Source organism: Tubulanus polymorphus, chromosome 5 (genome assembly GCF_964204645.1).
Source record: "Tubulanus polymorphus chromosome 5, tnTubPoly1.2, whole genome shotgun sequence".
NCBI lineage: Eukaryota > Metazoa > Nemertea > Palaeonemertea > Tubulaniformes > Tubulanidae > Tubulanus > Tubulanus polymorphus.
In genome coordinates this window covers 16,120,707-16,247,097 of record NC_134029.1, presented here as the reverse complement: position 1 = coordinate 16,247,097, position 126,391 = coordinate 16,120,707, and the positions used below count along the sequence as shown (strand labels likewise).

Sequence of the window (126,391 nt, the reverse complement as noted above, 5' to 3'; positions counted from 1 at the left end):
ATGTTTACAGCCTAGAGGCGGTTTTGTTGACCGATTCTTTTTAAACTTGGTACACCAGTGGGGTATCACTTGGGCCAGAACCCTATTCAAAATTGGGTTGATTCGATTTAAATTATGGCCACCAGGGGCTGACATGAAAAACAACGTTAACAGCCTAGAGGCCGCAATTGTTGACTGATTCAAATTATGGCCATCAGGGGAAAACCGCCTAGAGGCTGCAACTGTTGATCAATTTTTTACACTTTGTACACATGTTCTCTAATATCATTCTTTTAGAAATAATTGTGGGCCCGATATTTCTAATGCATTTACCACAAACCCTGAAACTTCACGTGGCGGTGAATTTCAGGCTGGGGGCATTCGAGGCTTTGCCTCGTTCTAGTTCAGTATAAAAATATTGGTAACTATCTGTCATTATTGGTATTTGCTTGTTTGATTAGTTATCAAGGGACCAATTTAGCTTACTGTTGACCACCACGAGTTATTATGGCCCTGAACTGGATACAGAGCTCCTTATAAACAGTGAAAGTTATTCATGAGCCAGATATGATAGGCAACACGGAAGTGAAACCCAAGAGTACTAGGTTCGACTTCGACAACAGACACACACGATCTTTAACAGCTCAGTTGGGTTTGAAACCTTCACTAATATTGAGTCAACGAACAGAGACATTGCTATATATGTTAAATCAGGAGCCTGTGATGCTCGAGCGAGATTCCATCCTGAGACAAAAACAATGAACATCCGTTCTCGGCTACCGACAATACTCGAATGTTTTTATTCTGATTTGTACACGTCATTACATCATAACTTAACTCTGTAGCAATGACATTGCATCCCTTTTTTTAGCCCACTTGTTACTTTAAGCCCCGAACACACTATGGGCGAACTCTTTTATCAGATCGGAGAATCCATTTGCCTCCAATCGTACTCTTTTATTGTACTCTTTTATAAAAGAGTACGCCCTATGGGCGTACTCTATTATGACCTCCGAAGTCTCCGTCCGAAATCTCTGGTTGGCTCTACACAAAATCCGAACCACGCCACCTCGACAGAAAGGAGGTTTCGGAGACTCCAAAAAGTCACGTGACCAATAAAAGAGTACGATTGGAGGCAAACGGATTCTCCGATCTGATAAAAGAGTTCGCCCTATGCGATTTTCGCTGCGAATTAAGGCAGGCCTGGCTAATACATGTAATTGATACTGCTGTACTTTGAGCAGCATGGTTTGTAACCTCACTCAAAGGAGCCTGGTGTAGTGGTTTTTGAAAAATTATTTCTTACGGTTTATGATTATAGGTCCCTAAATTTCTCACAACCAGCTACTATGGCGTACATTTCTCTTTCTATTTGAGCATAGTTCTGTTGCGATATTGTTAACGACTTTGATCCGTATGCTACTGGAATATATTACTCCTTACCGGATAAGGAATTTATCGGGTGGCGGAAAGAGTCTTCGAACCGACTGAATGGGTCAAAAGTTTAGTTGTGGTGTCAACGAGAGATGGGAATGTACGACTGTGTGGACCCATAAGATCTCAATAGAGCACTAAAAAGAGAAAGATCACTTTCCCATGAAAACGATCGACGATATTCTCCCTAAGCTAAATGGTGCGAAAGATATTTTACGGTGTTAGATGCGAAAACGGATTCTGGTCTGTTTGTCTGCAGACGAAGAAAGTCTAGCAATTTATGTACACTCCGTTTAGGCGATATGGATACAAAATTTCTTTCCTCTTTCCCACTTTTTAAATCCCTTATTTTCTATTTTCTCTCACAATAGATGATTCTCCTCACAAAATCTGTATCAGCGGTCAAGCAGAGATGCTAGTTTTCCGGAAATATCCGGAATTTCGGAAATTTGGTGAGAATTCCTCGAGGCGACCAGTAATGGCACGGACCGTAAAAGCGTTCGTTTGCTTGTACTCGTCGTCGCTTCTGTGTTATTTTATCTTGGTCTCCGTTTCCGAGGACGTTCTGCTACAATGTATATATGTGTGCTTGTTGTGGTATCTGTGCGCGTGCGTAATTAAGATTAATAATTAAGATGATATTTAATAAATATCATCTTAATTATTACCACGCGCGTGCTATGTCCTGAGGCACGCAGCTTTGTAACTTTCTTTTTGCCTGCAGCTGTCAAGCGGGACGGTCTGCAAAATGAGCACGCGCGGAAAGATTTTCAGTCGGGAGTCGGCCGATATAAAGGCAATTGACAGCGGTATAAAAATAAATTTAACTGGCACTGGCTAGAGTGGAAGGACAGTAACGGGGACTACTTATCGAACTACATTCGTAAGTTAGACTTAGCTGGCGTGGCGTACTGCGTCGTTTGTAAAGACCAGGTCAAATACGGTAGTGGCGGGAAAAAAGATATTCTTCGTCACCCGGATAGCGCGCGGCATAAGAAGGCAGCGAGGGATGTGAAGCACAACGAATGCCTGCCGTCGTATTTTCAGATGAAAGATGCCGATCGTGATACCGCATCTCCGGCGATGCAAAAACGCAAAACTGAAGGCAGGACTGAATGCTCTCGACCGAAACGCACAAACTCATACTAACTTAACATAATAGAGCCGACTGAGGGTAAAAAGACGAATCCATGAAAAGCTACGCATACATGCGTATTCAATGGGCCGAAAATAGCTTACTTAAACCTCCAGCCTATATACCTGGCCATCATACCACAGACCAATAGGGCAAACTAAAATAAACTTCAACCAAAACTAAAATAAACCAAATCAACTTCTGAACTGATCCTCTACTCTCATCTTCTATGATCAACACAACTCATCAATTACAAATTAATCTCGACTGTATGTTCTATTTCATTCTCATATCTTTTTTTCTTATTCCCTTTTTTCTCAAGACAAGGATTGGCAGCAAATCGCCTAGTGTGCGGCTACTAGCGACGAATCGCTTCGAATCTAATTAGAAACAGCCAATCAGTGCCAATTAGAAATCATGTGCATTCACAAAATGGCGACCCCCACAACCGAAAATGAAATGCGGCCATTTTTTAATCACGTGGCACCACTTCACGACCTGCGATTCATCCTCGATTGCCGGGGTTAGATTGCCGCTCGTCGGGGCTCACGTCGACACAAACCCTGGCCGCAACCCTTCATAATCATGGTTACAAAGCCCAAGATTTCTTGTGCGGACAGGTGAACACTCAACGCCCACCAGTCTATATATCTAGCCAAACAGATGCATTGATTTTTCCCGGCACGTTTGTTAAAACTACATAATTACCACGCATCTAATTAGTGGACTGATATATAGACTGGACGCTGTCCAGCCAAGAAATGGGCAATGTAATAGACCATACGAAGGGTTTGCGGCCAGGGTTTGTTTTAGCGTGAGCTCCAGTGGATGTGAATCAACAAGCCCTGGAAAGCGAGGATGCCTGCGATTCGGTGATAAAAATCGTCTAATGTGCGGTCGCTGAAGGACAGCGATTTAATAGAAATTGCCGATTTAAAATCTTTCTATTGGCGACTAAAAATCGCCTAGTGTGCGCCCGGCTTAAGGTTTTTGGTGATCATATTCGGTGTGTAAACAGAGTGGGATTTCAACAAGCTACCGATGACTTATGAAATTATGAAAAAGAGACTACGAGCTGAGGAGACAATCCAAGGGGGTACATTTTTCAGTTTCGTTGTCTACGACCATAGGGTACACGTTGAAAGCATGGGTTCTCATCCGAACACTGAAGTTAAGCAACTTGAACTTGAACTCTTTATTTTATTGCTCCGAATAATTACAAAACATATATACATGTATAGGAGATGCAATCAAATATCAACATCAATACAGGACGGTACACATCCTCGCTTGCCAGGGGTCAGGTATCACTCCCGAACTCGCTTCCACCAGCCCCCCTGGCTTCACGAAGCGTGATTTCATTACTGGCGCTGTTGCGCATGACGTCAAGGCATCATGGGAGACTTGTGAATAGAGACAGCCGCCATTTTTCAAAGCAAAAACAAGATCACCCCAGGTAAATATTCACTTTTTGGTTCATTCTTGTGGTATTTAGCCGATAGTATGTAAATTGGATATCAGTACCGTAACGAAGAAAATACTTAGAAAATGTGGTCCAGTGGAATTGTACTCATGTAGCTCTAAGAACTTACTGGGGGCAGTAGTATTTAGTCCGCTCTAATGGCTTCACACTCCTTGTTTTAAAGGCCAATTCAATGAATTTTGTTGTCAACCGTCAGTACCGTAACATCAGTACCATAACGCATACTACTGTTACGGTACTGACTATTCGTTATGGTACTGACAGAAATCAATGAGACTTGTGATTACCTGTGTTGATTGTGGGATAATTGTATTTTTCAAAATGAGGGTGATGCACTAAATCTTAAGTAGTCACGTAATAGTCATTTCAAAGTACCGTTGTAATAATCTGATTAATTCTAGGCCTCCCCAGATTTACAGAATTAACATAGTTTTCAATGCCAAAATAATTTTTAACTGATTTCAATCAAACCAGATTCCACATGATTCTAATCTATAGTCGTTAGCGTAGAAGATCCAAACGTCAACAACATGTTATTGATAATCGGCGATTATTGTTATATCCCAAAGTGTGTCAGCATATAACACATCAATTACAAATAAGTACACTAATATTGATTATCGGTAACCTACAATTATATAATCAATTTTTCATATTCTTTTTCTCAGATGCCTCCTAAAAAGAAAAACCCTTTGAGCGGTAAAGAAAGAGCAAAACGTTGCCGCGATAGAAAAAAGGCCGACCCAGCAACATATGAAAACTACCTAAAATCAGAACGCGAGCGTAATAAACAAAGAAAGGAAGCTGGGAAACGTAAATTGATGGATGATATGAACTCGAGAGAGAAGAGAACACAACGAAAACGATGGCGTAAAGATCAAAGGACTCACCGAAATAGAGTAAAGGAGGTGCAAAATCTGATAACACCTCCTTCAAGTCCTTTCGATGAACTAGATTCCAGGTCCAGTGGCTCGAATAAGACCCGTGGACGTAAAAAAGTTAGAAGAGATCGCAGCAAAGCATATAGAAAGATTGATAAACTAACTGTCCAATTGGCGTGTGCACAAAGGGCTGTAAAACGAGTTCAGAAGCGATATAAGAGGGCACAGACAAACTTTAAAACTTCACGTGATACATTTGAAAGTCCAAAAACAAAGGCCAAGCGGATGTTAGTTTTGCATAAGAATGTGGTACAAAAACACTTGACTTTTGCATATTGTTTGGAGGACTCGATCCGTACTAAATACCGCGCTATCAAAACTCAGCGGGAAGGGCAACTTTTGCGGAAAGCATTCTGTACTTCATACCTCAAGAAATACGGTCTCGTTTCCCATGCTGAGAAGCGCTTACAAGTTTCTCATCATCTTTTACAACCGGGTGAATTTGAAAGAAAAAGACGTCATTTAGAATATCATATCCATTCTTTTGCAAAAACAAACCATTTTGGGTGGTACACCCAAAGGCTTCAGATCTCAATACATGTAACTGTCGAATTCATGATAATATAAATCTCATGGCAGATAGACTGTATCGTCTTAAAGTCATTTCAACTCCGAATCCCGAGGAACTGATACATTCAATTTGCTGTTCTGTCAATGATGCAGACTGTATGTATCGAGAGTGTAAAGAGTGTAAAGATTTACGACCCAAATTCAACACAGTAATAGGGGTAATGGGCTTTCATACCAAAGGTCGAAAGGTCGAGCCCGAGAAATTTTCCAAAATGTTAAAATAACAACAATTTCTACTTGAATTAGTCGCGTACACTCCTAATTCAAGTAGAAATTATTATTATTTTAACATTTGGAATATTTATCAACCTCAACCTTTCGACCTTTGATATGAAAGCCCATTACCCCTATTACTCTTAAATGTTATTCATATATATATGAATAACATTTAAATCATTGAACTTCTAAAATCAATTTTAATAAAAAATATAGTATTAAAATGGAAGCAAATAAGTACTACTGCCCAACATGTAATATCGATATAGATAAATCCCAAAAAGCAAGACACAATAAAACTAGAACACATTTAGAGAATAAATTGAAATTAGAATATGAAGATGATATATTAGAAAATAAATTAGAAGAATTAAAGGATGAAAAAGAAACACACAAATGTGATACATGTAATCAATCATTCAGTGATAAAAGATATTATAAAGAACATTTAAAATCTATAAGTCATATTAGAAATAAGAATAATGATATTTTAGGTGAAGATTATTTTGATAATGATAACGATAAGAAACAGAAGACAATTAAAAGAATAAAAAATAAATTAAACAATAAAAGGCCATACATGGAAGATGTAAGAAATTATATTAATTCATTAGATAATAAAAAAGATATAGAGATAACCGAAGCATTTAAAAGTGATATTGGTCCAGCAGCTATCGAGTTTAAATTTCATAAAGGTAAAACATTAGAAGAAAATAAAAAACATTTAGAAAATATGAAAGAAATAATAAAAATAATTACAGACGTTGAATATCCTAAAATTAGTATATCAGTTAAAGTAAAGTTTATAAAATCTGAAGATAAACCAATATATAATATAAATTCTCATTCACAACATATTATATCTAAACAACATATAGATGATAAATTAAATAAATGTTATAATGAAATAAAAAGTAAAATAGAAGAGAAATATTTTGAAGGATCAGGTTTAATATTTGATGAAATAATATTTATGACTTTACATGTTTATAACACAAAATATAATAAGTTAACTAAATCAAAACCAATTGATGAAAATAATGTATCATATTATAAAGAACCAGATATTGAAGCATCGAGTTATATTAAACTACCATTTAAAACTAATGCTGTAATAAATATACAAAATGAAGATGATAAATGTTTTCTATGGGCTATAATAAGTTGTTTACATCCAACAGAAGATATTACACATAGTTTTAGATTAACTCATTATAAACCATTTGAAAGTAATTATAAGATAGATAAGTATCCTGTTAGAATTAAAAACATCCCAAAAATAGAAAGAGATAATAATATAAAGATAAATGTATTTGATTTAATCAAATTACCAAATACAAAAGGAAATAATATTAAACATTATACATTAGAACCTTTATACCTATCAAAAGATTATGATTCAAATGATGTTATAGATATACTATATTATGAGAATCATTACATGTGGATTAAACAAATAGATTTATTTTTCAAATCAGAAAATGATCACCATAAAATATATCTATGTAGAAAATGTTTACATAGATTCAGTAATGAAAGTACATTATTAAATCATAAACAACTATGTGATAATCATGATTATTGTAAATTAGTTTTACCAAATGAAAAAGATAAAATATTAGAATTCAAAAAATATGATTACAAAAATAAAGTACCATTTGTAATATATCGAGATTTTGAATATAGAAGATAGAAAAGATATATATTATAAAAGAAAGAAATTAAATTCTAATGAAAGTGATTATTCAGAAGACCCACCAAAAACAAATACAATTAAAAAGATTCATCAATCAGCTGCAGCTTTCGGGTTATATATTAAATCTAATTATCCAGAACTAATCGAAAGTGAATATTATAATTATAGAAATGAAAATGTTATCAATCATTTTTGTGACTTATTAATTGAATATGAAATAAGATTTAGTAAATTATTGAATACAAATAAAGAAATAATTATGACAGAAGAAGATAAAGAAGAATTTGAGTTTGCAGATAAATGTTATTATTGTGAAAAGATATTTAATTATAAAGATAAAAAAGTAAGAGACCATGATCATTTGAATGGAAAGTTTAGAGGCGCTGCACATGAGAATTGTAACTTACAAGCTAAGAAAATTAACTTTGTACCAGTTATATTTCATAATCTATCGGGGTATGACGCGCATTTATTCATCAAACAGTTATGTCATAAAATAGAAGAAATCAATAATGAAATAGAAATATTAAATTCAAATAGATCAAAAGATAAAATACCAACTTATAAATTTAGAATGTTAGCTAAAACATCTGAGAATTATATATCTTTCCAATTTGGTTGTCTAAGATTTATAGATTCATATAGATTTTTAAGTAGTTCATTAGATAACTTATCAAAATCATTAGTTGATGATGAATTAAAGATATTAAAAGAATATTACCCAAATTATGATGATTTTAAATTAATGAGATATAAAGGAGCGATTCCATATTCTTTCTATAAAAATCATAATGATTTTAAAATAACTGAATTATGAAAAGAACAATTTTATGATGAATTAAAAAATGAATATGTTAAAGATGAAGTATATAATAGAACATTGAATATTTGGAATCATTTTGAAATTAAAAATCATGGACAATTAGTAGATTTATATTTAAAATCAGATGTATTATTATTAACCGATATATTCGAAAGGTTTAGAGATGTAAACCTAAAATATTTTAACATTGATCCTTGTCATTGTTATTCATCACCAGGATTAACATGGGATTGTGGATTAAAATTTACAGATATAAAAATGGATTTGTTAACAAATATAGATCAATTACTATTATTTGAAAAATCTATAAGAGGAGGTGTTTCAGGTGTATTGGGTGATAGATATTTCAATGTAAATGATAATCCTGGATATAAATTATTATACATAGATGCAAATAATCTTTATGGTTGGGCAATGATGGAACCACAACCTTATGGGATGTTTGAAATAACTGAAGTTTTACAAATTGATAAATTTGATTGGAAGAAAAGAATTCTAGATATTGCAGATGATTCAGATACTGGTTACTTCTTTGTTGTAGATTTAGAATACCCTGAAAATATTAAATTCAAATCTAGAAATCTAGCATATTGTCCCGAACATAAAACTGTTAAACATGAAGAATTATCAAATTATCAAAAAAGAATTAAACCCGATAATCATATTCATACAGAAAAGTTAATGGTAACTCAAGAAGATAAATATAATTATGTAGTACATTATAGAATGTTGAAGTTTTATTTGAATCAAGGAATGATATTAAAAAAAGTACATAGATATATTTCATTTAATCAATCTAAGTGGTTAGAAAAATATATAGATTTTAATACTACACAGAGAACTGAAGCTAAAACTGATTTTGAGAAGGATTTTTTTAAGTTAATGAACAATGCGTTCTATGGTAAGACTTGTGAAAACATAAGAAATAGAAGTGATATTGAGTTAGTTAGTAATGGTAAAAGGATAAGGCATTTACAATCGTATCCGAAATTCATAGGTAATAGAATATTCGATGAAAATTTAGCTGCAGTTAAGATGAGGAGAACTTCTATGAAGTTCAATAAACCAATCTATGTTGGTGCATCGGTTTTAGAAATTTCAAAATTATTAATGTATCAATTTTATTATAAAATATTACAACCCCATTTTGGAGAAAAAAATATAGAAATCTTATATCTAGATACAGATTCTTACATATTAAAGATAAAAAGTGATAACATAACTGATGATTTAAAAATATTAAATCATCATTTTGATTTCAGCAATTATCCCAAAGATCATGAACTATTTAGCAATGATAATAAAAAAGTTCCTGGGAAGTTTAAGGATGAATTAGGTGGTGAAGAAATGATAGAGTTCATTGGTATTAGATCTAAAATGTATTCATATAAAACCAAAACTCATGAAGCTAAAAAGTTAAAAGGAATAACCAAAAGTGTAGTAGAAAAAATATTCATTTTAAAGATTACATCAATTGTATATTTAATGAAGAAGTTAGAAAACATAAAATGAAATTTTTAAGATCTGAAGATCATGAAATGTATATTGAAGAGATAGAGAAGATAAGTCTAAACCCATTTGATGATAAAAGATATATTTTAGATGATGGAAACCACACAGTCGCCTATGGTTGCAATTTAGATGAATATATAAAATTCAAAAGAGAAGAAACAAAAGAAAATGAAATTATGAAAAGGATTCTAACGTGTTAATAAATTTCAATAAAAATTTGTATAATAAATGGAGAGTAAACAAGTACACAGTGAATTCTTAGATAGAATTAAAGATACTTCAAGCGTTAAATCTGTAGATTATAAATTCAAAAAGTTAACAGAATTAACAATTCACAAGAAATATTTAATTACTAACATTGAAACAATTACTAATAAATATGGAGATAAATTAGTAATTCATTTAGAATATGAAGGATTAAAAGGAAATATATATAAATTCAGAACTTATTTACCAGATAGATTTCATAGATTATCAAGTGAAGATCTAGAAGAATTATGTTCTGGAGATTTCTATTTCGTATACAAAGGTAAGAATGAAAAAGGGCACCACGATATTGATTTTGAATGAAAATATGTAAAATAAATGGTAGAATTAAAAGAATACAGAATATTTGTAGATTCTAGAAAACTTACAAATTATAAATCTCATAATTTATTAGTACAATTAGATAGAGAATTTAAGGATTGTGTTGATTTGAAATTGATAAATATAAGTCTATGTAATTCTTTTTATAATATATCGAATAAAACTATTGAACATAATACTTTTTTAATTCATATTAGAAAACTAAATAAATGGTTTCATCTATTTCTAAGACCAGGATTATATAATTTAGAAACATTATCTCAAGAAATTAATCGTAGAGCACGGTTGAAAATTAGAAAAGATGATAAATTTTTAATAAGATTTATAAAAAGTGATAGCTCAAATAGAATTAAAATAAAGGTATTTGATGAAAGTCAACATGCATTTATGGTAAAAAAACCTATAGCTAAATTGCTAGGAATTGAACCAGATGTTGTTACAGTAAACGTAGAAGGTATTTCAAATATAATACCTTTTACACATTTTTATATTTATTGCAATTTAATTGACCCAACAAAAACATTTGAAGCAACTAAAGATACAACATGTAATTCTAGTATATTAGATATTTTACCATTAAAAAATGTTAAAGAATTTGGAACGCAAATAAATTATAATTTAACAGAATGTGATTTCAAACCATGCATTCCTAGTTTTAATAATTTTAGATTAGAAATTAGAAATCATAATGGATACTTAATTGATTTAAATAATTTCCCTGTAATTTATGAATTAGTTATAAGATGTAAAGAGTAATTTTTTTCACTATATAAATGAATATAACTGTTGGACCGAGTATATGTTTTGGGTTTGATTTTAAACATGGTAAAGAAATGAGAATTAAACTAAATGATGTATTTACTGATATAAAAAGTAAATCATTTAACAATGCATCAATGATTGATAAAGAAAAGTATAATATAGAAAAAGTAATTGATTTAATTAAATCACCTTTAGAATATTATGAATTAAATGAAGATGGAATTATATATGATATTAAAAACATATTATCCAAAATATATGATAATCATAAAACTAGTAATGAAATAAATGTTGAAATAATCATAAATAAGTTAACTAAATATTTTGATGATAGTAATTTTTTTGATTAATAAATGAGTGATAATAAGTGGATAATAACTGGATTATATAATAGCGCATTACTATCAGTTGGAACGGTTGGTTATTCAATGGTATTAAAAAAAGTATTCAAAATGGGAAGTGTTAATGTTGATAGATTTGATATAAATGATATTTTGAAATTAACGTTAGCAGTTACTTTATCTAATTTAACTATTGATTATTTGGAAAAACAAAAATATATTCCTCCCATATAAATGCATAATTTTTTTGCTAAATAAATGGCTTCTGCAATTATAACTATTATAGGATCGGCAATTGTTAACGCTTTAGCATTTACTGGTGGTGGTTATTTATTTAAACATATTGAGAAAAATAGTTCATTAGGAGAACAAAGAAGACATAACTTAGCGTTAGAGAAATACAATAAAGCTGCAGAAGAATATAGAGAAAAGAGACAAAACTATATGGATTACATCAATAAAGAATTATATAATCAGAAGATTTCACATAGAGATTTTCAATCAGTTAATGATGCAATGAGTTTATATAACGCAGTAACAAATAAAGAAAAATTACATCTATACAAACCTAAATTATCAGATTATTATACCCCAAGTAAAGAACAACAGAAATATGAAATAATATGGATTTTAGGTGGAACTGTTATTGTTATATTTGTTGCTTATAAGTTTACTAATTAGTAATTTTTATTCTAAATAAATGGAAGATAAAGTTGATAGTATTGATATTATTCCTCATGATATAAATAAAACTAAATTAAAAACATATTTAGAAAAACAAATATTAGAATTTGAAAGTGACTTAAAGATAAAAAAGAAAAAATATTTAAAAAGTAAAATTATATATTATTTGATTATAAGTGGTTCGGTTACAATTAGTTCTGTAATAACATTTCTAGCAATATTCAGTCCATTAACACCTTTAGCTATATCAATTGGTGTATTAGGATTAAGTTCAAGTGTTTTAACTGGTATAAGTTCAAAATTAAATATAAAAAGTAATAAAGAAAAAATTAAAACTAATATAAAAGAAATTAATAAATTAAAGAACACACTAGATTATATAATAAGTTTAAATGGTCATATAACAGTTGAAGAACAAGATAAATTATTAAAAGAATTAATAAATTATTAATTTTTTAATTATATAAATGGTAGATAGTTTTCCAAAAGCTTTCCAATATAATAAATCAATTAAATATAATATTCCAGCAATAGATTTTAATAAAGATATTACATATAGAAATGAAGTTTTAGATTCATTAATTGATTTATATATTTATGTTACTGAAACTAATAATTTTAATGCAAAGATGGAAAATATATTTCATGTATATTTAATTAATTTTAAAAAATTGAAAGATGAAAAACAATGGTTATTAAAATCTAATATGAAGTATTGGCAGAATCAATTAAATTTTGCTGTTTATTGTGCAACAACAGGATGTAGAATTAGTTGGAATGATCATTTGAATAATTCTAAATATAAATTAATTCAAAGTTTATTTAGATTTCATACATACTTTCAAATCAGAATAATATTAAATGAATTAGAGTGCGCTTTACCAGGATCAAGATATTTTAAAGAAATGGATAATAATATTAATTTATCAAAGTTTTATAAAATTTGCAATGAATTTAATATAGATATAAATAATTCTGATTTTAGAACAAAAATTGGAACAATAAGATCACTTCCTTGCCCTAAAAAGATTGCAGAATATTGTGCACTTCCTATACCATCTAATAGTTTTTATAATATCTATAATAAAAAATTAGGTTATGGTAAAATAGAAACAAATGATTTAGAAACATTAAATTTCAATAAATTACCGAAATTTTATGATAATTTAAAACAAGAAAACAATAATGGTTGGGTATATTTTATTTTAGAGAATAGTGAAGATTTTACTAAATCAGGCATAGAAAGAATAAATCAATCTATTAGAACTTATTTGATTTGTATTCTAGGATCACAAGTTGAAACAAGATCACCGATAATTGGAAATTTGAATACATCATTCGATACACAAAAACAATTTAAAGTTTTATTTGAAGATTCAATTCATAATGATAAAAATAGATCGATTCCAGAAAACATTATAAGATATCAAAATTATTTAGATAAATCTCATGTAAGACTTAATTATTGTATAGGCCCTAATCTATTAATTATTTCTAATGATTTAGTATTAAAGATGGGAAACATAATTGGTTATAATAATCTAATTAAAACTGCAACAATAAATAATTCATTTGGATTGAATGATATAAATAAAAAGATTATTACTGCTCCAAAATTAATGGAAGGTGAAAAAAATAAAAAACATATTCAATCAACTGAAACTAAAACTAAAAATATTAAATTGGATAATGATTCTAAAATAAAAGATTACAATACATCAGAAGATATAAAAACTGATAAAATTCAACATGATATAATTAAAACTGATAATGATAATAAATCCCATGAAAATACTAAATTAGCTATAACTTGTATAGGAATTGTAATCGGAGGAATATTATATTTTAAATTTTAATTTTTTTATTATGTAAATGGATGTAGAAGGTGGAGAAGATTATGAAATGGGAGAAATGGGAAATAATAATGAAGGATATATTGATGATGAACCACAACCCGATTTTAATGAAACTAATATTGATAATGATGATGAATCAGCATATAATTCTAATTTAGCAGATAGTGGTTCTAAAGCCCCATCAACAGATGAATTTGATAGAAGAACTAGATCGAGAATAAATCCTGAAAATTTAGACCCAGGTTTATCAAGACAAGATTTAGAAAATATTGGATCTATATATAAGTTTCAAGATGTATTTGAAAGATCTGGATATAATATAAATTACAGAAGCGCCCGACTTTTAGTAGAAGATTTAGAATTTTTAGAAGGTGAATATTATTATCATTTGAAAGATGATTACTATATTAATATCTCTTATAAAAATCAAAACAAAATATTATCAGAATCAACTTTGCTTAAGTTAGAACCAGATAGAATTAAGAAAATCAAAAATGATGCTATAATTGATGTTACACAAGAAGAAAGAGATAATAATAGAAAAGAATTTAAACAAAGAATTAATGACTTATTAAAAATAATCAATAATAATTTAGAAACAGAAACAACTTCTGAACAGAATATAACTTCCAAAACTAGTAAACTTAAATCAAATAAAGTTCCAATTGAAAAACTTTTACCGAATGGGTTACTTGATGCAACAGATCAAGAATTAGAAGATTTAGATATATTTTCTGATAAAGCAATTAGAGAAATTATTAGTATAAGACTTGCATCTGATAAAATTGCGCATGATAAAAGTATAAGAGATTTTAAGATTAGAACTTTAGAAAAAGAATTAACTGATAAAAATAAAGAAATAGAACAACTAAAATTAGATAGAGATAATAAAGTTATTGAAGAAATTGAATTTAAAAAAAGAAATGCATATTTAGAAAAAGAAAAAGATGATTTAGAATATAACATAGAATTACAAAAAGAAGAAATTAAATTATTGTTAAAATCATATGATTATAATATAAATAGATTAAAAGTTATTTTTAAAGATTTGTTGATAAAACCAAATTCTGAAATATCATTGAAAGATAGAATAAAGTTATTATTTAAATTAGAAGGAATAACAATTCTTTCAATTCTAACAGCTGTAACTATGTTATTTACAACAATTGGTTTAGCAATATCAAATGCTTTAAAATCTACTCCTACTCCAAATAAACCAGATAAACCTCCAGGTAATAATTCTATACAAGATAAAGTTAAAGATGGTTTAAAGAAATTAGCAAAATATTTATGGGAACTATCAAAGAAATCTGCTGCAGCTTTACCAGGAGTTATTGCTTCAATTGTTGGTTTCATATTGAAATCTGCAGGAAACATTATTAACTTTGCTGCTGAACATATTATTTTATTTTTAATTACAGTTGTAAGTGCTATTATTTTTGGGTTAGTAAACATGATTAAAAATAAATAATTAATTTTTTTGTTAAATAAATGAGTGGGAGTTAAACAAAGAATAAGTCCTTCTAAGATTTCTAGAATATCTAATGCTATTAAAGCAGAAAGATCACATCATATAATTACTCATAACCCTTCAAATATTAATCCCGATGAAACTTTATACGTTAGAATTCCGAGATTAACACAAAATACTTTTTATGTTCCAAATAGTATTTATTTATCAGCTGATATAAAAGTAATCGGTAATAATAATAATTATGTTGTCGATAATGTTGGAAGATATTTGATTAAAAAGTTAACAATAAAGATTGGTCCGGAAACAGTTTTCTCATTAGATGATTATAATTTATTTATGCATTATAAAGATTTATGGTTAACTAAAGAAAATAGAAATAATATGATATTTCAAGGAATTCAATCAGAAAACCAAAATAAATTAAGATCAGAAGCTAATAGCGCAATATTAACAAATGATGTAGATAAATTGATAAAAAGTATATATGGAAGCAAATATAAAATTCCATTAGACTTTGAATTGATAAATAATAATGCACCTTTATATAAATACGCAATTCAAGAAGATATTATATTTGAGATAACATTTGCTCCTGTAAATGAAATTGTATTATCTAGCGTTGTTAAAGATATGAGTTATAAATTATCGAATATATGTTTAGAATATGATACAGTAACTGATGAAAATATTTCAAGTATAATTCAAACTCAATACAATCAAGGATTTTCATTATTATATGATTATATTGATAAATTTAAAACTGTAACTATTAATGCAAATGATGAAATAATTAATGAGAATATTAACTTCCCTAGAAGATCTATTAAAGGTATATTAATATTTTTTACCATTGGAACGTATACTAATGGCGCAATAAATGTTGATAATTATTATAATCCTGAAATAACAAAAGTAGAAATAACTATCGAAGGAATAGCAAATAAAATATTTTGTCAAGGAATGAGAATGATTGATCAATGGCCAGAAATTAGAAAACATTTTATGAATGAAAAAATAAAATCATCTGAAGATTGTAATATTAATCAAATTGATTATTATACCGGTAATAAATATGCATTATGGTTAGATTTTAGAACAACTGAAGATAACTTATTACATGGTTCTGGAAAAAAACTACAAAACACTAAAGATGGAATACAATTATTCATGACAAAGAAAAAGGGAATCAAAAATTTTAAAATGCATATTTATATTATATCTGACGCGCAATTAAATATTGTAAATTCACAATTAGATAGTGTTATGTATTAAAATTTTAACTTTAATAAAAATATATATAATAAATGGAAGGAGGTAAAGTATATAAACATATTCCATACATCGATACACATGAAAATAATGATGGTTTATATTATGTAATACCTTGTAATATAGCTTTGATATTTGATCCTATTTTTAAAAATTATAAAACTAAACTGATAGAAATCGATAATAATAAAAGTGGTGTTGTTAATAATAATGTAATACCTACTACTACATCTGTAATACCTACTACTACATCTGTAATACCTACTACATCTGTAATACCTACTACTACATCTGTAATACCTACTACATCAAATAATGTAATACCTTCTACATATAATAATGCAATAATATTAGATGTTAGTGAAAATAGAAATTATTGTGGTTATTGTAATGGTGAATTTTCAAACGCTCCATCAAATTGGAATAAACATATGAATACAAATTCACATATTACTAATGTTATAGAACGTGTTGGTAAAAAAGAATTTATAGAACACCCATTTAGATATGTTACAAAGTTTGTTTCAAATAAAAAAGTAAATGGTGAAAAAATATATGAAGATTTATTATTAGCAACACCTAATAAAGATGAATTAGATTTAACCGATGCTAATGAAATATTTGGATCAAACACTGTAAATGAAATATTAGGAGCAAACACTAATAAAGATGATAATGAAAATGATGCCATACACCCACATGATGATATAGTTACAGTTAAACATATTGATAATAAAGATTCTATAAAACTTAAAGTAGAAAATAATAATAAATTTGATTGGAAGAATAAGTTTAAAAATGAAACAACTATTGATGATTTAGTAAAAAATATGAAAAAAGTAAAAAAGGTGAAAAAGGTGAAAAAGGTGAAAAAAAATTATAAAGATGGTGATGTAGATTCGGTAGAGCAGTTAAATATGTTGTAAGGGCCGTCTGATAGTGAAAGTGATTCAGAAATTAATTATCTAACACTCGAATAATAAAGGTTGAAAATTATATAAAATAATAGTAAATAAAAAAAAGGTTTTAATTATTTAAAGTATCAGGTATTAGGGCATCTAATGGGGTATTAGGTATTAAGGTATCTAATACATAGGTATACAAATAGTTATTTTATAAACTTATATTCATATGGAAATTGTAATCTCATAAGTAATTTGGAACCTTTATTATTCTTTAATTTATTCATATATTCATCATGTAATTCAGTAGGTATAATTTGATTTTCTTCCAATGATTGTTGCATAGATTTTTTATCTTTGTTATAAAATAAAACTAGAAATCTTATATTCTCTCTAAAGTCTTTAACAATTGAATTATATTTTTGATTTAAAACCCAAGTTGTTATCCCAAAATGTCTACCAGAGAAAGCTAAATAACATAACTCACTTTCTCTAATTTTAGAATCATGTAAATTTGCGCAATCATCTATAATGAATAATGTATTTGATCCTTTATAAATATCTAATGCAATTTTTATACAATTATCTAAATTATCTTTTACTGTTTTAGAATTTAATATAATAAACTTTTTATCTTTAAAAACTATATCTCTATTATACGTTTCATTCATTTCATAAGTAGGACAGAATAATATTATATTATCAAAATGATTTTTATAAATAGTTTCTAACAAGTCTAATATGAAATGTGTTTTACCGCAGTTTGTAACTCCAGTAACTAACATATTATGTGGTTCAAATATAAATAAATCTTTATTCATTTATTCTTTTAATTTTACTAGATAAAATCCATTCATTAAATTTATCATCATATCCTTTATATTTCACCAAAGAATACTTTTTTCCTTTAAGAGTTTTAGTTTTCAATACTTTTTCTATTTTGTATTCTATTTCATCTGGATTTGGTACAAGTGATAATTCTTGTTCATAGAAATAACCTAATATTTCTTCATCTTTTAGATCTTCTAGTTTATAAACAAATGGTTTAGTTAATATTATCTTTTTAATTTTAAATATTTCTTCAGTAAAATTAGGGGTATAACCTTTATAAAATGTTTTTCGATATTTAGAAATTCTAACGTGTTGTCCTATTTTAAATTTAGGTTCTCCAAAATCATGTGTAACAAACGCGCCATATAAATTATTCCAAACTATTTCTGAATTTTCTTCTTTTCTAGCTTGTATAGGTTTCATATTTATAGAACTATGTTTAGAATTATTATAACCTTTCACTAAATCATCTAACACATCGATATATTTATATGTTTCATTAGCAGTAAAATATTTCCACATTCTAGATTTCAATGTTTTATTAAATCTTTCTATAACAGATGCTTTTTTATCTGAATGTGTTGAAAAATATTCTACATCGTTATCAGTTGAAAGTTTTTTAAAACGTTTGTTATAAAATTCTTTACCTTCATCAAATTGTATTTTATCTGGAATAGCTTCTTTAAATATAGATTTAAAAGCATTTGTTACTTCTATACCAGTTTTATTTTTAATCGGGATACTCCATGCGTATCTACTGAATATATCTATAACATTTAATATCCAGAAATATCCTTTGTTATATTCTTCTAAGTTTTTCATATCAATTAAATCAGCTTGCCATTGTTGGTCAATATATGAAACCATTACTTTTCTTGTTAAATATTTTTTATCCATCTTTTTATGAATTTGATATGTGGGTTGATTTTGTAACCATGATTTTAATTCACTATATTTTATGTCACCATGTGGGCGCCATACGGCACCATTTTCTTTATCAGATTTAATTTTATCCCATAATTCCGAAACACTTGAATATGAAACTTCACTTTCTGGGTTATAATATAACTCTCTTAAATATTGTTCTTTTTTCATCATATTTTAATCCATTAATAATATTTTAGATTTATTTTCATTTGATTTATTTTCTGGTATAATATGTTTACTGTCTGTACACGGATAACTAAGTTTCCGTTCATCATTATCATTATCACTTTCATTATTATTAAATTTATATTTATATATTACACCAGAGAATATAATTACTGTGATTAATCCAATTGTAATATATAATTTATTATTACTTCCAACATTATAAGAATTAGATGGATTATTATTTGAATCAATACCAGGTGATTCATTTATATCAGATAATTTCTTTTTCTTAGCTTTTTTTAATTCTGATGATCTTTTACCTAATTCTCTTGCCCATTTAATTTGTTTCTCGGATCTAGCCTTTTTCTTAACTCCATCACTCATTTATTTTAGTTAATTTTTGTTCTGATTCATTTTCTATTTCGCCGTTTGGTTGTAGTACATCTGTTTCGTTCTTACCTGATTTATATTCCATAGGTTTGATATTCGAAAATGTTATAACTCCAGTAGAAATCAATGTCATAACCGATCCTTATTGAAATGAAGCATATCCGACCCATTTTTGTAATTCAGTCATAACTAAGTAGTCATTTTTCAAATCATTATATAATTTATTTTCATCATCAATTGGTATTAACTGGTTACATAACTTAGAATAACATTTGACAATACCATCTGAAATAGAATCATTTATTCTAGCTAATCTTGCTTCTTCATAAATCTTAAAATATTTTATTACTTTATCTGGTTTCATAGCATCTAGTTCTTGAAAAGTAATGATTCTATTTAAAAACTCATTAGTTTTTCCACCGGCAATCAATAGTTCTATATGATGCTTACAATATAAATAGTATTCATAATCTATATTGTTATTAACTTGAATAGAATTAGAAACAACTGTATCTTTATTATCACTTATACCCAAATCATCTAATGTTTTTTCAATATCAGTATTATTCTTACTCGATTTCTTTGACATTTATATTAGAGAAATTTAATAAGAAAAATATTATAAGTATTATAAAATGATACTAGCTAGTTAAAGCTAAAGAATTCTAGTATTGACTACTGATACTAGCTATTTGAATTTAAAGAATTTCTATTCGGATCTATTCAAAATATAAAGTATTCTCTTTTTGAAAAGAAAATATTAAAAATATAATAGAATTCGATAGCTAGTTGAAGTTATTGTTTTTTAAATACTTTTTATTTAAAATCTATTATTCTTTAACCACTCATTAAAGACTCAACGTATTGTTCATTATGTGTTGAATTCCATAATTCAATAAATTTTTTTACTTTTTCCAGTTGATTCAAATATAACTGTAAATCTATTTTATTAGATTTGATTTGATTTTCTTTCTTTTCTAAAGGTCTTAAATTTTTCCAATTCCAAATAAGTTTTTTATTGTATTCATCGTTCATGTTAAATTTAGATATTGGTAACACGTGATCAATATGAAAGTATTCACCGTAATTATCTATATTCATTTTATCATCGAATTGAAATATAATCCATGATTTGAGAAATTCATCTGAACAACCCAATAAATTAGATAGTGTTTCTGAATATGTTTCTTTGTTGAATAATTGTGTTAATCTAGACCGTAAACATTGTTTCCATCTAAAATTAAGATCTGTTTGATATCTTTCTCTCATATATTCTGTCATATAATCATTATAAGATTCTCTATTATCTTCTCGATATTGTTTGGTATATAGTTTAATGCAAGTTTTACAGTAATATTGAAAACCATCTTTGCTAATCTTACGCTTACTAAATTCTGTTAATGATTTATCTAATTCACATTTAGAACATTTCTTGTAACATATATTTATAACACCAGTGTTATTTGTAATATTGATAGTTTGTGGTTGTTCTGGTTCCATTTATTATACGTATTTTTTTACTAAATTGGTTAATAATTTATAATCCTATTTCTTCGACTAACGTTATCCTTTTTTATTCCTCGCTGCTTTTGATAAGTTTTTTCGATTCCTTGATATCTAAATCATACAAGCGGCCGGCCATTTATGGCCGGTTTTGCTTAATGCGCATGCGTTAAACATAATTATAAATTCATTCTATAAATTCTGTAAAATAGAAACAACACATGCGTTACATGCGTCACATGCGGCCATTTATGGCCGGTTTTGCTTAATGCACATGTGTTAATCCTAATTATATATTCATTCTATAAATTCTGTAAAATAGAAACAACTGAACATAGAAAATTCAAACGCATTCATATCCCTCGTCACATGCGTTACATGTGTCACATGCGGCCATTGATGGCCGGTTTTGCTTAATTCGCATGCGTTAAACATAATAGAAACGACTGAACATAAAAATTCACAAATCAGATTTACACAATACATTATACAAGTTGTTCAGTCATTTCTTCTAATACATCATTTGATTTCTATAAATACAATTTATAATTACAAACATTTTTTCAATTGCTGGTAAATATTTAACTACATCAACAAATGTTAAACTTAATCATTGGAGTCTTAATGTTTTTGAAATTCTTATATTTCTTCTTCGATCTTTTAGCGATTCTATTGGTTTGATATCCACCGGTTTGTGCGTGTTTAATTTGAAACCAGTTCCACAGTTGTATATAGGTTTATTTGACTCTGGGCCTAGTTCCACAGTTATCTAAAAGATATATCAAAATATAAATTGCTACACATAAATATATTTAAAGGTTTCATATTTAGCGACTTTAATAAACAAAAACTGTACTTACATTTAACTCGCGAACTGTAAACTGTATATGATGTGGCGTTTATGAGACTGTTATGATACAGCGTTTATGAGAATATCCTGGTTATGACACAATGTTTATGAGACTATATCCGTTGAAAAGCGATCGATATATGCTGGTATTTCGTTCTATGTGTGTATACGCAACTAATTGCTTTTCGCCCGTAGACTGTCAAGCGTCTGATGTGCGCGCCTATTTATACTATTCTATGCTCAGAAACATCTAGAATAAGTGTGTTGAGACTTGCGAATTATGAGATTTTTGATTGGTTAGAGCTTAGTTGTCCAGAAACATCTAAAAAGCGCGTTGAGACTTGTAAATTATGAGATTTGTGATTCGCTAACGTCCGCCGTATGATGTATAATACACAACGCGTTGAGACTTGTAAATATAGTTGAAAAAAAATCAATAATAAAGGCATTTAGATCAATGAAATTAATTAACTCTTTACAATTGAAATATAAGCTGGTAACATATGTTTACTAGAGCTAATACAACCAACTATATAGCTGAGTATTATCGGGTGTTTATAACGATTCAACATATTTTTCACTATATGTTGAGTTCCTTAATTCGATAAATGTCTTTGCTTTAACCAACTGGACTAAAAACAAATGTGTTCTAGTTTTATTGTGTCTTGCTTTTTGGGATTTATCTATATCGATATTACATGTTGGGCAGTAGTACTTATTTGCTTCCATTTTAATACTATATTTTTTATTAAAATTGATTTTAGAAGTTCAATGATTTAAATGTTATTCATATATATATGAATAACATTTAAGAGTAATAGGGGTAATGGGCTTTCATATCAAAGGTCGAAAGGTTGAGGTTGATAAATTTTCCAAATGTTAAAATAATAATAATTTCTACTTGAATTAGGAGTGTACGCGACTAATTCAAGTAGAAATTGTTGTTATTTTAACATTTTGGAAAATTTCTCGGGCTCGACCTTTCGACCTTTTGTATGAAAGCCCATTACCCCTATTACTCAACACTTATGACATTGCGGCAGATGCATGGTGGTACGAATGGAAATTGGTTGATCATGAATACAAGAATAAAGATGGCGTGACAGAGACTACGAAGAAAACTGAAAAGGTCAAGGTCGATGGAAAACTGGATAAACTGGTTGACATATTCGAAGAAAATTTAGGTCGAAAGTTTTGTCGGCACGTCTTTAACATCAGGCATCAATACAAAACACTGAAAGAGAAAAGGTTGAGTTTAGACGAAACTGAATGTCTAATACATATAGACTTTAGTGAAAACTATAGCTTAAAATACCATGAGGCAATCCAATCTACTCACTTTGGAGCATCGAATGCACAGGCAACGCTCCATACAGGCTTAGTTTACACAAAAGAAGAAACAATTGGATTTGCATCTATATCTGAGTATAGGCGCCATGACCCATCAGCAATTTGGGCGCACCTAAAACCAGTCTTCGACTACTTATCCCAAAGATTTCCAGGTATCAACGGAGCATATTTTGTTTCTGATGGACCTACAACTCAGTATAGATGCAAGTAAAATTTTTTCCTTCTGTCCACTAAACCATATGATTGCAATATGGCCTATGTAAATTGGTCATTTTTAGAAGCGGGCCATGGAAAGGGGGCTGCCGATGGGATCGGAGGCACCCTCAAGAGAACAGCCGACCGGCTAGTTTCACAAGGGAACGACATTCCTGATAGTAGGACATTATTTGAATTGTTGTCGGAGCACACAAATGTTAAATTATTTTATGTGACCGAGGAGCAGGTGCAGTCATTAGACAGAGATTTAGATAACATCACTTTGAGATCAATCCCTGGTACCATGAAATTCCACCAGCTGGTGAGCTGTGGACGGGGTAAAGTTTGTTGCAGACATCTAAGCTGTTTTTGTAACAGGGAACAGTGCAAATGTTTCAAACCTATTACTCATGATTTTCTCGGCAATGTTAATAAATCGAAGCTATTGGTGAAGGGTCCTGAAGCACTCGTTTGCAATAACGATGTCACTGTATCAAGTTCTGTGAATCAAAGTAATGACCATGGCTCTAAAAAGGTTGCAAAAAAAGAAATTTCCATTTTGGAACCAGTTCATGTTTATGATCCTTTACTCATTGGTAAGTACTGCATAGTTGAATACGATAAAAAACCATTTCCGTCCATCATAGAAGATGCTGATGAAGAGTCAGTCAGGGTAAGCTGCATGCATAAAATTGGTCAAAATAGGTACTGTTGGCCACCAAAGGCTGATAATGATGTTTGGTATGATTATGGTGACATAGTTACTTTAATACCACCACCAGAACCTGTAACAGAAAGGCATTTCCAAGTGAAACCTGACTTTTGGCGTGAGGTTATGACACGATACGAAGAATGGACACGCTGAAATATAAAAATAACTGACAAATATTGGTTAATTCGTGACCAAGTTCGTGACTAATTTTCATATTCCTACAAGGCTTTTGTAGGCCCTACTTATACCATCCTCGTTTGCAAGAGTTTAATTGCCGCCCGCTGAAGCTCACGCCAACACAAACCCTTTATTGGTCTATTACATCAACCACAATTTCTTGGGCGGACAGGTGAACGCTCAGCGCCCACCAGTCTATATATCTAGCCAATCAGATGCATTATTTTTACCGGCAAGTTTGCTTGATAAATACCGCGCATCTGATTGGCTAGATATATAGACTGATGGGCGCTAAGCGGGCACCTGTCCACCCAAGAAATCGTGGGCGATGTAATAGACCAATGAAGGGTTTGTGTTGGCGTGAGCTTCAGCGGGCGGCAATCAAACACTGGCAAGCGAGGATGTGCCCATACATGTACATAGACAGTTTGCGTAGTTTGAGTATTAATAAAGAAAATTCTTGGGTCATGTTTCTAGTTGTTATAAGTACATGTATTACCTACTACATGTAGGTGAGTTCACTTAATCATCTATATGATGTTTATGAAAACGTTTGTAAGTTAGTACGTTGAATGTTTTTTCTTAACGTTACAGTATTTTTCGAAGTTATTTCGAAGTATTTTCAGATTTTATCATTTTGTTATATTTTTAATGAATTCCTGTGTTATTATAATAAAAGATTTCTTCCAGAAGTTTACACAATCGTTGTGTCTCAGTGACTTGTCAGTACCATAACAAATATGTCAGTACCGTAACGACTATTAAAGTGGTATGTCAGTACCATAACAGATGTAAATTACTCATTATATTCAAAACGGATCAAAGTCTTTCTTTTTCAAACCTCTAGTAAAAATGGATTGTTGATTAATGATTGGGATGCAAAAAAACTTAAAATTGAATGATTAGATTAATCAAGAATGGAATTCTATTGAAGAGGCCTGGTTCATTAACTCTCACATATGACTTTTATAGTTTTAGAAAATGTTTTTACATTATCTGAACTTAAAAAAGCAGCATATATTCAAAATGATTAGTAACAGACAGTATAAAATTGCTTTTGAAACTGACATTATTTCTAATATTCACTGTTTTTTCCACTCATGATTTTACGTTACGGTACTGACAAAATTTCCATTTACCTCAGTTCTTAGAGGACATTTTTATGTGAACCCTTTGAAAAAGTGCTCTGCTCCATGTCGATTTGCGAAATACTTCCTCGTTCAGTAAAACGTTCGCTGATTGGTCTATTTAACGGGAAAACCGATAGAAGCCTAAAGTCGTTTGTTACAAGCGCTGTGATTGGTACGACCGGATTCTGGTCGGCTAGTAACGACTCCAACGACTCGTGAGGTCAAGGGGTTCGGCGAACAGCTTTAGCGTAGTGGGTTCGAATCCCTTGACGGGTGAAGATGGACGGTACATAAAATATTAACGTCGCATCCGGTTAGAACTTAGGATGGGTGACCGCCTGGGGTACACCCGGTATTCCCAGGCGGTCACCCATACATGTTCTAACCAGGCCCGACGTTGCTTAACTTCAGTGATCGGACGAGAACCGGTGCTTTCAACGTGGTATGGCCGTAGACAACAAAACAAAAAAATGTACCGCTTTTGAATATCTCATTAGATCGTATTAGTTTATTTTTCGTATTTCATAAGTCATATTTGCGGCACAAACCTTCTAAGCTTCACCGCCTGCTAATTAAAACGCTTTAGTCCCGCCAACGGACAAATTGCGATAACTTGACCAGGAATCATTGTCATATCTCTTCGTATATGAAAAGCGACGACCATTTTTTGCGAGTTGTGGCCCAACGACCGGTGTAAGGACGGTAGAAACTACGACGACAGCTACTTAGCAACTCAATCTGTGACGTCACAACTGCACGAAATAGCCGATCGACTCAAAGACAGTGAATCTCGAAAGCGTTTGGAATAATAGTTCGTCCACTAAATTTTGACTGCTGCAAACAACTAGAACTTAATAGCGCCGAATAAAATTCATCCATCGTTTGACGGTAGAGCGCGTTAGGTCGAATTTGTCGGTGCACCAGTGTTTGGCGTTATGACGGGCCATTCGAACTGAAACTGGTATGAGTAAAAATGAGATTTTTATGAGCTAAAACAAGGGAAATTCGGGCGATTATCTTTTCACTCATTCGTGACGACGAAAAACATGACAAACACGCACAACGGCCTTCTGAAACGTGTTGTGCTGTAGACTTTTTTAATAACATGTTTCAAAAAGCTGTTGTGCCCGTTTGTTTTGTTTATGTCTCACATAGACTTCTCCTTCCGGAAACGGACACAGTTGAACAGATCCCAGAGTCAATGTTTTATGTCTGTTGGACGTTATATGATATCAGATATCATACAAAACTCCCGACTTAGATGATGCAAACATCGGTGTACTGGGTATTTGTCCGAGCTAACCTTCCTGCTTAGCATCTATCGAAATCCCTCACTTACAGCTGTCATATATTTAAAGACCTAGGCCTAAGTTCAAACTGTGCTGGTGATGAATGATTCTGTACTGGTCCAGGTACAGTGATGTGACCTCCAATATGTGAGGACCTTTACACTGGCAAATTTTGAAAAGTCCTCAAAGAAAAAGAAAACTGATTGATTCTGCAACTACAGTAGTAATTTGAGTAACTTAATTTTTTATTAAAACAATTCACAGAAAAATGCATCAAATACCATGGGCGTCTCCAAGATTCTTTGTTCGTTTTTATGAATAGGGGGTCCTCCCCAGAAAATTTTTGAAAATTTCGTGCAAGTTGGGGCGGTCTGGTGCAATCTGAGGCCGAACCCCCCTACAGGGACGCCCATGAAAACTGTAGTCTGAATACCAGACGTTGTTACGGTCCCCTACAACAACGGCTAGATGCTAGACTACTGTACATTCCAACTGTTTTAAAGGGAAATTTTCGTATACTTGTACATGTATATACTTGAAAGTGTAAATTCTACTTAACATACCCAATTTATGTGGTTTTTGACGTAAATAATTATGACACCCTTTGGGTTTTATTTTATTTCTTATAATCCAGGAACTAATTTTCAGCCAGCAGATTTTTAAGTCTCTAAGGCCACACCAAAAGAAAACCCTGTTTCTCGGGCCCTACCGATCCGATATTTCGTCGTTTCAAATAATAATTTTCAGAATAAAATATTATCGCCTACCAAGCCTTTTTCAAAATTTTGGGTGGAATAACTTTTTTTAGAAATATATATGTGGCCGCCCGACTACCAAACTCTCATTTCTCGTTAATATTTTTTTCGTTTTTATCAACTCTGATGTCAGCACGGAGGTCAACATAAAGATATTCTATTACATCGGATTTAACAAGTTGATTCTGGAAATGGTGCAGCCATGCTCAGACAACTAACACTTAAATTTCCTTTTATTATTGTGGTCTACTACCTGTTAATCATATTCCTTACTAAAAATTTGGTCTGGTAAAAATAATTTACGTCGACCTACCCACTGTTAGAATGACCAAAATTTTTTTTCTGTAGGAAAGAAAAAAAAATTCCCTACCTACCTACCCATTTTGGTGATTGCCCCACCTGAGAAACAGGAATTTTTTTGGTGTGGCTTAAGCCTAAGATTTTCGCACCTGGCCAGAAATGAGAAACAAGGTATATTTTTTTCGCCATACATTTTTTTACAATGTTAAGAAATAATTTTTACAAAACACTTTTCTTCTAAAAAAAATCTTCATCATATCATCATATATCACATCTTGCAATGGTTCCTTGCTCTTGGAAATGGAATGACATCTTTGATATTTGATACACCAAGTAGTGTTTGAAGATATCTTTCAAAACCCATTCCAAAGCCTCCGTGAGGCGTTGAGCCAAACTTCCTCAGTTCTAGGTACCTAGAATACACGAATCAGAAATCAATACGTTACAAGTCTTCTTTTCACAATCTCTGTGTCCATCTAGCAGTAAGATACCCATGGAGGCCAATCCCCTCCAAGAAAATCTTAAAAGATCATTGATTCTCGGCAAACTTTGTCTTAAATGGTTTATAACTGCTACAAAGACAATTCAATCTGCCCCAAGACATTTCCGTGATGCAGTCAAATCCCATGCTAGCCACTATAATGGCAAGTTATTCAGTGATAACACTGGTTATAATGGCTCGGTATACTGCTGAAACTCGCCGATTAAAATACTTATTTCTCAGTAATGAATGAACCAAATAAAAATCATTAACATATTTATAAGCCCACTTGGGACTTTAGTCCCAGCGGGCTATTGCGTTCACTTTTCGTCCGTCGTCCGTCCATAGACGGAATCCAGTTATTTTGGGTACTTTTGAAGATGCTTCAATGTAATGTCTTGATATTTGAGTTACACATGTATCTACCCTAGACACATCTTCAGCCCAAAACTGGCCATGTCAGAATCAAGATGGCCGACTGGCAGCCATAGAAGTTCGCCAAAATCAGCACTTATTACACATTTTTTAACTTTCTGAGGGAAATTTTGAAGAAGCTTTGATCAATTACCTCGACCTTTCTTATATATTTGAATCCCCCAGGGCCCATCAGCATAAGAAAAATTGGGTTGATCGGACTCAAGATGGCCGTCCTATGACCTTATTAGTGCCCAAATTCTGAGTCCTGTAGCTTCCTACTTGTTTGCCATTTCTCATTGCAATTTGTGATGGGTGTTCTTTGGAAAAGTTTTTTTTATACCTGAGACAGGTACTTTTGATCAGCCAATTATGGCGCAATTGGCGGCCATCTTGGTGTCATCAGTACTCATTTCGTAGGTGGGAAAAAGTTTTTATATTGATACCTAAGCGTAATTTGTTACCACAATCAATTAGAAAAAAGTTGTAGCCCATGACGTGTTCTATGATTGTAGTGAGTTTCAAGGTCATTGGTTTTTGTACATGGTCACCAAGGGGTGTTGAATATTGAAATTGTTAGATTGTTGAGCATTTAAAACGCCAAGTGGGCATGGTCTCCCTGGACCCCGTTATTTGTGAACTTCAACCCAGGGATAATAGGAACTTTAACACGTGTGTTAAGTTCGAAAGTGGAGATTCCTAGAATGGATACCAAAAACCCTACACCAGGGCTGAGTTTCATAGATGTGGAAGGAAAATAATACCTGGGAACATTTGAAATTCATCAGTTGTAACCATGGTTTTTCATTGTCATCACAGTGATTGCCACTCAGATTGAGGATTTACCCCTAGGGATTAGTTTGATACTCAGTCTATGAAACGGGGCCCAGTATAATAGTAAAAGGGTGTTAAGCATTCCTACCATCCCAGCGAGTTGAGCTGATCTTCTTCAACCAATCTCTCTTTAAGAACGTTGTAATTGTCTTCCCTTAGACTTCCTCCAAATAATTCTCCTACAAGTGGTGTTAACAGATCTACAGCTTCCACCTGCAACAGAACAAATGAAAAACAAACTTGATGATATGAGGCACAACTAGTCTCTGCAATAATAAATTTTCAATAGGGGTGGACATCTCACTTGACCAAACCTACTGAATGACTTTCATGATAATCCCTCTGGAATTATAGGCTGTATCGCGCTAACAAGAAATTCAAGATAGACTGTATTGCAAAAAATTCAAGATGGCTGCCCTGGCGGCCATATTTGATGCTGATAACCTTCATTTTCAATAGAGGTGGACATCTTTCCTGCCCCAATCCTGACACTAAGTTCAAGAAAAATCCATCTAGAATTGCAGCCTGTATCGCACTAACGAGGGGATGGCAGACGCCACAGAGCGGACGCGGCATGGCAGTGCTAGAATATAATAATCAGGGAATCTCAAATGAGGGGAACAACAATAGGTTTTATGTGAAATAGCAACAACTTACAATTTCATTTGCTGTTCTTTTGCAGTAGAATGGTTTTAAATGACAAGGAAAGTCATGAATAAAAACCGGTACATCACCACAATGTGACACGAGAAATCTTTCTTGTTCTTTGGTGAAATCATTTCCATACTAGAAATAGAAAAAGAATACATTGGAAAATGGTTACTCCTTACGTGGAGCAACAGGGACTTCATAATTTTTTAAGTTAGGCCAAAAAAAAAGGATGTCTTGTTTCTCATGATTTTGAAATCCCGCCCGCATCGGAAAAATCATCGGCAAATTAGCGATAAAAATAAAGTCCGCCCTCCCGCATCATAGCTCGAAAAAGAATTTGTTTTTTATAAAAATTAAAATCCGCCCGCATTGTTATAATACGCATATCGTCATCTTTTTATCATTTTATTTCTCTATGAACGTATCGAGAAAAGTTGATCGTATAAATATCATCGGCACCACACTGGTGACTCGAACCCATATCAACGGAGTCGGTTACCGTAGGCCTAAATGTCAAATGCCAAGGTCGCTGTGGAGCTTGATTTCTGGCGTGATTCTTATTTCGAAGCGATTTCTCTTGGTAAAATGTGGTGCTAATAGCGTCCAAGATGTTGCTATCTGTTCAAATAATATTCCAAAAGAAGCCAATACTACGTTGGTCGAAAATGCATCGGCCGGTTCTAACTCAAACTTGACAGTTAGTGAAGAAATGCGTGACGTTCACGAGAAGTATATAGAGTGTCCAGATTTACTGAAAGCCGATATTTCTAGGACCGTAGAAGGTCACTTCCAGTCAATACCTGTGACATCTGTAATCAGTGATTTAAAAGAAATTTCATTTTCAGGATTAAGCAGTGATTTTCCAGTTAAATAAAAATAAAAAACTACCTCCCGCATCTGAAGAAAATATGTCAGAGGGATATTTTTATTGATATAATAAAAATAAAAAGACACCTCCCGCATCTCCAAAAAAAATTCAAACAGTTCTTTTTATTTCTACTTTAAAAAAAAAAAGTACATAAAAATAAAAACCGCCCGCCCTCGTCATGGTAAAAAACAAAAGTGTGATGAGAAACAAGGCATCTTTTTTTTTGGCCTTAGGTAGGAATATATGGGTACCATACTCGAGGACCAAAGGTCCAGTGGTCTCGAGATCTTGTTTTATTAACACAGTACAATTGTAATTCTTTAAGTGACACAGGCCGAAGCAAATGCTTTCAATTAATTATTTTTCCTCTGATTTGCGATATATATCATTTTTAGCCCACATGGGACTTTAGTCCCAGCGGGCTATTGCGTTCACTTTTCGTCCGTAGTCCGTCCGTCCGTAGACGGAATACAGTTATTTTGGGAAGTTTTGAAGACGCTTCATGGTAATGTCTTGATATTTAGGTTACGCATGTATGTACCCTAGACACATCTTCAGCCCAAAAACTGGCCCTGTCAGATTCAAGATGGCCGACTGGCAGCCATTGATGTTCGCCAAAATCAGCACTTTTTTGAACTTATTGAGGGAAATTTTGAAGACGCTTCGATCAATTACCTTGATCTTTTGGATATATGCCCCCCAGGGTCCATCAGCATAACAAAAATTGGGTCGATCGGATTCAAGATGGCCGTCCTATGACCTTTTTAGTGCCCAAAAATGTTAATTTTGGCCCGAATTCTGAGTCCTGTAGCTTCCTACTGGTTTACCATTTCTCATTGCATTTTGTGATGGGTATTCTTTGGAAAGGGATGTTTTATACCTGAGATAGGTATTTTTCATCAGCCAATTATGACGCAATTGGCGGCCATCTTGGTGTCACCAGTACTCATTCGTAAGTGGGAAAAAGTTTTTCCACATTATATTGATACCTAAAGCCTGGCGCACACGACGCAATTTTCAGTCGCCGGTTGCTGCGACCGATTTTTGAGCAACCGTTGAGCAATCGATCGCTAGGTGTCGCCCGTATGCGACCACTGGCGACGGAGAGGCGATTATCTTTTGCGCCAAACATTTTTATCATGTGACTTGTCAAGATGGCCACGCTACTAACCCGGGTGATGCCGTATTTGGAAGCATCACATGATAATTATTCGTTTAGTCATTGGCTAGGTTGATGAGGTGCTCGTTGCTTGGCGTCTCCAGCTACCGCACACGGGCAACTCCCAAGCGATCGCCGAGCAATTTCTCGGCGACAAGCAATTTTCCGTCGCCCAATATCAAACATGTTTGATATTGGGCGACACGAGCAATTCCTTTCGACAACGAGCGATCGCTGTCGCCCCTTGCCGCAGACGAGCGATTTTTTCGTTCGACACCGAGCAATTCGGGCGGTTGCTCGAGATTTGCTCGAAACTGTCGCCCGTGTGCGCCAGGCTTAAGCGTATTTTGTTACCACAATAATTTAGAAAGTTTTAGCTCATAACGTGTTCTATGATTGTGGTGAGTTTCAAGGTCATTGGATTTTGTATATGGCCACCAGGGGGCGTTGAATAATACAATATCCTAGCATTTCTATATTATATTCATACCTATGCATATTTTGTAACCACAATCAATTGGAAAGTTGTAGCTCATGACATCATCTATGATTGTTGCGAGTTTTAAGGACATTGGTTATTCTCTATGGTCACCAGGGGGCGTTGAATAGTAGAATAACTTAATATTTCCTTATTATATTGGTACCTAGGCATATTTTGTTACCATGATCAATTGCAAAGTTGTAGTTCATGACATGTTCTATGAATGTGGTAAGTTTCGAGGTCATTGGGTTTTGAATATGGTCACCAGGGGGCGTTAAATAGTAGAATAACTTAGTATATCCATATTAAATTGGTAACGAGGCATATTTTGTTACCACAATCAATTACAAAATCGAAGCTGCTGACATGTTCTATGATTGTGGTGAGTTTCAAGGTCATTGGTTTTTGTATATGGTCACCAGGGGGCGTTGAATATTGAAAGATTGTTAGATTGTTGAGCATTTGGAACCTCTTCCCAAGTGGGCAGGGTGTCCCTGGACCCCTAGTTATCATACCTGTACATCAGATTCAAATTTGTCTGCATTTTTCCTCATTATTTCAAAAGCCTCATTGTAGGTTAACCTGAAAGTGAATTAAGGATTTAGATTTAGCGAATAGCATCACAGCTACAATATCACTTAATGATTATATTAGACTAGATATAAACGTGATAAAGACTAAACACAGAAATATCTATTGAAATGGACATATACATATACCGGTACACTTCATACATATAGAGGTTCTTCATGTGATGTCACAAGACTTCCGCTGCAAGGTTGTGCTGCCATATTGGCCGTCAAGTGAACCCGATAGCAACCCGATAAATCAACTGAGAAAAACTTTAAAATATTACTCCCCATAACATGCTGCCGTCTTCACGTGGTGAGGACAGATTTTTTTATCTCTGCGATTAGTGAGGAGCCTTCTGGTTTGTGAAAATCTCGTTTAGTGTAGAATTAATTGCGTCAAAATCGGCATTTTTAATCGATTTGATACAGTCTGAATGTCTGATAACAATTCTAAATACCTACGATGGGGAAAGATTGTGTTGCTGTTGGTTGTCATAACCGTGAGGACAGGTCAACAGGCCTACATTTCTATAGAATCCCGGCTAACGTCGACAGAAGAAAAAAATGGTTAGCTGCAATTCGGAGAGTAAACTGGAACCTGGGTCCTCATGATCGTCTGTGTAGTTGTCATTTTATATCTGGTAGGTAGGTTGTTCATATATTATGCAATGATTTTATGTTTAGAGGAGATAACCCTCTAGGTCTACTGGTCAAGTTTTTTAAAGGTAGCTTTAATTACTGATTTGAATGAACTAAAAATTCAAACATTTTTTGTCAATTGTAGGGGAAAAAAGTGATAATCCTTTGTCACCAGACGTCCCCAGCATATTCAGCCACATTTCTACACCAGTGAAACGTCAACAGGAGAAAAATCTGATAAGTTTTGAGAGGCGACAAAACCGCAAGAGACATATGATGGAATCAGGACGTTGTGCCGAGGCAGCCACAGCACTCCTAGCTCTTGCCGCCACTAGTGACGATGACAGAATTTCAGCTGCAGATTTATCTAACAACGACGATGAGCAGGCAGGAGTATCTAATGACACTGGAACCCAGACACAGACAGAACTGACGGCAGCTCAGATAGAGTCAATTTTAAAGGACAATCAGAAATTACTGAGCGAGAATCTTGAACTACGTGAAAAGTTAAAACAATCTGCTTCTTATCAGTCATCATTTGAGGACAATGACGCTAAAGTTAAAAATCTTTTTTAAAAATAAATAAAAAAAAAAAAAGTTAAAAAAAGCTAATGGCAATATTTCGTTTTATTCAAGTGCATATAACTGAGCGTAAAATTCCTAAGTTTGAACAGTTTATTATTGTGTTACTAAGATTGAAGCACAGCTTAAGTGGTGAATTTTTGGGTTACATGTACAGTGTTAGTGATTCGACAATTTCAAGAATAATTTTAGAAATAATAGAGCTCATGTATCAACATGTAGTACCTGCACTTTTATTCTGGCCAGATAGAAATATAATTCAGATGACTATGCCAGTCTCATTTCGAAGAGAATATAAAAATTGTGTATCCATAATTGACTGTTTTGAGGTCTTCATTGAAAGGCCCAGTGATCTGCGAGCACGGGCTCAAACACATTCTCAGTACAAATCCCACAATACTGTCAAATATCTAATTAGCATCACTCCAAAAGGGCATATCGCATTTATTTTAAAAGGGTGGGGTGGTAGAACTTCTGATAAATTTGTAACAGAGCATTCTGGATATTTAAATAATTTGGTTCCTGGTGATATCGTGCTCGCAGATCGTGGTTTTGATGTCGAAGATTCCGTTGCTGTTAAAGGTGCTAGTATCCACATACCAGCTTTCACTAGAGGCAAGTCCCAGTTAGATGCCAGTGATGTAGAGGAAACTCGCAAAATTGCCTCTGTACGTATCCACATTGAGAGAGTAATTGGGACGCTGCGGCAAAAGTATACTTTGTTGAATTCTATAATTCCAATAAGAATGCTTCAAACTGCAGAAAATGATGTTGTGACAACCTTAGACAAATGTGTCTTTGTTGCTTGCGCTCTGTGCAATGCAACTCCCTCGGTGGTAATATCTAAAACAGAATCAACTGTTTTAAACATTTCTTTGTAGAATGAATATCAATCTGGAGATATACTGTTAAAACATGATAAATTTAATCTAGAGGAATTTTTATTTTATTTTTCCTAGGTTTTTTTTTTACAAAAAAATGATGTTAAGCCTTTCTTTTCAACAAAACTCGGCAATGTGGACAGTGCCACCCTTTTCTTGGCTACGTTTTGAGCCCAACACATTTCTTGTGAAAGTATTTGATGGTGCATTCCTGACCAAAACATTGAATTAGAGTTTTGTCCACATTTATTTCCTGGCACAGGCAAGCAGAGCTTTTAGAAGCATCAGGAAACACTGGTACTGGGACACTTTGTATTTGTTTAGAAAAATATTTTCCAAGAATTTCTGGCAATATGCAATTCTTGAAAAATTGACTTCTTTTACACATTGTTTCCTGAAAAAGTGTTGGATTGGGATATATTCGCTGCATGAATAATTCTTTTTTCCAGTCCACAGACAAAAATCACAATATGACGTGCCAGTTACAGCAAGCTGACACTGCACCTGGTAGAAGTACGCGTGTTGTGTTTTAAGGGTATATTCTCCATTCACAGACTCCAGGCAGAAGTTTTTATCTTCACAAGCATCCTCGACTGTTGTATCATTATGGCAAAAGGGACATTTTATTTACAGTAGACCGAGCCCACAACAATCACATGAAATCAATCCATCAGGTGAGGCTCCAACATATTGAAACTGTTTATGAATAAAAAATCCACATTCTGTTATTTTGAGACCTTGGTGCCTTGTTTTACTTAATGTCTCGTAGTCCTTTATGACTCTGGATTCGTGCTCGCATCCCCATCTGTGAGAGAAAATATATGACTCAAGCTGTGAAATAAACAATTCATTATAATTCTAAGCCTGTTATGACCTGGGGATAAGTGGACACAAGCAAAAAGAATAATTTCATGTTACGCCTGCTGACTGCCTGTTATCTTCATAACATTTTAACTGGCCCTGATACTACTAATTTTTTCACCATGCCAAATCAGAATACAAAATATTGTTAAGTTTTCAATTAATACATACGTAACTTGTAGCTGCTGTGGTAAATTTAAATGCATTTGGGTAGCAGATCTTCTTGATAAGAGACTTAGATGGCTTTTCTATACTGGTTCTGGAGGCAGCTTTGAAATTACTAGCAGTAATTCTTCCGGAGCGATGATGAAACCACTGTTTTGATGCTGACTGATCTTTAGTCTGCTGTTCAACTGCGGCAATCTAAAAATACATAAAAAATTTCATTCGCATTTTTCATACAATGTGCATTCTTAAATCATAATTAGATAATAAAATTAATTCTATTTTGTTAAACTGTTTAATAATTTATTGAGATTAATATTTATGAATCTGACATTGATCCTTCTGAAAATATGAATTTCTGAATATTAAAAAGCATATTATGTCATAATTATATCAGTATGAAATAATCACCTGACAATCCGTAATTGATAAGCTACTGACAATTGTTTCTGCTTCTTCTTTTAATTCTTCCAGTGACTTGGTGTTGTTGATAGAGTTATACAAACTAGATATACTGTCAGGTACAATTTTTGGTTTAAACACTTCAGCATAACCTGGTAACACTGATAAAACCACAGCTGATGAATTCCAGCCGAATTCAATGTCTCATAAAATTCAGTGTAGTCTCGAGTTGCTTCAGTTTTAGCCCCCTTTTTAGTGATCTTCTGGAGAGTCTGCCCTGTAAACTTTCTTCTTTTAGCATCTGGACTTGTGAAGTCAATGTTGCTGGTCTCTGAATATTCAACATTTTGATTAGTTGGGGGGCCAGCCAGCTGCATGCAACTGAGGTACACGAAACATTCTCACCATTAATCCGGACAGCAGCTTCAACTGCAAACATAATTGCAGCAGAGTGAGAGCACGACTCACCCAGTCCTGCCATGCAGGTACAGTGGCAACATATAACCTCTCCATCAGGTTTAGCAGCGACCCAGGCTGACAGCGCCGTTTCACTAAGTCGTTGTGAGTGCACCACCTACAAAAATAAAATAAGTGAAAGAATTTTAGGCAAAATCTTCACACACATTCACAAGTAATTTTCTGGTTATTGAGCTGATATGGAGTCCTTTATTTACTGGTATCCGGGATATTCAGACATAAAATTTTTTTAATTGGGAAATGGGATGACAAAATATCACACTGCAGATTGAAAGAAAAATCCAACTGCATGGACTGTCGGTTAGTTTTAGTAGTAGGGGCTACGAATCTCATAAAACACGAATAGGCTTTTTAAATTTGTACTTAAATTCAACTGTCAAATTCAGAACAACAAATCTGAATTTTAGCTAGGCCTAAAAAAAGATTGATTAAAAACACTGCGTTTGTATACCTACCTTGCTGAGTATGATGAATACCTCGCTTTTATTTTTGTGGATCCAAACCTCTTTCACAAATCCAGAAACAAAATATTTGTAGGCATCCAGACTTTTATAACTCTTTAGTGACTGGTGGCTATATGACGATGAAGAATTTACTAGATAATTGTAAATGTCAGGGTACAAAATGTTCGGCAGCAACGGCGCGGACATTAGCTGATTAAACATCGCCTTTGGCAGCAAATATGGATCACCTGAATCTAAAAACTTCAGCTTTTCAATGTATCGTGATTTATGGCTTTCATTCAAGTCATTCACAAGGTCAGACAATACAGCAGCATTGTCTGAATTCGCCATTTCTAAGCACTATTCACTGCTCGCACAATACAGCCTGACGGCCAAAAGAGCGACATAAACAGTGCGTCACGTGATATCGTGACGTCAGTGAAGAACCTCTATACATATACACATGCTCAACATATACATTGAAAATATAAATGATTGACATCCCACGTAAGTGAACAAACTTTGTAAGGGATCACGAAGGGCAACTGTAAAGACGCTTGCACCGGACTGGGGTTCAGGGGCCTTCCCCCAGAAAAATTTTAAAAATTAAAGGCATCGAGGTACCAAATTGAGTGAAATATCATGTAAATAAAAGCCCAAATTCCAATTCATTGAATATGAAATCACTATCTTAATGTAGTATCCTATTGCTATACTAAACTGATAACCATTGGTTGAATAGACGATTCATCAGCCAATCAGTGAGCGTCTAACAAAAACAACAATGAAATATCATAAAGAATCAGCTGTTATTTCTACTCCAATCAGTCTTTAGCCTTATGGCCAATAAGCCAATTTTCTAGCTTCAGATTTTTACCCTTTAATATCATGATCGGCTTATTGGACGGGTACGACCTGATCTCTAATGCTCCCAAATAATCAAATCAAGAGGAACGGTACGTATGATTTTGAGGTCATATTATTATCTAACAGAATTAAGGTCATTACAATACATGGCTGTGTGTATTAATTGGGTGCAATCACAGGTTGTGGCAATCTGCAATCTGGGGCAATTGGGTAATACCAGCAACTGTGTTATAGGAGAATCTTCTACTCTCGTAGTTGGATGTCATGAGATGATGGACAAGAGATTGAGATATTCGTTGGGATTGTTATTTCCTGAGCTTTGGCTGTGGTAGTAATCAAATGAAAGAATACCTGAAAGACATACCTGACAAATATTTTCGTCATCCATCTTTTCACTTTTTCCTTAAATGATAAGAAAATAAAATGCACTTAGAAACTAGGGGTCCAGGGACACCATGCCCACTTGGAAAGTGGTTTCACATGCTCGTCAATCGAACAATTTCAATATTCAAGCCCCCTGGTAATAAAATACAACTAGGGGTCCAGGGACACCATACCCACTTGGGAAGTGGTTTCAAATGTTCGACAATCTAACAATTTCAATAATCAACGCCCCATCCAATGACCATGAAACTCACCACAAACATAGAACATGTCAGCAGCTACGATTTTGTAATTGATTGTGGTAACAAAATATGCCTAGTTACCAATATAATATGGATATACTAAGTTATTCTACTATTCAATGCCCCTGGTGGCCATATGCAAAGCCTAATGACCTTGAAACTCACCATAATCATAGAACATGTCATGAGCTACAACTTTGCAATTGATCATGGTAACAAAAGTACCAATACAATAAGGAACAGGGATGAAAATCTTACGCGGAAACGCAGAAATCCGCGGTTGGATATCTATTTTTATCATTCTTGTGATTCATGTAGATTCGTTGAGAAAATAGGGGGGGGGGAGGGGTACCTGGTTGTGGTTATAGTTTTGAGGAAAAGTTCTGAGTTGAGATCATAGCACACTTAATGAACAGACCGTAAGAGCGTCTTATAAAACCGGTGCTACGATCTCTAAAACTCTCATATACAACATCGTTGCGAAACATCGGTATTGTCTAAAGCCACCTGTCAGCGCGAGTTTCAACAAATCAATATATTGTATATAATAGAGCTGGCGCTGCGCGGCAGATTTATATTTAGAATTTGCAGTCGCGTGTTCATTCGACAAGGAATATATATATATATATATGTAATCAATAATAAAATTAGTCATTGTTTCATCAATCCACGCACTTCGCGTTGGTCCTGAGCGATGGATAGAATATTTAAAACATGCAGCTAGGGATTCGAACCTAACTGGTTTCACTATATGTATCTAAGATTTGGATATTGTCGGAGCCATCCTTTTCATTGACTCCAGACATAAACAACAAACGATCGACCGCGCGTGGTAGCAGTCTTATTTTGTCATTAGTCAATGCTGGATAATGGACCTCAGATGCGCCAAGAACCCCTTGAAATTTCAAAATTTTCTTGGGGGGGACCCCCTAACCCCCCGTAAGGGGCTTCGCACCTTCGGTGCTCGTGACTGCTGGCGTAGCCAGCAGTTTTCTCGTAGTTTTACTTACTTCCGCGTTTTTCAAACTACTCCGTTTTCATCCCTGAAGGAAATGCTAAGTTATTCTACCATTCAACGCGCCCTGGTGACCATAGAGAATAACTAATGACCTAAAATTTTGCCACAACCATAGACCATGTCATGAATATAATATTACAATTTTTGGAACTAAAATTTGTATTTCCGAGTAGTACTTACCCTTTCCTATGGTTTTTGCCAATATTTTCTAAATTTGGATTTATCGCCAATGGTTTTTCTATACGACCCGGCCCTGTGGTATTGCATTTAGCCACCGGCGAAATCCGCCATCTTTTTTCGTCATAGCAGACCAAAAAAAAAACAGCTATGCGGGGCAGGTGGGCGGGATTCCCACCATAGGAAAGGGTAAGTACTACTCGGAAATACAAATTTTAGTTCCAAAAATTGTAATATTTCCGTCGAGTACTGTACCCTTTCCTATGGTTTTTGCTAGACTAGCCTAGCACAAGGATGGTGGGAAAGGTAGATAGAAAAACCACCGCTCAAACGCAAGGTAAGAGGGAAAAAGAGAGCACTTACCCAAGCACGGAATGGAGCACTGTAGCACAGGGAAGACCGGTTGGCCACAGTGAGTCCGTCCAGCTCAGGGGCCCCCCAGAATTTTGCGAAATTAATACTTGCAGATATGAGCCCAAACTATGTACAAGGATACACCCCCTGTGATCCTGATAATGCTACATAAATATTCTACACTAAAGGGTCCGATCGGAAAGAACGGACACCTTGAGCCATGACAACAGGACCAAGTGAAGCTAATGAGCCTAACTGGCCTGAAACATCCCGTAAATAACATGACGTGAATGTCGACGGTGAATTCCAAAAGGCGGCCCGACAAGACTTCCTCCAACGGAGCACCCGAAAAGGCTGCGCAGGAAGTAGCCATAGACCTCACTTGATGAGAAACGACTCCCTCCGAGGAAAGATTCTCCTTCAATAAAATGTCCTTGATCATTGAAGAGACCCATCGGGCTACTGTGTCCCGCGAAATATCCCCCTTTAGGTGATCCAGCAGCGGAATAAATAACCGCTCCCGTGAACCCCTCCGTGAAGCAGAGCGATTTAAATAGAAACACAACGCCCGCACAGGACATAAAGTCCTGTCCGGGATGCCCGGTTCCACTCGATGTTTTAGGGCTTCAATTCGCCATTGACGCCCAACCGAGCCTGGTCGTTGGTTCTTTGCCAAAAATTCCAAAGCAGGCCGCAGCGAAACAAATTCATTCGCTGGCCCAAAGACAATATGACCTTGTCGGACTGAAAGCGCATGAATCTCAGAGCGACGGGCCGAGCAAGCCAAGAACAGCAAAAATACAGTCTTTTTTGACAAATTTGCAAAAGACGCTGCCGAAAGAGGTTCAAATGGAGCCTCCATTAACTTCTTCAAAATTACAGACAGATCCCATGGTGGAACTGTCCTTGTTACCCGAGGCCGGGAAATAGAAAACCCAGCAACCAGCTGGGATATCCGATGATCCCCTGCTACATTTGGCCATCCAGAAGCACGCAATGTATGAGAAATCGCGGAGCGGTAACCTTTAATAGTTATGACCTGTAAACCTTTTACTACAAATAGGTGCAGTAAAAAATCTGCCAATTGAGCTACAGAGGGTGAGCATGGATCAATTTCCCCTGCAGCACACCAATCCGCAAAATGACTCCATTTGGCATCGTAAATGGTACTTGTTGATGGCCGCTTAGATCCTGCGATAAAGGAGGCAGCCTGTTCTGAAAAGCCTGAAGCTGACAAGGATCGCTGGACAATGGCCAGGCGAGCAGATTTAACCACTGGCTGTTTGGATGATGCCGAAAGATCCCCTGAGACTGAAGCGATGGGAAATTCGGAAGAATCCTGGGGTTGTCGCACAGTAGGTTGAGAAGTGGTAGGAACCATTTCTGAGCCGGCCAACATGGTGCTACCAGAACTATGTTGCAATTGACTGATCTCTCTATTTGATCCAGTAAGCGCGGCAGGACTGGTGTGGGCGGGAACGCATACGCATGCATCCCCGACCAGTCCAGAGAGAAGGCATCGACCCCCCACGCTTCCGCGTCTGGAAACGGGGACACAAACAGGACACCTCCGATTGAACCGGGTGGCAAACAGATCCAGCAGTGGATTGCCAAAAATGCCCCGAACCCGATCGGCTACTTCTTGGTGGAGAACCCATTCTGTCGCAATAGCCTGACCTCGACGAGACAGAGCATCGGCCATCACGTTCCTTTTCCCTGCTAAATGTGCCACAGTCAGGGACACGCCCTTTGTCTGGCACCAAAGAAGAATTTTGGCCGACAGACCTTTGAGGGTTTCTGAGTGAGTGCCCCCTTAGTTCTGAAGGTAAGCCCTCACTGTTGAATTGTCTGTGGCTAACCAAACGTGGTGGCCCTCCACTCTCCTGTCAAAGAACTTCAGGGCCTTCCACACGGCCAGCATTTCTAGGAAATTTATGTGGTTGGTGGCCTCGTAGCGAGACCATTTCCCGGCTTTGACTCGGTTCTCCAGATGTGCCCCCCATCCTTGGTGACTGGCATCCGTGAAGACACGAACTGGAGCCTCTAACGGGGCTAGTGACACCCCAAGCCGAAGATTTGTAGTGGCCGCCCACCACTGAAGATCCGGACTTAGATCGGTTGGAGGTACGGGAATCAAGGCCTCCCAGTTGCCCTTCGACTGAGACCAGAAGACCTTCCAATATTGTTGCAAGCGCCTGCTTCTGAGGCGGCCTAAGGGCACCACCAGACCCATGGAGCTGATGGAGCCTAGAAGCCGTGACCAGTAACGAGCTGTTCTCGGGGTTGTGGACACTCCCGCTACAGCTTCTTGAAGTTTGGCCACTCGAACCATAGACGGAAAGACTTTGCTGATTCGGAGATCGAAGTCCATGCCGAGATAAGTGAACTGTTGGGCCGGCGTCAACTGAGATTTTTCCCTGTTTACGCGGAACCCTAGCTGATGGACTAAGTCCAAGACTGAGGTCATTGCCTCCCGACATTCCTGAGCCGAATTCGCGACTATTAACCAGTCATCGAGGTAAACGAACAGTCGAACACCCCTTGACTGAAGTACCTTCTGAACTGACTTGACCAACTTGGTGAAAACCCACGGGGCTGTACTGAGGCGAAATGGAAGAGACCTGAATTGGAACTGGCGGCCTTTCCACTTTATCCTGAGAAATCGCCGAGATTTTGGGTGAATTGGAACCTGAAAGTAAGCATCTTTCAGGTCCAATGAAGCCGCCCATTGACCCGGACGGAGCCCTTGAATCACGTCCTTGGGCTTGGTCATCCGGAACCTTGGAATGTCTAGGTGCCGATTGAGGGATGACAGATCTATCACTGTCCGTTGACCCCCTGTGGCCTTTGGTACCATGAATATTCGCGAAAACCAGCCGGGAGAAGTTTCGTTGCAAACTGGTTCTATCGCTCCCTTCTCTGCCAGTTCCTTGAGAGCCGGAGAGATTAAGGCCTCCTGACCTGGTTTTGGCCGCATGTCGGGAGGTGACCTCATCAGGCGCGGTCGCCTTAGGAAACGGAGACGGTAGCCACGAGAGACGACCCGGGAGGGCCAACCGTCTCCAAAGAGGTCGGACCAGTGGGTTGCTGCCTGCTGCAGACAACCTCCCACTGGTCCCAAGAATTCATTTCGAGTTTTTCCGAAAGGAAGAGCCCCTTTTTGGAGCCTTCCCCTTGCCTCGATACGAACGGACGAGGCTTGACACGATTGTTGAAGTTGCGCGTTAGTTCTCCAACCGGCATCCGAAGTTGCCTGAGAAAGCGCTGAAGTTTGAGATGGTCCTGTTTGCGTCCGTGCCGAACCTTGCGCCGCCGGCGTCGGACCAGAATGCTTTTTCCACGGAGTTCAGGGGTTGGACTTGGCCTGAACCTCCCGAATCTTCCTCAGCTCTGCGGAAACCGGAGCGCACCAACCGGAGAAGAGACGTGAAGACGTCCCCAATGGGGCTCTCAGCAAAGCATTGGACACCATATCCGGTAGACGAGTTTTGGCACTGGAGTCCATCACTGACTGACGGGAGGCTAACACCAGATTAGCCTGACCCCGAACCGACAACGGAATTACATGCGAAACAGACCGAGCCAAAGATTGGATAATCCGGTCCATTCCCTCCAGTTTTAGGGCAACTGACTCTGGGTCGGAGCCCGCATGAACGGCGGCGTGAGTCTCGCGAAGCTCACCCGTCAACACCTTAAGTGCCATATCTTGAAACGAACCAACCCTGGTAAGATTGTCCAGGATTGACGTCATGGCCACCAAACCGGACTTAGGCAAACGAATACCCGACTGTGCTGTAACAGTATCCGGGCTGATCAAATATAATCAGCATCCAGGCAGTTATGACTGTGATCCACAGCACCTGGAGTTGCGTAATACGCCGAGCGAAATGCGCCTATAGGTGGATCGGTTGAACTAAAATATTTCCCAGATTTCATACCCCGTTCTGGAGGAGGAAATGAAAATGTTCCTGGCCGACATTTACCCCATAATTGCGTATCCAATCGAGCCCATTCTCTCGAAACCGCTGACGATTCCCGTAAAACGTTAAGATCGGAGTCCGGAGGGCGATAAGCTTCCATTGACTCACCGACCAGAGGAGCTGCTGTGGGCTCAGCGCGAGTTGCCCCGTGCTTGACAAAGAACTCACTTATCATCGCTCTAAATGGCATGTCCCCCGCTGGTTCGGATAAAACTGAACGGGACGGAGATACATTGCGAGCCAGGGAAGCCCCCATCGTCTGGGGCAACCTGCAATTGCTTGCGACAGGAACGACCCCAGAAGGAATTGCCGCTTCTGGGACCGGATCCTCATTGAAATCAGACCCTACCGCAGCATCCAGGAATTCAGAGTCAGAATTCCGAAAAACTGAGTGGGCTGGCGAACTTCTAACCGGACAATCAGGAATAGGCTTACCTGTTGTAGAAGTTGCAGCGACTTGTTGCGACGAAGATAACAAGTTTAAAATTTTCTCCTCAAATACATGGAAATCCTTCTGAGTCAGGTATTTTCCAGTATCCCGACGATCATGCCGACTTCGGTGACGGTCCCTCGAACGGGATCGCGACCTACTAGAAGAATCGCTTTCATCGCTAACCGACGTCGACGAACGATGAGAAGACCGACGGCGAAACTTCCGGCAATAACGATCGTAGTCCCTCTCGCGATCAAACCTTGATCTGCGAGAAGGAGATCTTGCTCGTTTATTACGCTCACGGCGTCTAAATCTAGTGGGAGAGCGAGCTCTATCCCCGGAGCGACGATCAGAATCAGACGATGAACGTACCGGATGTTTTGAACCGGACGACGTCTGGACCGGACCGGTGGCCGAACCGGACCGATGCCCGACCGAACCGGTGCGGGCCGTTCGCGACTACCGCGGCGCGCGCTCGGTTCCGAACATGTAGTCTGAACCGGCCGAACCGGCCGAACCGGTGAACGACCAGAGACCGGTGAATGACCGGAGACCGATGCCGGTGAACCAGCGTTCCTCCCCAGTGAACGGAGTTGGGAAGCCGATTGTACCTGAACGACCGGCGACCGCTCCGCTTTACGATAAGAAACAGGATTAGAAACGTCGGTTGGCACATCGGCCGAAACCGACGAATCCCTGCTAACTCGACGACGATCTCTTAGTTTAAGAGCCTTATCGGCCCGAAGCCAAAGGTCTTTGGACCACACGACGCAAATATTGCAAGGATTGCTCCTTGCACATATTTGACCGGATTTGCGCCTGCACGATGCACATGAATCGTGGTTGTCCCAGGCGTCAAACAAATGCCCGCATCCCTCCCCGCCACGATGCTGACCCTTAGGAGGGGGTGGCATAATTATCCTGTTACAAATCAAAACAATTCAATTCAATCAAATTATATTTGTAAATAAAATTCTCACGGAAAAAAAGAAACCAGGGATAACCCCCAAACCGAACGGACTCACCGTTATGAGAGTGAAAACTCCCTAATATCCTAATTCCCAGATTTTTACGGCGAAAAAATCCAACGCGTTCTACTGCGAGAACGCCAAGAAAAAAGATGACGGATTTCGCCGGTGGCTAAATGCAATACCGCAGGGCCGGGTCGTATAGAAAAACCATTGGCGATAAATCCAAATTTAGAAAATATTGGCAAAAACCATAGGAAAGGGTACAGTACTCGACGGAAATATAGAATAAATTGCCCATTGGCAAAGTGTAGTTTACCTTGAAAGGAGGTTGTTTGGAGTAAGGGCATTGCTTGAACAAGAGCCCCATGGGGCTTGATGCGGCAGCTTCAATTATAAATGACCTGTCCATCAATCAAATTCATATTTCAAATATGCTAGAAGGGCATATCTAGGAACGGATCCACGGACATTGAAAAGGGCAAGTTAAGTATCCATGCAAACAAAACAAGGGTTTGAAAATATGAATTTCAGTGCAATTTTTTTACAATTTCTAGGTACTGAGACGTCTGGTGGAAAAAGTGCCCTGAAAAATATTACCGTTGTATTTACAAAACGGCATAGGAAAATATATTGTGTCAGGAGCACGTGCGTGTTGTGTTCCTGTCTGAATCTGCCACCTAGGTCTTTATTAGATCATTGCAGAAACTTCGTTTGGAAAGATAGGAATTACCTTAAAGAGTGATGGAACGCATCATGTTCAGGGGGTCCGTGCATTAATATTTAAGAAAGAAATTTTAATAGTTGAACCAAGTAAACTTTATGAAAAACTGTCAAATGAAACGATCTCAGCATTATACACACGTAAAAATCACACGTAACTGCATGACTCATCATGAATATAAAAGTGGTAGTGGGTTTTCCCCAATGACTAAAAAATAGACATGCTCCGTATACAGCATAAAACACTGATGCTGAATGATTTCACTTCCACATGTGGAACCTGAGCAATTTTACCTTCAATCATTAGGGTCGGGCCTACCCAACCAATGTTTGTTTCCGATGTGTCTGTTAGATACGTGTTCATTGTTCACAGGTGCGTCGACATGTATCACATTTACACGTTTAACATGTACATTTACAGGATAAAAACCACCATGTTACAGGGTAAAACCACTCCCAGTGAAAAGACTGCAATTTTTGCTAATTTTGAGAATTGCATAATCGCGGCTCATTAACCCAGCTTATCGTCTTGGGGCAAAACTTTTGTCGGAAGATTTAAAGGACCACTAGTAAAACTTTCAATACCACATAGTGTCTCCACTGCTGTACCGGGTGGAATTTAGGGGTTTATAGGGTTATATTTGAAACTTCATAGGACAGTTACCAAGGTATCTGACACAGAAAATTTATATAGCATGTTGTTGATAACTTTTGGGCCAACAATTTAGACATAAATAATTTGGATATAAGTGAACTTGAGGTCAAGGTCACATACTCCAAGATGGCCGCCATGAAAAAAATTCACCAAAAAGCTTCAGATAAACTGCTCTGTCTCCTAGAAAAATGCACTGATCTATTCAATTCCAACTGAAATTGTATGCCATATATCCTTACTTTATGTAGTAAAAATTTCAAAGCAATAGAACAACTAGAAAAATTTATTTTTCCACTCATTTACCAACTTCTTCACCGATATGTCGGAAGGCCGGATGTAAGGGGTTTCATTGGGGTATAATTTCAGGCCTCCGAAAATTTTTACCTATGTATTTGACACTGATACGTTGTATACCATGGTGTTGATAACCATTGGGCTTACAAATAAGACAAATGATTTGAATATATGTGACCTTGAAGATGGACAGTTTCTGGTTCTTCATTATTGTTATTGGTGTCCGTTGCCATGACAACTGTATCAACAGGGTCTAAAAAAATTGTCACTGATTTCATTTTCATCATCAAAATCATTGCTGGCACTATAAACCTACTTTCTGACTAATTCACATCATCTGCACTGCTGCTGTCATATTCGTTGTCACTCTCAATTTGTTCACTACCAAATTCCAAGTCACCAGCATCACTGTCAGCATCATATACGAGCTGCTGAACCTTTTCATCCAGCCAAATTGTTTTTTTCATGGCTGTTGCCATCTTTGATTTTATGCAGATGGCAGCACTGGCTGATACTGATAGATATGCCCTTCTAGAAGAAGGTTTAAGTGATACCGTATCACATACGGTACGGGTATGCTAGCTGGTCAATTTGTACCGTATGCCATACAGTAGTGGGATTGAAAGAGTTAAAGATGATAATGCGCGTTTGAAATTAAATTTCTCTCAGATGTTTTAACAGCAGCTTAGCGAAATTTCGCTGATAGCATAGTGCAAAGCCAGTGCAATATACAGTTCTGCGGGGCTGTCGGCAGCAGAGCTGCTGCTAAAAATCTTTCTAATTCGTGACTTCAAAGTTCTACAAGTTTAACTATTGTATTTATCTTTCTTAAAGAATTATTTTGTAGTCAAATAAAACCAAAGATATACATTTGTTTACAGTCCACGTCCCAAATTTCGTAGGGTAGGCGCAGCAGGGAAACTATTTTATATTTTCAAAAAAATATTTTTCACAATATGAAAAAATATTCAACTAAAATTCATATGATGTCACATATCAGAGGGTGGCTGAATATTCAGCAATATTCTACAATATTCAGACCTTGACTTATACCTATACCTATAGTTTGCTGCTTAGTATTTTCAGGTCACAAGAAATTACGATTTATTATAAACTCTATCAAACAGAAAACACAGCGCTCATCTTCTGCTGATGAAATGTCAAACCTGCACGCGCCAGCAAGCAGAGTGGTCCAGCAGCGTTATTACAGTATTACTATATAAAATATACGTATTTAGCTATATTTTAGTATTCCTATGTTTCCCCACTTTAAATTTCTTTGGTTTGTGGCTGGTTTTATGTTGTATATTACCCCTAAAATAGTGTACTGTACGAGCGTGTGTGTTTGTGTGTGCAGTCTAATGATTAGTACTACGCACGCACATGGAGGCCTTGTGTAAGTGAATGTTCGCTTACACTTCAATGTCAATCAAAACAATCAGCGGTTATTAAAATGAAACGATACCTATGGCGGATATGTGAACTAATTACATTCTCACCAGCAATAAGCATTTGAAATTCGCACGATTACGGCACCTAGTCCAATGAAACGTTCGCCATTCTATGGCTTTCCCATAATTATTTCAATACCGCCGGAATTCCCCTTACATCCAAAAAACAGCCAATCACATTAGCTCGCAAGAGCTAAGAATTTTCCCGCCAAAAACAGTTTTTTGTAGAATTTTAAAACAAAGGAAATTTTACCTCATAATTTTCAGGACTTATATTCTGGTAAAAGTGATTTAAATCATCAGCGTTATGCAAAAACATTTGTTCCGTTACATATTTCATCAAATTCTCCATTTCCTGCAAGAGAATAATTGATTGATAACAATTTCAATGATAGAGGTGAGTGTGAAACTGCTAATTACTATGAGAAGATGATGTTGTAGAATAACCAAAATCAGTCTACACGAATTGAATATGTATAAAACAAAATATGTATAAAACTGTAAAATACAGTCAACCCCTGATATACCGCCCACATTGGTGCAGAATGATTTTTGCGGTATAGAGAGTATGGCGGTATATCGGGGTGTTTTACTATGTATTTGTATTGAGATCTACATTGAGAAAACCTGGTGGTAAGCAGGGGTGGCGGTAAGTGGGAGGGCGGTATATCAGAGGTTGACTGTATACAAATAAAACTTTTCAGAAATCAAATACTTAGAAGTGACTATGATATATTTCAATTCATTGATCATTTTATCGAGAATGAAATCTGTTTTTAACATTTGATTTAAAGCTGATATTTCAATACATCTTTAAAACGTTCCCTTCACATTTCTAATACTATCATTCATATACAACACAGATGAATATAGGGAAGTTCATTTCACGGAACTATACTTATTACATCTATACTTATGGCATCTTGGATGAACTGTATTGCCAGATAGTCACCACAATCTGCTGCTAGGGGTTAATCTCATAAGCAGGTGTTCCATGTGCTTTAAAATGCAAGGATAACTAACAACTACTAATACAAATGTATCAATAATCCAATCACTTCTTATATAAATGAACAGTACATAATCCAGCAAATGAATGCGAAAAAATAATTAATAACCTACAACCATGAGATCTGCCAGTGAGCTAAGAAAAGAAATTTCAGCTTCTGCCATATAGAATTCTGCCAAATGCTGTCTTGTAACTGAATTGTCAGCACGAAATGTTGGGCCAAATGTGTATACTTTACTGAACGCACTGAAAAATATTAGTGAAGGTAACTGTGTTAAGTCTTACAAACAACAATCCTCAAAGCAAGTTTAATGAAACTCCATCAAGAATTGTAGGCTCTATGATGCTAACAAGATAATTCAAAATGGCCTCCCTGGCGGCTATTTGATGGCTGATGACTTCCATTTTCAATAGGGGTACACTTCTCAACTCACTAAGTATTATGAAAATTCATCAAGAATTATAGGCTGTATCCCGCTGGGAAATTCAAATATGGCTACCAGTCGGCCATCTTGGATCCAATTACAAAATAAAACGCAGATGCACAATTTCATCCAGACAAACACAGCTCAATGCCAACTCCAATATCGTTAATAAAGTTACCCCAAAATATAAACAACAATACTTACCTCGCCATAACCTCTAAATGTAACTGTTTGGACACGCTCAGGAAAACTGGGCAATCGAAGAAATTACTTGAATTTAAGCCATTTTTACTATGAATGTCATCTGAAGACTACATGAAACAAGAAATTTAGGTAACGCATGTCAGCATATATTCATATTGGCACAAGCGGGCAGATCACTAGTGTTTCACACTACAAAGTTACAGTGACAGCATATACTATGGCGGCTGATAAGGGCCATCGTAAAAAAAAACCACGAATATGCAAATGAGGGCGACATTACAACAAAACGACAAAACTAAAATAACGCGACAAAACAATAATTTTGGTTTTGTCGCCCGCAACATTTCATTATTTTTGTTTTGTCGCCTGCAACAATTCAGTATTTTTGTTTTGTCGCCCGCGACAATTCAATATTTTGGTTTTCTCGCCTGCGAATATTCAATATTTTTGTTTTGTCGCCCGCGACAATTCAATATTTTTGTTTTGTCGCCCGCGACAATTCATTTTTTTGGTTTTGCCGCCCACTTTATTAGCTTTTGAATAATTGGGCCAATTAATAATGTAGTAATTCGCCTATTTTGAAGTTGATTAATCTGATATAGTGTCGATTATTAAGGTCATTTTGGCAGATTCTTTTTTTTAAATAAAGTGATATTAAAGCGATCATTCAAGTGATCCTACTTAATGAAAGATCACATATTATTTCGTTTTCTAAAGATGTACGGAAGCTTATATGGGACCCGTACAAAACCGTCGCGACTTTTTATCACGACGAAATTATGTCGAAAAAACGTGATATATCGCGATTTATCGACATAACTAAGTCGGTATATCGTGTTAATATCACGTCGTAAAATCGTTATACGGTGATCACTCCTTTCACCAATGTCGACGCGTGTATCTCAACATAACCGTACCGTTGACATAATCATCACTACTTTAGCTAAAATGTCGTTATACGTATGGCAATTTATTGAGACAATATCGCAAAAAGTCGACATAAAAATCACCTCATTTTAAATAAGGTCTACCTAGTAACATTGATATATTGAGATAGTTAACCTAATTTCAATAAGGGGACGCATACTTAATGATGTTTAATGTTAGATGAATATGAAATAAGAAATAAGGTTGGCAGAAAAATTAAAATGACTTTATCATGACCAGAATCTGGTGGACATATGGAATGTTGGGGTTCAAATAGAATGACCCCAAATGCTGGGGCACAATAATAGTGTTCGGTACATGGTCGATGTACTAAATAGGTCATTCGCATCAATACTTTGTCACGATTGATTTGCGGCATGCGACAAAACCAAAATATTGAATTGTCGCGGGTGACAAAACAAAAGTAATGAATTGTCGCGGGCGACAAAACCAAAACATTGAATTGTCGCGGGCGACAAAACAAAAGTAATGAATTGTCGCGGGCGACAAAACCAAAACAATGAATTGTCGCGGGCGACAAAACAAAAATATTGACTTGTCGCGGGCGACAAAACCAAAATAATGAATTATCGCGGGCGACAAAACGAAAATTATTGTTTTGTCGCGTTATTTTAGTTTTGTCGTTTTGTCGTAATGTCGCCCTCATTTGCATATTCGTGTTTTTTTTTTACGATGGCCCTTATCAGCCGCCATAATATACTCATATTCGTGCACGCATTATGAATATGCAATTTTCAATTATTATTAACTTAAGTTATTATTATTAAGTTATCATCGGTTCAATTATTTTTTTAAAGTCTTTGACGCATTGGTCATGAAATGGTTTTTTTTGCATCTTCATCTAATTAGGGGTCCAGGGACACCATGCCCACTTGGGAAGTGGTTTTAAATGCCAACAATCTAACAATTTCAATATTCAACGCCCCCTGGTGACCATACACAAAAACCAATGAAGTTGAAACCCACCACAATTATATAACATGTCAGCAGCTACGATTTTGTAATTGATTGTGATAAAAAAATATGCCTTGTTACCAATTTAATATGGGAATACTAAGTTACTTTACTATTCAACGACCCCTGGTGACAATATGCAACACCCAATGACCTTGAAACTCACCATAATCATAGAATATGTCATGAACTACAACTTTGCAATTGATTGTGGTAACAAAATATGCATAGGTACAAATACTAAGTTATTGTGTTATTCAACGCCCCCTGGTGGCCATATACAAAAACCAATGACCTTGAAACTCACCAAAATCATAGAACACGTTATGGGCTACAACTTTCCAATTAATTGTAGTAACACAATATGCTTAGGTATCAATATAATGTCGAAAAACTTTTTCCGACCTACGAATAAGTACTGATGACAAGATGGCCGCCAATTGTGTCATAATTGACTAATCAAAGAATGCCCATCACAATTTGCAAAGAGAAATAGCAAACCCGTAGGAAGCTAGAGGACCCAGAATTCCGGCCAAAATTGACAGTCTGATCGATCCAATTTTTCTTACGCTCATGGGCCTTTGGGGGATTCAAAAATATATGAAAGGTCAAGGTAATTGATTAAAGCGTCTTCAAAATTTCCGTTTAAAACTTCAAAAATGAGTAAAAAGTGCTGATTTTAGTGAACAACAATGGCTGCCAGTCAGCCATCTTGATTCTGACAGGGCCAGGTTTTGGGCTGAAGATGTGTCTAGGGTAGATACACGTGTAACCCAAATATCGAGACATTACATTGAAGCGTCTACAAAACTTCCCAAAATAACTGGATTCCGTCTACGGACGGACGAACGGACAACGGACAAAAAGTGAATGCAATAGCCCGCTGGGACTTAAGTCACTAGTGGGCTAAAAAAGAATTAGAATTCTCTAATTCATAACTAAAATTACCTGAACATGAAATGTTTCACCAGCACCTTCACAATCATTGGACGTAATAAGAGGAGCATGGATCTCCATAAAATTATGATCCTAAAATGGAAAGAATTTTACTTCTTTATCACTGATGGTTCACTGCTAACTACAGTAACATTTTAAGAAATTATCAAATTTTCAAGCCAGTGACCATATGCCCACACATCACTAATGCCTTTTTTAATTTGAGTATGGATTTTACCAGCAAAAATAAAAGGGTGTGTGGGGAAAAATAAAACATAAATTTTTACGATCACAGACCTATTTAAAAGGAAGGGAACATAGCTTAAAAAAAAGAGTGAAAACTGTATTGGATTGAATTTAAATGATGGGAGAAAATTAACTTTTTGCAAAAAATTAGATAGAAAATTCAGACGGAAATATCAAGAAAACAATTTTTTTTAAATTCAATATGATGAAAACACAACTTTTTTCAACATGACTTTTTTGGAAGAATTTATAATAAGTGTTGATTGACTGTGGATGATGGAGAGAGTGGATATTGACTGCTGCATAAACGAGAGCTAAAATGAATACGAATGGAATAATTTTACTTACCCTAAAATATCGGTGGATCGCTTGAGAGGCACTACTTCTTATTCGTAACAACGCACTAAATGTATTTGATCTCGGACGAAGATGAATGAACTGACGATAATAATCTAAATTATGTCTTGTCCTAGGTTTAAGAGGATAATCCTAGAAAACGATACAATTAGTCAAATAAGTCTGTGTCAACTATGTCTGGTATGTTTAAAGGGGACAAAACTATGGCCATTCAAGTTGCCGTTTAGCGTAACGCTAGTTGAAATTTCCAATTCTCCCTAATTAACTCATACACCACAATTTTAATACTGTTATCAGCAGAATTTACGGCAGATGAGAGCTACCATATCTAAATTCCAAAGCGAGACATGATTTGTTTCTTTTAAATAGGGATTGACCCTGTTATTTATTTGGTTGTTAAGAATAGTTTTCTTTGTGTGAAAAAGCAGAAAACCCTAATCAGAATTTATAGTCCATCTTCAAAACTTTTCAAAATAACTCCACAGATGGACCAATGTACAGATTTTCTTAATTGTCAATAGAAATGATATCACCAAAACCTAGGCTACTCATTAACTTTCATGGCCTAATGAATGTTTTACTCACCAAAGAATTGCACATCCCAATTATGGAAACTTTTTCAGCTTTCATTTCTACTTCCTGCCTTGCATGTTTACTAAGCACCAAACATCCTTCAGCAGAGATACTGCATCCAAAGGTTACTTCACTACAAAACAGAAAAGTGGAAAAAGTGAACAGTTTTTTCTTCAATCCTGTAAGGCATAAAATAAAAAAGTCTTTGTTTCTGGTCCCCCGACCGACCCGATCAAAAAGGTGCCGACCCAAAATTTTTTATGGAAAGTTCAGTAAAAAAAAAAATTTTCATTCGACCAGTAAAAAATCAAAAACAAAAAATTAATTTGATGAAAAACTTTTTTGTTGTTCATATCGGGGTTATCATAATACGTGACTTTGTCGATTTAAAAACATCGTAGAAAGTTCTGCTAGTTGACGCGCTAAGCGTTTGTTCATTTTAGTGTGACCTGACATACACGTGGCTGTGCTTCCCACAAGCATGCATTGCAATACAGTACATTGCTCAGCTGACCTATACACTGCTCGTCTCATGTGCCTTACTGTAGCACACACTGCTGTAAAAATATCAATAAGGATGCTAGCAGTGTGGAATCTTTTTGCAATAACCCGATGTAAGATAATTAATTCATTTAAGTATCAGTTCATGAATCTGCATCATTTATTTGGTCATAATGAAAAAACAAGAGGCCCACGGGCCTTATACCTTCATGACGCAGTAGAAGATGAATGATTTAGTATTCAAAGTTTTACAGAAAGATTTACATAGTAACGATCCTCACACCAAATTTTGTGGAAATCCATCAAGAATTGCGGGTTGCATCGTGCAAACAAGAAATTCAAGATGGCCACCCCAATGGCAGCCATATTTGATCACCAATGACATTCCTTTACAATAGGGGTGGACATCTTGCCAGACCCAATCTTCATGCTAATTTTCAAAAAGATTCATCCCAAATTACAGGCGAATTACTGTGTCGAATTCAATTTAATTCCAGAGGGCCTGGCTTAGGCCTATGCAATAGGAGTCAATTAAGATTCAACTTTTTGAAAAACCAGCACAGATGCCTATTCAAATCACATGTAATTAAATTCAGTGCTTCTTAGTTTGATGTCCCTGTTTTCATCGCACATGGTTAAAATCATTGTTTACATCGAACGTCTTCAACAGCTGATACAACCGCACCCGCGTCCGTAAATCATCTAAATTGATTCATATACTAAAATGCTCACCATGAAAAAACTATGCGGTGAATCAATCGGGAATTTTTCAGTAGAATGTCAGACACAAGGTGCCTTTCTCTAAAGGTTTATTTGTTGTATGTCATTAACAATCAGTTATATAACACTTTATTCATAACTTTGAAGCGGCGCACTGGCAGCGAACGCTCAAGGAAGGTCAGTCACGTAGGCCAACGATAACACAAAACAGACAATGGTTTTGCCGGTTAAGAGCGTCTCTCCACATAAATTAGAGGGACTGTAATCGACCATTTGTTGACGCTAACCTTTATTAAACTTAGTATGGATACAATCAAGATAATTCCACCCAATAATTCCACTATTCAAAGATCAAGGCGCAGCTTAAACATGGCGCCGCCATTCGATACGCTAGTCACGATGTATCTCTACACACATCAAAATCACACTTGAATTACAGGTGTTGTCTTATGAGAAACGATCGAAATCTAGCAATTTGATTGGGAAAATAGCAGCACTATAGTTGAAAAAAGTTGATAAACCACCTCCGATGTCTAATCATTTAAAAACTTTGCCTTCACATGGAACTATTTCCGCCTTATCACAGGTGCACTCTGCCGCCGTGATTCGCCCATTAAACGATAAAAACTTTCCCACGGTCTTACTATCGGCATTTTCTAATAATTTAGGGAAACATTTAAAAAAAGCGAAATTTCACACTCTGCATTAATAAGATTAAAGTATTTATTTGTTTGACAAATCTTCCTCTGAACTCCCACCAACGATATAAGTGGCGACACGAAAATGACGTCATCGACTCACTACCATCTTATAACCTTCATGACTACGTCATGAAGGTAAAAAACAAATTGAATTGAAATAGAAAATATTTGTAACACGACCTCCCTTTTTGCCGCAACGGTTCGCGGCTGTAATTAGTGTGATTTACAATGGTGGCTTTCGACACACGTTTGACAGGAGTTAGGTCGCAATGATTTTAGGCGATGTTTTTATGGATTTAGAGGATATTATAAGCCTGAAGAACCTAATAATACGAACCGGCAACAAAGAGATCTAGGGGTCCAGGGACACCATGCCCACTTGGGAAGTGGTTTCAAATGCTCAACAATCTAACAATTTCAATATTCAACACCTCCTGGTGAGCATATACAAAAACCAATGACCTTGAAAATCACCACACTCATAAAACATGTCAGTAGCTACGTTTTTGTAATTGATTGTGATAACAAAATATGCCTCGTTACTCATTTAATATGGAAATACTAAGTTATTCTACTATTCAACGCCCCCTGGTGACCATATTCAAAACCCAATAACCTTGTAACTCACCATAATTATAGAACATATCATGAACTACAACTTTGCAATTGATCATGGTAACAAAATATGCCTAGGTACCAATATAATAAGGTAAAACTAGGTTATTCTACTATTCAACGCCCCTGGTGACCATATAAAATAACTAATTTCCTTAAAACTCACCACAATCATAGACGATGTCATGAGCTACAACTTTGCAATTGATTGTGGTAACAAAATATGTATTGGTACAAATATAATATAGAAATACTAAGATATCGAAGAACATGGCCGACGGTGCAAGTTGCCTTCCATAGAGCTCTGCAAAAGCTGCAAAATTTGCTGTCAACTAAATTTGTGCCTAACTAATTTCTGCACCAGTCGCGAGATTAATGTTTCCGAGTGAGTTTTGGCTAACTGTTGGTCAGATTGTTCTGGATATAGATGTATGAAATTCGATGATAGAGTTATAAACTCATATATATACTCATATATATAGTCATAGCTTCAAGGATTGGTGTACTTCATGACTTGTGTGGTTATTTTAATATGAATAGAAAACTGCCATCAGTTTCTGTGAAGTGAACCGTGTGTATGAATAGAATAATCACAAATCTGGAATTCAACTGAAATAAGCTGTGATCTAAAGTCAGCCACTCACTGGTTTGTGTTCAATGTTCGGAATTACATATTGGTTTACAACGAATCAAATTTCCGTTTTTAATCAGTAAATATGAGCCAAACTACGATTAAACAGTTTGCTGAAAAATCACCGGATTTACAAACTATCTCTGGAAATGGAACTACGGGTAACCAAATGGACGGAAACGAAAGCGATAACAGTAGAAAAACTGCGCAACCGATTGAAAAAAATAAAACTACACAGCCGAGAGTTAAAAAATTCCGACCGCGAACATCAACAGCTACCGACGACGAAGAGGAAATCTCCGATGAAGCAAGCCTGCAAAAGATTTTGCAAGTCGTCTCTAACATTAAGTCTGAAATGGTTACAACTAAGTCTTTGGAGGAATTTAAAAATGAGATGATTGACAAAATAGATAAGAAAATCGCAGCACATGATCGAAAAATCGAAAATATGATTCATCAAACTGAAACCAGACTATACGATCTCGAACATGAAAACAAGATATTAAAGCAGGAAATTGAATTGTTTAGAAAAGCGAAAACCTCAAGTGATGAATTCGAAAAACAAATAAGACGCGAAACCTTGGATATTAAACGTAAAACTATAGAAAACGAGCAATACTCGAGAAGAAACAACTTGAGACTATTTGGAGTAGAGCAGAAAGAAAAAAACGAAAATTGTAAGGAAACCTCCATGTCAACGATCAACAATAAATTCAGAGAGAAAAACATAGACTTACACATCAAATGCAAAGATATCGATATAGCACATCGTGTGCCTAGCAGGCAAAAATCAACATAAGCTGATAGCATAATTATAAGATTCACCAACCGTGAAATCCGCAACAACGTCTACTTCAACAAAAAACTTTTCAATGACACAGGAATAACGATAAAAGAAGACCTAGCCCCCGAAATCTTGCAGTTAGTAAATCGCGCCGTGAAAAGTAAACTTTTTTCTTATGTATGGACTGTAAATGGTAATGTTTATGCGGTTAGGCCGGGAAATCAGAAGAAAGAGAAACTTCAACTCTACATACCGTTTTAAATTGTCCTTTTATAAAATCGAATTTACGGAGTAAGTCTTGTATATAATTAATCAAAATAGCATTTATTTGTAGCTAGCAACTTGCATAGATAGATTAAGCTACCAACACTATTATAGGATCTTATGATCCTGTATTTAATCTCAATTCTACTGTATACATGTATTTGTTCGATAAGCTATGTGAATGGTATATACAGCTACACTGATCTGGAGGTTACTTTACAAATAGAAAATTTCAACTGGTTTCATGAATCAGTCCGACTGTAACTACTATTCTATTACTAATTTCTCAACTGTTCCCGAAAGGGACTAAAATTATTCCATGCAAATATAAGAAGCATTAACAAAAACTTTGACCAATTATAATTATTATTAAAAGCCTGTGACTCTAGTTTCGACCTAATCGGATTAACAGAAACTTGGACCAGTGGAGAATATGATAATGATAGCATGTTTTATCTTGAGGGTTATAAGTCATTTTTTAAAAGCAGAAAAAATAATAGTAGAGGAGGTGGATTAGTTTTCTATATGAAGAACAACTTTAATTATCAAATTAGATCTGATTTAGTCATTGAGTCTGGGTCCATGGAGTTTCACGTGATTGAAATATATAGCCCAGGATCAAAAGAAAATTTCCTAGTTGGTTTATTCTACAGACCGCCAAATCTGAATATTAATAATTTCGTAGAGGAATTTTCTACCATTTTAGATAAATTATCTAACTTTGATAGAGTGATTCTCATGGGGACTTTAATATAAATATTTTGAACGACAAGTATATACCGACTAATAATTTTACTTCTTGTCTCTCCAGTGAAAATTTTGTTCCCCTTATAGATAAACCAACTCGTACTCACGTCTTCCACTCTGTTAGATAATATTTTTATAAACTTTAATTGTACTAGCAAATCAGGCATATTGATGTCCGACATTTCTGATCACATGCCAATATTCACTACTATTGATATGAAAATCACCCATGTGAAACCCAAATTTATCAGCTATAGGAATTATTGAGACAGAAATACAAACTTATTTAGAAGGCGGCTTATGACAGAAAATTGGCATGGGATATTACTCCAAAATGACACTGACCTAGCATATACCAATTTTGTTGAAAAATTCAAACGGCTATATGATGACTGTTTTAATATTGAGCATAGAAAATTCAATATGTATAAAGACAGGAAAAATCCATGGATGACTAAAGGTCTCCTAGCATCTTTAAAACAAAAAAACTTTTGTACAGGAAATATATCCATAATAAGACCCCTGCATCTATTTATCTTTACAAAAATTACCGTAATAAATTCAATAATTGTCTGAAAGAAGCAAAAAAATATACTATATTCGAAAGTTCGAGGAATCGGCAAATGATCATAAGCAAACTTGGAAAACTATTAAATCTTGTATGAATAAACAAAATACCAAAAATGAATATCCTGAGAAAGATGTAGACGGGTTCTTAACAAATAATCAAGAAATCGCTGAACGATTTAATAATTTTTTTATAAATGTTGGTCCATGCTTGGCCAATGAAATACCTTTCACGGAAACAAAATTTGATTCTTTTTTAACCAACAGAATTTTCGAGAGTGCATTTTTAGTTCCAGTAACTACGAAAGAAATCAAAATGATTGTGAAGAACTTCAAATCCAAACATAGCTGCGGAATTGATAATATTAGTCAGAAAATCGTCAAAAACGTAATTAAACTTATATCAACTCCTCTAATGCATATTTTCAACTGTAGCTTAAACTCCAGAAAAATACCGGAAAGTATGAAAATGTCTGTTATCATCCCTATACATAAAAAAGATGATAAAGAACAATTCAACAATTATAGGCCCATATCTATACTACCCTGTATTTCAAAAATCCTGGAAAAAATAATGTACAACCGTATCAATCGTTTTCTTCATCGACACAAAGTGTTAAGTGATTCTCAATTTGGATTTCGACGAAACCATTCAACGGCAATGGCATTAACTTTTATAACTAATAAGATTATCGAAACGCTAGTTAAAGGAGAAACAACAGTTGGTATATTTCTAGATTTATCTAAAGCGTTTGATACGATTGACCACAAAATTATGTTTCCCAAACTAGAACATTATGGCATTAGAGGAAGTGCACTATTATGGGTTAAAAACTACTTAACTAATAGGCAGCAGTCTGTAAAATATAAAGATTGTATTTCTACCCCAAGAACTATAAGCTGTGGAATACCACAGGGCTCTATACTAGGACCCTTATTATTCATTCTTTATATAAATGATTGTACAAATGCTTCAGAAATTTTTAGATTTATCATGTTTGCGGATGATACCAACACTTTTGCTAGTCATAGAAACCCTAGATTTCTAGATTTATCTAAAGCGTTTGATACGATTGACCACAAAATTATGTTTCCCAAACTAGAACATTATGGCATTAGAGGAAGTGCACTATTATGGGTTAAAAACTACTTAACTAATAGGCAGCAGTCTGTAAAATATAAAGATTGTATTTCTACCCCAAGAACTATAAGCTGTGGAATACCACAGGGCTCTATACTAGGACCCTTATTATTCATTCTTTATATAAATGATTGTACAAATGCTTCAGAAATTTTTAGATTTATCATGTTTGCGGATGATACCAACACTTTTGCTAGTCATAGAAACCCTGATATCCTTGAAAATATTGTGAATCAAGAATTAGGAAAGCTATTCATCTGGTTCTGTGCAAACAAATTATCACTTAATCTAGTAAAAACACGTTATCTTATATTCAGCACAGCTAGAAAAAAACCTGACTTACATGTTTCTTTAAATGGTAACATCTTAAAAAAACTGCCTTACTCCAAATTTCTAGGTGTATATATTGACGAAGACCTCAATTGGAAACCACATATCTAGCAAACTTCTCAAAAAATCTCGAAACATGTTGGTATCATCTGCAGACTGGCAACATACTTGCCCACGAAGATTCTTATTGAACTATACTATACTATGATATATCCACATATATACTATTGTAATATTGTCTGGGGAAACCACCACACTAACTTAAATAGGATTGTTCTTCTTCAAAAAAAGGTAATCAGAACTATAACTAAAACCCACTACTAAGCACATACTAGCCCATTATTTAAAGATGTAAATAGTCTAAAAGCAGATGACGTTAACAAATTACAAGTTGCCCAATTTATGTACATGTATGTATCAAACCTTTTACCAGATGTATTCAATGGCTTCTTCGAGTTAAACAGAAATCGCAGAACCTGCCACACAAACTATTTTGTACTACCCTTTTGCCGAAATAACTTTAGCCGAAATTTCCTTAGTTACAATGGCCCAAAACTTTGGAATGAAATGAGTAATATTTTCAAATCATCACCTTCCCTAGAGATCTTTAAGTCAGCTTATAAGGAATTCATAATTAGTAATTATTAATCATTATCAATAAAAGAAACCCCAATGAATTATTCAAACAATGTAACTGTACCTATATCATCTTACTATTATATACCTATTTTTGTAAGCCTACTGTAGCAGTAGAAAATCATGTGTGAATGCGAAAGTATGAATGTGTGGGCGAGAGTGAAGTGTGTATTGGGGTACCTGTTGCTACAAGTGAAAACTTTTAACAGGTTTACCCTGCTAATATATGTATAAAAAAAAAAAATTATGTAATTTATATTTAATTCATGTTTATTAGCAAAATAAAGAATGAATATATATTGTATTATTCAATGCCCCCTGGTGGCCATATACAAAAACCAATGAACTTGAAACTCACCACAATCATAGAACACGTTATAAGCTACAACTTTCTAATTCATTATTGAAACAAAATATGCTTAGGTAAGCATCAGCAATTGCTATGAGAAATGGCAAACCAGTAGGAAGCTACAGGACTCAGAATTAGGGCCAAAATTGACATTTTTGGGCACTTAAAAGGTCCTAGAACGACCATCTTGAGTCCGATCAACCCAATTTTTGTTATGCTGATGGGCCCTGGCGGGGTTCAAATATATACGAAAGATCAAGGTAATTGATGAAGGCGTCTTCAAAATTTTCCTCAAAAAGTTCAAAAACATGTAAAAATTGCTGATTTTGGCAAACAACAATGGCTGCCAGTCGGCCTAGATTCTGACAGGGCCAGTTTTTGGGCTGAAGATGTGTCTAGGGTAGATACATGTATAAACCAAATATCAAGACATTACCTTGAAGCATCTTCAAAACTTCCCAAATAACTGGATTCCGTCTACGGACGGACGGAAGAAGGGATGGACGGATGAACGGCGGACGAAAAGTGAATGCAATAGCCCGCTGGGACTAAAGTCCCAAGTGGGCTAAAAAGGCATAAAGCTTGTTCCCAAGAAGAATAGTAAATAATGATTAATCTTATAAAAATTGTTGTTTGATAGTCAATAAGGAATTATATCTATTTCAATCGCACTCGTTTTTTCAATTTCTTTTGCGAAATGATATTGTATCAATCCAGTGTTTGCATTAGAAGCCGGGTCCCGGGTCAAAGTCCCGACAACTTGTAAAATCGGACCCGACAACTTTTTTCAACCCGATGCGATTTTTCGTTCGCATTCTAAGCGCTAGATCGTTTTCTAACGCTACATAGTATGACCGATGTCACCGGATGTATCGCGCATTTTGATTGGTTTAAATCGTCTGTGAAATGGCATTTCGTCTGGTCTCGTCCAATGAACGGCCGTTTAAGAATACGACTGACGCGGAAGTGAAACGAGTCGTCGTGAACATCAAACATGAAGCGGAATTCCATGAATTCGCCAGGGATTTTGAAGTATTTTAAACGTATGTTCTTGATATTTTTCTGAATTAAATCGCCGAATGTGTAGTAGAATTTCAATTAATCAGTTGACAGGTCTACATCCCTTTCATTGCTTCTGATTATCGGCGGCGACGACGAAAAAAGCTACAGGCTTAAATTCAAATTCAAATTAAGTAGTTTATTCACTGCTCGAAAAAAACATTAAACGATGTTTAATACCTCATGATATAGCCCAAACCAGAAGGATTTCTTCAGTGTGTCATTATTTTTAATCCTATTTCTCTGACAGAACAGTGATTTTTCTGCTTAGCAGGCCTGTCAGACACAAGTTTATAACTAAAAAAAGTCAAACGAGTTAGTGGTTGTCCTCTTCTCACAATCACAGTTTCAGTTAATGGATAAGAGTGGACCTATTTAAGACTAGTTGTTGCCCTCGACAAATTAAGGAGGCGTATAGATTTAAAATTATTTTTTTTGGGGGCTAGACGTAGTATGGTCAGCTGAGTATGGTAAGATTATAATACTGTCAGGTGGTGGTCTGCTTGTTTCATATTATTTATATTCATATAAAATAACATGTCTGTCTGTTGTTGTTGTCTGTCTGAAATTGTACTGCACATGCACTTATTTTGTTTTCTTAAAGGGCCTGTCCGTGATATCATACCAACAGTGCTGCTATTTCCAGAACTCAAACTTTGCATGATGAAATAAACTACCCATTGGGTATGCTTCAATTTGGAAATTTTTTTATGTTGTCCCTGAAATCACTGACAGACCCTTTAAGATACAACCTATCTCCACACTTGGACTTGTTAAGTCAGTGTGATCTATCTTTAAATGGTCTGAAACAACAGTACCGGTTCAGGAGCCAAACAATGAAGTGGCATCAAGGCAGACTCAATCGGAAGTACTGGTACAGGAGCTAAACAATGAAGTGGCATCAAGGCAGACTCAATCGACAGTACTGGTACAGCAGCCAAACAACAATGAAGAGGCATCAAGGCAGACTCAATCGACAGGTAAAGGCACCTTATTAAGGCCAAAAATAATTTCAGCAGCGATACAGCATCACTTATGTCTTGGCCTACATTTTGATAACACCATGTTTTCATTCTGTTTTAGGATCAGATGAGCAGTCAACTACACGTGGCAAGAACCAGCAGCAGAGAAATGGGATAACTGAATCAGGTAAATTAATTGAAAGTAAAAATTTAGATTTTAGCCCAGGTCTTGATGATATGTGGTATGTGTTGGTGTACCTACCCAAAGACATCTGCTGACAATTTGGCGAATTGTGACATAAGTTGTTACCCAATACATAACTCCTAAATGCATGCTTGGATTGAATGGTCTAAACAGTATATAAAAGCAACACTTTACTTAATAGTTTTTCTTTACAATTTTTCAGAGATCAGGTCGTTATTTGATACCTCTAAAGACCAGATTCATTCTGCTGACATCTGTAAACATAACTGTCTGCATGTTTCATCAAAGAACAAACTCGAGTATACAAAAGGCACCCGGATTATCAAATTTAATCATGATTGGTTTTTGATTAAGGAAGCATATGATGCAGTGACTGACACTAAGTGGCTGGTATACCAGTGTGGGCTATGATTGCCACATTAAATGGTCCAGGTTTGAGTAAAATAAGCAAGACCGCCGGAGAGGTGAACAACGACTAATATGTTTGGTGTCTAAGTAAACTCAGATTTATTTATCTACTCGCTACAGCATAAGTTCATGCGGGGCTTACATAGGCGGGGTTACATGAACTGAGGGGAGTGCGTTACTGGTAACTGACATATAACAATTCCCGACATTCTCCCGGGCGACAGAAAATTACTAGATAGATGTAATTAAGAAAAATGTTACTACAACTAAATAATACCGATATTCGAATAAATGATGCATGTATATTGTTATAAATTTATGATAGTCAGATAAGGAACTACTGACAACTAAAAATGATGTGTATAATTGAAATTAATTCTAAAACTAAGATTATAAAGTCTATTACATTGCGTTGTGTCTGTTGTTTAGGTCCGAGTGACCTAGCGTTGACCTGAGCGGTTATCAATTAATTAACTACTACATGTATCAGACAGCACGTTAGCCCATCTACTGATGTTATTTCTAGCCGCGGCAGCTGCCTTTCTCGTCGAATGACGTGTGACGGGTGCAGAATTTACGTTTGAGTCCGGTTTGCACGTGTTCGAGGGATCTGCGACGCGCACTTCAAGAGGGTAGAGTTTGCTAATTGGTTGATTAGTTCTGCCATTCGAAATTTTGATCTTAGCGGTTCTAACTAAGCCGTCGTTCCCCGGAACGAGTTCCTCGACCAGTGCTAGTTTCCATTTCAGACGCGAATTATGATTGTCGTCGTGTACTAACACGACATCACCCTTTCTGATGGTATTTCCAGTTAATCCGCGATTTTTAAATTGGATGTGTCTTTCGCGTAGGGCTGTTACGTATTCCTCAGCCCAACGTTTCCACAGATGTTGTTTTAATGAACCGATTCGCACCGAACATTTTTCAAATTCTGACGGCACATTTCCAAGCGTCGGGTCGGTCAGTTCATCGTAACTTACGAACAGATGCGGTAAACTCGTGAGAACGCAACCGTGAAGGAAATGTGACGGGGTTAAAGGTTCTGGGTCGTCCACATCAGATGAACAGTACGATATCGGGCGATTATTTACAGCTTGTTCAGTCTCTGATACGATCGTAATCAATTCCAGCAGGGATATTCGCGCACGCCCCAGAACTTTTTTGATCGCGGTTTTTGTTATTCCAACTAGCCTTTCGTAAAATCCACCAAACGACGAGTTATCATGACCCACTCTGATCGGTGTAGGCTGAAGTTTCGGGTTTCGATCGATTCGTATATCTTTTTGACAGCATTGTTACTCGCAATAAAGGTTGATTGGTTGTCCGATATTATTTTCTGTGGTAACGAACGTCTGGCAGCCATTCTCCTCAACGCGTGTAGGAATGTTGACGTAGTCATGTCCGTTACCACTTCCAGATGGACGGCACGCGTGTTCGCGCAAGTAAACAAGCATATATACGCGAGTGACTCCTCCCCGGATTTCGACCGAAGATGTAGTGCACCGGTGAAATCTAAACCACAGACGGTGAAGGGTGGAGCCTCTTTCAAACGCGAAGATTGTAACGGAGCGCAGTTTGGTAACGAGTACGGTTTACCGGTGATATATTTGCATATGACGCATTTTCTCAACAACTTCCGAGCCACTTGATGAACACGAGTAATCCAATACTTTTGTCGGACTATGGTTATAGTAGATTCTGCACCGAGGTGTTTGACCTTATTATGGGAATCCAGTATGATTAATTCACTATATCTACAATGAGGTAACAATATCGGAAACTTTGCATCGTATCCGATGGGCGCGTTATGGAGACGGCCTCCAACACGAATGATATCTTCTAAAAACAAACAAAGTTTCTTTACAAGTGATGGCCTTTTCTTAGATTTATGTTCTAAACTAACTTTCACGTCATTGAAGTAACTCGATTGAACACCTTTGTTCCATAGATCTTCGCATTCTGCTATTTCGTTAGCAGTTATTTCATCCGATTCATGGTTTTCGCGTCTTAACTTTTTAATAAATCGTCGAACTAGCGCGGTTACGCGTAATCGCCTTGTTAACGAAGTGAAATCGTTCTGATCTATTACGTTACATATTCCGACTTCGTTGTTTTCGCAGATTTTTTCGTCAGGCTGTTTGTCCTCGTCCATTTCGGTTATGAGCAAAACTGCTCGATTGATCGTGTCGCAGGTGGGATAATTACCGTTGCTAAGCCAGCTAGGGCCATTCCACCAGAGCGTGCATCGCGTAATTTGTTCGCACGATATTCCTCTGCTTAACATATCAGCCGGATTGTCACTCGTCGGACAATATTTATAGCGACCGATTGTTGTTACCGATTTAATTTGACGCACGCGATTAGCTACGAAGACGGGAAGCTTTTTCTCGGAGTTGATCCAGTGTAACACAATCTGGCTATCTGACCAGAGCACGCACTTTGTTATGACTATTTCAGTAATCAGACTGTTTCGTACGTAATCTGTTAATTTAGCACCAATCAACGCGGCCATTAATTCTAACTGCGGTATCGTATGTTTTTTAACAGGTGCCACACGCGATTTAAACATGGCGAGTACCGTCTGATCTCCACGTTTTAGATAAACGCAAGCGCCGTATGCCAATTGGCTCGCATCGCAGAAAGTGTGCAATTCGTACTTAGCTTCCGATTTCGTTTCCGATTTTGAGTAGCCTCGATCAACGCGTATTTCGCTAATTTCACGCAATTCCGTTATCAACGAGATCCACGATTCGACTACGCGCTCGGGTAGGGTTTCGTCCCACTCATAACCTTCCTTCCACAACTGCTGAACGAACATCTTCGACTTAATATGGACAGGCGAGACGTATCCTAACGGGTCATAAAGACTCGAGACAGTATTAACGATTTCGCGTTTGGTAATCAAGTCAGGATTGGCGAATGCTTGTTTGTTTTGGAATGACAGCGTATCATTCACCGTATCCCATTGGAGTCCAAGCGTAGAAACAATAGTTTTTTCGTCCGATGAATTATGGGAATCTGCTTTGGCCTTCAGTAACGAAGAGTTAGAAGCATAAGACTGAAGTTTAAATCCGCCGTTTTTCATTATGCTATTGACATTCGTATAGTATTTCATGAGATCGCTCTCAGATTCACATCCACTAATCGCGTTGTCGACATATATATTTTTAACTAAGTCACGTGATACATGGTTATTATAATTATTTAGATGAAAACGAACAGTAGCATTCAATATAAAGGGTGAACTTACCACACCGAACAATATAACCTTGAAGCGATAGGTTTTGAGTTCACTTTCTGGATTCTTAGGATCAGTCAACCATAGAAATTTCGTATACTCGCGATCATCATCGTGCAGACCAACTTGAAGAAACGCCTATTCGATATCCGCCGACAATCCGAATTTATGCAACCTGAATCTGATCAGGATTGAACCGAGGTCATTCAGCAGCGTCGGACCGGTCTCCAAACAATCATATAAACTAGGGTTTCCCGCGGTCGATAAAGAAGCGTTATAGATGATACGGATAGGGGTTGTTGACGATTCCTTCTTGACCGCGCGATGCGTTAAATAATTACCTGTTTCGGTCATCATCTGCGACTTCTTCAATGAAGTCTCGCGATAATTGATCCATGATAATGTTGTGGTAAACATTTCGAATTTTCGGCGATAGCCGACGAATCATCGATTGTGTTATGTTTCGAGTAACATAGTAATTTGTCGGAAGAGGGGCGTGTCCACTCTTCCACGGCAACTTCGCAGTATACCGTCCCGTGTCGGATGTCGTCAGGCTTGATTGACAGTAGTCGAGTAGATTGAATTCTTTTGAAGCCGCTTCTGTTGCATCAGTTACGCCTATGGATTCGAGATCCCAGAATTTTTGGAGGTTGACTTCCTCCGAACGATGTGACGTAACATCCACGTTGTAAACTCGTGCAGTATTTATTGGATCGCAATCACTAAGCGGTCCAGAGAGAAGATACCCTAATTTCGAAGATACTGCCGTGGGTCCATTTCCGCGGATTGTGTGGTTACCGACCACTGACCAATAGAAATCGGCACCGATTAAAATGTCGATTTCGAAGTGTGATTCGGTAGAAAACGGATGCGCTAATTTCAAACCTTTCAGATACGGTAAATCTTTGATAGATCTGCCAGTTTGGTTTCGCATTGTCGACGCAATTTGTGGAACAATTAACGCCGTTATCGGTATGTCGGTTTCATCAGAACATAGTGTAAAGTTCGCAACAATCAGTGACCACGCACTTGATTGTTTCGCGCCAAATGTGTTGATCGATATAGTTTCGGTTTCTTCACTGTTTATATATAATCTTTCGGCTGTTCTTTGAGTAATGAAACTCCGCTGAGCGCCCTCGTCGAACAAGATGTTTACGTTAGTAGTTACGCCTTCGCGACTTTTTGCGTTCGCGATAGCTGTTTTTAATAACACTGTTCCATCGGCGGCGCCCAGATACTGATGTCAATCCCTGTCAGCTTTCTCATCGGTTGATTTTGCGACCACAGGTGTGGTTGATTTTGCATCTAAATGAACTGATGTGTGATCCTTTTTGCCGCAGTTTGTAACTCTGCATCTGTTTTTCGATAAGCATTTTGTCGATTTGTGACCGCTTGAGAGACAATTAAAGCATAGATTATCCCTATCAACAATTTCTCTGCGTTTTTCAGCATCTGGAAACGTTCTACAGTCCACCGCAACGTGATTGATCTTTTTGCAGAACGCACATTTTCGATCGTTTTCCGTGAAAAATTATGTCTGTTTTTCGCCGTTACTGCGAACGCTCCCACGGTCGGCGAATTGGCGGGAAAATCATCCTCTATCGTAAGGCTTTCGATACTAGCCTCGAAGGCCTCAATTTCTTTAAGGAGTGACTTTCTTAGATCAGTCAGGCTCCAAGCATTGTTACCGTGGTCTCTGGTAATCTGTTGTTTAGTTCCGCTCGCCAGTTTTTCCATTATGATGGGTACTAACAGATCTCCGTACGATTCTTCGGATTTTCCGAGTGGATTTAATCCACGAATATAAGATTCCAGAGAGTCATAGAAATTCCGTAGTGAGTTGTCGCCATCACTCGGTGGTGAAAGCTCCCACAACGCTTTCATGTATGCGGCCACAATTTTGTGTGGTGTCCCGTACCGGTTTAACAAAAGTTCCAAAGCTTGATTATAATTTTCGTTTGTTAAACTCAGGTTTTCGATCATTTTTGCAGCGTCGCCCTTTAGCTGTGCCGACAGATATTGGAACTTTTGGATATTCGTTAAGTTCTCATCACTATCAACTGCCGAGAAAAACCCATCGAAGAACGTTTGCCATTTCAGAATATCGCCATCGAATGTTGGCAAAGATAACTTCGGCAACTGGATCGGTCTTTTCGCAGTTTTTTGTTGCTCGGATTTCATGCGCGTTGTCGGTTCGATTTGATTCTTTTTCCGTTCGAGGTATCCGATGAAGGTTGATAGTTCAATGTTTATTTCCTTCATATAATCATCGGTTTCACACACGAGGTCTTCGAGTTTCCCTAACTCTGCGTTCGCAATCAGTTCCGAATCATATCCTGCGATAACTTCCAATTTTGTACGTATTCTAGTTATGACGCCAGACAATTTGTCTAGGCTTTCGTCACTTTCCGAATGAAGTAACTCCCTCGCCTGATCAAAAAGTTTCGTCATCTGTCGAATTTGCGCATTTCGCATTATCTCTTCTTTCGACGGCATCTTGGCTGAGTTTCCGAATTTACTGCTTGTATATCCTGGTCACGGCACCAAAATGTGGGCTATGATTGCCACATTAAATGGTCCAGGTTTGAGTAAAATAAGCAAGACCGCCGGAGAGGTGAACAACGACCAATATGTTTGGTGTCTAAGTAAACTCTGATTTATTTATCTACTCGCTACAGCATAAGTTCATGCGGGGCTTACATAGGCGGGGTTACATGAACTGAGGGGAGTGAGTTACTGGTAACTGACATATAACAATTCCCGACAACCAGGAAAATGTAGGCATGTTCTGTGTACTATGTCGGAAACACGATGGGATCAGTAAGACTAACAAAAACAAAGTGTGGGTCAGTGCGCCATGTCATAAGATAAGGACTGATGCGATATATGATCATCTAGGATCGGAAAAGCACGAAGACTGTATTAAGGCGGAATTACTTCAAAGAGGATCACTCTTCCAAAAACAGATTGACCAGAAAAGTGCATACGAAAATTCTGTTTTAAAAATGGCATTGAGTCTTTGTATTATGTTATGAAGGAAGAAGTTGCACTGCTTAAATTCCATTCACTTCGTCAACTGATTAGCAGATGTGGTGTTCCCAGTATAGATCTGTTTGACTATTCTTCGCCAGCTGCTTTAAGAGAAATGGCTGTATGTATAGGCAAGGTAATAAAATCAGAGTTTATGAGTCAAATCAAAGATAACAAGAGCCCCAAGGGGCACAATGGCCAGCCTGTCAGATTTGCTTTTTATAAATGATGTAATCTGTGGGTTATATTTATCAATATAAACTCCCTGCTCAATATCATTTACATAGTAAAATCGTGTGTTAACACAGACAGCAGGAACGAATGTAATATAGAAATACTAAGTTATTGTATTGTTCAACGCCCCCTGGTGGCCATAAAAAAAACCAATGAGCTTGAAACTCACCTCGATCATAGAACATGTCATGAGCTACAACTTTCCAATTGATTATAGTAGCAAAATATGCTTAAGTATCAATTATTATGTGGAAAAACTTTTTTTCCACCTACGAATGAGTACTGATGACCCCAAGATGGCTGCCAAGTGCGTCATAATTGCCTGGTCAAAAATACCCTCTCGGATATAAAAGATCCCTTTCCAAAGAATACCCATTACAAATTGCAATGAAACATGGCGCACCATTAGAAAGCTACAGTACTCAGAATTCAGGCCAAAATTGACATTTTTGGGAACAAAAAAGGTCACAGTACGGCCATCTTGAGTCCGATCGACTCAATTTTTCTCATGCCGATGGGCCCTCGGGGGATACAAATATATATGAATGATCAAGGTTATTGATAAAAGTGTCTTCAAAATTTCCCTCGAAAACTTCAAAAATGTGTAAAAAGTGCTGATTTTGGCGAACAACAATGGCTGCCAGTCGGCCATCTTGAATCTGACAGGGCCAGTTTTTGGCCTGAAGATGTGTCTAGGGTAGATACACGTATAAAACAAATATCAAGACATTACCTTGAAGCGTCTTCAAAACTTTGGAACTCTCACGAACTATCTAGATGGTTATCTCTCGACCTCAATAGCTTCAAGACCCATCTCAAAACAACTTTGTTCCATGCAGCATACCATTAACTCTCGGAAAGCGAATTGTATTTAACATTTTTTGGCAGAATAAAATTTGATTGAATTTGCAATTCGGGCACATGGCTAATTAGCATATCAAGGTCATACACCCGATTTGGTAAAACCTTTTTTTCGCGAACCTTGCGCAATTGTCAAGGATGAATTTTCTGTAGAGCAAATAAAAATTCCTCCCAAACACCAAATCAACTAAAGATTTCATAGAAATCGATCTTGAAATACAATTTTAAATCTTAAAATAAAACCCGGAAGTAAAACAGTAGACGATACCGCGGATTCACATGAACACCTGATTTCTGTAAACGAAATGTTGGTTGTGACAAAATTGTTCAGACGGTTTTAGGTGGTAATAAGTACGGAAACGTAACGACCATGGTCGACTTATTCGATGAAATCAGGCCTATGTGATATCCAAATTTTGACTTTTTTATTCTCCAGACCTCCCTGATATAGAAATAAAAAAGTTTGGTGGTACGAAAGTGCAATCACAGCGCCGACGGGGACAGAGCCGTGTCAGAGATCGGCGGAGTGAAAATTGAGGTGGACGAACACGAAGAAGTAGGCTATTGCGCTACTTGAATCACGAAAACTCCTGGCGCGGCCCCGACGCTTTTCGTTGATTAAGTAATACAAATATCATGCAATGGGTTTTCACAATCTACCGCTGGTATTTACCGGATTTCAATATCACTCCAAAATTCAAAGAAACCTCGAAATATCGAACCGGAACACTTCCGGTAGATATCCGCGGCTGCCCAACCGGGAAACTTATTTGTTTCAATAGATATTGATAGGATCCATCATCTTCACCCGTCAAGGGATTCGAACCCACTAAGCTAAAGCCATGCCAGAATCGGGTCGGGCCAATCACAGCGCTTGTAACAAACCACATTAGGCTTCTGTGGAATTTCCCAGTAAATGGGCCAATCAGCGAAAACGTAGCAAACGCGGAAGTATTGTCGCGTGTTGATACATGACGTCATGCGCAAAAGCGCCAGTAATGAAATCGCGATAATTCACGTGAACAGCTGCTGATATTTTCAGATAAACCAATCACAGGGAAGACACAACCTCCTGATTGGCTGATAAAAATTGAAATTTTCCCGATTTAACTTTCGTGAAAAATGCAGAAAACATTTTTATGAGACCCTATTTCAAAATTCTGCTCGCTACGATTCCGAGAATGGATTACGCTTAAATACGTGATTTGTTCGAATATGCCCTCACTTGGCAAGCAAAAGAGCCTTTTGTGTGGAAACCATGTCATTTAAATTCGCTCCATTTGTATAGTAATAGGCTCAGCCTACGGCTGGCCTAATAACCGTGTGTTTGGTCTATTGACTGATGAAGTTAGTGACATTAGTGTCAAAGAGCAGCTTGTTACTTTCATTAGGGCAGTGTCAAGGTCATGTAAATCCCAAACTAACTTTTTGACCATTGATGAGTTGACTGGCTCTGCAAATGCTGATAATATTGTTAAAGCCTTTACCTCAGTAATCGAGGACAATGGTTTGGATGGAGGCATGATGACAAGCTTTGTCTCTGATGGAGTTTCTACGTTTACTGGCAAACACAATGGGGTAGCTGTACAGTTGAAAAGGAAATTCAACTCTGCTATGTTGTCAATCCATTGCATTTGCCACAAACTGGCTTTGGCAAGTGCTGATGCTGATCAGTCTTTAGATATGATTAAAAATGCGGTCCAATTGTTAACAAATATTTGGAGATTTTTTGAAAATAGTCCTAGAAGGACATCAAATCTTGTCAAAGTTCAAAGCCAGTTGAAGGCCCTGGCAGTAGATTCAAATTCTGTAGATTTTGTCAGTACTAAAATTAGGAAAGCATGTAGGACAAGATGGCTATCGATTGAACAATCTCTAGTATCCCTATTATCAAATTTTGTAGCGGTTTTACAAACACTATGTATTGAGAAAGAAGAGAGAGATGAACCATTAGCAATAGGCCTCTTGCGGCAACTAAACAGTAGTAAAAGCCTTGGCAAGTGCTGATGCTGATCAGTCTTTAGATATGATTAAAAATGCTGTCCAATTGTTAACAAATATTTGGAGATTTTTTGAAAATAGTCCTAGAAGGACATCAAATCTTGTCAAAGTTCAAAGCCAGTTGAAGGCCATGGCAGTAGATTCAAATTCTGTAGATTTTGTCAGTACTAAAATTAGGAAAGCATGTAGGACAAGATGGCTATCGATTGAACAATCTCTAGTATCCCTATTATCAAATTTTGTAGCGGTTTTACAAACACTATGTATTGAGAAAGAAGAGAGAGATGAACCATTAGCAATAGGCCTCTTGCGCAACTAAACAGTAGTAAAAGCCTTGGGGTTCTTTACATATTGAATGTAATTGTGCCAGTTCTGGCATCTCTCAGTCGTTGCTTCCAGGCTTCGGAACTAAATTTCAGTATGCTAAAGCCAGCTTTGCTGCTGCCAAAAACAAGATAGTGTCTGAGCCTGATCCAATCATCAAATTGAAAAGGGACATAGCTGATGATGGGATCTTTAAATCTTTAGAACTTCAGTTAAACGAAACGACTGAAAAAAGGCTTGTGAATCTGTATTCAAAATACAAACTGTCGGTGATTGACAATATTGATGCCAGGTTTGAAGGATGTCTTGGCGTATTAGATGCATTTGGAATATTCGATCCAACACTTATTCCTGATGAGCATACAGTTGAATTTAGTTCCTATGGGAAAGCAGAGTTACCTGAAATTGCTAATCATTTCTTCCCAGGTGATAATGACAAAAGTAGAAAATTACACTTGGAGTATGATGGCTTTAAATACCAACTTTTGAAACAAAACAAAATTGAGGCTCGTATCAAAGAAGAAAAACAGAGAAAAAGTTCATGTAAGAAAAATGCAAAAAAATCAAAAAAGCCAAAACATAGTGATATGGCAATTGAAATTGAAACCCCCCTGGAGAGATTATGTGATAAAGTGTTTTCTTCTTATGTCACCTACAGTAATTTCTACCCTATCATAACCCAGTTATTAGAAATAGTGCATTCTGCACCTATTTCAAATGCGTGGCCTGAAAGGGGTGCTAGTGCCGTTAAACGCATAAAAACCAAAGCAAGAAACAGGATGCCTAATAAAGTTCTCAATGCACTGATGCAGGTTTCGATCAATGGCCCTAAATCTGATCAAGCAAGTTCAATAATCAACAAAGCTGTTGATCATTGGCTCTCAAGTAAAACTAGGCGAAAGTTACCAAAACAGCAGAATCAAACTGTGACCATGGATTCCACTGCATCAGTTGCATCTTCAGTCTGCTCAGTATCTGTTCAGACTGAAGATATTGATTCATTAGACATCACTGATGATGAGGCTGATGATTTCGTGGAAGAAGAGATTTCTATTGCTAGCACTTCACCAAAAGAAATGTCTGCTTCCACCAGTGAGGAGCTAATGAAATTATTTGGTCTTGGCACTGATAGTGATGATAATGATGAAGATGAATTTGATGGTTTTTGAATGAAAGAATTTTTGAAAGAAAGAATTTTCTGAATAAAGAAACAACATTTGTATGACAATAATATGATTATTTATTTATTTATTTATTTATTATCGAACAAAAGTTGAGTTTCAGATGAGATAATCTTAATAAACTGAGTTTGTTAAAATTATCTCATCTGACTTACCTTTTGCTGAAATAGACAGGTGATCATGCATGACCAGAAATTTAGTGTATCTCTTAATTCTGTCATTTTGATGAAGAATGTTTGGATTTCTGAGAATGGTTTTCTGAGAATATTTTTGTGCTAAATGCTCTCAGAATGCATCAAATTGGCTCTTAATTTTCAAAATTTTCCTGGGGGACCCAGACCCCCCCATATATAGGGGGCACATCCCCCTCGAGCTCCCCCTGCGGCACGAATCGCGCGATTTTAGTCGCGAAGCGGCTAGGGTGACCCTACAACATTTTCCAGTGACCCTATAACTACTTTTCCTAATGCAAACACTGCAATCATATTGTGATTGCAACCAATAACAATATGATGGTACTGACAGACTACTCTACATGATTTTGGACTCTCTGGACAAACTACTTTTATGTGTTGAACACCCAGAAAAAAATTCTTTAAAAGATTTTTTTTTTAAATTCCCTACTTTCCCATAAAAATCTTACAAGTGGGACCGGAAACAAAGACTTTTTTATTTTATGCCTTAGGGAGCATCTCAAAATTTTGATAAATACTTCAATTAGAATAACTCGCGAAAGGGGGTGGTGGGGGGTTGGTGGGTGAAGGCCTCCACCGGGATTCATCAACACTGCTGAACTATCAATTTATTGATTGCAGTGCAATAAAGATAACATTGAATTGAATTGCAGTTTCAAATATATACATTACAAGGAGTAGATTAAACTGTTTCTCTTTTAGATGCTGTTGGTATTTTAGATATATTTTTCTCTAGTTTATAAAGTCTATTAGAGTTTTGATAGATTTCACTTGTAATTTTGCAATTTAATTTTACAATTAGTAGTTATTGATTGAAATACACTTGTGAGAATGTCTTATCTTTGTCTGTGGTCTCTCATTAGACTAGAGGTCCAGGGACACCATGCCCACTTGGGAAGTGGTTTCGGATGCTCAACAATCTAACAATTTCAATATTCAACGCCCCATCCAATGACCTTGAAACTCACCAAAATCATAGAAAATGCCAGCAGTTACAATTTTGTAATTGATTGTGGTAACATAATATGCCTAGTTACCAATATGATATTGAAATACTAAGTGATTCTACTATTCAACGCCCCCTGGTGACCATATGGAAAGCCCAATGACCTTAAAACTCACCATAATTATAGAACATGTCATGAGCTACAACTTTGCAATTGATCATGGTAACAAAATATGCCTAGGTACCAATATAATAAGGAAATACTAAGTTATTCTACTATTCAACGCCCCCTAGTGACCATATAGAATAACTAATGTCCTTGAAACTTACCACAATCATAGACCATGTCATGAGCTACAACTTTCCAATTGATTGTGGTAACAAAATGTGCACAGGTACGAATATAATATAGAAAAACTTTCTTCCACCTACGAATGAGTTCTGATGACACCAGGATGGCCACCAATTGTGTCATAATTGCCTGATCAAATATACCTGTCTGGTGTATAACAGATCCCTTTCCAAAGAATACCCATCACAAATTGCAATGAAAAATGGCACACCATTAGAAGCTACAGGACTCAGAATTCAGGCCAAAATTGACATTTTTGGGCACAAAAAAGGTCACAGGAGCCATTTTGGACAGCTTAGGTATCAATTGAATGTCGAAAAACTTTTTCCCACCTACGAATGAGTACTGATGACACCAAGATGGCCGCCAATTGTGTCATAATTGCCTGATCAAATATACCTGTCTGGTGTATAACAGATCCCTTTCCAAAGAATACCCATCACAAATTGCAATGAAAAATGGCACACCATTAGAAGCTACAGGACTCAGAATTCAGGCCAAAATTGACATTTTTTGGCACAAAAAAAGTCACAGGAGCCATTTTGGACAGCTTAGGTATCAATTGAATGTCGAAAAACTTTTTCCCACCTACGAATGAGTACTGATGACACCAAGATGGCCGCCAATTGTGTCATAATTGACTGATTAAAAATACCTGTCTCAGGTATAATACATCCCTTTCCAAATACCCGTCACAATTTGCAATGAGAAATGGCAAACCCGTAGGAAGCTACAGGACCCAGAATCCCGGCCAAAATTGACATTTTTGGGCACTAACAAGGTCAAAGGACGGCTATCATGAGTCTGATCGATCCAATTTTTCTTATGCTCATGGGCCCTTGGGGGATTCAAAAATATATGAAAGATCAAGGTAATTGATTAAAGCGTCTTCAAAATTGCCGTTTAAAACTTTAAAAATGAGTAAAAAGTGCTGATTTTGGTGAACAACAATGGCTGCCAGTCAGCCATCTTGATTGTGACAGGGCCAGTTTTTGGGCGATGTGTCTAGGGTAGATACATGTGTAACCCAAATATCGAGACATTACATTGAAGCGTCTACAAAACTTCCCAAAATAACTGGATTCCGTCTTCCGTCTTAAGTCCCAAGTGGGCTAAAAATGAATTAGAATTCTCTAATTCATAACTAAAATTACCTGAACATGAAATGTTCATTTTTGGGCACAAAAAAGGTCACAGGACAGCCATTCTGAATCTGATCGACCCAATTTTTCTCGTGCTGATGGGCCCTTGGGGGATACAAATATATACGAACAATCAAGGTAATTGATAAAAGGGTCTTCAAATTTTCCCTCGGAAACTTCAAAAATGTGTAAAAAGTGCTGATTTTGGCAAACAACAATGGCTGCCAGTCGGCCATCTTGAATCTGAGAGGGCCAGTTTTTGGGCTGAAGATGTGTCTAGGGTAGATACATGTATAAACCAAATATCAAGACATTACATTGAAGCGTCTTCAAAACTTCCCAAAATAACTGGACTCCATCTACAGGCGGACGAACGGACAAAAAGTGCACACAATAGCCCGTTGGGACTAAAGTCCCAAGTGGGCTAAAAATCAATTGTTCCAATTTTTGCATGAGTCTAATCAAAGGGGGTTGGGGGAGGGGTTTGTTAATGACATCGTTTATTCTTGTAATTAAACTTTTTACTATTTGCCAACGATACGACTGCCATGAACTCTCATTCCAATCTGAATATACTGCAATCAAATACTAATGTTGAGCTCACTAAACTTTTTAACTGGCTAAACTCCAATAGACTATCTGCTAATCTGTTGAAAACGAATTATATGCTTTTCCATAAAAAGATCAATATTCTTGATGATATTGACCTTGTTATGGGTAATGTTTCAATAACTAGAAACAGAGAAACAAAATTCCTTGGTGTAATAATTGATGACAGTCTAACATGGAACTCCCACATAAACAAGCTGTGCTGTATTAAGAAAAGCACGACGAATTTTTCCTAGATCCGCGCTCATCAAGTTATTCAACGTTTTCATCCTTCCATATCTACAGTACTGTAATATCATTTGGGCATCTAATTATCTAACAAGGTTACGACCCCTTATTTTGCTTCAAAACGCGCTATTCGCATTGCTAATGGGGTAAATTTTCTAGAACACACTACTCCACTGTTCAAAAAGTCGTATCAACTCAAACTTCAAGACATCAAAATTCTGTACTGATGTATAAATCTATCCATGTGCTGCTGCCTGTCAAATTGTCCAATAGTTTAATTCGTATTTCTGATCTTCATTCCCACAACACCCGTAACTCTAATCAATTCCGCTTACCTTATTACAGAACCAATATCAGGATGTTTTCTCCTAACATTAATTGTCTTAGAGTTTGGAATTCTCTTCCAACTGAACTTCAACAAGCTTCTAACATCGACATATTCAAGCGGAATTTGAAAAAGACATATAACAGGATTGTACTAATACTATACTTGTGTTAAACTTCATGTCCAATCATTCCGCCAGGGCATTAGGCTTTTTTCATTAAAAGTATACCCCCTTTGGGGTCCCCTTTTTCTTTACTACGCTTTACCATGTAGAAGTACTTTCTGTAACTTTTCTTTTATGTAATAGTGATGACTGTATTTCTGTATTGTATCTCTTTAGTAAAGAAATAAACTTATATTATCATTATAAGAAAGAATTAGACATTTATTCTAATTGAACCAACTATTGGAATTTTGAGATGCTCCCTTAATAGTTGATTTTCTAGATACGCCATCATTCCTAGCTTGATGATTATCGTACTCGCCACATCTTGTTGTTTCATATTGGACATCATTTGATCAGCATTATTTCAGCTTTCCTATAATGGTGACAATGTTCATAAATCATTGAAGTCTTCTGTTGTTTCACAGAAAACTCTCTTACGTTGTCCTTTTGATTAAAATTTTCTGACATCAGTCAAAAAACCCTTTATTGTATTCCTCATGATAATTAGGGTTTTCTGTTATTTGACAGAAAACCCTATTGATATCCGCGTGATTACTATTATCATTATTTTCTTCCACACTATTTTTACTAAAAGAACAAAGGCTTTGTTACCTTGCCGCTGTTGTCGATACAATCCGTCTGATATCATTCAGCTCACTTCGATCTACAAATACTCCGTTCCATGCATATTTTGAAGAATCATCGTTACAAAAGCACTGTCGGGCCGTAAACATCGAAAATTGAGCCCCATTCAAAGAGCCGACATGTTTTTCTAAGTCCTCTTTCCGAAATCTACCGCACGTTTCTTGTCACATCAATTATCAATTCAAGCATAAATCAACAAATTTATTACCCAAAGATTGCACATTCTGTCGCGGTTTTAAAAAACAAATTTTAACAATAGCCCATTTTCCTCATCAAATCGTATTACCGATATACAGGAAATTTACTACTTTAGATTTTAAAAGCACTGTCGAGCCGTAAACATCGACGAATCGACGTGTGTCACTACAACGTCGTTCCGGGGATCAGCTGCGAGTTTCACCTCATCATGAGAGTCAAATCCAGTACAAATTAATCTATTACTATCAGTGATTTGGCTGCGGGCGTCAAGCAGTTAGTTTAGCAATACCTATTTTTCTCTATCAAATTAACCGTGTATTTACTAAGATAAATCATAAGTGTACCGGGGAGTCGTAGGCCTAAACGAAACACGCCGAAGAGATATAGCGGAGAAAAGCTGGTTTGTCGACGAGGTATCAAAATAAAAGAATATATTACTTTATTCGGCCGCGGGCTTCAACCTCTATATCAATTCCATCAATACTCTATATTTCCCACAGTACATACCGATCATTGTCAAATGCACAAGGTATTTACTAAATACAAGTATATAACACAATCCTTTCCGTATGCTGGACTCACACTTGACATTCGGAGTAAGCGTTCGCTGTGGGGGAAAGGGGATCGTTCGCTGTGTCGCTTGAAGTGTTTATCGAGTTTGACGCGACTTTAGGCCTACCGGTACTGAGCTTTACTGTCTCAAACAAACACAGTATAATTGTTGCGTTTATTAACGGACTCATTGGATTGAACATTAAAACAAAATTTACGATATTTAGGTGGGTTGTTATTCAATAGGCCTACGACCAATCTGTCCGGATGTTAGGCCTACGCATATGCATAGGCCTACATAGGCTAGCAGCCTCTACTAGGTTAAGCGTTCGCTGTGGGGGAAAGGAGATCGTTCGCTGTGTCGCTTGAAGTGTTTATCGAGTTTTAGGCGACCTTAAGGCTTTAGTATGGTGGCTGATAAGGGCCATGCGTAAAAAAAACACGAATATGCGAATGAGGGCGACATAATGACAAAACGACAAAACTAAAATAACGCGACAAAACAATAATTTTGGTTTTGTCGCCCGCGACAATTTATTATTTTGGTTTTATCGCCCGCGACAATTCATTATTTTGGTTTTATCGCCCGCGACAATTCATTAATTTGGTTTTGTCACCCGCGACAAATCAATATTTTGGTTTTATCGCCTGCGACAATTCAATATTTTGGTTTTATCGTCAGCGTCAATGCATTATTTAGGTTTTATCGCCCGCGACAATTCATTATTTTGGTTTTATTGCCCGCGACAATTCATTAGTTTGGTTTTGTCGCCCGCGACAATTCAAGATTTTGGTTTTATCGCCCGCGACAATTCATTTTTTTCGTTTTGTCGCCCGCGACAATTCAATATTTTGGTTTTATCGCCTGCGACAATTCAATATTTTGGTTTTATCGTCAGCGTCAATGCATTATTTTGGTTTTATCGCCCGCGACAATTCATTATTTTGGTTTTATTGCCCGCGACAATTCATTAGTTTGGTTTTGTCGCCCACGACAATTCAAGATTTTGGTTTTATCGCCCGCGACAATTCATTTTTTTCGTTTTGTCGCCCGCGACAATTCAATATTTTGGTTTTATCGCCCGCGACAATTGATTATTTTGGTTTCATCGCCCGGGACAATTCATTTTTTTGGTTTTGTCGCCCACTTTATTAGCTTTTGAATAATTAGGCCAATACGGGATATCGACAAATTCAAGTTCTTGAATTACTCGTTTGATGGCGCTAGTCAGAACCGGAAATTGGAACCTAAATCCGCCATGTTCTAGTTCATTTGCAATAAAAATCTCTCGCTTCAAGTTTTTAGTTAGCGATATTTTACTTACTATACATAGGCACGCACAATCCTTTAAGTATTTGGATTACTTAGTCAGGACATTAAACAGTAGACGACTTAGGATACTACCTAGCGTGACTCCACTAGTTAGACCGACTTATTCCAAGATGAGCCGTTCCGTTGATTTTGGCTCAAAGTTTTCGTTCAGAGATAACTGCTGAGCCATTTGGGCGACCTATCATCGATACTGTTTCCTAATAGCCTGTTTAGTTAGTAATGGCTGATGTTGTGCCTTATCAAATGCTTTGTCGAAATCCACCGATGAACAGGATTCTAAGACAGCAGAAAACCGGTTATCGCTGCTTTGCAGCTATATTTATTACTATTATTCATGCACACCCTGATTTTGAACAAAAAATGTATCCTCTTTCAGATTTCACAACAAATTGGTAATAAACGCTCGAATCAATTATAGCACTCTGATAGCATCGATTCTTTTCAATATGATGTACCCTAAAACCAGTTAAATGTCTGAACCCTGGTTTTTTGTTATACTGATCTAAGCTACAAATAATGGTTCTTCGAGTTAAGTGATTAAACTTGATTGTCTAGCGTGCCTGTCTTGCACATCGCAGGTTTGAGATCAAGCTGCACTTGTAATTTGCATTCCGGTGATTTACAATAATACCTTACAATAATATATAGATCTGTAAGAACGTGAGAAATCCCACAATGAATTCAGCCAAAGATGAAAGTTCTATATAAAAATGACTTTATTTTGAGCAATGTTTTATCTAAATACAATTAGCCATCATCAGGCGTACTGCTACTGTAATGGAGATTTAGGAAATTAAACCAGTTTGAAGGACCCTACCACATGGTGGCCATTTCCATCTGACGTATGGGTTACAAGGATAGCCATAGTTTGTCAAGGTGGTAGGTGTTACAGACTGCAGATTGAAAGCTGCATTGAGCATGAGCGGGGCTGCAAACCTTGTCCTTACGCAGATAGGGACAGACGGATATCTTAGGATGAACTTTGAGGGGTCAAATAGGAACCTGCTAAAATATCATTCTAGGGTGAGCGCGAACTATATGTGAAGTTTTAGTATGCACACAATGATAGTTCATAAAATTTTTATGACCGGGAAACATTTCTTTGAATAGTTCTCTCACATGATCAACTGCAGCCAGGGGCAGATTGTGTTCAACCAGGAAAAATGTTAACAAGGTTTCAGCCCTATTACCCCCAGTTCCTCTGAGTCTGGACGAAAAACGTCATCAAGGCCGCCGTGTGGAGCGATGCTGAAGTCAATGCCAAGAGATGAACAGAACGCAAGCAAAGTAAACTCCGCGTTTACTTTCAGCTATTCATAGAAAGGCCACCTTATAAGCTTTTCGAAATTTTTGCATTCGTTTCTTCTTTTTCGACATTGGGCCAACAGTCTTAGCGACAGATTCTTCGGCGGATCGCGAATCGCTCTCCGGCCAAGCGTCTGTCATCTTGTTGTTGGTTGAGCTAATTACCGACCAAAACTGATAATACCCAATTCCATTCAATTCAAAAATGAATACTGTTGATGTTGAACGAAGTCGGTTCAATTCACTTCTTTACTGAGTCACGCTTTTTCCGTAACATTTTCTTCCATCAAATGTATTTGATTTAGTGTATTTCATAGACATTATCAGGATATGAAGAAGTTTTAAAATGAAAATCGTAATTTTGAAAACCATCTTCGGGACATCGGGACATTTGCGATGGAATTTGCGATTGTATTTTTTCTAACCCGGTCGGAATGGTGTACATGTATTTTCATTGGCCGAATCGAAACGATTCCGCCTTAATCGGAACACTTGGCAGCCCTGCATGAGAACCTGAATGCAGGCATGCAGGGGTGAATCAAGACACGTACACTGTCCCACCTACTCAGAGATAGTACCTTGTCCTACCTTGGAACAAGAGATTTTCTTGACACAATTTGCAGATCAGAAGAGCAACTACCATCACTAAGTTGAATGAAAGTTAAATCTTTGTGATGACGTATGGCCTTAACCCAACCCTGAAAAAAAATTAAAAATGAAAAATCTTTTGAATTTGAAATAGATGTTGGGCAGCGCACAGAGATGCAGGTTTTAAAAGGGTTCGATGCAAAAGATCAAATATTAACTCGATGCCCTTCCCTGACCTTGATCTCAGTTTATTGTGCTATAGCTGACCCATATTTACTACCATTCATGTCACACTAAATTTTCTGCCATTTTGCACGACACATACTTTCATAGAAAAACAGTAACAAATGAAAAAATGAATTTTAATTTTTCCGAGGCAAGCAAAATTCTGAGGTGAGTTTTACTGTAAAATCAGCTACATCAGTACTCTCAACTCCTCCTAGCCAAGGCCATATAATTAAGACCACAGACCTACTGCAACACACAGAAACAGAAATCTGTTTGCAGTTAAAATTTAGCAATATTCCCAACACCACACTCGGAAAATAAAATCCAAGCCTGTAAACCTATGATCAGATCGTGACGTCAAACCTGTGAACAGTGCATATACACCCGTATGGTGCCACAATGCGCATGCTCGAAATCCGGTCGACTTAGAAAAACTTAAGACATTTGGGATTCGAACATGCCTTATTCGCATGGGCTACTGCGGCGGGGCAACCGACAGCTTCGCCTTCGGAACTTTTTTACTACTTATAGATGGACGCTGGGTGCCCTGAGCACGTCCCTTCGGTAAACGTGTATATGTGGATACTATGAAGTGTCTTCTTAACCGATTCTGACTAGCTGACAGAAATAAATTGCCCATGGGTAAAGTGTGGTTTACCTTGAAAGATAGAGGTTGTTCGGAGTAAGGGCATTGCTTGAAAAAAGCTTTTTAATTCGTGACTTCAAAGTTCTAGAAGTTTATATTGTATCTTATCTTTCTTACAGTATTATTTTGTAGTCAAGTAAGACCAAAGATAAACATTTGTTTATGGTCTTCTTCCAAAGTTTCGTAGGGTACAGGCAGGCGCGGCAGGGAAACTATTTTATATTTTTTCAAAAAAATATTTTTCACAATATGAAAAAATATTCAAATAAAATTCATATGATGTCACATATCAGAGGGTGGCTGAATATTGAGTCTTGGGAACGAAACCTCTTCCAATGTATAGCCGCGGAAGCTAAAACACCGGGACGTAGTATTAGATCGTTTTAAATCCTGGAATTTACCACTACAATATTCAGACCTCGACCTATACCTAGAGTTTGCTGCTTAGTATTTTCAGGTCACGAGAAATTACAATTTATTACAAATTCTATCGAACAGAAAACACAGCGCTCATCTTCTGCTACGACGATTATTCAGCCTGTTATCATACCAAACGTGCACGCGTCAAGCAGCGTTACAGCATCACCATTTAGTAGTCTGTATGAGCGTGTGTTTGTGTGTGCAACAGTCTAATGTTTAGCACTCTTGCGCAAGTGGAGGCCTTGTGTAGTGAACTTTCGCTTCAATTCAATCTCAATCACCGGGTAATAAAATGAAACAATACCTACGGCGGATAATAATTACATTCTCACCAGCAATGAGCATTTGAAATTCGCACATATACGCCACCTAGTCCAATGAAACGTTTGCCATTCTATGGCTTTCCCATAATTATTTTAGTAGCGCCGGAATTCCCCGTAAATCCCAAAAACAGCTCACATTCGCTCGTTGAGACAACGCCCCCCAATCGAGGTCATTGCAATTTTATACGCGAGGAGCTAAGAATTTTCCTGCTAAAAAAAGTTTTTAGTCGAATTTAAACAAAGTTGACCATGTCATCGACGGAGGTTCATCATGTCTTCAATCTCATTGATTATACGTCATTAAACCTGAGAACCAATGAAAAAAATGCTCACATAAAAAACGTACCACGATTTTGCATGAATTGGCTCAATGCCAACTTCATATCGCTGACAAAGGTAAACCAAAAAGGGTAGGTCCTGTCCTTCAATACAAAAGAAAATTAGTGGCAATTATCAATACCATTCACAAAGTGTTTTCATAAAGATTGTTCTCGAATGTGTAGAGGCTATAAACAACCTGTTATCTGGAAAGTGATTGACTCCCTTTTGTTACCAAAACTCATATTGTGGTGACAATTGGCTTAGGCCAATAGCCTATATAATTGAAGGAAATCTTTATTGTGAGGTCATTTTCTGATTTTCCATACCTTTTCCATAGCCATGGAGGAAAACAAAATTTCCATAGCCTTTCCCAAAAAATTCCCATTTTCCAAAACTTTCCAAGACTTTCCAAAACCCGTGGGCACCCTGTTTAATGCTTTGGGTCCAAATCTACAGTACAATTTCAATATGAAATGCAATTGGAGTTGATTCTCTTTCCAGTTTCATTGACAACATCTAACGTGTTCCTTGTCAATGACAATATTTTGAGTGTTTTCGTTACCGCGTACTTTAGTTAGTAACCTAATCGGTTGGTGGTAAGCTTTTTATAATAGGATGAGCTTATACCAACGTGACAAGAGCCAAAACATGGTTGAAAAAAGTAACGCTTCAAAAATATACTTTCAATTAATGGCTTGATTCATTAACTCACACGATTAATCAACATTTTTTCGAGAAATTAATTAATTTCTCCATAAATGCCACCATTTCTCTGTATTGCGTACATGTGGCATGATAGACTAGGTAACCTACATAAAACTTACAAAACGAAATGAACATTCAGTGTTCTCCACGGGTCAAATTTAGAGCAGGGCGCAGTATGAAATATCATCCTTGTTCTGCAATGTCGAAGCGAGCACCGAAGGTGCTAAGCCATTTTTCCTCCCCCAAGAAAGTTTTTTAATTTAACGCCCCTTCAGTGTCTCAGTCAGAAAATCACACTGGAATTCGTGAAAAGTCACAGATGGTTTTGATGCTGGATGCCAAATATCACAATAAATCTATCAACGAAAACAGGGCGAATGGCTCAGTTACTATGATGCTTGTCTATTTTTAGAGAAACTGACGACGACCTACGCACTGGAGAGAATGAATGCATGAACAAACACTTACATGCAATTTTTTTAGAAAATTATGAAGCGATTCATGAATATATATCCGATCGAAAAACTAAACCACAGACAGGTTACTGACTACCCCGTACTTGAGGTTGTTTTCGAATCGCTATGATTTCTTACTAACTATGAAAAATTAAATCAAGCTGTGACGAAGCATCCGTCACTTAGATTTCATCTATTTAGTCTAATCCTAATAAAAGCAATTCATTAACTATAGGGCGCCTCTTAACTCTCTGGACCCTCTTCTCACCGTTTCGATGCTAAATCCTAATTTTCTACAGTTGAAAAGGTCACCATTTTGTTTTAAGTAAAGGATATCTTAGAGTAGGTTTGGGAGTTTTTGCGCAGCATCAGGGAATCCATGCGGAAGCGTTGTGAAATCTTTACATTTGGAGGGACCATCTCACCGTCTAGTTGCACTACGTGTCGGAGTTAGTTTTCGCGGAGTGTTATGATTTCACTCGCTGCAATTAAATAGGCCTACTGAGGTTGCGTCAGTTTCCGCGCAGTGACAAAATAAACTAAAAAAACACTCTTGTAATTGACATTATCAAATTAATTGACAAGTACCCAATGTACAAGTCCCTTTCCGACGTATTGTATGACCAATATCTATATAATATATGAATTTATAATATATCATTAAGCCTTATAGTTGAAGAAATTATTGCCACAATTTCTGGACCTTGATGTTTTGTGTCAAATAAATATGTTACAAGGCCTAAATGCATATTATAAAAGTATGAATAGATTTTTAGTTTGAAATACAAGACATTTGAAATACAACATGGTTTTGCGAGCAAGCATGCTGAATTGGCGACTCTTTCACTAAGGCCTACTCTATAAGCATGGCCTTTGAGGTGGGCCGGGTATCTCGACCACATTCGAAATAGATAGGCCTAATACCCAGCCAGTTTAGATAGGCCTACCCTAAAAGACTTCTGATTTTCCTACAATAATTCTTATTCATTTTTTTTCTATAGATATCAGGATCTATACAGAATTAAAGTACTGTTTGCTATTTGTATTTATTTCTACACGTCAGGTCTACATCTTACATACATATAAGTGAAAACCGTGATTTTTTGTTACTTATAGGCGACTAACCTATGGTACTGTGGCATATTATTACTGTTTCAGTATGCTCAGAATTTTGTGTTTCAAATAGGCACGTTTGTTTTTTGCTGAAAACAACCTTATTTACAAAATTGTGAAGTTAAAATAAATAAAATTTTGACTAAAGATAAAATGCTCAGTCCATACAGTGCTGCCACCTCATCAAAAAACGGTGATGCCTATATTCAGATCTTTCTTTTAAATATGCCATTATTTAATAGTGCTTTTGGTTAATAGTGGTGTTGTGCTACTTAACAACTGAATTTTTCATTATTAAAAACCAGTCATTTGTCATCCTCATGCTGGGATTCGAAGCCGCTATGCATTCAGCGTGATTCAGCAAATTCATGAAATTCGTACCAGTGTTTTTTTTAAAGTGAGTATTTTTCCCGTATTATTATACATTTCCAATAGTTATAGCATTCAATGGAGTTGAATTTCGATTCCAATTGTTCCATGGGCCTATTTGTTGTTGTATGGGTAGCCTAGCCCTAGGCTTTTAAATCAACTTCTATTCTATTCAAAAAAGCGAAAGTGAAAGTGGATTCATGAAGTGAAATTAAGTCACTTTCGTTTTCAAAAAAGTCGCACTTTCAAAGTGTGACGAAGCATCCAAAACCTTTTGTAAGCCCATAAACCAGTTTTATTGAAATTAGAACAACTTGAGGGACACTTACAGACAATAGTTAATCCATCCATGCAATAAATTCAATTCAAATTATACTTATTGTTCTGTGTAAGTGTGTAGCCTTAGGCAGTTTATTCATCCGTATAAGTGTGTTATGTAGGCTATACGGATTTGTGGTTCTTGGTATGATTAAGCAGGCATAGGGGCCTACTGTGTTCTCAACAAATTCTCATTCGGTAGAAACGACCGTGTGATTTATGCCACCAGAAACATTTATCCAACACTTTTTTCTCATTTCAGGTTTGTCGCAGAGATAAGAAAGTACTGTATACCTGTATTCACAAAATCCTGAACAACAATCAGCACAAAAGGTAATGTGTCATTATCACCAGTTTCATGAACAAGATCCTTTTTCTGAGTTGCCACTTTTCCGGAATTCCGGATTTTTTTTACTGTCTTTGACCTAAAATTTATCATTATATTGGTTTTTTTCTGACTTGCAATAATTTCCGGATTTTTATCCGATAAGTGGCAACTATGTTTTATCCAATAGAAATTCAAATAGTCCCTTTATTGTTCTGTAAGTTTAATCTGTACAGAATTATCTTTGTGCATCGGACTGAGGAGGCGTCCACGTTAAATAAAACATTTTGCCAGCCCGTTAACAAATGAAGGTTTTTGCTCCTGCTTCAGACTCATTCAGTGAAATTTGGCCACTTCACTCGGGTATTGAACATAAGGTGTGGCATTTGTCTTACAAATGTTTTTCCCATTTCCCCTTTGTCCTATTAACTTAACAAGTAATGATTTACGGTATTGTTATCCAGTACTCGATTTTAATACCCTTGCCCTCTTATATTACAGATGAATGGTAAGATGGATGACATCAAACAATTAATAAAAAGTCATGAAGACGAAGTCATTAAGGATGTTGCCCTCATTGAAATATCGGTCTATCAAGCGATTCGTGAAAATCCGTCCCTATCCAGTAAGTTTAATATCAAACCACAAGATCTTACCAATATCAGGACCTCGGTGGAGAGGTCATGTATCAATATAAACAATAAACTCACCGACCTGCACAAAATGTACATGAAAAAACTTGCTGATTTAAAATCACAAATATTCAAACTGAACAACCCGACACCTGTGAAACGACCAACAACAACAACTTCGACACCAATCAGAAGACCGGCAATCGACCATGGTGCAGATGAGCCACCAGCAAAAAGATTTGAAATGTCAAGCACCGACGATATGGAGCTTTCCAAGATTGATCTGACCCAAGATACTGGAGCGAGGGAGAATGAAACTATGCCGGACCCTAGCCCAGAAATGGTCACAGAACAACAAGCTGCTAACATGATAGATGATGCATAGAATGTATATCATGATAGACGATGCATAGAATGTATAGGCCTATCAAATGTATGCTTTGTTCAGAATGTCTATTGGTGTTGTCACAGTGTTTTTTGTAATTGGTTTCTATAAAGTCTTTGAATAGAAACATGATTTAGTTTTTAAACACATGACTTATTTTAGTTATTTTCCATATTATCTCAGGTTTTTAGTGTACACGATGCCTCCAAAAAAGTCCAGCCTCAGCAAAACAACAAAGAGATGCAAAGTTGCCAGGCAGAAACGGAATACCAGTACTCTGCAGGATTCTTCACTAAGTGCTCCTCAGATCAAATGGACTGCCAAGAACCTTCACTTGGCTGCAATTAAATATGACCCCTCCATAGAGTATCAGATTCCTCAATGTGACATTGGACGTATGGCTACACCATGCCAGTGTTGTAAAGCATTAAAGTGGCCACATGAATAACCTTTAAAGTGTTGCTCCCTTGGAAAAGTTAAGTTACAAGATGAACCTGATCCACCGATGCTACTTCGAACTCTGTTAATTAGACTTCTCCGCTCACTATCTGAACAATATTCGAAAATACAATCCAACGTTTCAGATGACATCATTTGGAGGTACGCGCGTTAGTGAAAGTGGATTTATGCCGACCTTTAAGGTCCAAGGGCAGGTATATCATCTGGCTGGCTCATTGTTTCCAAGGAACAATGAAACACCGAAATTTCTGCAAATTTACTTTGTTAGTAATATGGATAGTCAGAGTGACCTTCGACATTCCATGCAGCCTAACTTGCGCATAAATCTAATACGTAATTTACAGGATATGTTACATACCTGCAATACTTATATCAACTCTTTTAAAGCTGCTATTGAAAAATTCACATCTCCTGATTGTAAGATATTAATACATGCTGATCGTAAACCAGATGGGGAACACGCACGTCGCTTTAATGCACCGACAACACCGGAGGTTGGAGTCATCTTGAGTGGTAATACTGCATCCAAAAGAGACATCATTTTGGAACTGAGACATTGCAAGCTGAAGTCTGTTTCAGAGACTCACAGATAGTATGACGCCCTCCAATACCCTCTGCTCTTCCCCCATGGAGATGATGGATACCATTTCCATGTGCCGCGGTTTTAACCCTGTCACTGGGGAATCCATAAATGATAGAAAAATTACTGCTCTGGAGTTCTATGCTTACAGAATGATGCAAAGGGCCGATACATTTAACATTTTATTACGCTGCAAATCATTGTCTCAACAGTTTTGGGTAGATATGTACGCAAAAATTGAAACCGAAAGACTTAATTACCTTCACTACCATCAAAGTGCCGAGCAATATATACATTTGAAAGATGCACTAAGTACTGATCCAAATGCTTAGAATATTGGTCAAGCGATTATTCTTCCATCGTAGTTTGTAGGTGGCCCAAGATATATGCACGAGAGGTCACAAGATGCCATGTGCTATGTTAGGGCATATGGTCGCCCTGACTTATTTATAACTTTTACCTGTAACCCTAAATGGGCAGAGATCCAACAGGAACTGATGCCCGGTCAGGTTCCAAGTGATAGCCACGATATCATTGCTAGAGTCTTCAAACTTAAACTGAAATCTCTTATGGACCTCATCACAAACCGTAAAATATTCGGTGATGTCCGTGCTTACATCTATACAGTCGAATGGCAAAAACGCGGCCTTCCTCATGCGTATTCCATATTGTGTTGGCTTATTAACAGAATTCAACCAGTAGATATAGACAGTTTTGTGTCGACAGAGTTACCTGGGCAGGAAGACCCTGAACTATTAGATATAATAACCAAAAATATGATTCATGGTCCATGTGGTTTCATCAATTCGAACTCTCCGTGCATGCATAATGGATGTTGCTCAAAAAATTACCCAAAACCACTTATGCATGAAACACGAACTGGCAACGATGGATACCCTTTGTATAAACGTAGGTCAACTGATCATGGAGGAAATTCGACACAAGTCACTATCCAGGGCAATGAAATAACAATAGATAATAGATGGGTTGTACCCCATAATAAGTTTCTGCGTCGGACATTCAATGCTCATATCAACGTCGAAATATGCACCTCGATAAAAAGTATTAAATACGTTTGCAAATATATTTGCAAGGGATCAGATATGGCGTTTTCGAGGTTCAGAAGGATGATGTGCCAATTAATGAGATTGAAAAATATCAATTGGGATGCTATATAAACACCAACGAAGCTGTGTGGCGTATTTTGTCTTTCCCATTACATGAGAGATTCCCACCAGTAAACCATCTGCAAGTACATTTAGAAAATGGTCAGAGGGTATACTTCACCAATGAAACTGCCCCTATTAAAGCGGCAAGTCCACCAAAATCAACACTTACAGCATTCTTTTCTCTATGTCAAGTGGATGAATTTGCTAGAACGCTTCTCTACTATGAAGTGCCTAAATACTATACTTGGGACGGAAAAAACAAAAACTGGAAAAGAAGGGTAAAAGGAATTCCTGTTCCTGATGCAAATGGAGTTAAGAATGCTGCTGCACTCGGTAGGGTCTACACTATTGACCCTTGCAATGCGGAGTGCTACTATCTTAGACTCCTCCATACGGTTCCAGGTCCGACTAGCTACTCACAACTACGTACTGTTAATGGCCATGAGTTTACTACATTCCGTGATACATGTAATGAACTGGGTTTACTCGAAGATGATAAACAATGGGATTCCACAATTGAAGAAGCAATCCTCTGCGAATCGCCTCGGAAAGTGCGACATCTCTTTGCATTATTATTATATATGTGTGAACTATCGGATCCACGTTCATTGTGGCATAAGCACAAAAATGCCATGTCAGAAGATTATTTACATAGATGCCAAAAACAAAATGCTCATGTTGAAGTGACATACTCTGATAGAATTTACAACATGGCTTTAGTGGACATTGAGACAAAATCACTATCATTCCCAAGCGGCAAAAGTTTGGAGTATTATGGTCTACCAAAAACAGTTGCTGATGTTGTTGTGTGGTAGAGAATCATTACAGGAAACCAGCTATGATGAGTTAGAATTGGAACAAATTGTCAATGATCGATCTAAGAATTTGACACCTGACCAATTAGCCTGTTATCGAAGAATCTTAGAATTACAACATCAATCTGGTGGTATGGTTTTTCTGGATGCACCAGGCGGCACTGGCAAAACATTCTTACTTAATCTTATACTTGCAAAACTACGCCTCAGTGGCAAAATTGCCCTAGCTGTAGCTTCGTCCGGTATAGCTGCTACTCTATTAAAAGGCGGTAGGACAGCACATTCAACATTTAAATTACCGCTTAACCTTGCAACTGATGATTATCCAACATGCAGCATTGCCAATGGTTCTGGTGTAGCATCACTCTTAAGAGAAACATCCCTAATAGTTTGGGACGAATGTACTATGTCTCATAAAAATGGATTCGAGGCTTTGGACAGAACATTGCGCGATTTGCGCCAATCCCCCGAAATAATGGGCGGTATAACAGTTCTATTTGCTGGAGACTTCAGGCAAACATTGCCTATTGTTCGCCGTGGAACAAGAGCAGATCAAGTGAATGCGTCACTTAAAGCTTCGGTCCTATGGCAATATGTGGAAATAATTACTTTAAAAACCAATATGCGTGTTCACCTATCAGGGGATCAGGATGCAGCTACATTCTCTCAAAATTTACTAAGATTGGTGATGGAAAATTACCTCTGGATTCTAACCAACACATAACAATACCCCCATCAGTTGGTACGGCCGTTTTATCATCTCAGCAATTGATCAATAACGTTTTTCCTGACTTACCTGTGAACTACCAGAAACCGAACTGGCTAGCTGAACGTGCTATACTCGCACCTCGGAATGATGCTGTACGTGACATTAATCAGTTTCTGCTTGATAGAATTCCAGGAGATACGCATACATTTAAATCTATTGACACTATTCGTGACATCGACCAAATGGTTCAGTTCCCGGCGGAATTCCTGAATTCACTTCATCCACCAGGAATGCCACCTCATATAATAAAACTTAAAATTGGGACACCCATCATCTTATTGAGAAACCTCGATGCTCCTCGATTATGTAATGGAACGAGGTTGATTGTGAAAAAGCTTCACAAATTCATAATTGAGGCAACGATAAGCGTTGGAGAGTTTTCGGGAGATACTGTACTCAAACCTAGAATACCTCTTATACCGAGTGACTATGCATTTCAATTCAGGAGGCTACAATTCCCTATTTCTTTGTCATTTGGCATGACTATCAATAAGGCGCAGGGCCAAACATTAAAGAACTCTGGAATAAGTCTAGAATCCCCATGTTTCTCGCACGGACAGTTGTACGTAGCCTTTTCCAGAGTTGGTGCTTCCTCCCATTTGTTCTTTCCTACGGCAACCAATGATAGAAAAACTATAAATGTGGTTTATCCCGAAGTGCTGTAATATGTATATAATTAATTAAAGTTATCACTTATTTCTTCTATTATTTCATTAGCGACTATAATGTACATTTCTATATACAAGTGTAGGCAAAATGTTCAATTTCCGTCAGTTTTAGTGTTTAGGAATAACGATAAAACAATTATTCACGACGGGTATTTTGCTAGTTTGATTATAATTAGTGTCAGGAATTGTATCTATCCTATACTTGAACTCTGTTAATGACCTATATTGTAATCAACCATCTGTATATCCGTCTCAGTAAATAAATCAGTACACTCGATAGTCATCATACTAAACGCAGGTGTTTCTCTTCTGCTCTCTTCGCTCAACGTTCCTGGTTCCATACATTTTGGTGCCGTGACCAGGATGGCTACAACTGCACACCCGCAAACGAATACATGTACAATCGAAAGACAGAGAAAATCAAGAGGAGCCTACCGTGGATTATTAAACAAGGCTGTCTCCGGGGCTGAGGCGGTACTCGATGAATTGGAAACCAAAATCGACTTAATCACGACCAAGTTACGCAACATTCAACAATTAGATAACGGCATAATCGAAATGACTGAGGATAATGATCTAGAACGAGCGATAATCGAAGCCGACGACTATAGTACGGACATTATCAGCAAAAATGAAAAATTAAAAAAGTTTCTCGAACGGAAACGGATTGAAACCTCTCCAGGCGCCGATACATCAACATTTAATGTAAGTGAAATCTCCACCACCCAACGGACATCCAAGACGCTAAACTTGCCCAAACTCACCCTCGCCAAGTTTGACGGTGATATACTCACTTGGCAAGGTTTCATGGACAGTTTCAACTCAGCTATCCATAACGATCAACATCTCGATAATGTCGTCAAGTTTCAGTACCTCAGAGGATTAGTAACCGGAGAGGCATCGCGTACGATCGAAGGGTTAGCTCTAACCGATGCAAATTATCTCAACGCGTTACAGCTGCTCACGACACGATATGGCCAGCCACAGAAAATCGTAAGTTCATACATGAAAGCTTTATGGGAGCTCCCTAAACCAGGAGAAAACATCACTCAATTGAAAATATTTTCGGATAATTTAGAAAGTTACATTCGCGGTTTGAATGCTCTAGGGTAGACAGAAGACGGGTATGGTGATCTTCTCATCCCAATTATACTCGAAAAAATACCCGGATCAGTAAGGAAACAGCTTACTCGTGGGAATGGCAACACAGACTGGACGCTCACTACGCTTCGACAGGCTCTGAAGAAAGAAATAGAAGCTTCAGAAGCGGAATCGTCAGATAGGCCTACCAGTGTATATGAATTACCATCTGTGTCAGCATTCATCACTCGGAATCAACACCCCGAACGACGCGAACGACCGGGTGACCGACCAATCAGAAAATGTCAATTTTGTAGAGGAAACCACACACCTATTGAATGCACCGTCGTCACGTCGCCAGAAAAGCGAGAAGAAATTGTGCGAAAAAACAGACTATGTTTTAATTGTCTTGGAACCCACAAAGTTAGTAATTGCAACTCAAGGTGGACTTGCAGAATATGCAATCGGCGACACCACACACTACTTTGCACTGAGAGAGAAGGCCATGGGAACGGGTCAGTGAAGCAGAATCCCACCATCGTAGAGGCCAAATTGACACCAACATCTGGAACAGTCATATTGAAAACAGCTGTGGGTTCAATTTCGGCAAACTCCGGATCCACTATCGTAAACATTCTTTTCGACGAGGGAGCGCAGCGTTCTTTTATCTCTCACGATGCCGCTAGAAGACTTCCGATCGACCTAAATCTCATCGACCGGGAAACTATATGCGTTTCGGCATTTGGCGCCAACACATCTGGCATCCAATCAGTTGGGGTGACTGACCTAAAACTACAAACGCCATCGGGAGCCATCGATATACGTGCTCTTATCGTACCCAAGATCTCAACACCGATGAAAAACTATGTATACAAGGCAGCAACGAATTATGATTATCTGCAGAAAATTGAGTTGGCCCCGTACGCTACGACCGATTCGTTTGAAATTGACCTCCTGACAGGTGCAGACCATTACTGGTCCGTAGTCGAAGATAAGGTCATCAGAGGACAGGGCCCCACAGCTGTTGCCTCAAAATTGGGTTATCTCCTGTCAGGACCAACAGATTTCCCATCAACGACGGTGATGACCACTTGCTTTAAGCTTCTAACGAGCCCTGTTCACGAAGAGGAAAACCTATCTCGCTACTGGGACCTCGAGACAATAGGGATAAAGGACGAAAACGACTCGAAACCTACATCGTATCTCAATTATCGTTCCGAAAAACTTCGTCGGGATGGAGATGGAAGATACGTGGCGGCTCTACCGTGGAAAGGTGATCACGAAGCACTTCCGTCAAATTACAGTGTATGCAAGAGACGAACACGCGCGATGATACACAACCTATCATCAGATTTACTAGAGCATTATGACAACATTATTCGAGAGCAGTGTGCAAGAGACTTTATCGAAGAGATACCAGACGACGATCCGAATTACATACCGCGATTAATGATATCGGACAATGGGTCAACCTTCACAAACGCCGCCGATTTTATCGTGAAACTACAGGAGGAGAAAACCGTAAAAGATTTCCTTCTCTCATAATACGAGGAATGGCAAATTATTCCCAAACGCGCCCCATGGTTCGGGGGATTCTACGAACGACTAATCGGCGTCACGAAAAATGCGATCAAGAAAACGCTAGGACGAACATCCGTAACGGCCGACGAATTGAACACCCTGCTTACGGAAGTCGAAGCAGCCGTTAATGACCGCCCGCTAACATATGTGTCGTCCGACGTAAACGAATTGGAACCCTTGACACCATCTCACCTAATAAACGGTAGAAGACTAACTTCACTCCCGCACGCGTTTGTCTGCTAGACGCAAGTCCGGTACCGAAATGTGACGGGTACTTTTATTCCCTTTGAGTCGCGTTATAAATTTCATGACGAGAGCGGTAACGCGTAACAATCTTGGTAGCGTCGCGAATTCGGTGATTTCGATTATGTTATGTAATCCGCATATGTCTGTGATCGCAGTAGTGCAGACGAGTTGCGGCTCGTCGTAGGTGAGCTGGGTGACATGCGTAATAGGCTCATCAAACATTTCGCATACTGGCCAATCGCCGTTCGGAAGCCAATGTGGACCGTTCCACCACAGATCCGAATTTTGAAGTTCGGTCGCTTTTACTCCACGTGTGAGTAAATCGGCTGGGTTGTCTTTCGTGTAACAATACTTGATATCGTCGAAATCTCTCATTCGAATTTCCTTTACGCGGTTTTCAACAAATACGGGTAGCTTTTTCTGACTTCTAATCCAGTGAATAACAATTTGACTGTCAGACCATAGGATGGTCTTCACAATCTGAGATTTCGTCAGCGAATCCACGATAAATTTCGATAGTCGCGTCGCAATGAGAGCTGCCATGAGCTCCATTCGTGGTAACGTGATCTCTTTTAACGGTTTCACTCGCGACTTAGCCATAACAATTGATACGTTATTATCGGAAATGCGTTTCAGATAGGCAACAGCACCGTACGCAACAGTGCTTGCATCGGCAAACATATGCAATTCGCAATTATCGCATATTCCGGTATCGAAATATTTCCGCTTGTAAGATATATCCCTAGCGTTTTCGAGTTCGGGATATATATTTCTCCATTCGTTCGCGAGATTTTCGGGCAAACGTTCATCCCAGTTCAATTTTCCGAGCCATAGCTTTTGAATGAACGTTTTCGCGCGTATGTGTACGGGTGAGGGTAACCCGAGCGGATCGTAGAGTTCAGATGTAGATCTGCTCAGATTGTGAAGACCATCCTATGGTCTGACAGTCAAATTGTTATTCACTGTTAGTAGGATGTTTAAATTAAAGAAATAGAAAAAACCCTACCCTTAACCAAAAGACTTTTGATTTTCCAGCAATAATTCTTATCAATTTTTTCAGATTTCAGGATCTCTGCGGATTCTCTTAGTGTCACTTTTACTCGGCGGTTCCTAGTTATAATAAGGTGAGTATGTGTTTGAATAATTCTTTTTCTGCCTGCAATTTGGGTAACCTATACATGTTACATACACGCAATAAACGCACCATATTTTAGTGGATTTTACATTTAGTGGATCATTTTAACCAGTTTACTCCATTACATATCATTATTCCTGAAAGATACTTTCTTTTTCAAGTGACAGCTTAGAAGATCAACACATGGACTTGAATGATGAGGGGAAACGAGAATTAAAAATCAGAATATTGATTATTTTGCCATACTTGAATTTATTTTCAGACAAAATGCTTCGTACATGTACAAAGAATAATTCGTAAGAATCTTTAAATTGTATAATTTTGGTTTCTTTATTTGGGTACAATGAGAATGTGCAATTGCTAATTACTGTTCGTTTCAATTTGATACTCTGGATAAACGGAAATTTCTCAAGATTGGCGTGGAATAAGTCAGTCAGTGCTTCATCTAGCCAAAAATAGAGGGGCCGTCCGCCCCGCCCCGAAAATAGCCGCCCTTGTGCCCTTCAGATGTGTCCCATGCTAGCCCTTGTGCCCCCATCACTTGCCGTAGGTCCGCCCTCCTGCCCTTTTCAGTCACGAGTAATGAGTCAGGGCTTTCAAAATAAGCCGACGCATCCGACTGTTAGTAAGAATCCTGCGACAGCTATGAAATATCTCGTATGATATTAATGATAGTAGCTCATGTGATCAGTGATTATATTTAAATGTACTGCAGTCAGTGTGCATCGTGTGAAAACGTACCTCAGACGCGTTGCCTAGTTTAAGCTTCCAGGAAATTGGCTGACTTCCAAACTACCGCCAATCATTCTAGCAACTGCCGTTGTAAAGCTGGTAGTGTATATTTGATGGATTGTTTCTTTTAGAACACATCGTGATGCTCTGGATCTTTTTATCTAGACTGTTAGACAAATTTTATATATACAAGGTGAAAAACTTTTCGGTGAACTCACAGAGAGACTCGCAGAGACAATTAGTTTGAGTACCCTAATAGCAATAATGTGTTCTTAAGCTGGCTGCTTTACCAATTATCAACAGTTACTTGCCAATCACTAACACTATCAATTTAAATCAATTAATTTGATATTTCTAAGATTAAGAATATGCAAGTTCATGTAGGCCTATACACTATTGCTGGCTTTTTTCGCTGTATCATTTGCTTTTTGGGATTGCTTTTTTCTGCTATTTTTTGTCTGCAACTGGTTTTCCAAATCATTTTGAAAGCCTTATCTTATTGATTAACTTTTGTTCATTGACAGGCATAGGTGTAAGGATGTACACCTATGGATGTCAAGTGTGTCACTCATGGCAAAATCAGAGTTAAACATAGTTTCTAGTCCTCAATCGTAGTAGGGGGCACCTCAATTCTATGCAATAGGGAACATTGCAGGTTGCCCCTAAAACAGACGTGAGTGCGTTACTATGTGCCCTTGCGCCAATGGAATCACGCACAAAAATGCCCTTACTTGAAATCAGCACCCTGCCCTTTTTTAATGCTAGACGAAGCACTGTCAGTGTAATGGGATTAAATCTAATTTCTAACCACCTTCATATAAAATCTCATGAACACAAGCACATTCTTGCTGTTAGCCTATTTCCACACGATTTTGAAATAATGTATTCATTTTCTTCAGTTGGAACTCTTTCATTCACGATTGAGGCCAAATGAAATTGGGTCGATATCATTTAAACAACTATGACCTACAAGTAAAGTAAATAATGTAGTTTTATGGCGATTTCAGTTTAAAGTTTGAAATTGAAAATTTTAGGAAAGCAAGGGGCCCTTATAGGCGATCATATTCCGTGGATGACATTAGAAAAGCGATTAAACTTATCAGAACGGGAACTAGCATTCGGGCGTCTGCTCAGGCATATGCTATACCAGAGGCTACTTTAAGAGACAGACTTGCTGAAGCGCCGAAAGTAATCGAAAAGTGGAGTGGCCCACAGCCCATATTAGGAAAGGAGGTTGATAGCAAGTTGCGTAACTGGATTGAGAGTATGGCGAAAATAGGTTATGGGAGAACCATAGAAGAACTTTTAGATACCGTCCAACGCTGTCTGAATGCGCATAACAAAAAGACCATATTCAAAGATAACAAACCTGGAAAGGATTGGTACTATCTCTCCATGAAACGCCATCCACACCTTGTCGTCAAATCCTCTGAAAATCTCTCGGTACCTAGATCATTGGAGGTTATTGGTTGTTGGTTTTCCAATTTTTTGAAAGAGGTAACACGTCTCGAGGACGGCAAGGATTAAGTTAATGATGGTAGTCGCATTTACAATTTTGATGCAAGTGGCATTTGTCATTGGTATACAAGGAAAGTCGTTGTATAATGTAGTTAGTAAGGACAGGACTCAAATAACTTTAGGTGCCTGTGCCAGTGCAGTTGGTTCCGCTATTCCACCTATGTTGATTTTTCCTGGCTGACGTTTTCGGTATAATCCGATCACTGGTTCTCCCCCAGGCACATACTTTGGTTGCAGTGATAATGCATGGATAGATACCCCTCTATTTTATGGATGGCTTGCAAATCACTTTGTGGCGAACATACCAAAACGGAGACCAGTCTTACTTCTTCTTGATGGCCACTCAAGTCATTTTGATTTCGAAATAAGTAAATTTTGTAGTAGTGAGGGTATTTAATTGTATTGTTTTCCCCCACATGCTAGTCACGTAATTCAACAACTCGATGTAAGTTTTTTCAAGCCAGCTTGGAGGAAGCAGGTAAAACTCTACCGTGATTCCCACGATGGACATCAAGTTACGAAAAAGTGTTTTTCTCCCGTTTTTTGTAATGCCTGGTTTGAAGCTTTCTAATATCATAAATGGCTTTCGTGCAACTGGTATATTTCCATTCGACCCAGAAGCCATAAAGGTAGCTAAGATGGCACCTTCAATGGCATGGGGTGACCAGAATGATGAAGGTCAAAGTACCATTAATTCAAAACCTAGGCCAGTGTAGATGTTATCTTAAGTGAAACCTCTGAACTCACTGCACTGACGATGTTCGAGGAAGCGCTGTCTTCTGAGCAATGCAATATTTTTAATAGAAGATTTGCCGAAGGTTATGATCTTGAAGATGACGCCTTATTTGTCATCTGGAAGACAATCAAAGCAAAGACAATTTGATCATCATCTGTACCTAGTCCACAGCCTTCATTACATTCGGTATCTTCAACCTCATCCGCACCACCCAATAAATCGTCATCATTCGATGAGATATTAACATACCCGAACTGTGGAAGAAGATTCAAGAAAGACACTCGAAAAAAAACTAGGGCAGATTTCCCTTCAAAGCACTTGACTGGTGACCAAATGATGGCTTTCTTCAATAAACAGTCAGAGGAAGCACAAAAAAAGAGATCAAAGAAAAACTGAAGTCAACGAGAACAGCCAAGAATGATGAAAATGTTTGCCAAAAATGCAAAAAGGAATTCCTTGAGGAAAAAATTGCAGCATGTGTTGGTTGTGATCACTGCCCTCGTTGGTTTCATAAACAGTGCACGGACATTGGGTTTGATGATAGCGATGAGTCATTAGATGATTTGGACTTTTGGTGCACTTTTTGTCTATGGAATTCTCTTTGCTTTGTGTCAGTAGCATACATAAAATGTTTATGATGTTGATAATTTCGTACCATCAATGCAACATCCTCGATCTAGTTTTTAACATACATAAAATGTTTATGATGTCAATAATTTCCTACCATCAATGCGACATCCTCGATCTAGTTTTAACATACATAAAATGTTTATCATTTTAATAATTTCTCACCATCAATGCGACATCCTCGATCCAGGTTTAACATACATAAAATGTTTATGATGTTAATAATTTCGTACCATCAATGCGACATCCTCGATCCAGTTTTAACATACATAAAATGTTTATGATGTTAATTATTTCGTACCATCAATGCGACATCCTCGATCTAGTTTTAACATACATAAAATGTTTGATATTTTTTTTTGTTGAAAATATTAACTTGCTACTCCCGCAACGAGCTATAGTTAGTTTTACGTTACTTTTAAAGCAGCAGTCTTTGGTGATAGCTTTATAAGTCGGCTTTCGAATACATGGGATTTCGAACATCTGGAAATTGGTGTTGATTTTTACGGTTATGGTGGCGTGAAGATAGTCGACATAGATAGAAAAATCATGGAGGTCAAAAATAACTTTTACGATTTAATTATAATTTTAGTGGGGGGAAACGACTTAGACGGTGAAACAGACACGCGTGTCATATGTACATACGATTGCATGATTAATAAGAGCACTACTCGGCACTACTTATCAGATTTTGTTTGTTTGCCCCTATATAAAAGAACATCAACTAGAAAAAGTAGTGCGAGTGAATTCAATAAGAAGATTGATAATTTTAATGGGTATCTATTTGGGGATGTAGATGGGAATTTAGTTAAGGTGTGGAAGTTTTATGATCTGGGGTGTAGAAATAATACTTGGCAAACTCGCCTTCCATCCGACGGGGTCCATTTCACCGAAAATGCGAATAATAAATTGAAAAATCATGTGCGTCAAATAATTTTGAATAAATGGTATCACCAATCATAATTTAGTATTCAGTGGTTCACGTGCAATGTGCACAGAACCATTGGGTCCTTATGTTATTATATACACGGTATATTTAAATAATTATAAAACAAAATATATCTACACTTGTTTATATTTCAAAACCCTTTGCCGATTTGTTTATGTTCATAGACTTTTCATGATAAGAATTATCAAATAGAATTTGATTTTCCATCTCGTTGTTCGCTCAATACGTCATTTTTCTTTTTTAGTATAACGAATATTTTCATCAGCCCAGTGCACACTGTTGGGATGCACCACCATTCTCTGACCAAGGCGCTAGACGTAGGAGGAGGGTACATATGCGAATATGAACCCGAAAATATCAGAGATCTGAATGCTATAGGCCTAAAGGTCCTTGACAGGGCAAGTAAGCGCATAGTTGCGTATATCAGACGAACGGAGGCAGAGGCGTTGGCGGTTATCAAGCTTTATATCAGGACCTGTTTGGTGGTGGAAACCGTATAACAGGGCCCGAACAAAAATGCACTATTGGTTTCAAATGCAAAGTCGAAGATGTTGAGAAAATTAAAGCCGTCCTCCTTTACAACCCATTCATAGTTCATTCGAAGTAGGAAGGTGTATGTTAATTAAGCATACATAAAATGTTTATGATGCTTTATTAGATGACTCTATCATGTTCATAATTGTTCAAATATTTAGTCACACATACCGTGATAACCATTGGTTTACCATTTCAATTTTCCTTTACAATTCGCAATCTTAATTTTAATACTCCAAAATCCCGAGTTGCGCGAAAACTAACGCTAGTGCGCGAAAACTACCGACATGACATGGGTTGGGATTTTTTTCCAGTGGGTTATCCCAAGGATGCCACTACCACCTAGTGGCTAATTTGGACATGTAAGTGCTTTCAATCTGAGTAGGTAGTAGTCTAGTACCTAGCCGTCATTCTACAAACAACGTCTAGGGCGAAAGTGCTCATATAAGGTTTATTTTCGTCCCTCATTTTGAGGGACGAGGCTTTGAGTGTCTATTTCACCCCTTAAAACACCATCAACTGATTGTTCTGTAATCAGATGGAAGTAAACTATTGTTTATGCATATATTTGTAATCCTAAGTAGCTTTTGACGATCCTAGTAGCTCAAAACTTTTGCCTAGTCGCCTCAAAAAATAGTTGAAGTGAAGCAACATAACAAACATGGCGGCTTTTCGTGGTGCATGATGGGAGTGTAAATTACGGATTCCGACTTGAACATGGACTGACATTGATGTCAATGCAGATATTATTCTTGTTTCAAATGCTTGAGGTTAAAATTGACCACAATTTATGCATTTTATCAACAAAAAATAATGTTTAGAGTAATTTTGGAGAGACGTATTGAATTTTCACATTTTATTAATTCAGTCCGTATTGGAAATCCAGATTATGACAATCAATTCAATTCAAATCAATATATTCTCCGGTTCCCGATTTAAATCATCAAAAATATCATTATAAAACACGTTTTCAAAGTCAACTAGGTAACATATTTATCTATTTTAGTAGAAAGGTTTGATTTGGCACTAAAATCAGTTGTTGCATGCAAACAGGAGTTAATCTCTATATGATACTTTAGCGTCAGACGTTGTAGGGAACCGGTAACAACGACTGGTATTCAGACTAAGGAGGTAGGTAATATTCATTAAGTGCACGAAAACTCCCGGAACTACCCTACGAGCTCATCGGGGTAAAAGTGCAGATCTGCACCTCTCGTGACTTACGCAATCTACTGAATTACAAATCACTGTTCTAACTTCAGAATGTCTCACAGAATCCAATGCAGTGATTTATATCATGATATCTCTTCTAGAAAGCAGATTTTTGGTTTTTATCTCAGAATCGTGACGATCGTTCGATAGGACGCCATATTGGATTAGGGAATCTAAAGTGAAGATTTGTTTTAAGTTATTACTGAAACGATGTGAAGGTAATCAGTACATGAAACTAATCAAATTTTTGTCAACTGTCACTGGGGTTATTAATGCTAACCAAATTTCAAGATATCATTGTTGAAATAGGCAAGAAATTTATATTTTTCTTAAAATGAGTGGGTCATGAAACATTGTTTCAGCAAATATTCTAAAAAATCTTCACTTTAGATTGACCCATCCAATATGGCGTCCGGTTCAAAAATCGGGACGATCTCGAGACAAAATCCAGGCTAAAATGTACTTTCTATTGTAGATACCATAAAATAAACCAGTGTACTGAATTGCTGATGACATTTTGGGTCTGAATCAGTGATATTTAATGTAATTGATTGAACCATTTACGAGAGGTGCGGATCTGCACTTTTACCGCCTACCTAGTCAGTAACCTGTCTGTGGTTTAGTTTCACGATCAGATATTTTCACAAACCACTGTCAGGAATGGGAAGGTCATTTTTCAATGAAATCTTCGTGAGTCAATTTGACTCACAAGTAATTTGCCTGGTATTTTCTGGTCTTTTGAGATATCCATCTAATTTTTGTTGTTATCAACGCACAACAGATTCGTAGTTTGTTTGATACCTATAACACCTCACCTGACGCTCTTAATCCATGTGCAAATCGGCTGTAAAGTGAGAGTAAATTGCCGTCAATTCAACGGCGGCCATTTTGAAAACTTGTGGAGGGTGCTGGCACCTGTGGACTGAGGCCAGGACAACAGCACAAACTAACGAACCGAAACGACGAAATTGAAAAATTCAAGAAATCCACACTGATTCACATTTTTCTTCATCCATACTTTATTATTTCATTATTTATGATGGAAAGCACGAAGATTTGACATGCATGTTGGAAAACCATCAAAAATTTTTATATAAATCCTTGTAGGTCCCCTTCTCTTATCATGCCACATGTGCAATACAGAGAAATGGCGTCCAATGGCGAAATTTGTGGAGAAATTAATTATTTTCTCAAATAATGTTGATTAATCACTCGAAACATACATTAAATTGGATTATTTCAAAAGGTAGTCTAGTACCTAGCTGTTGTTCCTCAAACAACGTCTAGGGCGAAAGTGCTCATACAAGGTTAATTTTCGTCCTTCATTTTGAGGGACGAGGCTTTGAGCGTCTATTTCACCCCTAAAACACCATCAACTTACTTCGAACTGACTGTTCTGTAATCAGATGGAAGTTGACTAATGTTTGTGCATAAATTTGTAATCCTAAGTAGTTTTTGACGATCGTAGTAGCTCAAAACTTTTGACTAGTCGCCTCAAAAAACAGTTGCAGTGAAGCAACGTAACAAATATGGTGGCTTTTCGTGGTGCATGATGTGAGTGTAAATTACGGATTCGGACATGAACTTGGACTGACATTGTGCAAATGCAGATATTTTTCTTGTTTCAAATTCTTACGGTTAAAATTGACAAAAATTTATGCATTTTATCAACAAAAATAACATTTAGAGTAATTTTAGAGAGACATATTGAATTTTCACATTTTATTAATTTAGTCCGTATTGTAAATCCTGATAGTGGCAATCAATTCAATTCAAATCAAATCAATAAAATCTCCGGTTCGCAATTTAAATCATCAAAAATTTTATTATAAAACACATTTTCAAAGTCAACAAGGTAACTTATTAATTCATTTTAGTACAATGGTTTGATTTGACACTAAAATCAGTTGTTGCATTGCAATTAACAGGAGTTAACCTCTATATGATACTTTAGCGTCAGACGTTGCAGGGAACCGTAACAACGAATGGTATTCAGGGTAGATGTTAGATCCTATAACCGACTCGTCGCGCATGCGCATTGACTGCCTGGACTTAGAAACTCTTGAAAAGTAACTAAAAATCGGGACTCGAACACGGAACTTCGTGAGCGTAAGCATAACATTACCCCAAGGCGCTAGCGATGCTAGTTTGCCGATTCACTGGTTTTATAACTACATACAGTCTAACCTTAAGCTACCTTATTGTAATAAGCTGTAAAGCCTCACCTAATCCTAACCCTAAAGCCTCACCTAACCCTAACCCTATAGCCTCACCTTACCCTACCCTAACGCCTCACCTTACCCTAACCCTAAACCCTCTTGATAGTAACCCTTCTGATCTTATCAATTGAAAAAGCCGCCATTTTGTGTACGACTCGGTTATAGGATCTCTAACATTTACCGGTATTCAGACTATTCAAAAGGTACCTGTGTTAGTTTGTGAATTAGTTATGGACTGAAGTAAATAGAAAGTATATTTTTGAAGTGTTCCCTTTTTTCAACCGTGTTTTGGCCCTTGTCATCCCTAACGTTGGTAAGCCAATCCGATTAAAGCTTACCACCAACGATTAGAGGCGTTTTTATTCAAGCAACTCGAATCAACACGGATCGAATCGCCCATTTATTTAAGCAACGCGCCTACAACGATTTGCCTACAATGTCCATTTATTTAACCAAATCGCCAACGCGAGTACCCAAAGCGACCAAATCGCTCATCGAAGCGCTTTGATTCGATTTGCTACGACAGCGGAGCGTTCGGTGATGGATCAAAAACAAAATGGCGGCTTTTTCAATTGCAGAAAATTCAGGTTCCGGTTAAGGAGAGTAGGGTCATTTATCTAAGGCTATTCGATTTGTACCACGTGACAGTAATCGACGGAGCAAAGCGATTTTATACGAGTTGCTTAAATAAAAACGCCGTAACTACCGCCCGGTCATCCTTATTACCGAGATGGTGTATTTTACCGAGATGAAATTAAATATAACATATTTATTTAGTCCTTATCGATTTTTACCATTGAAATCATATTATATCAGTAATAAATGCCTGCTGGAGTCATATTTTACATATTTCGTTGTATATTTTTGTAGAAAAATAACTTTTAACTTTACCGAGATGAGATTGTCGATCAATCAAATTCAATGAAATTTTATTGCTAACCGAGTTTACGTATTTGAAGTCAGAATTTTTTTTAAATAAAAAAATATGTAAAATGTGACTCTAGAAGGTATTTATTACTGATATTACATGATTTCAAGTGTTAAAATCGATAAGGAATAAATAAATATGTTATATTTTATTTCATCTCGGTTGATCTCGGTTGATCCACAGGGGTTTGGCGATGGGCTTGGATTTTATTTCCGGGTTGTTGATAATCTTGCGAGAATGGCGCTAAATATGAACTGCGAATAAATTCAAAGTATCACAGAAATACCTTGTGTTTATATTGTTTATTTATCCACTATAAAGTTCTGATAAACTATTGGTCGTTAAGAATCATTACCAGACGGTCGTCAGACGGCTATATAAAATAACAAGGGATGTCACTGATGACATCATCGCATTTAAAACTTCAACACGAAAAGTTACATATTCACATACCGATATCAATTGTCAGATTATGATTCATATGAAATAAATAACTTATAAAGAATAAATTATGATGAAATATATAATTCATAGTAAAAAAATGCATTTGAATGTAAGTTATTCTCAAATATTTTTCGTATCATAGTTTCCATCTTATATGCTTCAGGTTCGCGTTCAGTCAAATAAGAAGCGTCACATGAGAAGAAAAGTCACGTGACTGTCCCAACTTTCTGGCTGGCACGACATTGAACTGCGTTTCATACCTTGTTATTTTATATAGCCGTCGTATGACGACCGTCTGATAATGATTCTTAATGACCAATAGCTTATCAGAACTTTATAGTGGATGAATAAACAATATAAACACAAGGTATTTCCGTGATATTTTGAATTTATTCGCAGTTCATATTTAGCGCCATTCTCGCGAGATTATCAACAACCCGGAAATAAAATCCAAGCCCATCCCCAAACCCCTGTGGGTTGATCTCGGTAAAATACGTCATCTCGGTAATAAGGATGACCGGCGCTATTGCACTTTCGTACCCCCCTCCGAACAATTTTTATTTCTGTATATTGTTTATCAGGGAGGTCTGTAGAGTCAAAAAAAATTTATTTTTTCCTAGCCAAAATTCTGATAATTTGGGACCGATTTCCTCGATTCAAACCAACCGGTCGGCCATGTTTCCGCACTAATTACCACCTAAAAACATCTGAATAAATGTATCTCAATAAATTTAATTGAATTTAATTGACAAAATTTCGTTTTTGGGCGTAAAACTTTTCTTCATCAGATCATCTTTAGATCATTAGCTAAGTATGAAAATAATGCAAACATACGCGTCATTTTCAGAGATGGTTATGTTTGAAAAAATGGTTTTTGCAAAGTTTTAATGTCATGACATTTCAGTAGAGGGTTAGAAACTTTGATTGACATCCAATATGGCGTTGTTGACGTCGCGAATCGGCGATTTTACACGCGATTTAGGGCCCAAAATATCTAAATGTTAACCAAGTAAAAGTAAGTTTTTTGGGTCAAAAGTTACTGATTTTGAATCCCTAGACCTCCCTGATAATAAATATGCTGAAATAAAAAATTTTCGGAGGGGGTACGAAAGTGCTATAGCGCCTGATGACCCCTACCGCCACAGGGACTTGTCACGACTGATAATGGATGAGACCAATGATGGGGGTACCAGTATCCCTGCAACTGTATAATAAAATAACAAGGGTGGCAACAAATTTTCAATCTGACAATGACTTCTCCACTTCAATCGACTGTAATTCCAAAAATTCTCAACCGATTCACATGAAATAAGCTTAAATACAACCTAGAAGACTTTCTGCTTCCAACGAGCCTTTAACCACCACTCTAGGACAATTATCTCACAACGAAATCACCGTTTTTTGACGAGAGATAGCTCAAATTGGAGATGTACCGATTCTATGGTGGACAGCAAAATGGTCATATTTTTCACTTCAAACGATGATTTCTATGTGAAATCTTAGAGATAACCCCAACAAACCATACATTTTTTAAAACTACGCGGTCATACCTGTACGCTTATCTCATTTATTTGTATAATCCACGCGATGGGTGAGCTCGCAAGCTCAAAATCGAACAAATATACGAAAAAGTCACCTCGCACTATCGCGCTGGCGGCCATTAATCACGTGACGTGCAGGTTCGGGCTATGTTAATAGAACCGCGACAAGTCTACGTCTGTAGACTTGAAAAAAGGAAATATTTGCTAATAATACCACCCCTCAGACGAATGTTGCACTATATTTTCATAATACGGATATTTTATTAATTAACAGAACTTTTAATAAATTTTGTAATGTTTTTCGAAATCTCTAAGCCAATCAATGCGCGTGAAATATTTAGCCCGTTACTACGATATCACGTGATTAATGGCCGCCCAGTTGATGACAAGTTGAACGCCGTGTTCGCCCTCATTTTCGATTTTGAGCTTGTGAGCTCACCCATCGCGTGGATTATACAAATAAATGAGATAAGCGTACAGGTATGACCACGTAGTTTTAAAAAATGTATGGTTTGTTGGGGTTTTCTCTAAGATCTCACATAGAAATCATAGTTTGAAGTGAAAAATACGACCATTTTGCTGTCCACCATAGAATCGGTACACCTCCAATTTGAGCTATCTCTCGTCAAAAAACGGTGATTTCGTTGTGAGATAATTGTCCTAGAGTGGCGCTCCTACTAAAAGCCGACCAGCGCCGACTAGCGCCGACCAGCGCCCACTAGCGCCGACCAGCGCCGACCAGCGCCGTCCAAGCGCCGACCAGCGCCGTCCAAGCGCCGACCGGCGCCGTCCAAGCCCCGATTTCCTAGACAATTCGTTAAAAATGTATGCTGCTGTCTTACCTATGACTACATGCAAAATTAGATTCAAATGGTTATATTTACTTGGATTGCATTGTGTTCGTGTTAATTTTTTACTGAGTTTTCATGTCCAAGACATATTCGTTAAAATGTATTCTGCTGTCTGATGTACTTTTAGATTTATAATTTCATATGGCAAAATTAAATTGAAATTGGTATATTGATCAGGTTTATTTTTTCATGTTAAGCTTGCATTAAATATGACTGGGATTTCATATACTATCGTTATTTGAAATAAAAGAAAATGCAAACAACTTAAAATCTTTCTTTCTTTTTCATGTATGTTTATGTGTATATCATACATCTCGTATGATATTTGCCTAATAGATTTTTACTCTCGTCACGTACACGCGCTAAAATTAATAAGGACGTTCATAACAGCTTTGATCATTGGTCCAGGGGAAGTAGCATGTGAACTGAAGTCAAGAACGCACTTCTCAATTAAATAAAAGAAAGGAATTACTGATGAAAGGAATAAAATAACTGTGATCATCCACTAATTAGATGTGTGCAATCATTCGACACACGCAACTTTAAGATATAATTACTTAAACCGTTTGAATTTTACTGGGCTTGTCATCAAAAACCAATTTAGTAATTCTTTTGATCTGTTAAAACAATGACCCGTTGACCAATTGACTTTAAGATCAATGGACATAAAATAAACTTATAAATATATCAATTCCATTGACTAATTACATTGGTTTTTAATTAGTCATCCCTGAATTGTATATAAACTGGGCGAAAATAACAGGGGTCACAGTTCTTTTCGGACTATTCTCTGAGCAAGAGAGCGCTAACAGCACACACGGGACGTTTAACGAAATTTTATTCCAATGGCACCACTACGAAAAAGAAAAGGAAAGACAACTCTCCAATATCCTTGCAAAGGTTGGTACATGTATTTATTGTACTTAAATATGTACTATCAAATCATTATTTGACTAATTAGATTTTATTTTTCTGCTGACTGATTCTCACATTGGAATAACAGATCACGTGGCGTCATAACGATCATTTAGATAAACTTTGAAATCTCAAACCGACTTTGTTAAGAAGGGAATTTCGGACAAAATGTTTCAAATTTCCGACTTTTTATATGGTATCCTTTATTTCAAATTTTTGCTAACTTCTGAAATTCTCCATAATAACACTGTTTCTAAACCGAAATTTTTGATTAAATATGTTGATGACATTTTGTGTTTAGTTAATGAAAATGTTAAGATTCTTCAATCGACATCATCAATTCGTAATATCCTCCTTTCAAATTCATCATTGAAACTACAAAATCATCAAATTCCCTTTCCATTTCATAATGGAATCAGCACCAGAGTTTATAGCCTATTTCAACAAACTGGAACCGCGACTAAAGCAGTTATAATCCGTTTATATCCGTTTAGGTAAGCGTATCTGGTCGGCGCTTTTGATAGCTGGTCGGCGCTGGTCGGCGCTTGGACGGCGCTGGTCGGCGCTTGGACGGCGCTGGTCGGCGCTGGTCGGCGCTGGTCGGCTTTTAGTAGGAGCCTAGAGTGGTGGTTAAAGGCTCGTTGGAAGCAGAAAGTCGTCTAGGTTGTATTAAAGCTTATTTCATGTGAATCGGTTGAGAATTTTTGGAATTACAGTCGATTGAAGTGGAGAAGTCATTGTCAGATTGAAAATTTGTTGCCACCCTTGTTTTTTATATCATACAGGGATAGTGGACCTGGTCATTGATATTGGTTTTATTCATTCACTATCAATTGTGACAAGTCCCTGTGCCTACCGCCTACCGGCACCGCGTTGAACTTACCAAAATCCTTATGGATTTGTTGATTTGAGAATATATCATTAGGTCTTTGACGCTTAAATTTCTTCGAATCACTTTTATAGGTGATGATGACGTAACAAGAGAAGAAAAAAGTCCTACAAAATGGGCTCTGTTGACAGTCTGTATAGTCCGCCGCATCGCGTACGTCATAACCGTGGGCGCAGCCATTATCGGTCAGGTCTAAATACCATACTCGCTAGACGTTGACGTCACACATCCCTCAATTCAATTCAAATCAATTTATTCATCATAAAAAACAGACAAGTTTGTTGATGATACATGAATTAAAGGATTACAATATGACACATTTAACATGATAAAATATGGATTATATACATAATGAAAAACCGACGTAATACTTTCAAATGAGGTTAACGCAAATAACAATTTACATTATCATTATCATTATCAATCAGATGTCATTATGAGAATGCCGGTTTGCTAGCGTATCTATTTAACACCAGTATTGCTCGGGTGACTTTTACTACCAACGGGTGGCGCTGTGTGTAAATTTCACATAAATCAACGACTTTCGGCTATTAGCGGTACTTAAGACCACTTGAAAACATCATAGTCAATTACGGTAGTAGTGAAAATAAAAAGTTACAGTTCGGTGTACAGCACCATAGCACCCATATAATACCACATACATTTTATTCAGACTAAGGACTTAGTTAACACTGATCTTCATTTCCATTAATTAATGATCTGTTGAATTAATTAGTAATTCAGTCTTTCGGTGGTTCGAGATAAAATGCCCGCAAAATAAGAACTAACGAACCAGGGCTGACCACAAATTGCCCAACAGATAAATTTTCCGAAACGACACAATGATGTTTAGTATCAAATAACTCGTGGCGTGGACCTTGGTCTATCAACTGACCAATGCATGACCAGTAGTGGCTATATAGTAAATTATCTGTTTTGCAAACAATTAAGTTATTTGGTGTCAAATAACTAGATATAATGTGGACATTAAACTAAAAATTGTTTAACTGACCAATGCTTGACCAGTACTGACCAGTTACCACTAACTAGAACCCACCATATGTAATTTATATGTTTAGTAAAGCAATAAAATCGTGTTTGGGCGTCGAGCTACTAGATACGGTGCGGGCTATGATCTAACAACTATTTAACTGACCAATATTTTACCAATACTGACCTTAAAGTAATTTGTTTATTCTAGAAGCAACACAGTCGTGTTTGGTGTCAAATAATTAGAAATGGTGTGGGCTTTCATCTAACAACTATTCAAGTGACCAAATCTTGACCAATACTGACCACATAGCTATATTTATCTGTTTCGGACACAACTTAGTCGTGTCTCGTATCAAATAATTTCATTCGGTCTGAACGTAAATATAACAACTCTTTTACCTGTACAAGCTACACCAGTACTGTCTAATTACCGGTTAAATGTTTTTAGAAATAACACGGGGTATTGCCTGAATCCTTCGTCAGTACTACTCTTATTAAATGTGTCGTTTTAAAAGTCTTGTCCAATTTTTATTGTAGGAAGCGAGCTAACTTTGAAATTTCCCACTAAATGCAAAAGATTTTCACATCGGGTTTTGAACGAACAACGTTTCGACTTGTAATTGTAACGTGCGCATTTTAGCCTGTAACGTGCACATTTCACTAGTGTGAACGTGCGTATCGGTACCATTATGCGAAACTTGTCAAACTTTTGCGTTCAAGACGTTTAAACTGAACACTAAAGGAGATATTATATCATATCATATCATATCATATCATATCATATATATGAATAATGAATAGATGGAAGATAATCTAGTAGTTTTGAATGTTTCGTAACTGCTGTCCACTGACCGCAGATCATCAAAGTTAATCGCCTCATATGAAATATATATTCGTTATAAGGGATGTAGTAGTTCAGTGAGAATTCAAACTTATGGGTAATTTTAAGTGATAACAACGCTGACCAATAGAGAAAGCTGTATCACAACAAAAGTGCGACTTACGTATCTTATTGAAACATTGTAAAATACCGGAGAGTAAATGGGAGAACCCTGAATTCGAAACAATTCCACACTCGGATCGTTTACTTTGAAAACACAATTTGCAATTTGTGGACATCCATTATTTCTGCACCAAAAGCATGAAGTATATTATCTTTGCTCGTAAAAATTTTGAAATTTTGAGGAAGATTTTTGGCCTCGTTAACCTGTGAACACGTCCTTCATATATTTTCTAAGACCGATCTTGATATAATGCTGAGAGTTTAGAGAAAATTATGGTAGGATGTAAACTTAGGCTGCTTCGTATCCGTGGAGGGTTGCTAATTATTGATCTTATACACAATAATCATAAGTACGTAACACGAGACTCCATAGAATATCGTTTTTCAATCATACGTACACAAATTATTGCGATATAAAGATAAATAGTACTTTAATATACTTTTTACTTTTTATACTGAATATTTCTTTAGTAGTATTAATAAAGAGTGGATCAGCAGGCTACCTGAGCCCATTCCACGATTTGAGGTCAGTTGCCAAAAGTTAGTAAGTTAACATACCAGTGGATAGTTAACATTTAAAATGACAATTAAAACTTCATTGCTAAAAATAACTTTGTATTCGTAGAATAGTCACACTCAAATGCGGAGAATTGATAATACCATAATACGATACGAAAATTCACTGTGTACAAATTCAAAAAGATGATCTCTAGTGAACGATCGAACGTTGTGTCGTTATTTTCTAATGATAAAACTTGGTTTGAGATTTGAAATGTGTACATATTGGATCTTTTTCATATTAACAGTGTATTTGGTCATGTATCATATTGTATAATGGTTAATTTAAACTAACTGGTTTTAGAGTTTTATCCTTAAATCCTGTAATAGAGGATGCAATCTTTTTGCGGCAAACAGTACAAATAGAAAGAAAAAGCAACGATAGTGCATTGGTAAACTTAAAGCAAGCGTACATTGGTTGTTTAGGTTTTTCGTTGGGAAAATTAATGTTTAATCATTATTGAAATATCCGAGGCGAGCTTTTCCAGGAATTTACAAAGTTGAGCTTTACACAAGGAATTTTTTTGTAGTCCGATATCCGTGATTACCTCTGGCTTGGAGAGATACAATCTAAAACCAACCGTCGAGTCAAATATTTTACCACAATTTTCTATGATTAGTAAAAAGATTAAGTAATAGACATAGGCATGCAAACAGTAATATCTGAAGTCCACTCCATTTCAAACTCATTCATCTTTACACAAACTCGAACTTGTTGAACAGTTCAAAATCGCGTGGCTTGAATTATTACGATAACTAAAATCAGGGACCACGATACTTGCTCATCTACACTGGCTTCCAATTTAACAAAGGATTGAATTTGAGTGTTTGATGTTGTAACAATAGGCCTACCATACTGAATTACGGATTCACTTTCTACTTTTTGATTGAACATTTATATCACATATTGGGTCATTTCATTTTTACCAGTATAGGCCTAATTGGAAGAACCTATCCGTATATCATGTTTAATTTTATATAATCTGACTTTTGAGATGTCATTCAATCAATGCATTCATATGCGGTCGTCGCTTTCAAAAGCCACCACGGACTGACTCCTTAGCGATACCTTGGCGGACGATCCCACACGTTTCTTGCTCCAGCCCTAGAATGCTCAATTATAAGGCGCTTTTACGAAATTGAATCTGATTCGGTTTAGCTAATTCCGATTCGATGTTGGAAAACGTAAGGATTAGTAAATCGAATCGTTTTTCGTAAACGAGTCGAATCAATTTATCAATCTAAAGGTCGCGATTCGAAAGAAAATGGGCGTCAATGGTGACCGAATTATTGATAGATGATGGTCTGCAATAGATGTCTTTAGCCTGCGGTCGAAGAGGACGCCATGTTGGATTTCAATGACTAAATCGCCACTAACTTGCTCGCCGAGCAAGTTAGTCGATTTAATAAATCAATTTACTAAACCGCGTCCATAAACGAGTTGATTTACCAAATCGGATTCACTAAACCGCGTGCCGTAAACGTGAAACTTAAATCGATTTACAAAGATTCAGTTTCGTAAAAGCGCCTATAGTCGTCATGAACACCCGATTTGAATTCAAATTCAAAAGACTCCTAAAAACGCACCTGTTTACTCGATTACTGTAAAGCGCTTGAGCATTTATATGCAAGAATCAGTGAAATTGGCGCTTTATCAGTTGTATTCATCATTCAAACCATCATTCTCCTTATCCTATGAATTTGGAGACCCATCCTCGCATGAGAATGAATATAATGTGATTTCAATTAAAGATGACACATGGCCTCAATATCATTACGTTATGTTTTTTAACGGGTGGGCGAGATTATATTCTTATGATTTTGTTTCTCTGAATGTCGCTATTTAAGAGTTCAATAATAATTTCAGTCAACCAAACAAAGGATTTTTCTGTATGTTTCGTGTCCTGTTTTTCCATAACCATAGGACTGCATTTTAGGTATTTTTCGTGGATGACCGAACGCTGCTGTCCCTTTCTAGTAATTTGATGATATCTGTCGAAATCTAAATTTTAAAAAGGAATCAGGCATATCTCCTTGTTTGACTAAGTAAGAACTCAACTTTAAGAGACACTCCCTTAAAGGCGCCGAAGTAAAATCATGTGTCGAGTGGAGATGATATTGTGTCAGAATTTCTTCAAAAGCGGAGAAAATTGAATATTTTGAAAATAATGATTTCACATGTATGTTTGAATCCGTTATAACTGGAGCAATTTTCATAAAAACATATCTATGGAATCAACGAAATGTAATTAAGAAGAATACTATGTTTAAGATGTTATCAAAGGCATTTGAAAAAAGTTTTCTGATTTCGTCAACTGTGAAACTAGTGTCAACCAGATGTGTTCCCATTAAACGAACCGACTGCGAGCCGAGTCGATGTGAGATGTGACCTACACTGAAAATCTCAGGCGCTACCACTGGTTTTTAGGTGCTTCTGAATGTCGGCCGTTAAAAAACTAAACAATTGCCATTTGGAAAGGGCCTAGTTAGAGAAAATGCTAGATGTGTATATTGTGTGATATTTCATGTGCGTTTGGAATTTAACCTTGTTTATAACGAAACACACATGTTCTTTTCTATTTTAGAAGAGCGCATGATAGTGCAATAAAGAACTGACAATGAAAAACGGGTAACAGGTGACTGATATCACACCGAATTTCAATTCCTATGAACACTTTTCATATAGTGAATTCTGTACAAGAGTAAAAAAAACTTGAAATATTAACGAAACAGTTTTTTGACGGACAAATCGTTACCATCGAATTTTCAAAACTTTTTTAATGCCTTGGTGACCACTGGTCTAGTACGCGGTTTTCTGAAACAAAAGTGGCCAAGTTTAAAGAACGACAAATGATCACAAATATTAGGAGCCTAATGCGTTTAATGATTTAATTAATTGGCATCGCGCTGATTGGTTGAAAGACGGTTGTTAGTCATCTTGCCTGTGATTTAATTGTTTTTTTAAGCATCGATTAACCATAGATTTAATCTTATCATAACTTATTTGCAGGTGCTTCTCGCAAACATTTTCTATTCGTTTTCAAACGCAGTACTGTTCAGATGATTCGCGTCAAGCTTTGAGTCAAGTAGTAAAAAAGTTTATGTATTAGCATTACTATGCAGTGAAAATAACGCACTGCGGCAAGTGAGGTGCTGTGATCCAGATATGTAACCTATTTAGGAGTTATATATTTCCATAATGTCAACGCCATTCAGAAACAGTAGCAAAACATACTGCTGGTCTCTAGAAATAACAATACGACGACAACCACTTTCGAATTCGACGATATTCGAGAAGTTTCACTTGGGCAGTGGTGGTCAGTGATGGTCAATTTATGAATTCTAATGGGGAATGCTTTCTAGTTTCACACCAAATGCGGTACCGGTATATCTTTCTTACATTCGAGAAGTTTCAATTGGTCAGTGGTGGTCAGTGATGGTCAATTTATGAATTTTCAATGGCGAATCCTTTCTAGTTTGACACCATAACGCGGTATATCGTTCTCATATTCGAGAAGTTTGAATTGGTCAGTGGTGGTCAGTGATGGTCAATTTATGAATTCTCAATATTTATGGCGAATCCTTTCTAGTTTGACACCATAACGCGGTATATCGTTCTCATATTCGAGAAGTTTGAATTGGTCAGTGGTGGTCAGTGATGGTCAATTTATGAATTCTCAATATCTATGGCGAATCCTTTCTAGTTTGACACCATAACGCGGTATATCGAACTCATATTCGAGAAGTTTGAATTGGTCAGTGGTGGTCAGTGATGGTCAATTTATGAATTTGCAATGATGATACCTCGGTAGTTTGAAAACAAACATGACTTGATAAATTTCCGAAATTCGCAGTCAGGTGTTCAGACTCGGGAATATCTCAATTGGTCAGTTTCTGACCATCATGGTGTCACCATGTGGTCTATAGCTCAAATAAAACACGTGGGACCGACGAAAGGGCCCAAAAGCGTAAGTCATTTCCTGAGTGATGTGATCCAAAAATGCCCTAACTGGAAAAGGCAGTCTTTCAATTGGACGAAACCAAATCGGACAGAACAATTAAAATTTGGGAAGGCCACAGGCAGTGGTCTTTCTACGAAGCCCACGCGGTAGCCCTATACTTTGAGCGTATCATTATGAAATCTTTTTTTAAACCACCATGTACCACATTAAGTAATAAGCATCGTTGTAAGCACTTGAAACACCCATTAACCACTTGAAACTGTCAGATCAAACATCATACCGCATCCCCGGTAGTTCAGCAAACCGGAGCTTTCATTTGCCTATCTAGACTACCCCGCCAGTACGGGTAGCCGAGCAAACCGGAAAACTCATAATGTTGACATTTCTACGAGTCGTATTAATATGACACTACTGTTTAATTAATTATTTAATACATTGATACTGCTGTGATTAATGTCGTTAATTTCGGATTTCCAATAGGCTATAAAATGATTTTGTAATGACACTTTTACCAGGTTAATATTTCCTCTAAAGTTATCCAAAATATGCGAGAGCTGCAATATACACAGAAGTTCTTTAATACCTGACTGATAATTGTTAGGCTTATCTATATCACATATACTATCCAGGAATGATATATGTACAAGCGATTCATTTTTTGATGAACTCATAATGGAGCACTAGACTGGTCGCCTGTCCCTGCATTCGCAGTCAGAATAGGACAGGTTTAACGGTTGACGGTATATCCAGGACTGAAAAGTCACCTCACATTGCGCATGTATCTGCGCAGGTTACAACACGTATTTCTCGCTTCCGAGATATTATTGTAAACAAATACACGTGCTAGGGGGATATTCTTCTTCTTCTTCTTCCGATATCTGTCAACATCAACTGGTTGATGAAACACAGTGTATAATAGGTGTGCGCAATAAATATATAGAGACAATATATTTTGACAACAAACGTATGGACTGGTGCAGACGACTTTTTGACGGGTTGCACGGCTCCTATTTTAAACAAATGAGAAAGCGATGTCCTTCTTGTTGTTTATCATTGGAGTTATGGGAGAGATTACTGGCTTTCCTGCACTGAAGTTTGGTCCGTTATACGAGGATAGAGAAAAAAATCCGGAAGAAAAGCACAATAATAGTTTCTTCAATTTAAATCCTTTATTTCAGACAATCACTTGAATTGAAAAACAGCAATGCTTTTCTTGCCCCCATTCTTTGTGCTACCAAGCAAAAATACATGATCATCCACCGATACAAATGTTACATCGTATATATTGAATACAAATTAAAGCATAGGCTACAGCTGATTATTTCATTGCAAGCTTACAAATTATGCATTCTGACCATCCTTGTAGGGGCAACCTGCACCCACCTCCAATTTCAATCGAACCAAATTGCTGTAATCATCAAGTCATTCAAATAAAGTGAGTACAGTGGAACCTTTTTACAACAAACTTCAGAGGACCAGAAAATCTGTTCTTAATAATTGGTCTAGTTCATTATAATGCAGTATTAATTATACTTCGTCATATATATTCAGTATGGAGGTACATTAAGTAAATAATGTCTTGGGCTAAACAAAATGATACCTTGTTTCTCAGCAGCGGCCGGATCATTTTCGTAAAATACAATAAAATTTTTAATCAGTTCAATTTTATAGCTGCCGGGTCTGTTATGGTAAAATTGATCACGATTTCAAAAAAAGTAATGTACAGGGTAGATAGGCGGCCGGTCGGGTCAACTTTTAAGCCCAGCGGACAGAGAAACAAGGTATCAATTTTTCTTAGCCTTACTTGGCATGAAATTCTAATATCCAAAATCGCAATATCAGTTTGTTAAAACGATGTTCCACTGTAACTAGGTAGATATATTGAAGTGTTGTGGTTCCATTAAAATGATATGACACAGTGCATATAAAACAGTGAAAAATATAAATATTGAAATCAAGAGTGGTTAAGTTGATAGAAGTGCTACATGCTTAGAGTAATCATTTCAAATGATTACTCCAAGCTACATGCATATACTGAAATAAGTTGTGCACACATAGGCCACACCATATACCAATATATGTACTTACCATCGATAATACATGTACTTACAATTGATACATACTTTAAACATTCCTAGAATAGATAAGATGATAAAGAAACATTTAATCCTGACCGATGTTATCTAAGATAGATATCATGACAAATTAAAATGATATTTGTAAGTCTAGAAGTTTCCATACACCCAATACATTTATACATTTATATAACCGTATATACCGGGTAATTATTCATTCACTGCATAGACCGTTTTGTTAGAATGAGTTTTTATGTACAATGTATAAACCACAAAACGATAAAACCTATTTTTTTGCTTTTGCAAGTAGAACTTAGATACTCATCATCAGTTGCCATATGTGCAACATCATTAGCTGACAACTTTGCACATTTATAATGTAACCATGTTTTGCAGTTGCAGCATTCTATCATTATAGAACCTGGAATGTACGTATGGCAAATACAATATCGAGAAATAACAAATGTCTTGGCCATTAAGTCTGGTTTTCTTAATCTTCTTGCATAAGGAAACATGGTAATACGTATGGCGATTTTCTAAGCATCTATGAAAATGTTTTCTCATCTGATTTTGATAAAAGCTGATATATACAGGATCATACCCTAGCATCAGACTAATAGCATTAGCAACACTGAAAAGGCCGCAGTCCGATCCAGCAATCTGCTTCTGTGCTGTAAAGACATCATATTTTATAATGCCATCTTCTCCGATTGCATATTTTTTATGAAGCAACGCAAGTTGATGTTTAAGAGGTGTACATACTTTGGGCGACATTGAATCATAGACTTTTATTTTTCCTCCGAGACATGACGACACAACCCAATGGTGTGATGAATGATGAATTTGTACACAGTCTCCAGCAGCCGGTGAGTCAAATTCATGAGTATTATCTAAAAGGATGGGATCATACAGTCCATCTATCAATGGTGCCTCTAACTTCATCAGCAACTGCGCGGCATGAATGTGCTTATCATTTAGCCACATTCCTTCCAAAATTTCAGTTTCATCTTGTTTTGTTAATGTGATATTTTCAATTTGAACATCATTTTCTGGTACGTGAACATCTGGTGTAACTGGTACGTGAACATCTGGTGTAACTGGTACGTGAACATCTGGTGTAACTGGTACACGAACATCTGGTGTAACTGGTATGTGAACATTGATGTACTGTTTCAAAAAATCAGCTTGCCTCCCAAACCGCTTCGATAATGTTGGTTTCTTTTGTAAATGAAGAGATGAAAGTTCTGGGAGCTTACGTTTTGGAGCACACTTTTGTTGTGATTTTTTTAGGTCTTGTTGAGCTAAACATAATGGACCATCTTTGGGAAGTTTTTCATCCAATTCTTTGATCATGTCAGTCAAATTTCCATCTAGTTTCGTTAATGTATCAGATTCTATAATCAGATACACCTTATTAATAACAGTTTTCAGCTTGCTAACGCATGTGTTCACGAGGCTCAATATCGACCTTTTATTTCTAGATGGTAGTTCTTCATATAAAATATTGGTTTCTAAACCCTCAGGTGGTTCCGGTGGAGTGATAGCTGCAACCTCATCATCATCGTCGTTGGCCTTGACATCACTATTATCCGAGTACAGCTTATTCTTTACATCAATCACTATAGTTTCATCTAGATGGAATACTGGATAACTGCGATACATATTACAAAGTCTTTTCCATGAATAACCTTCTACATATTGAAAAATAGCACACATGTGCTTACAAGGAAGATAATTCAAGTTCCAGTCTTTACACGTACAATATGGCATTCTATGTTCGCTACCGAAGAACACTGTATATATCTTCTTGCCGCTTGTTACGTGGAATTCAAGTTCGTTTACCTGTTCTATATCTGCCGATTGAAATTGATGTTGCATTCTTTGAGTTAAATGTTCAACAAAATACTTTGGTCTATCGACTAGAAATGATGGGATATTGCTGGTATATTTCGAGTAACTACTAGATGAGAAAACGTTGAGTTGAATGTACCTGAAAAAGAAATTTGGTAAAAGTAAGTTATGTAAGGAATATATGTATTCATAATCATTTTTCTCACATCAGAAGAATGATGTAAAACTAAGGGTCCAGGGACACCACACCCACTTGATTCTGATCGGGTCAGTTTTGGTGTAAAGATGTAACTAGGGTAGATACATGTATAAACCAAATATCGATAATATTCGAAAAACGTCTAATGAAAAACACCGAATCGGAAAACGCATAACGCCTAATTCATAGTAACATCCAAGAAATTGACCTAAATCCCTACGTGAACTATGTACGCAACGCTACATAGTTCACGTCGGAGTGCGTGGAGCGCCGCCTATTCCATCTTCGTTTCTACTGTCTTTGGTTACACAGGCTTATCTGTGTTATTATTTCATATTAAGACAGAGTATTATGATTAAAAAGACATCATATTTTTTATATGGAACATATAGTTTATTATTTTTTGTTCAAGGAAGTTCAGGGGCTGGACATTATTTAGTCTCTCATTGGATCGGTAGGTTCACATTAGCGTGGTTGTGAACAGTTTTGGAGGATAATTTTGAGAAAGGCTATTTTATCAGTCTTTGTGTGCGTTGTACCTACGAGCGTAGGTTGTACCATTTGAATTCCAGTTTCAAAATTCAAGAAAGCCGGTTTATAACCGCGGCGTTTGTTTTCGCGTTATCATAGAAGTGTAAACTGTTTCAGTTTACACTTCTATGGCGTGATGTAATTAATTGCTTGCACGGCGGTCATTCTATCATCATCCTATAATGAAGTTTATAAGAGTAGTAGTCTCGTTTCGTGAAGCGTAAAACACATGTATTTTCAAACTGTTCCGTTGATGAGTTGGATTGTGAGTCTCAGTAGATGGTGCAATTACGAAATTAGGTCATTTTCTAGGCGTTATGCGTTTTCCGATTCGGTGTATTTCATTAGGCGTTTTTTCGAGTACCGTACGGACGGACGGACGAACGACGGACGAAAAGTGAACGCAATAGCCCGCTGGTCCCACGTGGGCTAAAAACTGAATTTTAGCTTACTTTTTGTATGCATCTGGCAAGTACATATTAACAATAATTCTGATCAATTCACTAACGGAACAATTCCTATAGCCTTTCAGGTATTGATATTTCAAAGCTTCGTTTTGTCGTTCTACACCATTTGTTGTTCTTATACGTGATGTTCTTAGATCTTTTTGGAATGCGGGTACCCATCTCTGAAAGAGATAATTATTTCTTATGCATAAACCGAATTACTTAGGCCCATCAATGAAATGAATGGCTGAAATTAATCAAGATTCAAGGAAATCCGGATTGCAAAATATATTAAAACTGCAATCTTGATCAGACTGAATTTTACTACGGATTTAACACTTCACCTAATAACTTACTTCTTTTACTGATAGCCATGTTTTTGTGAACCAGTTTTGGAGTTGCATGTTTGACTTCCAAATATTGAGCTGTTGTAGGGCTGTTTTCGCTGCATTGTACTGCTGTTTTGTCGTGCAATCAGCAACATTTCGGAAATGCCCCTTAAGTTCATTTCGAA

The 126,391-nt window shown here is 36.7% G+C and overlaps 2 protein-coding genes and 2 pseudogenes across 2 annotated transcripts; 2 read left to right on the top strand and 2 right to left on the bottom strand.

Annotated features, from left to right (window-relative positions):
* Positions 1-26,233: 26,233 nt before the first annotated feature.
* LOC141906556 (5S ribosomal RNA) lies at positions 26,234-26,354 on the bottom strand (annotated as a pseudogene).
* A 1,070-nt stretch (positions 26,355-27,424) lies between these two features.
* On the bottom strand, positions 27,425-103,968 carry LOC141905147 (asparaginyl-tRNA synthetase-like). The gene is made up of 13 exons (XM_074793918.1): positions 103,943-103,968; positions 85,423-85,532; positions 55,363-55,483; positions 54,769-54,909; positions 54,187-54,267; positions 51,337-51,443; positions 50,821-50,953; positions 49,952-50,053; positions 39,384-39,421; positions 33,646-33,712; positions 30,629-30,757; positions 30,060-30,184; positions 27,425-28,655 (listed from the first exon to the last, which is right to left on the bottom strand). Exons 1-13 carry the CDS (start codon positions 103,943-103,945, stop codon positions 28,511-28,513), a joined length of 1,302 nt encoding a protein of 433 aa, XP_074650019.1. The 5' UTR covers positions 103,946-103,968; the 3' UTR covers positions 27,425-28,510.
* LOC141905248 (uncharacterized) lies at positions 93,088-96,264 on the top strand (annotated as a pseudogene).
* Positions 101,827-102,811, top strand: LOC141905247 (uncharacterized). Its single transcript, XM_074794066.1, has 3 exons — positions 101,827-101,873; positions 101,931-102,367; positions 102,633-102,811. Exons 1-3 carry the CDS (start codon positions 101,827-101,829, stop codon positions 102,809-102,811), a joined length of 663 nt encoding a protein of 220 aa, XP_074650167.1.
* Positions 103,969-126,391: the final 22,423 nt, after the last annotated feature.

Excerpts from the sequence above, each read along its gene's own strand:
- LOC141905247 (XM_074794066.1), top strand. The coding sequence starts at position 101,827 with ATGAAATTGGGTCGATATCATTTAAACAACTATGACCTACAAGTAAA. Across the intron at positions 101,874-101,930 it reads AACTATGACCTACAAGTAAA|GAAAGCAAGGGGCCCTTATA; the intron begins GTAAATAATGTA and ends TGAAAATTTTAG. Across the intron at positions 102,368-102,632 it reads ATCATTGGAGGTTATTGGTT|GCACATACTTTGGTTGCAGT; the intron begins GTTGGTTTTCCA and ends GTTCTCCCCCAG.
- LOC141905147 (XM_074793918.1), bottom strand. Across the intron at positions 30,185-30,628 it reads AAAGAACAGCAAATGAAATT|GTGGAAGCTGTAGATCTGTT; the intron begins GTAAGTTGTTGC and ends GTTCTGTTGCAG. Across the intron at positions 28,656-30,059 it reads CAGCTCAACTCGCTGGGATG|GTACCTAGAACTGAGGAAGT; the intron begins GTAGGAATGCTT and ends CGTGTATTCTAG.